Raw genomic sequence first — 121,482 nt, 5'->3', positions numbered from 1 at the left:
CAGTGGTGTCCATAGAGACATGCAGGTCCATGAGGAGTTCTGGGGATCATTCCTGCCTCAGGCATCCCCAGCTGTGTTCCTGTGTCCAAGGCAATAACACAAATGTAAAAACATGTTTTGGAATCTCTGTCCCTGTTACCCACAGAGATAACTGGACAAGAATCCTCACGGAGGGACCTGTGTATCTCTGTGTGACCCAGGAGGCTGCAGACTTTTGGAGCTGGCAGGTGTTGCTTCAAGTAGAAACTGATGTGAACAGACAACATAAAAAACTTTCAGAGAGGGCAGCTGGGCTGAGTCTACAGGGCTCATGGCCTGGATCCATCTTGTGCCTTTGATGAACTCAAAAATCCAGGCTCTCCCCATTCTCAGGCGGAATCACAGAATCACAGAGCTTGCTGATGGTTTTAGGTAGATGCTTCTTATCATTCTAAGATATCACCTCCCAGTAAAGCTTCTTCTGGGTAGAGCTCAAATGTCCCCACTCTTCCCAGGAGAAGTCCATGACCATATCCTTGAAGGTCACTGATTCCTGAAACAACCAAACACATTTGTGCTCAACCAGGGACAATCCCTCAGATGGACCTGGGAGGAGAGGGAAACCCGGCATATGGGATAGGGGCTAGTTCTTAGTGTCCTGACTTCAGAGAGATCCAAGCCAGATATCTTTCAAGTACTAGCTAGGCCTCAGGGTGTAACAGATTCTGGATCATGTGATAGAACAGTGAGAGGTGAGCTGTTGCCTTCACTTGCCAGGGCCCAGGCCCACTTCTTAGCACACATAGTACTATGCCATTGGGTGTGTACCTCGCCCCACCTTAGCTCCTGTTGTCTTCTCCCATTAGACCATAAGTCCCTTGAGGGAAAGAACTATTGTGCTTTCTTGTATTTTCATCCCAGTGTTTAGCTCTCCCTCTAAGCAGAATGAAACAGTTCATTTTATGTCAGAGAACTTGAATTTAAAAGGTGATCATTTAGCCCACTGCCAGGACTTCAGGTTTCTCAGCTGAGAAGTGAGAGATTTGGATTATATGGTGTCTTACAATTCTAATTCGATGGTCCTAGGAGCTTCACGAGGACAAAAGTACCTCAGAGATACCCCAGTCCAGATCAGACCAGGCTGAGAACACCTGTAGGTCACTTGGGATAAGTGATCATCCATAGTCAACTTCAAGGCTTCTAGTAATAGGAATCTGGTCAGCCTGGATAGCAATCATAGCCCCTCCACCTCCAAGGCCACGACCCAGCCTCTGCCCCCTGGAGGGTCTCACTTCCTCCCTCTAGTAAATGAGTGTTTACAGTGTCTACCAGTTATTACTCAGCCTGCAGAGTCTAGATTACTAATCTCTTTGTGGCCAGGAAATAGGACACGTAGGCCCCCTGTTCCAGGGAAAAGGTCTTTCAGATACTCAACTTTTTTTTTTTAATTAATAAGCCTTCTCTGTGTAAGGCAGCAAAGCAACATGACACCATGAATAGAGGGCCAGTGTAGGAGCTGAAGACCCGGCTTCTGGTCATACTCTGGCTGTATGATGCTGAGAGAATCCCTTAATCTTGAAGGGCCCTTGGTAGCTCTCTCTGATTCCAAGGTGCAGCTGAATTGTGGTCTTCATTGATGGAGAGTGCTTCCAGCCAGAAGTTCTTTACACCTGTGAAATCATGGGTGTAGGCTATACCACCAACAAAACCTCCCCAAAAATGTGCAAGGCATTGTGAGACAAAACAAAACATTTCCTGCCCTCAGGGAGCTTATATTCTATAGGAAGTCTTTACTTTATAATGCACTCTAGCAGGAGAAGCATTTCTTCAATGGTGAATAGGAAGGTATGCTCAGTGTCTCAGGCCAGCAATGAAGAGCTGAAGCTATCTAGTTCAGCAGGGCCTTCCAGAGTCTTCTCATAGTTCAGACCACACCATTGCTGCCCTCTTTCTTTGCCCAAGTCCCTCCATTCTCTGAGAAAGAGGGGATCAATCAGAGGTTCATTGACTTGGAGGACCTAGCAGTCATCTAATCCAATCTTCCTGTTTTACTGATGAGGAAACTGAGGCCCAGAGAACCAAGCAACTTGCCCAAGGTCACATAGGGAGGAGTAGCAGCAGGGTTAGCTCCATGGGATGGTGACATGTTGCTTTGATCTTTTACAGGAGCTGTGCTGCTGCTGGCTCTTGAATGAGCTCATTAACTTGAATAATGTAAGAACCACAATGTTCATTTCTGAATCCCCTTCTTATATCTCCCTTGGGTGTGCCTTCTTTCAGGATCATGTTGCTATTGCTTTTTATGGTCATGCATGTGTGCCCATCTGTATGTGTCCAATGCATATGCCTAGTGTGTTTATGTGTGTCCAGTGTGTATGTCGATGCATGTGTCCAGTGTGTCTGTGTCTAGTGTGTTTGTGTGTCCAGTGTGTATGTCCATGTGTGTGTCCCATGTGAGTGTGTATGTTCTGATTCTTCTTTCTTCAGCATGTATCACTGCATTTAATTCTTTTTTTAATTCATTAATTAAGGTCTTTAAACAATTTTTCAACAGCAAATCTTCTCATGTAACTACATGCTGTTTTCCACAAAGTTAGACCTATTTGCAGCTCCACTAAGAGTATGTTATTGAACCTATCTTCCCATAGCTCCTCCAGCATTGACTTTCTGTCTTTGCCGATTTGAAGGGCATCAGGTTATCCTTTGTTGTTTGCATTTAGTTTCTCATTGCTACTCATTTGGAGTATTTTTCATATTATTTTGAAATAATTATTAAGGAACTGATTAAGTTACATGTACAAGAGGAATTGGTTACCACAAAAAAATTAGCATCATTTCATCAAGATTAAGGGATAGCAGTCTACCTGTCTTTGGAAAGAGTTACAGAACTGGAATGTGAGGGAAAGGTTATAGATACAGTTTACTTAGATTTCAGCAAAGTTGTTGATAAAGTACCTCATTATCCTTGTGGAAAAATGGAGAGATATAGGGTATAGACTATAGCATAATTTGGTGGACTCAGAACTGGCTGAGTGGCCAAATTCAACCAAGTGTTTATTAAGCCTGTCTCTTCCCTCAAGGAGCTTACGTTCCACTGGGGGAAAGAAAATGTATATACATGTATGTATGTATGTATGTATGTATGTATGTATGTATGTATGTATGTGTGTGTGTGTGTATAAGCATATGCAGAATAGATGCAAAATGAATGCAAGATAGTTTTGAGAAGGAAGGAAGGAAGCAGAATACTAGAATCCAGGCAATTAGGAAAGGCTTCATATAGAAACAGATGCTTGAGCTGGGTCTTGAAGGAAGCCAAGAATTACAGGAGACAGGAGGAGAGGAAGACATGAATCTAGAGCTGGCAGGGATCTCAGAGGTAGCCAGACTAATCTTATTTTACAGATGATGAAACTGAGGCTCACAGAGGTTAAGTGGCTGACCCAAAGCCACAAAGGTAATGAGCATTAGAGGCAAGATATGAACTGTGCCCTCTAGCTACAGAGCCAATGATCTTTCCAGGCATTCCAGGCATGAAAAAAGAGCCAGTGTGAAGGCAAGGAAACATTGTATGTGAGGCCCAGCAAGTCAGCCATTGTGCCAGAGTGTATGGTGGGCAATAATGTGTAAGAAGGCTGGAAAGATAGGAAGGAGACAATTGGTGAAGAGCTTCAAAAACCAAACAGTCACTTACATTACAGAGACTGAAACAAGATCCTACATCTGGGATGAATAAGAGTGAGGCATAAAGACTGATCCAGATTAGGAACCTAGGTGGCTGGAAGAAGGCTGCTGCTCTCAGCACTGATAGGGCATTTGGAGAGCAGAGGCCTGAGGGAACACAAATGAGTTCTGTTTGGAACATGCTGAGTTTGAAATGCCTTAACCTGTAAGACATCCAGTCTGAAATGGCCAATGGTAATGCTAGAGCTCAGGAGACAGGCTAGGGATCCACAGATCTGGGAATCATGTGCATAAAGATGACCATTGAATTCAGACTGCTGATGAGGTCACCAAGTGAGAGAGTAGAAAGAGAAAAGAGAAGGGGGCCCAGGACAGAGTCCTGGTGGACACCACCGGTTAGCAGGTATAACGCCGATGAAGACCCAACCAGAGATGGAGAAGAACTAGTTATACAAGTAGACAGAACCAGCCAAGAAGAACCCAGAGAGCAGAGAGTACCCAGAAGTACAGCAGTATCACACGCTATGGAAAGGGTCAAAAGGGGGAGCAGCAAGAAGAGCTCATTGGATCTCGTGATTAAGAGAGTGCAATTAGGGAATTTCGGAAACAGTAGTTTTGGTTGAGGCAGGAGGTTAAAGCTAGAGAATGAAAGGAGAAATGGAAGCAGTGAGGAGAGTTCGCTTTCTTCAAAGAGCTTAGCTGAGGAAGAAAAAAGAGAGGGAGAACAGGGAGAGGAACACCAGCATATAGTGGTGGTTTTTCAGTGACAGCAGGGGGGACTTGGGTGTGTTTGAAGGTAATAGAAAAGGAACCAGTCAATTAGAAGGTGTTGTAAATTAAAGAAAGAGCACATGATTGGGGATGCAATCTGCTGGCAAAGATCAAAGTGGATGGGCTTGAGGGTAAATATAGAGGGGTTGACCTAGGGATTATAATAACACCCACCTTCTTAGGGTTGTTGTGAAGATTAAATGGGATAATATTTGTAAAGTATACAACGCAGTACCTGATATGTAGCAGGTATTTAATAAATACTTATTTCCTTCTTCCTTCTTTGCCCCCTACAGGAAGAGGAGAATTGTCACCTTTTCATTAGAGGCTGGAGTGAAGAGCTAGTTAATTAATGTAACCTACCAGAAGGGTCTTTGTTGGGCTGCAAGGATTTGAACCTGGTGCTGTTCCTGTTAACATATTTAACAATGACTTTAATAAAACCACATTTGTCATTTTAACCAAGTTTGGCAATGGCATGATTCTAGGAGGGACAGCTGACATATCAGAAGAAAGTGAAAATTGAGAACAATCGTGATAGGCCAGAATGCTGAATGAGATCAGATCAGATGAAATTGAACAGGGTCAGAGGTAAATTCCTATCTGTGGGTTAAGGCACTTGACTTCACCAGATACAATTGTTAGCAGTTTTCTGAGGGAAAAAAAAAACTGTGCACATATTAATGAACTGCAACCTCAACCTGAATCAGCAGTATGATATGGCAAAGAAATAATGGAGATGATCTTGGTAAAGAAGACCTTGGGGGAGGCATCTCTTCCAGCAGTTAGGATGTTTCATTATTTCTCTGATCAAATCACATTTGGAGTACTGTTCTCACATCTGAGCACCATTGTTTAAGGAGCATATTAATGATTCTGAATAGGAAAAATTGGGTTCAGATCCAGTTCTAATGCTTAACACCTATGTAACCTGTGTGCGCCATTTAGCCCAGGCCTCCCTTTGCATCAATTGTAGAATGAGGGAATAGGACTAAATAGTCTCTGGGTCTTTTCCATCAGTCTGTCTGTCTTTCCCTCCTGTCTCTGATCCTAACTTTCTGAACATCAAAACCATGCCTCCTATAATGTGCACTCATCCTGGAATTTACCTCAGCTCCTGGTTTCCTTGGAACAACCTACCACCCCCGCAGCTTGCTCACCATGGAAGGCCCACACTTCCCCCCCACCCCTGCACTGGTGGATTCCTCGTGGAGCTTCCATTTTGTAGAAGGATCCAGGGCGAGTGCCTTCATTCCCCTCTCAGCCCTGTTCCTGACTTTCAGGATTGAAAAACCATGACCTTGATTCTTCCTCTCCTCCTCTTCAGGTCCCTTTCATATGGTGTTTTCCCCCATTAAAATGTAAGTTCCTTGAGGGCAGATATTGGCTTTCTTTTTGCTTATACTTGTATCCCCAGCATTTAACAAAATGCATGGCCCACAGCGTTAAGTGCTTAATAAATGTTTATTTCCTTCCTTCTTCCTTTCTTCCCTTGTCTCTAGATTTATGAGGGCAAATAATGTGGTGGAACACCTGGAAAAGAGAATATTTGGCAGGCTTCTCATGGAAGAAGAATTAAACTTATTCTATTTGGTCCCAGAAAGGAAATACCAGGAAAAGCTTCCTAACAATTAGTGCCATCCAAAAGTGAAATGTGCTGCCTCAGCAGACGGTTTTCCTTCTGAGGAGGTCTTCAGGCAGAAGCTGAAGGCCACCTGTAAAGGGCAATATTGTAATAGGTATGCTTTGGGGCGTATGGGTTACACCAGCAGGACACTGAGATGTCTTCCACTTCTTCAATGTGGAGGTTCCCCGATATCGCAGGCCCCGTGTGGAGCAATATTCCTGTTGGGAGTCTCAGAGGTCTCTGTGAGATCTAATGATGCTCCTTGCACAAATTAGGAGCTTAGATTCCATCTCCTTTGTGTCTCAGAGGCTGTTCTCCTGCATTATGGCCACGCTTTAGAGTATCTAGCTTGGTGGAAAGACTTAGGCAGCTTTCTCACTCTCCCTTCTTTTTCCACTTGTATTTGAAAGGATTACTTACTGCGCGGTTTCAATTTAGGTTCGGATCTCAAGATATGACATGTACTCAGTATAAACTTAACAATTAACAATCACATTTATTTTACAATGATTAATAATGATTAAAGCAAAACACACACATAAAGATGAGAAAAACATTCAATATAATAAGTAATAATCAAAATAAAGAAAATGGGGGGATAAAAAAAGAAAGGATACACACTCACTGACCAGGTGAGCTCAGACCTACTAGACCGGGGAGACTGAAGAACGGCCAAGAGGTCCAGTCAGGGAGGCACTGGGGTAGCGTCCTGCTCTGACTCAGCAGAAGCCATGCATGCATTCTACTTCTCACCAACAGAGATTCAGCATCCCTATCTCTGACATCAAAGTACTCCAAAAATCCCCTTCCAAATGACCCTTTTTGTATCTATGTAAAACAGGGGAAAACAGTCCTGATATTTTGTTTTGTGTATGTATCCTTGGTGAGCACTCAGGTCCAGGGCACATGCACATTCTAACAAAGGTTGGGGCTTTATCAGGGCCCCAAATATCTGTTTGTCATGTAAGTCTCCAAGGAGTGATCAATTCCTTAGACAGTTACACACCTTTCTCAAGAAAAACGTTCCTTGAGATGAATTGCTTTCCCAGCTAACATAGTTTGTTTGTTATTTAATGTTCCATCTCCATAGTTACCTCTGGCCATTCATGGTAACTCCAATTTATCTTTATGTCAGGTTATGAGGCAGTTACACGAGGGGGCTGGGGAGGATCTATCCTCCTCAGTTTCCCTCACACGACTCAAATGCCTTTTTTGAAAATTAGATTTGCAAGATACCAAGCAAATACATTGTGAGCAGTCTTTGGGTCAGGTGTACTTCATCATGGCCATGCATGGGACGTCCCAGTGAAGACTCCTCAGTGTAATTAAGGTTGGGATAAGGCTGAGTGGGATGGGGGTCCCGAGAAAACTTCTTAGAAGAATAAATAGAAATTGTATTAGATTCAAGGCAGGCATAGCAGCCTGACAGGCCTAAGTTTTGATTTACTAGAAATCACCTGATTTATGGGAATTCAACCCCAAGTACCCCCCCCCATGCCATTGTTAAGTAGTTAAAGTTTGCCAAGCCTGAAACTCCTGAAGAAGACCCCCCTGTATTTTGTTGATGCACCTGTTGCTATATTTTGGTCATGATGACCTGGCTATACAGTACAGTGTCTAGCTTGACTGCACATCTTTAACTGCTTCTTTGGTATTACTTCAGCAAACTAAGAAATATAGACATGTATATCGTGTTCATTGTTTTGTTTTCAGTTTCTATGGACATTGAGAATGTGAGCCAAATTTGGCCAGTTGGTGGGAGGGGAGAATTTGCCCATTAGGGTATTTAATCAGGTCCTTTGCTTCTGTCTGTGTCTCCTTTCATCAGAGTATTCTGGTGGAGGGACACCCAAATCTAGAGGTTTGATATAATAATAATAAATTAACTTTCTGTTTCTCCTTGGATACCTCTGTGTGTTCTTTAATTTGAGTGGCATCCCACACAGCCAGAACTCATCATTGCTATGTTTTCAGCCATGGTCCAGACTTGCACGTCCCCTCCTCAGGCACCATCTGCCCGACTAGCTGTTCTCTCCCAAACCAGCTTGTGAGGCACACCTGTGACCGTGGTCTTCAGTTTCTTGCCCTAGCCTAGACTTTGCAATCTTTAGCAATGCCTTCCAGATTCCTTTTGGGAGCATCATTTGTGTCCATCTGAATCTCCAGGAGTAGGGTAGTCTTATATTCTGAGTTGTATTCTGAACTTTTCTTGTACATGTCTTGATACATGTCAAGAGACAACAGCAGAGCTCTCTATTGCTATTATCAGACCCACAGTCAGTCTCTAACGATTTATTAAGTGCCTACTCTGCTCCAGGCACTCTGCCAAATGCTGGAGATACAAAGAAAGTCAAAAGACAATTCCTGCCCTTGAGGAATTTGCAGTCTAACTGGGCAGACAACATGCAAACAACTACAGAAAAACAAGCTATATACAGGATTACCTGGAAATAATCAACAGAGGGAAAGAACTAGAATCAGGGGGATTGGGAAGCAATTTTTCCAGAAGGTGGGATTTTAGCTGAAACTTGAAGGCAGCTCTCAGGCAGAGATGCTGAGAGAGCCTTCTAGGAATGGGGGACAGCAGTGAAAATGCCCAGAGTCACCAGATTGAGTATTTTGGGTGAAGAACAGCCAGGATACTAGTGCAGTGCCACTGCATCAGACTATGTGGTTGGGTGTAAGATGTAGGAAGACGGGAAAGGTGTGTGGAAACACAGCAGGGTGGGTTGGGCTGGGTTATAAGGGGCTTTGAATACCAAAGAGAAGATTTTATATTTGATCCTGGAGGTGATAGGGAGCCACTGGAGTTTACTGCATATCAGGAAATAACATGGTTAGTCCTGCACTTTTAGGAAGATCACTTTGGTGGAGGACGGACTAGAGTGAAGTGTGACGTGTCAGGGAGACCAGGCAACAGTCAATGGCAATAGTCTGGGTGTTAGGAGGTGGCAAGAGTTTACACTAGACTTGTGGCAGTAGCAGAATAGAGAAGGGGGCAAGTGCCATCCACTCAGCTTCTTCATGTTTACTAGAAGGAGCTCCTCAGTGTCTTTCACACTTCTCTTTTCCAAGCAGAGCCTGGGTGACAATTTATTGGGCAGGCCATAGAGATGATTCCTTTCATGGATGACTTGGACTGAATGACTGCCACAGCCCTTCCTGCCCTCAATTCTGGGGTTCTATGAAACTGCTTGGGGGCCACACCCAATTTTATTGCCCTTAATGTCACTAACTCTCTTTCTTTTTCTTTCTTTCTTTTTTTTTTTAAAAACCAACTTGTTTTACTTGCATTCACTTACTTGCTTTGCCAACTACTTTTTCTTCCCTAGCTCCTTCTCTTCCTTCTTCCAGTAGCTCAGTGTTCCGGAAACCCAGGAACACAAACTACTGGAGGAAGAAAACTGGACAATACTTGGGCAGAAAATATACTTTGACCACCAACATCCACCCACTATATGATAGCACAATAAGTTCCAAACTGATACAAGCCCTAAACATAAAAGATTACATTTTTAAAATTGGAGAAGAATGAAAGAAGTTACATTTCACAGCTTTGGACAGAGAAAGAATTTGTAACTGAACAAGGGACAGAGGTGACCATAAAAGACAATTGTTTTAAATAAATGTAAAAGCTTAGGTAAAAACAAAATCAGTGTAATTGGAATAAGGAAAGAAACTATTGATTACGAGAAAAATAATTAAAGCCTGATATCGAGGACATACATGGACCTGACACAAACATAAGACCAAGAGCACATTCCACTAAATGAACAGTCAAAGGACATGGACAAAAGTTCTCAAAAGAAGAAATACATGCTATAAACAAGCACATGTTTAATCGCTACAAATTGCTAGCTGTGTGACAATATTAATTGTCCCAAATCGCTAAAATTAAGCAAAATGGAAATGAAAACAACTGAGTTTTTGCTTTATGCCCTTTGAAGAAGGTAATAGTCATTGTTGGAGGAACCAGAGAAACAGGCATACTCATAACACTATTGGCAGCGCTGTGGATTGGTCTGATCATTCCAGAAAACAGCCTGGAATTACACAAGAATAGTAACTCAGCTGTTCATGCTATCGGACCCTGTCATCTTACTAGCCACATGCTCCAACAAGGTCAGTGAACAAAAGAAAAGTCCCGTATAACAAAGTATTCATACTGACAGTCTGCAGTTCTAGGAAACTGCAAACATAGTAGGTGCCTGTTGTTTGGGCAATGGCCAAAGGATGGTATGTAAATATATTTGGAATAGTATTGCACCACAAGAAACGATGCATTGAAAATTCAAAGAAACATGGGACAATATTGTGAACCGATGCAGAGCTAAGAGCCAAAAAAGCACTATACACAATGATTACAATCTTGTCAATGAAAGTTGTCCTAAAATGCTGTCAAACTCAGATTAATTGCCATGTCAAATTTCAATTTCCGAAGAGGAAAGGAGGAAACATGCCTTTGTCCTCCTGGTAAAGAGGCAGAGAATCCTGAGTGCAGAACATTGCAAGCATCAGACATGCTCTCTTTGTCAGGTTTTGCTCAGAGGTTTCTTGGTTACAAAGGAGGATTCCTTTCTGGGTTGGTTTTTTGTTTGTTTGCTTTCGGGTTTTTTTGTTTGTTTGTTTTTGGTGAGGCAGACGGGGTTAAGTTACATGCGCAGGGTCACACAGCTAGTAAGTGTCAAGTATCTGAAGCCAGATTTGAGCTCAGGCTCTCCTGACTCCAGGGCTGATGCTCTATCCACTGCATCACCTACCTGACCCACCAGGGAGGTTTTAATGGTAGGTTTCAATGAGAAATGTTTGTGATATTTTAAAAAAGAATATGAAATTCCATAGCCCACCATGTACAAAGGGCACCTTGGTGGCAACTTGTAAAAACATTTTTTTTAAAACAAATTTTTTGTTCAGTTGTTTCAGTCGTGTCTGACTCTTCTTAACCCCATTTGGGGTTTTCTTGGCAAAGGTACTACAGTAGTTTGCCATTTCCTTCTCCAGCTCATTTTACAGATGAGGAAGCTGAGGCAAACATTTAATTGACTTGCCCAAGATCACACAGCTAGTCAGTGTCTGAGGTCTTGTTTGAACTCAGGTCTTTCTGACTCCAAGCCCCAGTGCCCATCATCAACAACTATGAACATTCCAATGTACCAAAAATGAGAAAAAGGATTTTTTTGAGAAACTATGAATTTCTGTTATGTGTTGATACAAATAGCAATAATGTCTGAAAGTGGGATCACCACAATGAAGGGAAGAAAAATGTTAAGAAAAGACCCCACAATACAATATTCAAGCATTCAATCCAATGTATTGAACAAACAAATGTCCTCGTTTGCCTCCACGGAACAATGTGTGATATCTGTTATGCTACAGTCACAGTATCTAAGATGTCTGCAGGCCATGCCCAGTGGAGTAAAAGACTGAGCACAAGCAGTATGTAAACTGGCAGGATCAGCTTGCCACTTCTGCTGACTTATTGGCGGCATGGTGGCACACACTGAGTTCTATATTACTGAATTTAATAATCAGTGGGAGGTCAGACATGTTATGCGTTGACTATTCAAAGTAAAGTTCCCAAAGACAGAAAAATCTCGTGACGACAGACCTGCGTGGTCACAGGGTAGGTCCAAATGACAACCTACTGGGCAGTAAATGCACCTGGGTCAGGGAACACACTGATGAGATCACTGACGGCGGAAAGGGGTCACTTGTCCTTAGCCCCAAAGTTCTGAATAAGCAGGCAAATGTCATGCTTTGCTGTGTTTCCTGTATGCAAGAGAACAGCAGGAAACAGTCACCCTGAGATTTGTGGTGGTGAAGTTTAAACTACTTTGTCAGATGTCTGCCCCTGTTACTGCCCACAAACAAAAGTGGTTTGTATTGCCGGCTCACCTCGGAGTCAAGAAGACCAGCATTCAACTTCTCCTCTGAGCCAAACTCCCAGCAGGACCCTGGACAAATCCCTTAATCCCTACATGTTGCCTAGGCAACTCTCTCTTGCCCCAAGGCAAAACTTGTGGAGGTGGTGCAGATCTCCACTGTTTTGGAAAAAGGGCCGCACACTGATAAAATCCCAGGCTGAATAAATAAGTAAATAAAATGGAAATTGTTCACGGTGCCAGCATTAACGTGTAGTGTCCCTACGTGTACATATGGACATCAGGATGTAAGAATGAGGTATTTGATGTTTTCTAACTTTCTGATAGAAACATTTAAAATGGAAATTGGATTTCACACGATCCTAACAAAGCTATCTGGGCTTTATTCTCACCGCCTTCTCTCTCATGCTTGATTGACACACTTTTCTTCTATCATTCTTAACACACATTTAAAACCCAAGCAGGCTTTATAATCCTGGTTCAACATCAGAAAAATGTGCACATATTACACGTACTTGTTTTTTTTAGCCTTTACCTATGACTTCATTGGTGAGGGAATTTCCTCTACCACAGCAATCAGTAACTGTTCTGCAACTTAACTTAGAGAGTTACTAACATTGGAAGGTTAAAGTAACTAGTATGTGTCAGAGTCCGGACGTGAACCCAGATACCCCATTCCAAAGCTGGCTTTATCCACTATACTAGCTGCCTCAATTATATCATTAGATGCAGAAAAAAGCCTTTGATAAAATCTAGAAGTCATTTGTAAGTAACCAGAAGAATCACTAAAAAGAAGTGAAATTGTAAAATACTTCTACGTGAAAAGTAGCTAGCTTACATCAGAAGCCAACATGATATACAACAGAGAGTAATAAGCATTCTCAAGAAAATAGCAAAGATGTTCCATTTCAAAGCTTTTTAGGAGATATTGGATGAAATATTAGAAGCATTAGCACTTGCAATTAGGAAAAAGTTACTGAAAGGAAGAGCACTGCAAACGAGGTCTAAATATTATTTACAGAGGACGTGATAGTCTGCCTGAAAAATCCAACTGTCTCAATCAAAAAAATTAATCAAAACACAAGTTCATCAGTCATTGCATAGAAGATTATTCTCCCAAATCAGGTGAATCTTATTCCCTACCAATAAAAATCAAGAACATATGTTAAAATGAACTTCATTTTCTGTAATGAAAATAATTAAATATTTGGGAATTCATTTTATTAGGAATAATAACTGAGATAATTATAAAATGATAATGACTGAAGTAAAAGAGGAGTGGAAAAATTGGAGAGACCTACAATGTTCATGGATGGGTTGGATCAATAAAACATGACAATCCTCCCCAAATTAATTTACGTATCTAATTTATTACTAGTCAAAATCTTAAGTAATTCCTTCATAAAACTGACTGTGATCAAAGGCAGCTAAATGGCACCTAAGAGCTTTGTGTGACCCTGGGCAAGCCGGTTAGCCTCTTTGCTTCAGTTTCTGCAAATGTAAAATGGAGATAACATCACCTACTTTGAAAGGCTGTTGTGAGGATCAAATGAGATATTTCTAAAGTATTTGCATAGTGCCTAGCATGTAGTAGGTGCTATTCTCTTTCCCCCCTCCACCTTTCATTATAATTAAATTTATATAAGCAAGAATAGCAAGGAACACATTATGGAGAGGGAAGGAAGCTGATGATGATGGTCACAAAGTCCTGGAATTTTGACGGTTGGAAGGTACCTCAGATGCTATACAGTGTAACCATCAACTCAATTAAACTAAGAGCAAAGCCATCCAACTTCCTACTCAATGCAGAATACCTCTATCATTTTCCATGGACAGTTATACTTAAATATTTTTGCACGCATATGTAGTCTAGATACAGGGAGCTTAATCCACTGCAAACAGACAGAATAGTATGGTTTAAAAAAATTATCACGATGGAAGTTGGGAGACCTAAGATTTGAGTCACAGTTCTGCTACTAATTAGTTGTGGGACCTTAAACAAATCAGTAAACCACTTTGAACCTGTTTTCTCATTTAGAAAATACAATTACTGATCCCTGTAAAGTTGTTATGAAGATCAAGTGAAAGCTTTTTTGTAAACTATAAATAGTAACAGAAATGTATAGTTATGGTGTTATTTGTCCTACTCTATAAAATTTAATGGGCAGCTAGGTGCACAGTGTATAGAGCACTGGCCCTGGAATCTGGAGGACATGAGTTCAAATCTGGCCTCAGACATTTACTAGCTGTGTGACCCTGGGAAAAGTCACTTAACCCTGTTTACCTCAATTCCTCATCTGTAAAATGATCTGGAGAAGGAAATGGCAACCCACTCCAATATCTTTGCCAAGAAAACCCCACATGGGGTCACGGAGAGTCAGAATTGACTAAATGACTAAACAAAAACAACAAAGAAAAGTTAACGATCTTTGCTCTTTGAGTAAGACATAATTAAGCATACTGAATGTACATGGGATGTTTGCATTTTTGGTTTTTTTTTTTCACATTGGGACACTAAGTCTGATTTTAAGGAGTCAACTCTAAAGCTAGGTGTCTCTCCGGACATTCCAGAAAAGAATCACCAGGGATGGTTTCTGTGACTACAACTTGAAAGAAGGATGTCAATAGAATGGCAGGCTAGAGAGGTAGCAGAACAGTAAGGAGAAAAAAATCTCAGCAACTAAGTCATACAAAAGAAAATCCCGGTAAAGCAACAGGCCATGAATGGAATGAACATGGCAGAATCTTCAGTCTAGGGATGATTCCATTTCTACAGCAGAGCACATACATAGAAAAGGACTTCACAAATGTGATACACATCAAAAGAGTTTCCATCTCTATTCAGACCTAAGTAAATATAATAATATCTACTCAAAATATTTTCTAAGTACATTGAAAGTGGGAACTCCTTTGTATCTAAATTGGAGCTTACTGAATATCACCAAACACATCCTGGTGAGAAAACATATAATTACAATGAATGTAATAAGACGTGCAACCACAATCTATCCGCTAATTCCTATCCACCAACTAATACTGGAAAGAAACCTTATACCTATGGAAAAGCTTTCCCCTCAAGTATACAACTTACTAAATACCAAAGAGTCCAAATGAGAGAGAAAACTTACGAGGGTGATAATTCTTTCCAACACAAATCATTATTTAATTCCAATGGAACTCAGACTGGAGAAAAACCTTATGAATGTAACGAATGTGGAAAGGCCTTTTATTTGGAGGACTGAACTAATTGGGCATCAGAAAATTCATACTGCTGGGAAACCCCATGAATGTCATGAATGTGGGAACATCTTTGACCATAGAGGACAAGTTACTCAACATATTCATACTAGAGAGAAACCTCACAGATGTAATGTATGTGTAAAGTGTGTGGTAAGCATGAGGTAAATATACAACTTATTGACATATGTAAGATGGATTCTCCATACCTCCAATGCCAAGGTCAACATGACAGGTCCTAGAAACTCTGGGGTTAAAGTTTGCTTAGCTGCCATAGCTATCCCATCTCACATTCCTATGACAACGCCTACTAGAATGGCAAACTGCAGATACATGGAAAAGAGTGATGTACTCATAGTTCCTTTGAAGAATAAACACCTCCAGGCTAGGGCCCTCGTTTAAACAACAAGGTTGGTAAGCCCTGGGGTTAGAGGGTTTGGGAGGTTTCCTTGGCCCAAGCCACAGAAACTTTTACCCCCAGGACAGAGAAAGGAGTTGGGCTTCTGACCCGGGAAATATCCAGGGAACCTCTGCTGACAAGGAACGTCAGACCCAGCTGTGCTGTGGAGACGGGGTAGGGGAGAGAAGGAATCAACACATGCGTTGAGCATAGAAGCTGGGCAGGGGGCAGGGAGATACCATGGCTGTGGGCATTTACAGGAGGCTGGAGGTCTTGGTTTGAGTTCAAGGTCAGAGGGGAGAGCTGAAGAGGATCTGAGGCCAGTGGCACCATCCCCCGTATCCCAGGACTAGAGGTGATTATAAAAACTAAATTATTACCCCCCCCCAAAAAATGCATAGGCAAAGGAGAAAGAATCCAACCATACAGAGCTACTTTGGGAATAGAGAAGACTGGGGTTCACCTGGGGTTAAGTTATTGTGAATCCTCTCCTGCTGTGCACATGACACGTTCTTTTTTTTCTTTTCTTATTTTATAGTTACATTCATGTTTCTTTTTCTTTTCTTATTATAAACTTAAGTTTTAGTATCTGTCTAAAATTTTTTTAAAAATTAAAAAGGAAATGGATGTGATTTTATCAGCAGAAATTTTATTTTAAATGATAGGTACTATCTGCTTTCCCACTGCACCCTACAGATCAAGGTGCATTGACCCTGACATCAGGATGTCATTGTGATTCTCTCTGAGCACAAAGGATAGACAGCACCATAAAGATCATGGGATTATTCCTCCTGACTCGCTGCTGCTGCTGAAATCTCCTGTATACATTATCTTTCCTCTTAGGGTGTAAGCTCCTAGAGAGCAAGGACTGTTTGTATTTGTATCACTAGCACAGTATTTTGAATACAGTAAGCACTTAGTAAACACTTTTTCATTCATTCCTTTTGAAAATTCTATTTTATTTTCAGTTCCAAATTCTCTTACTCTCACCTCCCACACACACCCTGCCCATTGGGAAAGCAATAAAAACTCATCACAAACATATTCATTCATTCCTAAGGAAGTGAAGTCTTCCTGTCACTAGGAGTTAGGCAGACAAACTAGGAGGGTGAAAAAACTCCAGAGTTTGGAACCTGGATCTTTCTATTGGCGAAGAGAACCAGCTCTCCAATCACACACAAACAACTTGCACCTTTCTAGGAATCTTTTCACTAAAGACACCTTTACCCATTAATGTTTTGGCTGGACTCAGAAGTTCTTGAGACAATTAATTAGGGTACACACACAAACTCAGATAAAAGTAACTTTACTTAAGGTTGCAGTGATAATAAAAAGTTTCCAGACAAAATATATGCTAGACATTTTCAACTACTTGTGAGCAATCAGCAAGCAATTCTTCAAGATACTCTGCAACAAAATATGGGAGCTTTAGTCTCCAAACAGGCATTTCATACAGGTTTCATGTCAAACAGAGGCATCTTCAATTTACAGTACTCCAGAACAAACCTGACAGTCACCTAGGCATTGTGCAGTGCTAGATAACTCAAGTCAAAGCTGGTACTGTCCACTTGCTGTATAAGTGTGTTAAAACCTAGGAAGAACCTGGCTGGGGTTTGGGGGAATGACTGCTTGGTTCCCTTGACCTCTTCCGGTTTGGCATATCTCGTCCCAGAATATGTCCTAGGATAATTCCGAGATATTCTTTGGATCAGCTCATAAGATTAGGTCTCAAGGTTTTAGCCATTTAAAATCAACCCTTGTCATTGTTCTAGTTTGTAGAGAGCACTGCCACTAGCAGTCAAGATTTGAGAGCTAATCTAGCTTCACTGACCAGATGGGTGGAGAAATCAGCTAGCCTCTCTTAGCCTTGGACAAAAGAGAAGACCAAGCTCTGAGGGTTGCAAATGCTGGCCAACTGCTTTGCAAGCCATCTAAGAAGGCCCTTGTCAGGTGACATTTTGGGGAAGATTATAAGATGACCAAATCTAGAATTGGGATGGACTCACTACCAAAAGGCATCTTATGTAGTAGAAACAGCCCTGGACCACAGCAAGGAGATGCCAAGGCTGGAACCCATGTGCCCAGCTGTGTGATCAAGGCCAAGTCACATGACTTCGGCATCCATTTTCACAGGGTTGTTGTACAGGTATGCAAAGGCACTTGGTCAACCTTACAAGGTATGTGTCAGGTGATTGGCTGGATAGTTATCTTGATGAAAGGCCTGACAAAAAGAGAAAAGGATTCTGTGCTCCTTGAGGACAGGAAGGAGAGAGTTAATAATCAGAAACTATGTTTTGCATAACACTGGACAGTTAAATCTAGCCTCTAAACTTCCTAGCTGTGTGACCCTGGACAAGTCAACTAATCTCTGTCTACCTCAGCTTCCTCACCTGTAAAATGGGGATCATAATAGCACCTACCTCTCAGGGTGGTTGTAAAGATAAAATGAGAAAAAGCATGTAAAACATTTTATAAATCTTAATGCAAATCTAAATGCTAATTATTATTACTCCCACCTAGAAGTGCATAGTCATGGCAGTGATGCAATTGGAAGGCCAGCAGTGTCTAGGGCCAAGAAACAAATCAGATGGGATAGTCATCACAGTGGGACATCAAGGCCTGAAAATGATTGGTGAAAGGACTGAATACCTCCCATTCAGGACAAAACAGTAAAAAAAAAAAACAAAACCACTGCTATGAATCAGGAAACTGAGGTGTTTCTCCTGGGTCTGATACTCCCTTTCTGTGTGCCCTGGGCTGTAACTTGGTGACCTCAGCCTCAGTTTTTTCATCTGCATAATGAAAGGGTGGAAGAGATGATCTCTCAGGTCCTTTACTACGCTAGTGTTCTATCTCTAAAATATCAGTGAGCATAAAAAAGAAAAAGAGCCCCGGTGTCTGTTTGGGGTGGAAGCTGAGAACATTAGGCAGAGAACACAGATTTTTCTCCAGTATGAATTCGTTGGTGTTTGCTAAGCTGTGTGTTCCAGCCAAAAGCCATCCCACATTCACTACACTGATAAGGCTTCTCACCAGTATGAATCCTGTGATGAGATGTGAGGGAAGATGTATATCTAAAAGCCTTTCCACATTCATTACATTCATAAGGTTTCTCTTGACTATGAATTCGTTGATGTTTACTAAGCTGTGCCTTCTGACAAAAGGCCTTACCACACTGATTACATTCATAAGGTTTAGCTCCAGTATGAATTCTCTGATGTCGAGTAAGCTGTGTTCTCCGGCTAAAAGTCTTCCCACATTCACAACATTCATAAGGTTTCTCTCCTGTGTGAATTCTCTGATGTTCAGTAAGTTGTATGCTCTGGGGGAAGGCCTTACCACATTCATTACATATAAATGGTTTTTCTCCAGTATGAATTCTGTGATGGTAAGTAAGGGAAGAGCTGTGTTTGAAGGCCTTCCCACATTCATTACATTCATAAGGTTTCTCTCCAGTATGAATCCTATGATGGGAATTAAGGGATGAGCTATGTCTAAAAGTTTTCCCACAGTAATTACATTCATAAGGTTTCTCTCCAGTATGAATTCTCTGATGTCCAAGAAGTTGTATGCTCTGAGGGAAGGCCTTCCCACATTCGTGACACTCATAAGGTTTCTCCCCATTATGTGTTCTCTGATGTAGAATAAGATGTGTGCCTCGGATGAAGGCCTTCCCACATTCATTACATTCATAAGGTTTCTCTCCAGTATGTGTTCTCTGATGTTCAATAAGATGTGACCTCCGGCTGAAGGCCTTCCAACACTCATTACATCCATAAGGTTTCTCTCCCGAATGACTTCTCTCATGTCGAGCAAGATGTGCACTCTGGCCAAAGGCCTTCCCACAGTCGTTACATTTATACATTTCTTTTCTAGTATGAGTTTTCTGATGCTCAAGAAGTTGTATGTTCTGGGGAAAGGCCTTTCCCCATGTATTAGACTTACGAAGTTTCTTTACAGGATGAATTCTCTGACATGAAATAACGGATGAACTGTGGCATAGGGCGCTCCCACAGTCACTATATTCACGAAGTTTCTCTTCAGCACGAATTCTATGGTATCCAATAATGTCAGAATCACAGCTGAAGGATTTCTCACAGGCATGGTACTCAGAAGATGTCTTCTTTGAGCAGTTTCTATTGCAGGTGCTTGGGTCTGCATTTAGTCTGAAGCGATTCCTGTGTCTGTCACATTTATGGAGACGCTCTGCTATCTGTTCTCCCAGTTGTACAGAAGGGACTGGCCTGAAGTTTCTGCCACCTTCATTATATTCATGGCCTCTTGCGGTATTCAAAGAAATCCTTTGGGTGATTTTTACTTGCTGAGAATGTTCCTCTTCATTACTTCGCTGCCTCTCCAGTTTGGCATCATATTCACAGGCTTCTCCCAACTTGGTGACACAGGTGCCATACCTTGGGAGTCTTTCTTCAGATGACATACCCGTGGAAATGTGCAGCTTTGGACTTTCAGGCCTAGTCTCCCAGCCTGAGGGAAAAAAAAAGCAAGTATCTGCTCTGCCCAACGTAATGCTGTCCTCGTATCCTCGCTTCCCCACTCCGCCTCAAAAAATAATGGTCAAACTTTAAAGGGTAAAAAAAATAATTTACAATTTAAAAAAAAAGTTTTCATAATGGCCTCATAGCAACTCGGTGAGATATATAAATCGTTCTTAGAATTTCTAAATAAGTAAACAAAGATCTAGAGTGATTTAGTGGCTTCCTCAAAGTCTCATTACTAATTAGCAAGAGAGCAGCAGAAGTAGGACTCAATCGCGGCAGCTAGGTGGGGCAGTGGATAGAACACTGGCCTTGAAGTCAGGAGGACCTGAGTTCAAATCCAGCCTCAGACATATAACACTCACTAGCTGTGTGACTCTGGGCAAGTCATTTAACCCTAATCACCTCACCAAAAAAAAAAAAATTTAAAAAAAAAAGAAGTAGGACTCAATGGAATAAGCTCTCTCCATATGGAAAAATTTAATCAGGGCCTGCATGATCATCCATTAGGAACAGCAGAAAGACGACTCGTGCATTGGGTCAGAGGTTGGATTGCTCCTCAGTTTCCACAAATTCTATGATTCTGACTCCTCATTGATCCTAGATGAGCTGCTGTGGTGTAAGCAGGCAATAATCAGAAGGGCCACGGCTCTGACTGTCGCCAAGTCTTTTCCACGCTGCCTGTGGCCCTGCCTCCTCCAGGATCTATGAGCTGCTCTCTGTCTACCCTCGGAAGGGACCAGCTTCAAGTGCCAGTCATCTGTGACATATATTGGCACAATCAGAGAGAGCTAACATATTATTAAAAGGCACAGATTACTGGTTACATTACTCTTCAATGCTGTAATGAAAGAATGAGCCCTGGGATGATAAACAAAGCCAGACTCCAGTAAAAACAGTTGTCATTCGAATGAAAAAAGTAATCTCTTCCCCCCAAAAAGTACACAGCATTGACATATAGCCTTTCAGACTAGTGTCAAAGTAGGCAGGAGGGGAAGCAATGGAAAGAACCAGAAAAACCTATCTAGGAAGGAGGGAAGAAAGAAAACGTTACAGAAGAATGCACTACGGGGAAGGAATGGCAGTGAGAGAAAACAACAGACAGTGGAAAAGGACCGGGAAAACCCTGGTCTGAAGAGGCACCAAGAACCTCATCATCTCACAACTGGAATCTGGCAGCAGCATCTTCCTTAGTCTGCTAATGTTTTTCCCTCAATTCACCCATCAAATGGCTGTGAAATCTTCCTTGATGACCTTCTGACTACTCAGCTTAACGCGAGATCTCACTGAATGTCCCTTTCTCTTAATTCTTCAAGGGCTTACTATCTTGACCACTCACTCTAATAGAAGATCAGGATGTTCATTATTACTGGCAGTTTTTAAGCCTCATCTTTTTTTATCAGGAGGGTAAAATCCTAGAGGGTTGTGAACTAATCTCCTACTCTTACTCATAAGGGCCTAGAAACATTTTATATAGCTAGCTGGCAATCGATCAATGCAAATGCGTTGGAATAATAACTGTTTGAAAGACTTAAAAGATATTGGAACAGGAGTTCACGAAGGAGCTCAGCTCTACAACTAAGATGTTAGCAACAGAAAAACTGAAAAGCAGGCCAAGTAGCAGCAACATTCATCAGAAAATGTAAAAGTCTCTCCAAGAGGATGCAGTTCAACATTCTCATGCCTGATGGCCATCTAGATCAGGCCTAAGTTTACTCCTATTTTCAGAGCCCCACCCCCTTCCAGCCATCTGTCTACAGTCTCTTCCCACATCTTACCTCGTACTTATCTGGTACATGTTGTATGTCTGCTCCTATCTACAAGTGTCAATGTTTCTGTACCTTAAATCACACACAGGCCCCTCCACTGGGTCCCTGAAAACAGGGCCCAACTTCAAAGGGCAGAAGCCGTCAGAATCCTCCCTCAGATGTGTATGGTCATTTGTCGTGGTAACAGACATCCACAGTGGTCACTCACGAACCAGAGAGGCAGGCAAGCCAATTATTAGGTTTTCTAAATAAGCAAACTGAGACTCACGTGACTTACTAACTTTCCCAGTGTACTGTAACTAATGTGGAAAAAGTGGGACTCAGACCTACGTCTCCTAACAACCATCCCAGGGTTCTTTTCATTTTGCAACGTTTGCTCCCCCCCCAACATAAAGTAAACAAGACATTTTTGTTATTATTTTTCTGAAGACAAAATATGCCATTAAAAATACACATTAAAAAAAAGAGAGAGAGAGAGAGAGAGAGAGAGAGAGAGAGAGAGAGAGAACAGAAATGAATAGTCAAGGGAGATGCAGCAGGAGGAGGAGAAGATGACCACCAATGAGGCGGAAGAGAAAGAAAGGAGAGTGGACAGGGATGACTCAGTGTCTGGGGAGGAGAAGAACAGGTTCATGCCAGACAACCTGAGCCCTTCGCCCCAGACCTGGGGAGCTTGGAGGAAAGCCATCAACACAGATATCTAAAGTGCTTCCTTCCCCTCGATGGTCGGCTGAGCCCTCACTGGCCAATCCTGGCCTGCTGGTGCCCCTCACTCACCTGCACACCTGCACCTTGGGCCTTTTCCCTCTGGTATCCAACGAGCTCCCCCTCGCTCCAACTGGGAGATCACATCGGGTTTGGACACGGCAAGCCCTGCTCATTGGAAGCAGGAAAGTGCTGTAGTAAGGGACAACTCAGAATATGATATTAACCCTTTTACCTTCTGGGAACGGTGGGCATGATTCACAGAATGAATTTTGGCTTAGCAATGAAATTATTCATTGGACCCATCCCTTGTAAGAGCATAGAAATCCACTATCTTCAGATATCTGCCCTGACCTGAAGGGACCAAGAGCAGAAGAGGTGCAAGCTATCTCAAAGTCAACACAAATCAAGCCACCAGCTTGCTGGCACATGAAGCTTGGACTTCTCACCTGGGAACAAGCCCCCAGCCAAAGCACAGATCCCGGGTTGCGGGGGCGCCCTCCTTACCCAGGCACACCAGGTTCCTATAGTTCTCCAGCGTCACGTCCTTGTACAGCTCCTTCTGGGCAGGACCCAGCTGCCCCCACTCCTCGCAAGTGAAGTCCACAGCCACATCCTTGAATGTCACTAACTCCTGAAAGCAGATACAAACCTGTATTTACCCAGAGACCGTCCCTCCTACTCCCCCGTCAAGAATCAGAAAGGGCAGATCTCACACCTCCTGGATCTCAGTTTTCTACCAGATTTGGAATCATGTCACAAGTGGACGGCAATATTTCCATGGGCCTGCGTACACTGCATGTGACCAGGGCCCTCCCAGCCGTGGGATCCTTCGCCATGTTCTCTTACAAACTGGACGCCCTTCCTTCTACACTCCCTCTGACATGGGCAGGGCAGGCTGGGCCACCCCAGCTCCACTCTGCCCTCTGCACCGAGGGTGTGATCCAAGCACTCCATCAGCCAGCCCTCCCCCCAGTGAGGACCACAGAACCCCGTGAGGGCATCCGGGAGGTCAGAACTATTTCTGTAATAAACCAAGACATTATCCCCATGTTTTCCAACTCCATCTCTGAGTGTGGCTGGATTTTCTCCATGGACTTCACTCAAAACAACATGAGGACTGAACAATGCAGAAGCAGATGGAGCACCCAGCTAGTCTGCATTTAGATTGTAAAGAGAGTTGTAAAGATAATGTAAAACAATGCCACCCTTCTCACCAAATTTATTTGTTTTGGAAAATGGAATCATTTTCATGAATATATTATTTATGTTAACATGTAATGGGTTTCTTGCTATTTTCAATAAATTAATATTTTAAAATATCAGTTTTAATTTCTACTAAGGTAATTATGGGGCGACTAGGGGGCACCAGAGTGCACGTGGAGTCAGGAGGACCCGAGCTCAAATTGGGCTTCAGACACTTCCTAGCTGTGTGACCCTGTGCAAGTCACTTAGCCCTGTTTGCCTCAGTTTCCTCATCTGTAAAATGAGCTGGAGAAGGACATGGAAAACCACTCCAGTGTCTCTCCCAAGAAAACCCCAAATGGGGTCACGGCGAGTTGGACACAACTGAAAACGACTGACCAGCAACAAACACACGATCTGCTTCCCCTGGTGCTCACAACCTCCCCCGCCTCAGTTTCCCCCGCTGGACACTGGCTGCTGCTCACCTGGGGGGCCCGGGCTCCCGGGTGCACGGGGCCCACCATCTCCTGCTGCTGCTCCAGGTCCGGCTTCGGGGCGGGTGGATCTGGGGAGACAATGGGAATGAAGGGCAGGGCCAGCAGCGCCTTGCACCCGCAGCCCCCCACCCCAGGTCGGCATCTCTCGGGAGCCTCGGCTGGGTCTGGAAGAGAGAAGGGGGGCGGGACAGCTCAGCTTGGGGAGAGAGTACAGAAAAGCTTCCTGGAAGACACTCTTACCACCCCCACCACACCCCCCAGCAGCAAGCTCCGCCCCGAGCCCGGGCCCACATCGCTGATTGGCCCCAAGGCCGCGCCCCCGCCCGGCCTGACCAATTGGAGCCTGCGCTCGCGAAGGAGACGGGACGCGGAAGCTGCCAGCACATGCGCAGATTTCCCCTCCGCCGGCACGGCGACCCCTCGGGATTCTCTCGGGTCTCCTCCCAGCCTGCGGTCCCCGGGCGCTCCGCCCTCTCTGCCCGCCCGTCCTCCGGAGCTCACTCACCCCGGACCACAACGGACACAGGGCTCAGAGCTCGGCAGCGGCTGAAGGAGCGGAGCCGAGAAGGCCGCGGACCTAAAGGGCCTAGGAGGCAGACAGCAGCGCCCCAGAAGGGGAGGAGCGGAAGCGGATGTGACGTTGAAGAGGGGCGGGGCCAAGCCTCTGCCTCGCGTCTTGCTGTTTCCATGAGAACGGCTGGAGAGAAATTTACGCGGTTGCACATGCCCAGTGGCGCATTCCATGCTAGATCTGCCCACACTGTGTGATCTCTCAGAAGGGGTGGAGCCAGAAGGCCACCCACGTGTCCAGCAGGTGCAGTGCGGGTGCCCCCCAGTGTGTGTGCACTTATCGCACACAAACACACACACGCACACACACATGCACATACATGGCAGTTTTCCTGAGCAGATCTTCAGGGCAATGGTGCCGATATCAAATGGAATGGAGGGCTCTAAACCGTCGGTAAGCATCCCTGCGGGTGCACTCTAACTTAGATAACCACATATGAATATGAAGGCGTTCTACTGTGTTTTTATTTATTTTGTTAAATATTATCGATTACATGAGTCTGGTTCGGGCTATAGTTGAGCATGTTGAGGGCTGCCCACTCCTGCTTGACACCTACAGTGTAGAGGAGTTCATAGCAAAAATAAATAAATAAATAAATAAAAATAAAAAATTCTAAGGATTAAGGACTGACTTCTTTTAAGAACAGGTATAGGAGCGGTGATCTGCAGTGATTGTGTAATATTTATATTCCTCCCTTGGTCAAGTGACTGCTGTCTAAGGCTCAAAGGGCAACCTAATCTCTCTTCTTAAAAAGAAGTGCCTGGACCTAGAAAATCATCATCATAGTATTTATAGGGCTCTTGGAGATTTGCAAAACACTTTACCAATATTATCTCAATTGATCTTCACACCAACCCTGGATGTAGGTACTATTATTACCCCCATTTAGAAATGAGGAAACTGAGGCTAAGAAAAGTCAAGTCACTTACCCAGGGTCACACAGCTAGTGTCTGAGTCCAAATTTGAACTCAGGTCTTTCTGACTTCAGGTCTAGTGCTCCATCCATAGCATTACTTAACACGTAAACTAGCAGAACACACTGAAGTGTTCCTTTTTTAAAAATGGAAGAAGTTTCTGAATGTAAAAGAATCAGAAGTGATAGAGGGAAATCTTGATGTATGGAATAGAAGAATGTCAAAAAAAAAAATAAAAAAGGAAACAGAAGTAGAACGAAATGGCTCCAAATGCCAGAAATGCACCAAGTAAGAGAGGCTAGAGCTCCTAATGCAGGCAGGCAAATGACCCTATGGGTCCTAGGCCAAGGAGAGAAGAGGAAAGGACTTGGAGGGGGGGAGAGGGAAGAGAGGAAAATAAAGGATGAGGAGAGGAGAAGTGTGGTTAGGAAAGGGAGGGGAGAGGAGAGGTTGGCCTGAAGGAGGCAGTATAGTTTCCAGCCCTCAAGGAGACTGTAATATATGATCTGACAGACACAGATGTACTCTAAAGCAATCCAGCCCTTCCATTATCTTCACTCAAAGGCTTGCTCCAGGTGCTAACAAACTTTCTTCACCTTAAATCCATTACTCTCCACTCCCTCCACTTTCTTGTAGTCACTAACACCTGAGTCCCTCTTCATGACACCTCTTCCCTTGCTCCCCGTTCCAGCATTGTTTGCACTTTTGGTCATTCCCTGGACTCACTAATCAAAGTGGGGGAGTTGAAATACTCCTTGCTCCCCACTGCCACTTCAAGGCCCTCTTCTACCTCAACCACCCAGGAACCTTCTTCCTTTGAAGTTCATTCAATCCACATCTGCCATTCAATCAAGATTCTGGTGGCTGTTATACCAACTCCTGGGACACTTTTCTTCTTTCCTCAATGAGTCAGTGCCTGGCTCATAATCTTTCTCTCCTCCACAACTCCTGCCCTTGTACTAGGAGACATAAAAGACATACTGATACTCCCTCAAACAACCTAACCTCCCAGTTCCTTAACTTACCCACTTTCCATGACCTCCTCCTCCACCTTACCTCACCTACCCAGAAAGATGGTCACCTACAAAGGCATTACTTCCATGTATGTGAACTCTGAGATTCTTTTATCTGATCATAATCAGTTGTGATTTGACCTCTTCCTCTGCCTTAGAACTCCAAACACTGTTCTTTTTTTTTTTTTTATCAATGTGACCTCCAATCCCTCAGGCCCTGAGTCCTTTTTCAAGCTATCATCCCTGTACTGTCTATACTCTCCTCCCTTCCCCCATCTTGATCCCTTAGTGAACCAGTTCAACTCTACATTATCCTTTTTCAGTCCCTTGCCCCCCTTATATCATTGATCTTGCCTGGTTGAGCCTGAACCTTGGATGACCCCTTCATCCATTGCCTTTGCCACTACGCATGGGCTGCAGAAGGAAGATGAAGAAAATCATGAAACTGTGCAGACTGCGTATACTACAACTTTAGGTTACATAATCTCGGTTGGGCCTTCACTGCTGTAAGGCTCACTACAATGGCTCCTCCAAAGCTTTTCATCCCTCCTTAAACCTTCCATGGATCCCCCTTCCCCTACATTCTCAGGTGAGAAACTTGCCTCATATTTTACTGAAAAAATTAAGACCTTTTGCTGATAACTCCCTTTTCTCCTCCTCATGTCACATCTCCCAGATACTTTCTGCCATTATTTTCTCCTTTACCTCAGTCTCCTTGCTAAGGCTATCCCTTCTACATGCACGTGATCCCATTCCATCTCACTTCCTGCAGATTGTCTAGTATCATCTCCACTCTGACTTATCTTCAATTTCTCTGTCTTCTGGTTGCTTCCCTACTGCCTACAAACATACTCATGCCTGTGCCTTGTCCTCAAAGAATCCTCATACGATCCATCCACCCCATTATCATCATCCATCCCTCCCTGTTTTGGTAACTAAATTTCTTAAGAAGATCAAATACAAAAGCTTCTTTGACTCTTTTTAAACTCTGCGATATGGCTGCCAACCTCATCGTTCAACCAAAACTGATTTCTCCAAACTTACCAGTGACCTCTTGATTGCCAGATCTAATGACCTTTCCTCAATCCTCATCGTCCTTGACCTTTCTCTGCCATGCTTGTCACTGCTGCTCCTCCTCCTGTCCTTGTTCCTGACATCCACTTCTCTCTAGGTTTTGGTGACACTACTCTATCCTGGTTCTCTTCCTACCTAACTGAGTGCTACTTCTCAGTCTCCTTTGTTGGATTTTAATCCAATTCACATCCAATAACTGTGGGTATCCCACAGGGCTCCCCCGCCATGAGCACCTTTCTCCTTTTATACCACTTGACTCAATCAATGATCTCATCAGCTCCAATGGATTCAATTATTATCTCTACCCTGATGATTTTCAAATCTACTTATACAGCCCTAAATTCTTGGCTCACCCCCAGTTTCTTATCTCCAACTGCCCATTGGACATCCCAAACTATATATTCTTAAACTCAACATGTCAAAACCTGAACTTAATATCTTTCACCCCAAATCTTCCCTTCTTCCTAACTTTCCTATTACAGTGAAGGATAGCACCTTCCTCCTGGTACCACATACTCACAACCTATGTCGTCCTTGACTCCTGTCTCCTCCATACCCAACTGTTGTTAAATCTTGTTCGAATTCACCTTCTCTCCTGGTACTGCTACCATCCTGGTAGAGGCCCTCATCGCCTCATACTTGGACTATTGCAATAGCCTCCTAGTTGATCTCTCTACCTCAAATCCCTCCCCACTCTAGTTCGTGCTCTACTCTGCTACCAAAGTGATCTTTCTAAAGTGCAGGTCTTCTTCATTCAATAAACCCTTGCGGCTCACTATTACCTACAGGACCACATATAAAATCTTCATTTTAAGCCCCTTAATGCCCTAACCCCTTCCTACCTTTCCAGTCTTTTGACGCTTTGTTCCCCTCCATCACTTTACAGACTTCCTTGCTATTCCCCAAACAAGGCACTTTCTGTCCCAACTCCAACATTCTCATCGCTGACTCCTAACTGCTCTGCTTTCTTCAAGGCCCAGTAAAATCCCATCTTCTGCATGGAGCCTTTAATAACCCCCCGTAATGCTAGTGCCTTTTCTCTGTTGATTATCACCAATTTATCCTGAACACATCCTGAGGGTACCTTGCTTGTACGTAGTGGCCTGGGGTGTATGGGGTATTTGGAGCGGACCAGAACCTCTGGTATGAGGGCCACTGAGTCCTTTTCAGGGCCGCTCATCTATCTCTGGTGTCCGCCTGGCACCCCACTGCCACCAGTGGTTCCAAGAAGCTGTAGCAGCTTCACACAGCAGCAACACCCCAGTAAAATGCCTCTGTAGATGAGCTAAACCAGGTTGAGAGTAACTAGCAGGCCTCTTGTTAATGAGGTGGGCAGTGTCTACCTCAGGTGTGTGAGGACTTTTTCTGACAGAATGGGAGAATGTAAACACTTGGCTTCAAAGGGCCGTGAAAGGTGACAGAAGCTGGTGCTCTGGAGAAGTTGGACTTTGGTCACACAATGACATCAAGGTTATCCACTGCTTTTGGAACTATCTGCAGTCATCCTGACTTTTGTTTTCTCGCTGGGCTGCAATGACTCTGGAAGAGAGAGCGAGACCAATGACTTCAAGCAATTATATCTCACTTAAATCCAGTTTATGCATTAGCCGAAAGGCATTACTCATACCATTTTTTTTTACCATTTTCACTATTTAATTATTTTACTATTCAGTAACTTTACAATTCTATCATTTGTTGTTTTACTATTCAACCATTTTACTATTTTATTATTTCACCGTATTACTATCTTACTGATATTGAAGTCCTGCGGCAGTGGGCTAGTAACAAAGCAGCAGGTGTGGATACCCTGGGAGCTGGGGTCACAACCACGCACACAGGCATTCCAGGCCATAGTGTCGGTTCTTCTCACCGGACTAAAGCAGCAGCAGGAATTGGCAGCCCCCCCCCCCCAGTGTCTGAAGAGCTTTCTCAAGGACCACCACACTGTACACCTTTTGATATGCAGAAGGGGCTAGAAAAAGGGGCCCTAAAATTGTCTGTTTCACCTAACCCTGGCCTGCTCACTGCAGCAGGCTGGAATTCCACCGTAGGATAGGAACACAAAAAACATGCACAAAAACTTTCATGAAGATTCCACTCATCACTGGTACATGGCATGTGCACATGCTTGTGGAAACAAAGGCTAGCAGACCTGAAAGACAAACAGCTCATGTTGTGGAAAAAAACTCAGCAGGGATCACTTCCAAAGAAAAGCTCTGAAAGAAACAAGACTGGTAAATGAAGGCCAGCTTACCAAAGTCAGAGCTGGATACGTGACTTTCTGGAGTGGAAACAGCAATGAGGAGCACCCTGAAGCTGGAATAAGTTTTGCAATCAAAATTAATCTATCAATTAATCTAATATTAATACTAGTAATCTAGTATGCCTCCCAAAAGGACTGAATGGTCAGCTCATGACAACGAGATTGCCACTTGCCATCATCGAGGCATATTGATGATGAGTCCTGGTGACATCACAGAAAATTTTATGAACAACTGAAATCTTCATCATCGATGTGCAGAAAGAGGAGAAGCTTGTCATTTTGGGTAACTTTCATGTGACAGTAAGCACAGACTATCAGACATAGCAGGGAGTCCTTGGGAGGAATGGAGTCAGAAAAAGCAATAGCAGCGGTCACTTACTCCTGAAGACTGGCACACCTCATCACCTTCTCATCACCAGCATTGTCTTTGATTTACCTGAGTGCAATAAACTTCATGGATAAACTCTCACAGCAAACACTGGCATTTCACAGACATATCATTGTAAGGAGAAGAGACAGGATGTGACAGTGGTGAAGGCAATGTGTAGCACAGAGTTCAGGACTGAACACATATATCCTCTCCAAGTTAAACATTTGCATTTGGCCTCAGGGCAAAACTATTACAGATTCAGTGCTTCTCCAAGCATTGCTAACTTGGAAGGAAAGCTGAGCCAACACATGTTGACAACAGTGGAGCAGAAAAGCAGTGAGAAGCTGTCAGAGATTTGGTGGACAGCACCGCATACTCATCTGAGTTGGCACTCTTGCCATCATCAAGATTGGTTTGATAAAAATGATGGGGGCTTAGCTTCTTAAAATCTAGCCACTGCTGGGATTCTTATAATCTAACCACTGCTTACTCATGTTCAGACTCCTTAAGAGTCTGCCCGATATGACAGCTGTCCTAATAAACCTTGTCTTTGGCTGAAAGAAGGTTTGGGTTGAATTCTTTTGGGCAGGACCAGTGTATTGTGATTTTGGGGTCCCAGCACCCCTGAACCCCTAAACTGCATCATTTTGGTGGCCTGTATGGGGAAACTGCCTAACCCCAAGTTCTTCTTCAGCCAAGACTGGAAGGTATGTAAGCCTCCTCCTTCCCCTCCTTTCTTGCTCTGCAGTTGGAGTCACTTTTCAAGCACCAAGGTTTGGAGATGCTTTTCAGCAGACAGTTACGAGGCTGTCTCGAACTCGGCCTGACACTCTCAGGCTCTCAGTCCACTGGGTCAGTTCAAGGCCATGGACCTGCGTACACCTTCCACAGCATAGAGGATGAGGACAGATGCCCTATCCAGAAGTGTTTGCTCAACTCTGTTAATTCCCTTGGTGCTAGGGAATTGGGGGAAACTGCAGTTGCTTTTTGATTCCCTGAGGCTTAGTTACTCCCTTCCTTCTGCACCTCTGAATCCTCTTTCATGGAGTTCACAGGGTAAGTTAGAACAGCTAAAAATATCTCGGCAGATTCTGGAGGTTTTGTGATTGATCATTAAGGAGTTTTGAAACTCCTCCTTTCAACCCTGGTCACTCTTTTCTTCCACTCCCTTCCCTTGAGTCAAGAGGGTATCTGTTAATCCTTCTCATAGGAGAAGAGAGCTTCACCTTTTTACCCCTCACCTTTGATTTCACCCTCCCCCACACGGAAAAGGAAGGAGGGGGGAAGGGCAGCAGCTACAGCATGGGCCTCACTGGCAATGGCCTTGGGCTCTGGGGCAACCTTTGCCTAGAAGCATCACCCAGGTTCAGCACATCCTGCTCAAGGTAAAGAAGCTGGCCTCTGAACTTGGCTAAGCACACTCATCTAAAGTTGTAGTTTTAACTGTCAATGATGAGATGTTGATTCTCTGTGTAATGTAGTTTGGAAGTGCATTGGAAGTCACCTGATTGGTAATGGGTTTGTTTCAAGCTTCAAATGGGTGAACTTCCTCTATCCGTTATGTCAAGCAACTCTTCATAATTTGGTTACCACTAAAATAATTTAGCTATTGTTGGTTATTGTTTTAATGTGTAAACTTAGCCAAAAAGTTTGTTTGGCTTCTGTATGGCTTGCTGAGAATTTGCAAGTGTATAGAAATATCTAATGATTACCTTTTTACATTCGGATAAATTTAAATTTGAGATGTAAATCCTGGAAAAGTTCCTAAGCTGTGATTAGTAAAACTTGCTGTTTGAAGTAAAAGCACATAGGATTTTATTTTGAGTTGTCTGGATCATAATCCATTGATTATCAATAATCCACTGTCTGAGAGAAATGCCACAAGCTACTCAGAGAAGGTGATACTGGAGGGAAGTCAGCTTTGGGAAAAGCTGAGCTTAGCCTCAGTCTAAGATGGGATCCTCCTGACTCAGTTTCCCCATTATGTTCCTTTGAAAGGGAATGTTACCCACCTGGCTATTCCTGAGTCTGGCTATGAGGTGGATCTGATACTGCATGGTTGGAAAACTGAATTATCTGAATCCGAACAGAGCTGAGGATGATTTATCATCTCAAAGTTGGGCCCTATATCTAGTCCCTGCTTTATATCTGGGCCCCGCAGTTTTTTCTGTCAGATTTATGTCTTCCAGACTATGGGCCATTCACCTACAGTTGGTAACAAACAGCGAGCACCAGCCAATGTCCCCCCATGGCTCCCTGGATGCAGTCTGTGCTCGGTTCCAGTCAACCTCCTCTTTGGGACCCCCTCGAGGCAGGGAAAGTTCTACACCCCTTGCTAGCAGGGAGCAGTTTCAGAAGCTGAGACCTTCACCCCTTACTCTAAAAGAATTTGGGTCCCATTTGTTTGAGAGGGTAATGATGGGGTTGGGATCTGGGCCCCAGAAAGGAAAAACCCTGGACTGTCCCACATGGCCAAATCTCTGGCATTTGCCTGAAGCTGTAATCCTATCAACTGGCCTTTCATTGTGGCTACACCCAATCTCACCTCCATTGTCTTACCTCCCTATGGCCCCTGGCCATTTCCCACACTTAATCCTAGCTAGGCTCCATTGTCCAGGTACCAGGAGTTCTGTTCACCCCAGCTTACTGGCCACTCCTAGTACCTCCCACAGGCTTTCTCTATGTAAGGTCCCTCTTGTTTCCATTAAGATGCTTAGATTCTTAAAATCAAGCCACTGCTTAGATTCTTATAATCTAGCCACTGCTGGTGATGAGGTCTAGAGGGTTAGGGATGCTGGAACTGCAAGATCACGACGCAGGCCCTGCCTGAATGAGTTCAACCCAAATCTTCTTCCAGCCAGAGAAAAAATTTATTAGAGATAAAGCATATAGACCAGGTGATGCCCGTAAGGATGACTCAGCATGAGAAAAGCTCAGCCTTTTGGGCATGAAAGATTCTCAGCTTTTGAATGGCAGCCAGGGAAGATCTTATACACACTAAAGTAACTTTGGGTGACCAGAGGAGGGGTCTGGGAAAAGGGTCTAGGTAAGAACTCCAGTTGGAAGGTCTGAGAGATTGAATAGACAATGGGAATAGATAATGAAGGGAACTGGAAAGTAGAAGCTTGAAAGGCATCTGAATAAGATCAAAAGGTGGGGCTAGGGCTTTCAAAGGGAGATAAGGAGATAAACAAATGGGACCCAGATTCCCTTTGGGGCAAGAGTAACAGATCTTGGCTTGGGCCCAAACCCCATCACTGGGATTCTTATAATCTAGCCACTGTTTACTCATGTTCAGAGTCCTTAAGAATCTGCCCAATATGACCGCTGTTCTAATAAACCTCATCTTTGGCTAAAAAAAAAAATGATGGGGAAATTCAGAAGCTGCTAAATAGAAAATAAAAATTCTACAGCATTTACCAGGATGACAGTTCTTCCATCCCTAAGAAGGCAGAATTGAACTCCATCAAAAGTAAAGTGCAAGCAAAATTTAGACAGATGCAGGAAGAAATTCAGCTTTATGCTGACAGTAACAATCCAAAGTGCATAGTTACAAATTGCTCTCCAGAATGGTTGGATGAGTTCACAACTCCACCAGTTATCTGAGTGTGTCCACCTGGATTCTCCTTGTTTGCACTATGTCCAAGTCTCCTGAAGGGCACCTATCACCTTCAGAGACTGGCAGAACCATTACTTGGAGATGTGACCTCTATGTATGTGTTGATGACATCATACCCTTTAGGAAAACTCTGGAGGAACATGAAGGAAGATGCTGAAAGTGTTGGATCAGCCAGAAGAAAATGGCCAGTGACTTTCAACAACAAAATACTTAGGGCTGCACAGAGACTCCGTTATGGATTTTGGTCACATTTAGACACATTTGGTGATAGTATAACTTCTCCTCCTCTGAGGTCTAATAATCATTCAATCAAAGTTCTGGTGGCTGGTTTCTTCTGATTTCTCTGACTCTCTCCAGACTTACATCTTGGCACTGCTCCTCATTTTCACTCCCTGGGTGACCCTGTGTGATGGCCTCAGGACACCAGTCTTCTACTCAGTACATGTAGGGGTTGGCCTTAGTGGCCTCTGAGATCCTTACAAGCTCAGAGACTGGGATCATCTCACCAGGTTCCTCTCCAGCCTCTCTCAGGACCATCATCAATGGCCTCCTCAGCAGAAAGCAAAAACAAATGGGGGGTGTGAACACATACCTAGTGTAGACAGAAGTGCTCGTGATACCCTACATCCAAAGGCACTTTGAGATCTCAGGAATTTCTTCCAATTTCGTCACCATTCATTCAAAGTGATGGTGTTATTCCCAGACCACTAGCTGTCCTCACTTGAGCATTTGTGAGAGAAGAGTAATGACACAGGAGAAAAGGCCTGAAAAGGAGCCAAGCCTGTGTGTGACTATTGGAGAGTCAGACGAAAACAACCCTTCAGGATGTAGTCTCACACACACACACACACACACACACACACACACACACACACACACACACACACACATACACACACACACAAAGGTTGTCCTCTCCTGAGCCAATTCACCCTTTTGTCCTGTGGACAGAGGCCAGCTTGGAGGCCTGGTCATCAAGTAGGCGGCTCATTCTGGCTGTGTGGCCCCTGGGGTTAGCCTACACCCTGGTGGGGTGGATTAGGGGGCCACCAGCCAGTAGGTGGCCCTGTGGGACTGGTTTTGGACAGGCAGGGATGAGATGGGGAGTCTGTTGATCTGGGGTGGTGATCAGCCCAGCTGGCTGTGTCTGTGGTTGTACCGACCGCTGTGATCACTCATGTGTGACATCTCAGCTAGGCTGGGCCAAGAAATGCCAACACCCCATCCCCTCCCCCTCGAAAGACATGGCCTCCCCATGGACCTGTGACCCCAGAGTCATGACATGGGGTGGGGGTGGCTAATAAGAGCCTGCATAAGGCCCAGATTTGCATGAAGCCCCTTCCCACCCAGAACCCAACCCAGGCTTTCAGGGAGAGGATAAGAGGCCCTGGAAGAGGCCAGGCCCAGCTGTGTGCTCTTTGGGGAGCAGAGCTCTTGGGGCCCTCTGCACCATGGCCTGGCCTCTTGCCTGCCTCTTACTGCTCACTGTCTGCTCAGGTCAGGGCTACCCTCAGAACCCTCCTTCTCCTGCTCCCTCATCCCTGCCCCTGGCCTCTCTGGGCAGGATCTCAAATCCCCTTCTCCCTTTCTTCTTATTCCATTATTAATGTGTGTCTGTGTTTCTAGGTTCCTTCTCCCAGCTTGTGCTGACTCAGTCACCCTCCACGTCTGTGTCCCTGGGAGGCACCAGCAAACTCACCTGCACCCTGAGCAGCCAGCACAGCACCTACATTATTAGTTGGTACCAGCAGAGCCCAGGAAAGGCCCCGCGGTATCTCATGGACGTCAGCAGCAGTGGAGGTGGAAGCAGGGGCAATGGGATCCCTGATCGCTTCTCTGGCTCCAGCTCTGGGGCAGATCGATACCTGTCCATCAGCAACATCCAGCCTGAGGATGAAGCCGATTACTACTGTGGGGCAGGTCATACCATTAGTAGTATCTATGAGTTACACAGTGATACATTCAGTGAGGAACTGGGACAAAAACCTCCTCTGTCAGCCCAGGCCCAGCTCCACACCTGGGCCCAGGCTTCTCACACTCTCAACTGCCAGGGCTGCCTCAAGGCTTTCTGTTTCTTTCTGGCTCTGTCTCTATCTCCCAGACCCTCTCTCTGTCTCTGTCTCTATCTCTGTGTGGGAGGAACAGCCTGTCTGTTGGGCAATCCCTCCCCTGAGTTCTCCAGCCTGTCCCTCTCTTCAATTTAACTGCTCTCTAGCAGTCATCTCACCTCCTCCATCTTCTTGCACCCTCTGAGACCTGGCTCACTCCTGGTGACACAGCCTCCCTGGCTACCCTTTCCAGCACTGGCTGCACTGTCCCTCCTACTCCTTCACTAACTGATCCTGGTGGGGAGGTGGGACCCTCCTTGGCCTCACTGGCACTGCCAGGCCCTCCCTCTGCCACCATCACACAGTAACCTCTCCTCTGAGGTCTAATGATCATTCAATCAAAGTTCTGCTGGCTGGTTTCTTCTGATTTTTCTGATGCTCTCCAGACTAACAATCCTGGCACCGCTCCTCATTTTCCCTCCCTGGGTGACCCTGGGATGGCCTCAGGACACCAGTCTCCTACTCAGTACATGTAGGGGTCAGCCTTAGTGGCCTCTAAGGTCCTTACAAGCTCAGAGATGGGGATCATCTGACCAGGTTCCTCTCCAGCCTCTGTCAGGACCATCGTGAATGGCCTCCTCAGCAGAAAGCAAGAACAAATCTCTTCTGGGAAGGGCTGCCAGACTGACCAGGGTGACTTGCTCCAAGAGTGGGCCCATTCTGAAGCTCGCCCAGGCCAGGTTGCCCCTGGCTCTCGCTGCTTCCAGGCAATGAGCTTACAGGCCTGACCAGTGTTCCACCCATACCTCATGCCCAGCTTCCTTCAGCCCCAGCTGGCTGTCCCTCTTTGGGGTGGACTGTGTTCAGGGAAGACTAGTATTTCAGGACTGCTCATCCACCTTGGGTGTCCACCTGATTCTCCTAACTCTCACCTGTGGCCCCAAGAAGTTGTAGCCATCTCAAAGGCCACACCTGGTAAACCATGTTGGCAGACAGGTTAATGCAGAATGAAGGTAAATTAAGAGTCTCAAACTCATCAGTGAGTTGGGGGAGAGGGCTGTCTACACCCAAGCATGTGAAGCTTCCCCTGGCAGAAGGGGCAGATGGGAACATTGTGTTCCAATGGCCATGAAGGCTGCTGAAGCAGGTGCTGTGGAGCACTTGGACACTGTGGAGCACTTGGAACTTGGCTAGACACTAAGGCACCAAAGCCATCCCCTGCATCCCCAGACATCACCAAGTTCTTGCCATTGGACTTTGATGACTCTGGAAGAGAGAGGGACCCGATGACTTCATGCAAGCGTGCCTCATTTAAATCCAATGTATTCAAAGTCAAAGGGCATCTTCTCGATGGTAATTGTAAGCTAGTTACTTAGCCTCCTTTTAAAAAATTGTTTTTATTCAGAACAAACACCAGATAGAAACAATTCAGTTTCTTGGCATGGGGCTGGTATACTGTCCAGGCATACAACAATGAGAGGGGCAGCTAGGTGGTGCAGTGGATAGAGCACTGGCCCTGGATTCAGGAGGACCTGAGTTGAAATCCGGCCTCAAACACATAACACTTACTAACTGTGTGACCCTGGGCAAGTCACTTAACCCTCATTCCCCAGCAAAAACAAACCAAAAAAACCAAACAACAATGAGGTCAGCACAATGGCTCTGTAGACCTTCAGTTTGGTAGTCAGTGCAATACCTCTTACCTCACACACTTTGCTTAGGAGCCTCCCAAACACTGAGCCAGCTCTGGCAATGTGTGTGTCAACCTCATCATCTATGTGGACATCCCTGGAGAGTATACTGCCAAGGTAGGTGAATTTATCCAGACATTCAAAACTGCTGCATTTGCTTTAACTGATGGTGTGATGCTGGTTGGTGGCGAACATCTATTTTCTTGGTGTTAATTGTTAGGCTAAAGTTAACACAAGCAACAGAGAATCGACCCGTTCTTTGTTGTGCCTCCGCTTCAGAGGCTGCATTGAGTGCACAACCATCTGCAAACCAAAAATCAAACATCAACTCTTCCTGCACTTTAGCCTCGACTTGTAGCCTTTTCAAGTTAAATTTACCTTCAAGGTGGTAGTTGACCTCGATGCTGTTTTTGTCCTTGTTGAAGGTGTCTATGTTGCTGGAAACATTATGCTGAAAAACATGGGAGCAAGCACACCACCCTCCTTGGTGACTGGGATGATGGTGGAGCATCGTCCATCATCCAGAACCTGTACAAGCATGCCTTTGTGAAACTGGCATACAATACTGATGAACTTCTCTGAGTAACCAAATTTTTTCCACAGCCCCTTGTGACTGGCACTATCACAGGCCTTGGTTATATCGATGAACATTTTGTACAGACCTTTGTTTTGCTCCTGGCATTTCTCCTGGAGTTGTTGGGCAGCAATCACCATGTCAATTATTCCTTCATCCTTTCTGAAGACAAAGTGGCTGTCAGGTAGATGACCATCTCTAGCAAGAATCTTGCCAGCAGTGACTAAGAGAGAGATGCCCTCTGTGGGTCACAGGACAACTCACTTCTTTTTCCTGGATGGTGATGGACAGTGGAGGCATCCCTGAACTCCTGGGGGACAGTCTCTTGCTATATAATGCAGAACATTTCAGTCAGCTTTTGTATGAGCAGTGGACCTTCTACTTTGTAAATCTCACCTAGAACAGAGTTAACACTAAGAGGAGCCTAATCACATTCAAAACCTCTTCTTCAATTGGAAGTTCAGGAGAGAGGGATTGACTTCAACCTGAGGTAAATGGTCCATGGCTTCAGCATTGCTTGATGATGGTCTGCTGAGAGCACTGTGGAAGTCCATCTCTTTCGAATCTTGCCCTTATCACCGATCAGTGTGGATGCATCAGCACCCAGTAGCTGAGATGCACCACAGGGCTTTGGCCCAAAGCCTTCAGGACACTGTAAAAATGCTTTGGATTGTTAATATCAGCTTTCACTTTAACTCTGATGGAGTTAAATGCTGCCTTTTTAGAGATGGATTAACTATTTTGCTGGTAGACCCTGTGGAGTTCTTGTTTTTTCATTTAATAGTTCTGAATTTCCCCATCATTTTCATCAAACCCATCCTAATGTTTGTGAGTGTTCTGGCCCATATGAGCAAATGTGGTGCTACACATCAAATCTCTGAAATAGGCAGGATTTAAACTCAGGCTTTCTATGACTCTGAGGCAACAAGAATTTCTGTGACACTACAGAGGAGTCAGGAAAGAGCTCATTAAAGAGGAAGGCACCAAGCTGAGGGTAAGCATGTGCACAACAGGTGTGGATATAGAGAGGAAAATGAAATGCCCTAGAGGTCATCAAGCACAATTTGCTCCTTTGGCTTAAGGAATTAACTGCTCAGTCAAAAACTCAGAAAAGGGGGATCTGAACCCCGGTGTTCTTGCCTCCAAGTCAAGCCTCCCATTCATCATGCTATTTGCGGTACAGTTTAGCTGTAGGCTGAAGCCAGACTATGAAACCAGAACTTTTACAAATGTATAGGTATGAAGAATTTTAAACACCAGGCCACACAGTTTATATTTTATCCTAGAAGTTCTAGGAAGAGGGCAGTTAGGTAGTGCGGTGGACAGAGAACTAGTCCTGGGGTCAAGAGTTCAAAACTGCCCTTAGGCACTTACTAGCTATATGGCCCTGGGCAAGTGACTTAAACCCAAGGGCCTCAAAAAAAAAAAAAAAGAAAAGAAAAGAAAAGAAAAAAATTGGAAGTCAGTGAACATTTTATATCATTAGAAATTCAACTTAAAATTTCTTTGTTTTGTTTTTTATCCTTGGCAGCCTTGTTGAATCAGAGGGCCAAGGGATCTGGAGACATCATCAGGCTATTTTGTTCTTCTTCCCTAGCATTTCATAGTAAAAACTTCCTAAATAGCTAAATTATCAGCCACATGTGAGAAATGAAAGACAACCCACACCCAACACATTTAAAGCCATTTGTGTGAAAAAAAAATGGGGGGAAGACCAGCCAGCTCATGGAATGGGTGGGAGCACAGCTGCTGAGTTTTGGGGGCAGGGACAGGGAGAGATGTTTCTCCAGGTGTGGGGGGCTCTGTTGCAGTGCTGTGACTGATTCCAGTGTGGGAGCTTGGGGCCCCCTCATGTGGACCACAACATTCTTATCAGTTTTATTTCCAACTGAGACTCAAGGAATCAAAGACCAAACTTAAATTTAACTTTTTAGCAATTCTTTATTTACAGTCTTTGGTCTAGACCTTTGAAAAGGAATTCTTACTTGCCTGCTGGTCTAAGAGTACAAAGAAATACATATAAGGCATATTTTTATTATAATAAAATTATTTCCTAGCAAATATCATACATGCATTCATATACATACAAATGGAATAGCCTGCAAGACAGTCATTGGGTATAATTTTTTTTTTGAGGCAATTGGGGTTAAGTGACTTGCCCAGAGTCGGTATAATATTTTGAATCATAGAATTTCAGAAGGGGCCAGGACCTCAGCACCCATCTTGTCTGATCTGCACCAGAAAGGAATCCTCACTATACTCAGTAGGCAATCTATCTCCTTTAAGCATTATTGGCAAAATCTACCTCTAGACACATCTATCTGACCGAGTCACTCCTGTCCTCCATAGGTTCAGAGGTTTCCTCTTGCCTCTAGAATCAAAACCAAATTGCTCTTCAGCATTTAAAGGCTTTCACATTCTGGCTCCACCTGCCATTTCAGGTGTATTGTGTATCACTCCCCTTCACACACCACAGCCTAACCCAATGTTTCTCATAAATGACATTCCATCCCTCATCTCTTTGCCTTTGCCCAGGCCAAGGATGGGGAACCTCAAGGCCAAGTGTGGCCGCACTTAACGACCTGGGGGCCACAAGTGACTTTGAGGTTCCTGGTTCTCCACTCCTGGCCCAGGCCATCCTCCATGCCTGGAATCAATTCCTTCCTTATCTATGCCTCTTGGAATGCCTAGTTTCCTTCAAAGTTCAGGTCAAAGGTCATCTGCTACATGAAGCCTTTTCTGATTCCCCCAGGGAGCTAGTACCTCTCCTTGAAATTACCTTGCATTTACTTTCCTCCTACTTACATTTGTTTATATTTCCCCTGATGGAATGCAAGTTTCCTGAGGGTAGGAACGGACCTTGTCGTCTGGCACCTAGGACAATGCCCAGCCCCTACCAACTTCATAATAAATGTTTGTTGACTAGTGTTTTGAGGTCTGGGACTGCCTCATTTTTTTTTTGTCCTGATTTCCCTAGCAACTAGGAAAGTACCTGGAATATAACAGGTGTTTAGTAAAATGCTTGCGCTGTATATTCATTTCCTCACACCTTTAGTGACCAGTTTCTTTCTCCTTCTTGAACGCACTTCCTGTGTATGTAAAATGCAAATAGCAGCAGCCCTGACCTTTTCTGTTGCTGTTTAGTCTTTATCAGTCATGTCCAACTCTTCATGACCCCATTTGGGGTTTTCTTGGCAAAGATACTGGACTGGTTTGCTATTTCCTTCTCCAGCCCATTTTACGAATGAGGAAACTGAGGCAAATGAGTGACTTGTCCAGGGCCACACAGCTAGTAAGTGCCTGAGGCCAGATTTGAACTCAGGAAGATGAGTTTTCCTGAATGCAGGTTCAGTGCCACCTAGCTGCCACCAGCCCTGTTACCAAAGCCTAGCACACAAAAGGTATCCAATATTTGCATGCTGATTGATTAAATCAGGAAACCTGAATTTTACTAGGGCCTCTGCCAATACTCTCCATGCACTTGGTGGCTACATCACTTAGTGTCTCTAAGGCCCATTTCCCCATCTATAAAATGAAGGGTTGGATGAAATGATTTCTAAGTTCTTTCCCATGATAACATTCCACACTTTTTACATCAGGAGACAGGAAAGAAAGAGAACATATTCTAGGGGCAGAGGACATTCCCTAGAACAAAAACAATGGGGGCTATGAGTTGAAGTACAAAAGACATCAATTGAGACTTACTTTAAGGGAAAACTTCTCAAGCATCTGCTATCCCAAAGCGTACTGAGATGCCTTCCGGCAAAGGCTAGCTAACCACATGTCAGCCATGTTCTAGAGCAGTCTCAGATGTGGGCTGGACAGTAATCACTGATATCCTTTATAAGCACGAAATTCTGCGCTTCTGTACTAGAAGGGAAATAAGCATTCATGAAGGGCCCATTCTGGGCCAGGCTCTGCGCCACACACTCATTTGATGCTCACAAAAACGCGTGGAGGTAAATGTTATCATTATCCCCATTTTAATTGAAGCCACCAAGGCAGAGAGAAGTTAAGTGATTTCCACAGCTAATAAGTGTCTGAGGGTGGATTTGAACTCAAGTCTTCCTGACTCCAGACCCAAGGCTTTATCCACTGGGTCACCTCGTTGACTAACTACATGTCAGACAGACACTGTCTTAAGAGCTTGGGATTCAAATAACTGTGAGATGATTCTTGAACTTAATGAGTAGAGATTTACAGTTCAGTAAATGCAGGAAACACAGAAAATAAATAGACCCTGATTTGAAGGCAGAAACTAGCAAGGAGGGGAATCAAGAATGGAACCTGCCAGAGAGTAGCAGGAGAGCTAAGGCAGGGGTTCTAGAAGTGGAGGCAAGGAGGGAGAATGCTCCCAGGCCTGAAAGGATGCCCATGCCAAGGCCCTGGAACGCTGTGTATGAGACAGTGGGGAGGCCCATGTGGCTGAGTCTGAAGAGCATGATGTGATCTGAGAAAAGACACGGAGAAGTCAGGAAATCTCACAAGACTGAAGAAGAGTAGAAGTCTCAAATGTTTAAAAGAATGGAGTCCACAAATTATAGATTAGTGATCTTGACTGGAATTCCATTTCATAGGACTGTGGATTTAGAACTGGAAAAGACCTTAACAATAATTTTAATGCAAACTTCTCATTACAGATGGGAAAATAGAGGCACCAAGGTTAAGTGACTTGCCCAAAGTCTCACAGGTGAGACGCAGAGCCAGAATTCAAATTCAGATCCTGTAACTCCAAGGTGAGCACCCTTTCTGCTGCAACAAAATGCCTACTTAGCAAAATTCTGAAAAGTGTTGTTAAAAGGCTGGTTAGTAAACATCTAGAAAAGGAAGCAGTGACAACACAGAATCAACATCGCTTCATCAAGAAGAGGTCACACCAACCTCATGTTCTTTTCGGACAGGGTGACTGGCCTGGTAGAGACATAGACCAAGTGATAGTACAGTTAAGGGGATTTGGAATTTGCGTGATGGCCAGGCCAAAAAGGGTATCATTAATGGTTAAATGGCAGCTTAGGAGGTAGCCAGTGGAGAGTATATGATGTCACATTGTTATCAGTGATACAGATAAAAGAATGGCTAACGAGCTGATCAAGCGCACACAAGCCGACAGAGTGAACATATTGAGTAACTGAGTCCTTATTCCAAAACAATTTAACAAGCCAAGGGTTCATGCCAAGTCTACTCAGAAGAAATGTAACAGGGATAAATGTCAGTTCTCACACTTGTACAAGACTTGTACAAGGGAGGCACAGCTAAACAGTCATTCCTCTGAAAAGGATGAGACTTTTACAGTGTGTGAGTCACAGTCCAATGTGGCAGCCAAAATAGCTAGAGTGAACTGGTGCTGCATTAAGAAGAGGCTAGCTCCTATGGAGAAGGAAGTGATGGTACTAGTGTATTCTGTCTCAGACAGTGCTCAGCTCTGGGTGCCATATTTTATAAAGGACAGTAATAAGCTGAAGGGCATGCAGAGGAGTGTGGCCAGGAAGGTGTTGGGTTTCAAATGCATACCATTTAATGACTCGGAGGAATTGTACATTTAGCCAAGAGAAAAGAAGACATAGGGATACAACAGCTATCTTCAAGCATTTGATAGGGAAGAGAAAACAGGCTTCTTCTGCTTGGTTCCAGAAAAGCAGATCTGGAAGGAAGCTTCACAGAGGCAAATTTATATTTGATGCTAAAAAGAACATCCTAATAATTAAGTTTCCTGAAAAGTGAAATGAGGTGTGAATGAAAGGGTTATTTACAACCAGGAAAACTGAGTTAATATCTGTAGGTTGGTACCTTTACCTTAGAGATGGATGAATCCACAGACATGGCTGGATTTGCTATTTTGCTTCTATTTATATCAGTATCAATTAATTATGGAAGATCTGTGAATGCTTGGCAACAAATGAAGGTGGTGCAGAAATATTCAAAGTGCTAATTTATTTGAATTTCATGGTTTATCCTACAACAGCTGTGTTGATATTTGTATACCGATGCTACAAAAACATCGATGGTACAATTAACATCTACAAAAATGGAAAATGCCACTTTTCTTGCTAATTTCTTTAGAAAACAGTTTACATAAAAAAAATGTTAACATGTAATGGGTTTATTATTAAATGTAAGTGAATTACTTTTAAATGAATAATTTTAAAATGAATTAATTAAAATTTCATGTTTTAATTTCTAACACAGTAAGTTGGTTGGCTGGTTGTTGTCCTTTGTCCTCAAAGAGGACCAAAATGCTATCACTAATCTAGAGTCAATTACAGTGGGTCTGACTGGGGCCAATCACACCCATACAAGCTCAGAATGTTCTACCACAGGTCAGGGACAAATAGTAAGTATCAATAGATGTAGCACACATAAATAAAAGCTCTTTTAGGTCCTTAATAACTTTTAAGAGTACAAAGAGCTACTAACAACAAAAAATTGGAGGACCATTCAATTAAGACTAGAAAAGAATGTGGAGTGAGCTATGTCAGAATGTGCCGGTGATATAAAAAGTATAAGGCATCAATAAAAATTGGAAAAATGAAAACTAATCAATCAAAATGTGATACAAATTTATTGTGGGATATAATCAATAAGCTAGATAATACTAGAAGCAATTCATTTGGGGAAAAAAGAGTCCATTAATTTTATATAACTATGTGATTGTCCAGGGTATTCAAGAAAGATTTAAGAAGACATGACATTTAAGTTTGGCCTTACATTTATTATTGATTCCATTTGGTAATAAATTATACACATGTGTATGTGTACGTACACACACACACACACACACACACACACACAGAGTTTAGCCATTTTAATATGTATTTAAATATAGAATGAGTAATAACAATTAGGAAAAGAGGGTAATGCTAATTACTGGAATGGAATGTGGATTGGAGCCTATTAATAAATGGGACTGCAAATTTTTTAATGAGGAATAAATTATTCAACATACTTCCTAGACTGGTATAGTGCCCAGAAGAATAAAAATCAAATATAAACAATGAGTGAAGTGATACACTGAGGTTGACTGAACTACTCTATAAGTGTAGTCAGAACCCATAATGCCTTGCTACATATGGGAGATCAGGTTTCTTCCTTTCCAAGGAGTTGCAGAGATAAAGAACAGTGGGATAAAAGGGGAGTGGGGGAGGAGGAGTTGTCCAACAGGAAATGACTGGTAATTTCTAAGAGAATAAGATCAGTCAGGTGCTTAGCAGAGACACTGTAAAGCATTCAAATAATGGGTGGAAGGAGCCAGAGATCCTGCCTGAGGACAGACAACTTTTTCAAGAAACCTGGCAGAAAAAGAGAGAAAAGGGTTTCAGATGGTACCTGGAAAGAGCAAATAACAGGTGAAAAGTAGTATGACGACTATGGTTGTTTGGGGGAAAGCCATGTTTATGAGCAGCTGCAAACGGTCTACTAGAGAGGAAAAAAACATAATCCTAACAGCTGATGTTTATACAGCATTTTAAAATTTGGAAAATGCTTTAATATGTCTTGTGATTTATTTGATAAGCACAACTACAATATGAAATTAGTATTACAGGCATTTTTATCTGAGATGAGGAAAGTGAAATTGACAGCTTAAGAAAATGGCTCCCACTAAATAAACTGACAGATGTTATGGAGAGAATTTGAATTAAAATCTCCCAGATGTCAGGTTGACATAACAGCAGGAAAAAGGGGGGAATAGTGGGAATAAGAGAACAAGAAGATGAATTAGTGAGATCATCACTGAAAAAATGGAGCAAAGTTATCTGCTGTAATTCTGCACACTGTACAAGGGGAGGCTGGCAACATGAGAACAGTTTGGAAGAGCTGCTCTAGGAAATAAAATAATTACATGATTTATCTGGTTTCCTTTAAGTCTGTAGTCTAACATTTTCAGAAAAGTGTATGACTGAAATCTTTCTTTTTTTCATTATATTCACAAAGACTGTCTCCAGTATGAATTCTCTGATGGTAAGTAAGATGTGACCTTTGGCGGAAGGACTTCCCACATTCATGACATTCATATGGCTTCTCTCCAGTATGAATTCTTTGATGTTTAGTGAGCTGGGTCTTTTGGCAAAAGGCCTTTCCACATGCATTGCATTCATAAGGTTTGTTTCCAGTATGAATTCTCTGATGTCGAGTAAGCTGCGTTTTCCGGCTAAAGGCTTTTCCACATTCATTACATTCATAAGGTTTCTCTCCGGTATGAATTCTCTGATGACCAATAAGTTGTATGCTCTGGGGGAAGGTCTTCCCACATTCTTTACATTCATATGGTTTCTCTCCAGTATGAATTCTGTGATGGTAAGTAAGGGAAGAGCTGTGTTTGAAGGCCTTCCCACATTCATTACATTCATAAGGTTTCTCTCCAGTATGAACTCTGTGATGGGAATTAAGGGATGAGCTATGTCTAAATGTCTTCCCACAGTAATTACATTCATAAGGTTTTTCTCCTGTATGAATTCTCTGATGTCCAAGAAGCTGAATGCTCTGGGGAAAGGCCTTTCCACATTCATGACACTCGTAAGGTTTTTCTCCAGTATGAGTTCTCTGATGTAGAGTAAGGTAAGTACCTCGGATGAAGGACTTCCCACACTCATTACATTCATAAGGTTTCTCTCCAGTGTGAATTCTCTGATGTTCAGTAAGATATGCACTACGGCTGAAGGTCTTCCCACATTCACTGCATTCGTAAGGTTTCTCGCCAAAATGACGCCTCTCATGTCGAGCAAGAAGTGCGCTCTGAGCAAAAGTCCTCCCACAATCATGACATTCATAAGCTTTCTCTCCAACATTAATTTTCTGATGTTCATCAATGTGCGTGCTCTGGGAAAAGGACCCTCCACATTTATCAGACTTGCTCAGTTTCTTTTGAGAGTGATATTTTTTATTTGAAGTAATGGATGAACTGTGATATATGGAGTTCCTATATTCACAGGCCTTCTCCCCAATATGAATATTATTACATTCAGTGAGGTCAGAATTATAACTGCAGCATTTCTCACATTCACCACACCTAGAATACGTCTTCTTTGAGCAGCTTCCATTGCACTTACTGAGGTCTGAATTTAGTCTGAAATGCTTTCCGTGTCTGTCACATTTATGGAAACTCTCTGTCATTTGTTCTCTCTGTTGAGGAGAAGAGACCGGCCCCAGACTGAAGTCTCTGCCACAAGCATCACACTCATGGCCCCGCACCAAATTCAAAGAGTTCCTCTGGGTGATTTTTACCAGCTGAGAAAGTTTCTTCTCATTGCTCTGCGGACTCTCTAGCCTGGCATCACAGTGAGAGGATTCTCCAGACTTGGAGACACAGGTGCCTTCCCTTGGGAGTCCTTCCTGGGATGACAGAACCATAGGAGTGCCCAGCTTTGGAGTTTCGGTCCCAGTCTTCCAGTCTGAAAGAAAGAAAACATGTCAATATCCTCGGTGCTCACTGCCACAGGAATGAATGAAGCATTTATTCAGCGCTTGCAATGTATCAAGCAAAATGTGCTAAATGCAGAGTTCTCTTCTGTACCCTCTATAAAATGGTCAAACTTCAAAAGGGTAGGAGAAATAAGAATGCTGCCTTAAATGTGAACAGTAATTTATCATTTATTAAAGCCATTTTTGGAAGGAAACTGCTCTTCAGCTTCTTTGTAACTCTCTGATTCTGAGTCCTCATTCATCAAAGAGATGTCTCTGAGGCTCAGGAACACGCAGAAAGAACAACGGGTCTGTCAGTCTTTTCCACACTCTCCCCAGAGATGTCTGCTCTGTGGTTTCTAAGCTGCTGCCCCTCCTCCTGCCCTCTGGAAGGGACAAATGTCATGCTCCTGTGCCTTACTCAACTCAGCATAAAATGTGTATAGGAGCACGGCCGAAATATATTTAAAGGGGCAGAGCTTAAGTTTGAATGACTTCTCAATAATACAATGAGAAACGGAACAGAGAAAGAGTGCAAGGCTTTGATGACTGTATGAAGTTGGAAAGAAGGGACAAAGAATAAGGAGAATCTATGTAGGAGGGAGGGAAAACAGAAAAGGGAGACCAAGGAATGGTAAAAGGCATAACCTATGTGGAAATAACAGACAATGGACTTTCCCACTCTTACATCCCAACATTCCCATCCCAAGCACACCTTCTCACTCTCCCACCCTCAGGAAATCATGAACATTTTCAGCTCCCTGACCTTTATCATAGTTCTGGCATTAGCTGGGAGGTCACTCTACCTTTCTATCCATTCATATCCCACAAAGGCATTTCTAATGGCTAATCTTCTACAGAGCCAACTCCATTCTCTCCAGATTTCATTAAATGCCTCCTTCTCTTACTTGGAGCAATGGATAAAGCACTAGGCTTGGAGTAAGGAAGATCTGAATTTAAATTCAGTCTTAGACACCTACTGGCAGTGAGACCCTTGTCAAGTCACTTAACTCTATTTGCCTCAGTTTCCTCATCTGTAAAATGAGCTAGAGAAGGAAATGGAAAACAATTCCAGTACCTTTATCAAGAAAATCCCAAATAGGCTCACAAAGAGTGAGACAGGACTGAAACAACTGAGAACAAAATCTCTTACTTCTCTAAGGAGTTGACCACCATTTTGATCCAAAGCACGTAGGGATCATCATTGTCATTTATGGTTTACTATGACTCCGTATGCCTTATCTTTTTATCTAGGTTACAAAATCCTGGAGGCCCATGAACACATCTCTAACCCTCACGTCCCTCTCAAGGACCTTAGGGAATTCTACATAATTAGGTGGCAATCAAAAGAGATGTGTTGAAAGAACTAATGGTTGTGTCTTCTTGGAAGACAGTAAAGTAGTTCACTTGAGAATTTCAGTATCTTAGCTCTAAACTACAGTGAGAGAAGGCTAAAAATAAGTAAAAGTACCAGAAAGATTAAGAAGGAAAAGGTGTAAATCTCTCAAAGAATGAGGACCATCTGGTATGTCTCTCAGGGTTCCCTGTGTCCACTCAAACCACAAGATGACCAGGCTCGGGGTGGCTGGAAGGATTTAGCTCCTGTCACTTCTAGATCCTTCTTTTTTGACCATCATTCTGTTTTTTGGGGTTTTTTTAATCCCATTAGCCTAACAATCTAAATTTTTTTTCACTGATATCGTTTATCTTCACATTATTGTAAATTTCCTGATATATAATGATCCCATGAGACAGATGATTCACTGAGGACCCCTACGCAAATTCTAATCAGTATTAGTTCATTATGATTCTATAAGGGGCAATGCTTATTAACAATTATTTTACTATATTCATCTAGTAATACATATTTAGTGAGTCAGATAATAATAGGTATAAAAATAAGCAATGTATTAATCCATATTTTGCATAAGTCATATAGGAACATAAGTTCTAACAGAAGGGTCCTATAACAGGCCTCAAACTTTAATGTAATGTTAACAACTTGTTTACCAGTTATGGAGCTTACTCAGGTAACCACAAGAACACTGACATGGATATCTCCATCTTGTTTTACTCAAATTCCATGACCAAACAAAGCATGGGTGACATGGTACAGAAAGCCCCCCCACTATGTTTTTGGAGCTTATGTATAGCTCATACCATCTCCTCTAGCCCAACCTAAGGAGAAGTCCAACATCTTGTCATCATCTAGTTGGCCGAGAGATTCCTGCTTCACCTCACCTGTGACCCTACCAACACATCACTTTCAGCTTATGCATCACACGTCGACCAATGGGATCCTGTACTTTGTATAGCGGCCTCTTTAGAATGTCAGACAATAAATCTGGTATCAAGCCTTATAAAAATAGGACACTGGAAGGAGGGGATATCTCAGGCTTTGGCTCGGCGCTATGCCTTAGTTTCTTGTTTTAGTTGCCTGGGGTGATTTCTGTCCCCACACACAGTCAGCCAAGGCTTTAACAAAGCACAAAAATGGGGGGAAAGCAGTTCCACAAGGCTAATCACCACGACAACTGAGTCTGCTATAATATGCCAAGTGCCACGCCCAGTCTCCAACCTCTGCTCAGAACAGGCAGTGAGGAAATTTCTGTATTGTTCACAGAGGAAATCCCCATGGAAATCACTGGTCTTTCCATTTACACTGTTGTAGCCAGGGTGCATATAGTTTTCATGCTGCTGCTTACGTCACTTTTCCTGAGTTCACAAGAAGTCTTCCCAAGGTTTTCTGAATTCTTTATGGTTTCTTAGAGTACAATAATATTGTCTTACTTTCATACATCATAATGTGTTTAGCTGTTCCTCAAATGATGGGCATCTACCAAAGAAAAAAGTACAGGTATACGCAGGACAGAATTTTATTCCTTTGCCTCCTTTAGAGTACATGCGGAGGAATGGGATCTCTGCATCAAAGGGAATGGACATCTAAGTCACTTTTGTTGAACACTTTCAAATGCTTTCGAGATTGTTTGGGCCAATTCACAGTACCATCAATACAGTGTCCAAGCTCTCCTGTCCCTCCATGAATGATTATTCCATACATCCTGGCATCATTCCACAATACCTCCTTAGAGGCCTCGTTACCCAATCTGTCCAACCTAAATCCAAAAAGCAAACCCCTTTAGAAGGCGCCAAACTCCAAGTCATGCGACTCCCTCGGCGGCCTCTAACGGAGGCCCAACTGCCATGACACACCTCTCCCACTCTTGGGGGTTGCTCTGCCTGCTCAGTCACATCCAGCTCTTCACGACTCCACTGACCACAGCACACCAACACTGTCCAGAGGGTTTTCTTGAAAAAGAAACCAGAGTGATTCACCATTTCCTTCTCCAGTCACCCTGTCATTTTCAGTCACGTCTGACTCTTCACGACTCCATTTTGGGGTTTTCTTGGCAAGGACACTGGAGTGGTTTCCTTCTCCAGCTCATTTTACAGATGAGGAACTGAGGCAAATAGGGTGAAGTGACTTGCCCTCATACACAGTTAGTAAGTGTCTGAATCTGGATTTGAACTCAGGAAGAGGAGTCTTCCTGATTCTAAACCTAGTGCTCCATCCACAGCACCCTCTAGCTGCCCTTCTTCTTCACAGGATTAAGGCAAACAGAGATTAAGCGACTTGCCCAGAGTGGCACAGCTACTAAGTGTAAGAGGCCAGATCTGAACTCCATTTCTCCTGCCTCCAGGGCACTGCTCTTACCCACTGTGCCACTGAGCTGTTCGACTGGCTTATGGTGGAACACATTCAGGGGCAGGACTACATCATCACCTCTTTGTTACTGCCTTTTCCTCAGAACACAAAAGTCCATGGAAAGACTGACAAGACCCAATGGAGACTGAAGGAGCAGGATTTGAACAGACATACTCAGACTACCATCATGCAACAATACATCAGCAAGGGAAGCCTCAAACTAGGCAAGAGGAAATGGGGACAGAAGGAACTATGGAAGGCATTTTGGATATTTTTTTCCCCCAAAATCGATATACACTTTAAAAAAGAGAAAGAACATGACTGAAGGATCATGGGAGGTGAGGCCAGAGGGTGGCATCTTAGGAAGAAACCCCCAAAAATATGGAAGAGAAAGAGCCAGTGCCTGAGTCAAGGAGAGCCATCCCTCAGGGTGTTTTGGGAGGTGAAGACGAGGCTCTATAAAGAGGGTCACACAGACAACCCCAGACCCGGGGAGCTTGGAGGAAAGCCACCAATACAGATATCCCAAGTGCTTCCTTTCCCTCGATGGCCAGCTGAGCTGTCACTGGCCATGCCTGGACTGCTGGTGCCCCTCACTCACCTGCACACCAGCATCTTGGGCCTTCTCCCTCTGGTATCCAAGGTGCTCCCCCTCGTTCCAACTGGGAGATCACATCTGGTTTGGACACGGCAAGCCCTGCTCATTGGAAACAGCAAAGTGCTGCAGTCAGAGCCAACTCACAATACTCACCTAACCCACTTTATTTGGGAAACTGTGGCCATGATGCCAACACCCAGAGGCCTCTACAAAAGCTCTCCTAAGAGCAAAGTGGGAAGAGTTCCCAGAGTGGGTTTGGGCTGGGAAAGAAAATCAGCTTACTGGACCCAATCCCTGGCAAGAAGATGGAGACTCTCCATGTCTTCACTTTTCTGTCCTGGGTATGCCATACTAGGCATGCCAAACAGCCACTGCTCAACCCTGATAATACTCCACAGCAATGATGAAAGGCAGCAAAGCCCCCCCAGGGGCCAGGTTCTGGGTCCTGAGGAGCCTCCTTACCCAGGCAGACCAGGTTCCTGTAGTTCTCCAGCATCACCTCCCGGTACAGCTCCTTCTGGGCAGGGCCCAGCTGCCCCCACTCCTCCCAGGAGAAGTCCACAGCCACATCCTTGAATGTTACCGATTCCTGAAACAGCACATACATTTGGGCTTCCCCAGCGACCATCCCTCCTTTTCACCTGGCAGGAGAGGGGTGAACTTGGCAGAAACTGTCAGGAGCATGCCTCAGTTTACATTCATTTCTCGATCATGGAACCAAACAACAAGCCTCACCGTGCTCCAAAGCCTCTATGAGCTAACCAAGGTGGGCATTCCTTTCAGCCATGCGATCACCACCCATCCCTGGCTGCCCAGCCTAGGCGACTCTTGTCCATATCCTCCCATAAGTCATCCAAAACCAGTGCAGGACACCCAACGTGGTGAGAGTTTTTAAGAATTCTCTTCATGTTGGATCCCTAGCAACAGGGTCTGAGGACAGTCCGTGGGGACTTACGGCCACCTCCCAATCCCATGTCCAATTCCCTGGCCACAAGCCACATTACACTCAGTAATGCATCCCCACTCCCCTCCCTCCCCCTGCCCCATCACAACTGTGCTTAACCCTGGGGTTTGGTTTCCACCTAGGGCTTTTCCTGACATCTCGTCCTCTGCTCCATAATCTGTCCTTTTTTTTTTTTTTATTAAGGGCCAACCCTGACGCTGGCTGCCCAGCCCAGCCAGCACCTCTGGTCTAATCCCTTAGCTCCCCCAAGCAGAAAAGAGTTATACATAAAGGGAAAAATCTAAGACTTCCCAAGATGATACATATCCACTGACTAGGGGAGAACTTAAAACTATCCAGGAAAGTGCTGGATTGACAAATACCTGGCAGTTCATCTTGGATTGACAGGAATCACCTAGAAGCCAATACTGGCTGCTCTGCTCAGAATCCCAGCATCTTGGGCTTGACCGTTTCCAGCCTGTGTCCAAGTCTCTGGTAAGTGGGGTGGGAGCTGCAGGGGAAAGAGGAGGTGCCAGCTGCCACACCTCTGAAGAGGCTCAGTCCCCTACTGGACACGCTCATAGCTGGGCACGTTGTCCTCCCAGCCAGCTTCCTCCTGGTCCTCTTCACCTGGCCAGTCCCTCCAGAAAACTGGCCAGTTTCCCAGCTGTGTGAAAAGTCTCTGCCCCACTCAGGGCCTCAGGCTCCTCTCCTGTAAAATGGGTGGCTGGACCCCATGATCTCTACCCTGCCTTCCCTCTCTAAACCCAGGACGGCTCCAATTTCTGAAGCTCCAGGCCACAGGAAAGACAAGTTCACACTCTCAGGCCCAGGCCACTGTGGCCACCGCACGTGACGAAAACTCACCCCCAGAGCCCCAGCCGTCAGGCACACAGGAACCATTTCTTCCTCTTCCTCCTCCTTGGTCCTTCCTGCTTTGGGAAAGGGCAGTTCTTACAGGCAGAGCTGTGGAGATGAAGGGAACAATTAGACTCCAGGAATCTATGAGCATTAATTAAGCTCCCACTCTGTGCTAAGCACTGCAAAGACACAAATGAAATAGGCCCTGCCCTCAAGGAACTTACACAGTGCCAGAAAACATCCACACATATGCAGAAAACAAGTACAGACTAAGTAAGCAAATGCAAGGTGATTTCAGGGTGGACGTCACTGACCATGGATGGGATCAGGAAAGGCCTCACGCGGCAGGTGGCATCCCCAGAGTGGAGGTTAGTACATATTCCTGGGGCATTCCAGACAAAGGCAGAGGTTGTGTCATGTGTGAGGAAAGAGGAATGCCACAGAGAGCAGTCTGCAGGAAGAGGAAGAATGTGCCACACTCCTAGAAATGCAGTGAGGTACTGGCTGGGGAAAGGCCACATCCAGGAGCAGCTGTCTGGAGCTACAGACCTGGGCCTTAGTCACTTGACTCGGACAGCTGTGTAGGTTCTGATTTGAAGGGGGCAGACAGTACCAGTTACTGTACTAGTCCGAGAGCTGATGCAGGCAGAAGCAGCCTGGGTTAGCAGCTGATTAGCCATGCAGGGTCAGGGGAAGAAGATGGCTCTAAAGCTGCAAACTTCAATAGATAAATGGATGGCTGTGACCTCGAAAAAAGACACATTTTGAAAAGGGGAGTGTTTGGGGATAACAAGAGTGAGTTGTTTTAGTCATGTTAAATTTGAGTTGCCCAGAGAATTTGCAGTTGAGAAGTCCCAAATGGCAGGCAGCTGGTGATGCAATAGTATCTCTCAGAAGAAAGACTAGGGGGGCTAATTAAGTTTGGGACTCATCTGCATGGAGCTGGTACAGTTATCAAACCCAAGGGGGCTGATGAAGCCACCAAGTGATGCACCAAGGGAACAGAAGGATCCCCAGAATAAAGCCTTCAGTTAGGGAACCAGAGATGGATGATGACCTAGTAAAGAAACTGATAAGAAGTGATCAGATAAGCAGGAGAAGAAAGCTAAAGTCTGACACTCAGACAACAATGACAAAATATGGGAAAAGTCAACGTTGGAGGGGATGTGGGAATATAAGCATTGCTGGTGGAGCTGTGAATCAATACAACCATGTTGGAAAGCAATGAAGGAATTAAAACAGCAAGTAGCACAGGAAATTGAGTGAAGCACACTGACTCCATCTCGCGACTCAATTCTGGACCTAGCTCCGTTCCCTTTCTATTCAATAATGAGTCTAGTCCAATTTTTGTCTTGTGGAAGAAGTTTATCTCATTGTGGGAAGTGACATTGTTTGAACCTAGCCATACCTGCGGGGAAGCTGAACCACCTCTACTTGCAGCTTAGAGACCCTTAAGGAAAGCCCTAGGTTATGCTGACCAGTCAGATCCAAAGATTAATGCAAGGAATTTTCTCACGATTATACATATCAAGCAACCCATATGTCTTATCTGAAAACCAGCCCCACAGTGGTCAATCAGTTTTTGTTTACATGCTCCTTTGACTGAATACAGACACTCAGGGAAGTGAGACACCTCTTCTGATTTCAAGGCATTGTATTATTTCACTCTTCCCCTCCCAGCTAGCAAAGTCCCTAATCCTTCCTCCACTTAGAAATCAGAGAAGCTAATTTTGCATCCTGATTGTTTTCTTTTAACTAACAGGTCTTATTTGATCAATTATTTTTCATGCATAGAAATCCATCTCCCCCTCGGGTCAGGATCCACAGCCAAAGTTGAGGAGGCCTGGCCCTGATTTGTTATGCAATTGGCGGGCACTGCTTAACAAACTGATGTGCATGGACGCTTAAACCTTTGTTTCCTCAAGCATTTCATCTTTCACCTACAGATAAAATAACTAAAACCTCATTTTATGCTTTGACCCAGAGGCCCATGCCTCAAAGAGGTTATTGGTAAGAAGAAAGTGTCCACACACAACAAAATATTTACTGCAGCAAAAAGTTTGATAGCAAAGAACTGGAAACTAATTAGACGCCCACTGATTTGGGAATGGTTTTTTAAAAATTATGATATACGATTGTAATGGAATGTTACTCTGCTCTAAGAAAAGACAAATCTAATTAACAGAGAGAAGCAAGGAAAGATTTACACAATCAGATGTAGAATGAAGCAGAACCAAGAAAATAATACAGAGAGTGATGACGACACCATGAATTGGAAAGACTCACCAACGCAATCAAACGTGAATGGTGCATTATTATAAAGAAGAAGCCCGGCCTCAAAAAACAACACCGCTTCCCATTCCTTTGCAAAACGCGGAGGTCCGGCACTCCGGCACATCGACTATACTGTAAGACCTATTTAATGTTCTAATTAGTTTCGCTGATTATTTTCTCTTTTTTTAAAAATTTTTTGTTTCCTCTTCAAAAATATTTCTTATGGATGATGGTTCTCAGGGAAGGATATTGAGGAAAATTTTGGAGCTTTAAAAAAAGAGAGAAATGAACAAAAATTTCCTTTTCTTTATAAGCAAAAAAAAAAAGCACCGTCAGAAAAATTCAAAGAGAGGTAAGTATCTAGGAGTAGTTCAAGCACTGTCAGTGATATCTGAAAGATCATGAAAAACAGGCAGGTACCACAAAGTTGGACAATGGCAAATGTCCCAGTTTATAAGAAAAGGAAGGGAATAAAATCTGTAATCTATAGAACAATGAGCTAGACTTCAGTTCCTGGGGGAAATCATTAAAGAGATGGTTGTTGAACATCTAGAAAGAAAAGAGGTGACTGCAAAAGGCTCCTCTGCATTCCCCAACATCAGGTCACACAGCACGACCCTCATTTCTTTTTTTAACAGGATGACTAAAGTCATAGATGAGGAAAATGCTGTGGATCCGGTTCACCTTGATTTTAGCAGAAATTATTATAAAGATCATTCTCAGGGAAAAAGTGTCAATAGAGAACAGACACCACTACAGTAAGAATGGTTCAGACTGGTTGAACGTGGTCACTGGGTCAATGGCCAAGGGGTGGGAGGTCTCCAGGCGAGGCCCCAGGGATCTGTGCGCAGCCCGCAGTCTAACATTGATATCAGCACGGTATTCTTATCCAATCTGCAGATGTCACAAAACTGGTTGGTTGACTCAACATTATTTTTGCTCAGGTGCAAGCCTTTACACTGAACTCTACTGAATTTCATCTTGGGAGATTCAACCCGATGCTCAAACAGCCTGTGAAGGTCATTTTGGAGCCTAAGTTTGAGACAAATGTCAGACAGAGAGGCTGCTAGGTAGCAGAGAGGCTGCTAGGTAGCAGAGAGGCTAGCGTGCCAGGCCTGGAGTCAGGAAGATTCATCTCCTGAGCTCCAATCTGGCCTCAGACACATACCAGCTGTGTGACCCTGGGCTAATCAATTCACCCTGTTTGCCTCAGTTTCCTCATCTGTACAATGAGCTGGAGAAGGAGATGGCCACCCACGCCGGTATCTCGGCCAAGAAAACCCCAAACAGGGTCATAAAGAGGCACGCACGGCTGAAATGACTGAACGGGTCAGGCAGAAGTTGTTCTGAAAAAGATCTGGGGGTTTTAGTGGACTACAGACTTAACCTCTCTCGCTCCCTTAAAAACACTCCCTTCTCTCGGCTGACAACCGGCCCCTTCCAGTGAAGGTCTTCAGCCCCTCCAGCCTGGGCTGCCTGCCCCCCCCCCCAGTCCATGTCCGGACCCCCGGCTGCTCCCCAAGCCCTCCCACGGCGCAGCGGCCCTCCCGGCCGGAGCCCTCCACCCCCGGGTACTGGAGGCCACCCCGTCCGGGCAGGCCTCCGCTCCGCAGGGGGCTCCTGCACCCCCTGCCCCGGCGCCTTTCCTCGGTATCCCCAATTCTCCCGACTGGGTCTGAGTGGTCCCGGAGGGCGGAGACCCTTCCTCACGCCCGGCCCTGGCACAGCTGGAGGCCGGGGCGGGGGGGGGGCGGCACGGAGGGACGGAGTCTGCGAGGCCCGGGGCCTCCAGGGTCCCCTCCATCACCGGCCCGGGCTCGGGAGCCAGGAGCGGGCGGGCTCAGGAAGGCACCCCGGGGAGCGAGGCGGGAGGAGGCTGGGCCCGCAGGGGGAGGAGGGCCGGATCCTACACCAGGCCCCACTACAGCGGCCTGCATGACAGACATCTCGCACCCCTGCCTCTCTCTCTCTCTCTCTCCGGCTACACCCCAGCACCTCCCCCTCCAGGGGCTCCGGGCTAAATTCAAAATCATTTCCAATCGGGAGGCCTTCCTGGAGGAGGTAATACAGGGCGGGACCCACACTGGGAGCAGTACAGGCAGCAAGGCCCGCCCCGGCCCCATGTCGCTGATTGGCTCCCAGGACAAGCCCCGCCCTGAACTGGACCAATGGCCGGCGGGCAATGGGAGGGACCGCTCGTCCACTGCCTCCCTTACCCTCCCCTCCCCAAAGACTCCGAGTCACCGCACTGCGCAGGCTCAGACCCCTCTGGGTCCAGCCTAAGACTCACCCCGGGCCAGGACGAAGGGCTCCGGCAGCAGAGGGGGGCGGCTGAAGATGAAGCGGCGCTGTGATGGTGAACCTGACGAGGCAGACGCAGAACCCTCGGAAGTGACGTAGGGGGATTGGGAGGAAGTGACGTAAAAGGGAGGGAGGGAGCGAGACAGGCCCGGGGAGGTATCTGCGCATGAGCTCGGAGGCACAGAGCGCACGTGATTACCCCCTGCTGCGCGGGCCGTCCAGAGCGCACACGCTCCTCTGCGCCCGACCGTAGCCGAGGCTTGATAAGGCAAGGGCCTCCCGGGGGCCCCCAGGTCTCCGTCCCCTTCCTCCGAAGGGGCCCGGGGCTGAGCAGGGGGACCCAGACACACTCCTGAGCACGTGAGGGAAGGTTCGCCGCGAAGGCCTTAGGGAAGGGGCGTTTCCTCATTGGAGGAGGAGAGGAGCTGGAGTCCTAGACCGGGCTCAGCCCGAGGGGACACGCGGGGTTCTGTTAACGTGGCCCAGAAGAGGGGGACGCGGCTGTCGGGGAAAGGCGCCTTGAAGGAGGCTCCGAACTCCAGCCCGGAGGGAAAACCCGCTGGAAACCCCCGAGGCAGGATCGGTACCGAGTACCTGTACCGGCCTGGCCCGGCAGCCCGGCGAGGCCCGCTTGACGTCGCTTCAGACTTGTCCGGTCTCGGGAGCCGACGCCCTCTGCCCGGGTCACCTGACGGTCTGCGGGGCTCTCCGGTCTGGCCCCCCCAGCCTGACCACACTCCGTGTGGCTCGGGCGGCCGGGTGTGGGAGTGACGCTGTGGGGGAGGGGATGATCACAGGTCCAAATCCCGCCTAATCCCCGACTTCCCGGGACTGGGGCGGGGCCGCCCCAAGCGGCTGTCAGGTGTGAGTGACACGCGTTCTCGGGGCGCCTGGGCCTGGGGTCGAGAAGATTGTCTTTCTGAGTTCGAACCGGCCTCGGAGACTTGCTGGAGGTGTGACCCTGGGCACGTCACCCACCCCTGTTTGCCTCAGCTTCCTCTTCCTGGCAAATGAGCCGGAGAAGGACACGGCCAACTCCTCGGGTGTCTCTGCCAAGAAAACCCCAAGCGAGGGCACCAGAAGCCCGGGCTCCGACAAAGTACCGGACCCCAGCAAGCGGGGCCCTTGTCAAAGGCCTGCATAATGTCAATCTTCCGAGTCGAGGACAGAGAACCACGCCTCGTCATCCGGCTCCCTGCTCGCTACCCAGTGACCTAACAGACGCCTTTCTGAAACGCTTTCAGATTTTGGGGGGCTGTTCTTGGGGAAGGTATTCAGAAACAAAGAACGGTGGCTCGGTGTGGGCCAGATCCAAAGACCTAGGCAAGGACTAACCTCTCAGAACTGGGAGTGGAGGTGTTCATGACCAAAGCGCAAAGCAGACAGTTTGAATGGCACAGAATTAAAAAGGTTGTGCGCAAATGAAACCAATGCAGTTAAAATTAGGATAGAAGCGGATGAATGGGGAAAGCCTCTTAGCAAGTTTCTCCTAAAGATCTCATTTCTAAGATGTGTAAGAAACGTTTAAATTTATAAGAACAAGACCCATTCCTCAGCTGATAAATTGATAAAAGAGATGAATAGAAAGCTTTCTAAGGAACAAATCCAACATGTAGAAACATGCTGAAAGTCACTAATAATTAGGGAAGTGCAAATTAGAGCAACACTGAGGTTCCTTCTTATCTGCCCAGGTTCCACCTCGTACCCATCAAATTGGAAAAGTTAAAAAAAGGAAAAGGACAAGTGCTGGCGGCTTTGTGTGAAAACAGATAGGTTAACACAGTGAAGCCATTCTAGAAAGCAGTTTGGAACAGTGCCCCCAAAGCTATGCATGCCTTTGACTCAGCAATACCACTACTAGATCTTTACCCCAAAGAGATCAAAGAGAGAATAGGACCCAGATGTGCCAAAATATTTATAGTAGCTTTTAAAATATGTATTTAATAACTCATTTAAATTATTATATGAATAATTTTAAAACAAAAAATATGAAATACCGGCAAAGAGACTTAAACAACGTTTCACAAAGATTACACACTATAACTAGGATGTATTTATATACTAGGAAGGCAGTGTTGGTTTAATATTAAGAAAATTATAAACCTATATTAACAAAATTATATGATTATCTCAATAGAGGCCCAAAACCTTTTAATAAAATATTCAATAAAATAGTTTAGAACACTAGAAAACAAATGGACCTTTCATTAAGATGATAATGTATACATGTGCATATATGTAAACATACCTATGTCTATGTATGTAGTTTGTATACACATGGGTATATATGTATACATACATGTAGTTCTGCTATGTTTCAAAAACCAAATACCTCAATTTTGAGTTTGCTTCAGAGTTATTTTTCCCATGAGAAACAGCAAGAATGCAGAAAATTATTCCCCTTACAATAACATAATCTGGCAACCCTTCTGCTGCCTACATCCACAAGCAAACCAGATATTTTTCAAGGTGAAGGATCATATTGTGTATCTTCTGATGCAGTAGGAGCTCTAAGTGGAGAAGGACCGTGTCTTACCAGTCCCACCCCCATCCCCTTTCAGCCCCTTCCACTGGGCTCAGACAACCAGAGGCACAGCCTGCCCAGCTTGCTTCTGCAGACCAAAGCATTGGCTGAGCAGCAGCCAGAAGTGGTGGACTTTACAGCTACTGAATGAGTATTTATGTATCTCTTAACCATTTAACGTATATTAAACAGCACTGCTTTCTGTGTTTATCAGGTTCCTGTCTTTTTTATACATGTCGCTGATGAAGTTTTTGAGTAATATGCCCTTGATTCCATTTCCCCCATAAACTCTGTGGTTTGTATTGCAAGATTTTGCATAAGTTGGTGGTTTGGGGGGAAATATGTGTCATGTTATAAGCAGAATCCTCTGCTTCTATAACCAAGAGCCGCTCCTGTAATGGAAATAAGTAGAATCCTTTTTAGTAAATTCAAGAGTAAAACAAGCGTGACCGTTGTCATGATTCTGTTTGACACAGTACAAAAAATGGTTCTCTAACAATAAGACAATCAAAATCAATTAATAACCATAGATAAGTAACAGAGATAAGATGGTGTATTATTGAAATAACTTCAGCGAAATTTCAGAATATAAAATTGTCAGCATTTCTGTAAAATACCAATAAAATCCAGAAAAGATAAGATATTCTATTTAAAATTACTAAAGAATGTATAAACTATTTGGAACTCTGCCTTCTAAGATGCACACAAGAACTAGCTAAACACAACATAAATAACTTTAGAGAAAAAAGATTTAAATAATTGGAAAAATATTGATTACTCATGGGTAGGCAGAGACAATAAAAGTGAAAATAGCAACAAAATAAACTGAATTATTCAGTGCCATATCCAACTGCCAAAAGATTTCTTCATAGAACTAAAAAACATAACAATGAAATACATATATGAAGTTTAAAAAAAGAGGAGGGGGGGTCAGGAATCTAAAGAGAAATAAAGAAATGGGAACAAAGAGCATCTAGCAGTGCCAGATTTCAAACTATGGCGCAAATCAGGAATTATTCGAGCAATACGGCACTGGGTAAAATGGAGACCTCCACCAGTATGACAGATGAGCCGCCCAACATGCAGAAGCCAACGTATCTAAAGCCTCAGTATTCAATAAACATGGCTCTGCCTACTCATGTGTGTTATCTTTGCTGGCTGAATGTCATCTCCTGAAGGCTGAGGCACATCGTGTTCATATCTTCAGCATCTTGCTTGGTATGTGGTAGGCACTTGATAAGTTAGCATTGATTGGTGTGCATGTGCATGTGCGTGTACGTGTGTGTGTGTGTGTGTGTGTGTGTGTGTGTGTGTGTTGAGATGATAGGTATCTCCTAACCAACCCTGCCCAAATGAAACAAGAACTTTAACCAAGGGGACAGCGAAGTAGCACAGTGCATAGAGCACCGGCCCTACAGTCCAGGGGACCTGAGTTCAAATTTGACCTCAGACCTTGACACTTATTAGCTGTGTGACCCTGGGCATGTCACTTAACCCCACTGCCTCACCAAAAAAAAAAAAAGAAAGAAAGAAAGAAAAAGAAATTTAACCAAGATGTGGATTGAAACTATAAATATAGGAAGATTTTCAGAAGATAATCCACTGTGTAAAAAATAAATACAACTGACTTTGTTAAAGACTTGAAATCAAATTAATAAGACTTGAGTTTAAAATCATGTCACAGATATTTGCCAACTTTGTGACCTTGAAATTTATGTAGATTTTAAAAAATATTTCAAAAACTTTCCTACAGACTAGATAATTTTTGAAAGTTGCATTCTGAAAATACTGTAATTGAATGAAAGTGACTGATAATTATAACTATCAACTAAATACAATACTGTTTTTATTCAACCCTCCCCTTCTGAGTGCAGGATCTGCAAGGCAAACTTTTGCCTTTCAGTGTTACACTAATGGTATTCACAAATGCTTTCATATGCTCTTTTAAGCCTGATTTCTAAAATAAAACAAAATTATGTGACTACAAAAATCCAGGAATGGGGCCGTGCAGATGCCACTCAAGGAATATAAAAAGATATTTTAGTGCATGGACATTAGGGGAATGGGTGCTAAATTGGACTTCCCCAAACATCAATATAAGATCTCTGTGATAATATTTGTTAAACAAAATGATGCACTGAATTTCAAGAATGGCCAAACTTACTGTGCTTACTGGAGGAACGAGATGAAAAATGACAACATATTCATAAGAATAGTAAGATAAAAAGTTCACTAACATACAATTCTACCAAGTCACTCAACTGTTACTTTTGCATATAAAATATAATTTTACACTGGTATGATACATACAATGATAGCTGGCATTTATATTAATGATCCCCAAGTCATTGTAAGATCCTGAAACACTCTCTGAATCATCACAGAAAGATTAAACTGTGTTCTATAGGGGAAAAATCTGAGAACTTCCCAAGATGATACACATCCACTGACTAGGGGAGAACTTAAAACTATCCAGGAAAGTGCTGGATTGACAAATACCTGGCAGTTCATCTTGGATTGACAGGAATCACCTAGAAGCCAATACTGGCTGCTCTGCTCAGAATCCCAGAATCTTGGGCTTGACCGTTTCCAGCCTGTGTCCAAGTCTCTGGTAAGTGGGGTGGGAGCTGCAGGGGAAAGAGGAGGTGCCAGCTGCCACACCTCTGAAGAGGCTCAGTCCCCTACTGGACACACTCATTGCTGGGCACATTGTCCTCCCAGCCAGCTTCCTCCTGGTCCTCTTCACCTGGCCAGTCCCTCCAGAAAACTGGCCAGTTTCCCAGCTGTGTGAAAAGTCTCTGCCCCACTCAGGGCCTCAGGCTCCTCTCCTGTAAAATGGGTGGCTGGACCCCATGATCTCTACCCTGCCTTCCCTCTCTAAACCCAGGACGGCTCCAATTTCTGAAGCTCCAGGCCACAGGAAAGACAAGTTCACACTCTCAGGCCCAGGCCACTGTGGCCACTGCACGTGATGAAAACTCACCCCCAGAGCCCCAGCCATCAGGCACACAGGAACCATTTCTTCTTCTTCCTCCTCCTTGGTTCTTCCTGCTTTGGGAAAGGGCAGTTCTTACAGGCAGAGCTGTGGAGATGAAGGGAACAATTAGACTCCAGGAATCTATGAGCATTAATTAAGCTCCCACTCTGTGCTAAGCTCTGCAAAGGCAAATGAAATAGGCCCAGCCCTCAAGGAACTTACAGTTGGTCAGAAGAGATTACCTGAGGGGCAGCTAGGTAGCGCTGCAGTGGATAGAGCTAGGGCCTTGCTAGTCAGGAGGACCCGAGTTCAAAAATTGGCCTCAGACACATGATACTTACTAGCTATGTGACTGTAGGCAAGTCACTTAACCCTGATTGCCTCACCAGAAAAAAAAAAAAGAGATTACTTGTACACCCATACAGCTATATACGTGAAGTAGTAAAAGTTTGGTTGTATGGGACAAAGTCTGTTTCTGGGGAAGCAAAAAAAAAGCAGTTGCTAAGTTAAATTTACTTTGACAGTTCACTTATCTTCAGCTTAGGTCTGCATAGATTTCTAAGAGGAGTAACTTCTGAAGTTAAGTCTCACTCGGTTCTGAGACAGAAGCTGGTCATTTGAAGGTGACAAGCTAAAGAATACTAGATTAATGCAAGACACAGTCTGCGGCAGTGTTTGGAACATGGAGAATTGGCTAATTTGGGGTTAGTAATGAGGGAATATAGATACTTAAACTATTGGTGATTAGGGACAAATGTCATTTGTTGATCATAAAGAGGTGACAATTTGATTATTATCCATAAGACCTTTGTTTTTGCTTTTTGGTGAGGCAATGGGGTTCTAAGTGACATGGCCAGGGTCACACAGCTAGTAACTGTCAAGTGTCTGAGGCCAGATTTGAACTCAGGTCCTCCTGACTCCAAGGCTGGCACTCTATCCACTGCGCCATCTAGCTGCCCCACCCCCATAAGTCATTTGTAGAAAGGTCTCTGAGTCTGAACCTAGGGAGATGAGAGCGATAAAAGCACAAATTTCAGCTGACCTTACAGGGATGGAAACATCCACTTGCTGTTGGGCAGTAAGCCCAGTTGAGAAGAGGAAGAAACTGGAATCAGAGAAATCGCCTAGGGAATCACTGTTTGGCTAAAACATCACGTCTAGTTAGTCAGGAACAATGAGGTTCAATTCAGCTCAGCTAAGGTAGCATCAGCTCAAAATAGAAGCTATGCTCATCAGGTAATTGTTATGGAAAGTCCCTGAGTCAGAGAACATCACACAGTGTATGTAGGCTAGAAGCAGCCCCGTGTGGGCCTCTGCCAGCTGTAGAGAGACCCTGGCCAACTGGGCAGGGCAGAAGCAGCATGAGTCCTGGCCATGTGGATAGCAAGTGAGGAATGGGGTGGGTCCACTTAGCTATTCTGATGGACCCCCCCCCCCCACTCCCCAGTTCTGTGGCAACCATGAGGAGACCTGTTGGTGCTATAAACTGGATATTTATAGGCAGCCACAGATGAGAGGAAGGAGAGTCGTGGGCCAGAAAACCGGGAGAATTGGGAAGGTGTGAATTACCCTTATATACTTTCACGACAGCTAGTCCTGCTGCAGACATGGAAGTTGTTGGGTATACCTGGGCCCTCCAGGGTTCACTTTGCTCCCAGATGGATGGAGCTGGGACTCACCCATGGGCCCTTTGGGCAAAAAGAGTATAAAAGCAATGTTCAGGACTCAAGCAGGGAGTTCCTGAGACCACCAGGGAACTTTCTGGAAGACTGCTTTTAACTTACTTGTTGGTAGCACAGGGCTAATATTTTTATTAAATGGATTGTTTGTTTGAACTCTTGAGTTCTGAATAACCTCTAACATAAGATAGTGAATAATGACCTAGGAAACCACTGTAGTTACCCAGAGTTTTCCTTAATCATCCTTCATGGGCTTCTGAAAATATGACCATTCTGTCCTACAGACACTGAAAACACTGGTAGGAGAAATGTGACAGGTTTACGTGTGAAATCATGTATTTATTTTCCCTGCATTTGACTTAAATGAGTAGTTTTGATTCTATTATTATTGCTTTCACCTTATTGTCAAGTAAAAGGTTATATTTAAGATAGAATATGTCATCACTGTCAGTGCCTAGGTTTGTCTAAATGGATGCACACTAATGGTGGTTCAAGAGCCAAAGTGAGGAGGAAGTTGATCACTGAAGACCCCTACTCTATTCCAATCAATACCAATCCATTGGATTCGATTATACGTTCTGTATGTGTGGCACCAGAGCTGTGGGCTTCGGGTGGTAAGATCACTTGCGTAATCACAGGAAGCTAGCTGAAGGCCCTCTGCCTTGTTTTTCCTTGTCGTGGTAACCAAGCCCCGTGTGACAGAGGTGACTCGACTACATGAAAAGTCCCCTAAAATTATTTTTGTACCTCTGGACCATTCTCTCTTGTCCAACATGAGCAGGTGCCCATTTTATGACCATCTTATGACCACCGACTCAGCAGAGACATTCCTTTCTTTGCCCACCTCGTGACCCTGCTGAAATACTGTTTTGCTAATTTTAGCCTATATGTCACATGTCAACCAAAGGAATTATTCTGTTTCTGGTATACCTGTTCTTGAATGTTTGCACATCTAGCCCTATAAAAACAGGGCCCTGGAAGGAGACGGCATCTCAGGTTGTGAGGAAGGGACCAAGGACCCTTTAAGAAAGTGCCATTGGCTCAGAGCTGTGCCTCAGTTTCTCTCACTGTAGGCACAGTGGCAAGGAGAATGTATTCTTAGAAGGAGCTTGAGTTTGAGTTCCCAGGTGTATTGGCAGATCTCTGGAAACCCCGAGGTTTCCCAATGAGAGCAGGTTGGAGTGAACCAGCCAAGCCAGAGATCAAGTAGGTGTCCAACACTCTATGTGAGAGATATGAAGTCCTGCATTGTGGGCGGCCATCATTCCCCACCCCGCACCGTGCACACACATAAACTTAGACACAATGTACAAAGCGCATACAAAATGAATACAAGTGAATTTCAGGTGGCATCTAGGCATCAAGACTGAATCTACACGAATTCATTCTGTGAAGTTTGGATTCAGAGGGCCGCACTTGAGGACCGAGAGGGCCACACGTGGCCTCGAGGCCGCAGGCTCCCCACCCCTGAACTACAGTTCTCCAAGGTGGAAGGCAGAAGAGACGTGAAGGGTGGGGATCGCCTACGAAAAGGCACAGGTGGAAGAAACCCTGCATTTGTAAGAACTGGAAAGAGTGCAGGAAAGAGTCAGGTATAATAAGCCTGGCAAGTCGGTTGGAGCAAGCAGTGAAAGGTTTTAAGAGCAAAGGAAAGAGTTTGATTGAACCCAAAAGGGAGTGGCACGGATAGATGTGTGCTTTGAGGATTGCCCACAGGCAGCTGTATGAAGGGTGCACGGCAGAGAGGAGGCACTGAGGCAGACCAAGAAGAATGCTCCTGTAGCAGCCCAGGGGAGCCGTGAGGGGCTGGACTCGAGTGTGTGAGTGGAAAGACCCAGGCTGTGGAGGGAGAGGGAGGAGGCAGCATGCGAGTGCGGAGAAGGCAAGGATGGCGGTCCACTCGAAAGGAACTGGTCAGTGTGGAAGAGGGGCGGAGTTAGGAGGGAGATAACGAGTTTTCTCTGGAACAGGTCCTCCTGGAGGTGCACGAAGAACATCCGGCTCCCAAGTCCTAGTCTGCTCTTCTCTTGGCTACCTCAGCTCATCCCACCACCTGCCTCTGCGTGTTCTGCTCCTATGCCGTTGGACGAAGCCTGGAGAAGCTTCACAACTGCCAGGCTGTGTCGCCCAAGCGTGCCTGGCAATCAATCAAGTTAGGAACCTGCACTGTGCCAGGCACGGTGCTAAGCGCTGGGGCCCCAAAAGACAGTCCCTGCCCTCAAGGAGCTTACAGTATAATGGGGGCAGAGAGCAGTGAGCAAAGCGATGACAAACTACACACAGGATAAATAGGAACAGTGAAGAGCAGGAAGGCACTCAAGTGACGAGTGACTGAGAATGGCTTCCTGCAGAAGGTGGAATTTTAGTTGAGACTTGAATGAAACCAGGAAGTGGAGAGGAGGAGGAGAGCATTCCTGGCATGGGGGGCAGCCAGAGAAAGGGCCCAGAGCCAACAGCGGGAGTGTCTTCTTCAATAAACAAGGAAGCCAATGTCACTAGAGTGAAGAGTATATGGAAGGGAATAAGGTATAAGAAAACAGGAGAAGGTGTAGAGGACTAGGCTATAAAGGGCTCTGAATGCCAGAGAATTTTTCATTTGATTCTGGAGCTGAGAGGGAACCCCTGGAGTTCATCGAGAAGGGCAGTGACATATCAGACCTGTGTTTTAGGAAGATCACCGTGGTGGCACAGCTGAGGATGGACCGGAATGGGGAGAGACTCAAGGCAGGCAGACCTCCCAGTGGGCATCTGCAGTAGTCCAGGCATGAGATGGTGGTGGTCTGCACCGGACTGGTGTCTGTGTCAGAGGGGCATTCAAAAGATACTGCAAAGGCGATGTCAACAGGCCTTGGCAACTGCTCGGACATGGGTGGGGGTGGTGAGAGATCATGAAGAATCCAGGATGACCCCCAGGTTGGAAGCCTGAAGGACTTCGAGGATGGCGTCGGCCTCAACAGCAACAGGGAAGGTGCTGAGTGTAAAATGTCTATCGGACGTCCAGTCTGAATTGTCTGGAAGGCATCTGGAGATGCAAGCCTGGAGGTCAGCAGAGAGACTGGGGCAGGATGGGGAGGTCAGCATAGAGATGGTAGTAGCATAGATAGTTTAATATATCATTTATGTTACATATAATTAATTATGTATAATCAGTAAACAATATACTACAATAGCACTTGCATGCTTCCCTAGTTATTCGTTATCTCATTCCTCACCAAAAACTACTGCAAACCTTTTTTTATGAGGTAATTGGGGTTAAATGACTTACCCAGAGTCACACAGCTAGTACGTGTCAAGTATCTGAGGCTGGATTTAAACCCAGGTCCTGTGCTCCATCCACTGCGCCACCCAGCTGCCCCACAAACCTTCGCTTTTCTCCACCACACCTACATCTTGTCTCCCTCTCTCAGATGAGGACCTTGCGATGAAACCATATAATGTCTCAGGTGAGAGACTAGGGTTGGATATATAGAAGTGGTAACCATCAACATAGAGTTAATCATTGAATCTTTAGTGGGTGATGAGGTCACCAAGTGAGACTGTGAAGAGAGAGACTAGAAGGAAATCCAGGGCTTAGCTCTGGGGCACACTCATAGTTAGGATACATAAGATGGATGATGAACTAGAAAAGGAGGCTGATAAGGAGCAGACAAGTAAGGAAAAAACAAGAGAAAGCAGTCCCAAAACTCCAAAGAGGGAAGAAAAGAGTGGCGAGGAGGAGTGAGTGGAGGATGGTGTCAATGAGGAGGGTCCAGGAGAGACCATCCGTTTGGGCAATTCAGAGAGAGCAGCTTTCAGTTGAAAGTTGAAGTCGGAGGCAGAGGTATGAAATGAGACTGGTTCAGGTCCCCTTCCACGCTCCCAGGGGCTACAGCAACAGCCTACCTTGTCTCCATCCGGCACTTGGCGAATTAGAAAGGGGATCTCTCTAAAGCCCGAGTCTGGCCACATCACCCTCCTGCTCACGGAGTTCCAGCAGCTCCCTGTTAATGTCTCTGCAGTCTGATTCCTGACCTCATCAAGCAACCAAAACTGCTGTCTCTAGAAGCTACCAGTGTTCTCTTTTCTGCCGTCACCCTCCTCAGCCTTATCCCCTGCACCTGACACTGCTGACCACTCTCTTCTCTCTGAGTTTTCATCACACTCCTCTCCTCTGGTTTGCCTCCTGTCTAAATCCTCCTCAGTCTCCTTTGCTGGCTCACCAACCACATTATACCACCTAACTGTGGCTGCTCCCCAAGATCTGTCTTGGGCCCCACTCTTATTCTCCCTCTCTACTCCAGGTAACCTGGCATCAGCTCTCATGGATTGAATTCTCACCTCCGTGATCTATACATGAAGCCCGTCTCTCCCCTGAGCTCCAGTCAGTCCCACATCACACCCACAGTCCCAACAGGATGTCGATGTCCCGTAGGCAAATTAAACTTGATATGTCTGAAGCCAAACTCATTGTCTTCCTCCCTAAACCCCTCCCTCTTCCAAATGTCACCATATTTGTGAAAAGCACAACCGCCTCACCCCAGCATCTCTGCCTTCTTAGCATCGTCCTGGATTCCTCCAGTGTTTGATCAGTTGTTTCTACCTTTACTCACAGTGTTCACGTCCAGCCCCCTCTCCCCACTCACAGCACTGCCCTGGGCATGAGTCCTCATCACGCTCATGGATTTTACTGAAATCTTCTAATGGGTCTCCGTGACTCGAGCTCTTCCCAGTGCAGTCCACCCTCCCGCCACCTCTGCCGCCAAAGTGATCTTTCTTAAACGAAGCCCTCACCACTCACTGTCCCACTCATCAACAGGAGGGGCTTCCTGTCACTCGGCAGCGAGGTGGTACAGTGCATAGAGCTGGACCTGAAGTCAGGAAGATTTCACTTCAAATTCAGCCTCCGACACTCACTTAGCTGTGGGACCCTGGGCAAGTCACTTAACCCCTGGGCCTTAGTTCTCTTGGTCTTGTTTCCTCATTTGTAAAACGTGACCTACATCACAGAGTTGTGCAGATCACGAGATTTTTGTACAGGATTTCACAAGGCTTATAGTGGTACATTAATGTTAGCTATTATTGTTACTATTATTTCCAGGAGGAAATATAAGCACTACCCGGCCACACCTGCCTTTCCAGATTCACTGGGCATCACTCCTCCGTCCAAGCCGGCCTCTTCTCTGTTCCTCACGCACAAGATCCATCTCCCACCTCCCAGACTTTGCACTGGCTGCCCCCATGAATGTTGTCCCTCCTCATCGCCACCTCTTGGATGGAGAGCAACCCCATTCCTGTTGAGGCGGTCTACACCACACTACACTTCGTGGTGCCCGTGTCTCCCCTTAGAATGCAAGCCCCCTGGGGGGAAGGGCTGCTCACTGCCCTGGAATCCCCAGCACAGAAGCAAAGGCAGAATCAATGTTTGGGGGTGGGCCAGCGCCCAGGCGGCAGGGCCCGCCCCAGCCCCAGCCCCGTCCATGGATTGGCTCCAGAGCCGCGCCCCCGCCGGACCTGACCAATGGGCGCGTCCCTTCGCGCGGGGTGCGTGGCCCCACCCAGCCTCTTCCTAGGTAAGACTGGGAATCTCTCTCCAGGCTGAAGGCTCCAAAGCGAGCACTGATTCCTCCCGCTGCCCGCCCATCCCGGCCCCGGCCCGGGGCGCGGGACTGCCAGGCAGCGGCTGAGCACGGAGCTGAACCGAGGTGACAGGAAGCCCCTAAAGACCAAGGACACCAAGGAGGGGAAGAACTGGAAATGACGTCAGAAGGGAAGGCGTCGGCGCATGAGCCCGGAGGCTGTGTCCGCGGGCGCACCCTACTGCTCGGGTGGCCCGGGGGCTCGTCCGCGCTCCCGCCCCAGCGGCCTCTAGGGGCCCCTCCTGCAACCCTCACGTGCCCAGGCCTCCTTCCCTCCCCCTCCCCCAAGACGGCCTCGGGGGCAGCCCCGCGCTCACAGTGGAGCACGAGGGCCCTGCGGAGACCCAAGGCTGGAGGCGGACGGAGAATAAGCCAGCCCGGAAGCAGGAGGGGGACCCGCCTGGGGCCCCAAGCAGCGAGCGGGGTCTGAAGAGGCCCCAAGGGCCAGGCCCCGCCCCCCAGTAGAGCTGACCCCTGGGTGACCCCGAGTCCTGTGGGGGCAGGGCGCCTCCCGCCCCTAGCCCCGCCCCGGGGGCCCCAGATTAGCGTGCGGCCTGCCCCTCTCGCGTTTCCAGCGGGTGCTTCCCTCCGCCATCGCCCCAGATGAGCAGCCCGAGCAGCAGGAGAGGAGGCTAGGGCCTCAGGAAAGCCCTGGGGGCGGGCAGAGCTCGAGGCGGGAGGACCCCTCCCCCATGCCCTTCACCCCGTCCTCCGTCGTGCGGGTGTAGGAGCGCCCTGGGCGTTTGGGCCGCAGTGGCACACAGAAGGGGTGAGGAAGCGCGGAGCCGGGCAGGGTAGGGAGCAAAATGCGACCCGCACCCGGTGATGGGGACGCCAAGGAACTCTGCAGGAGGGGACGAAAGGCCAAGTGGTGGAGAGCAGACCTTTGTGTTAGGGTGCGCAGTTAAGAAAGCCGCACAGCTAACAATGGCACGGACCATCACGTCTCCACAACAGTTATCCAGAGGACCCCTCCCACATGTGATTGTCATGCTGTCACCAACACTCCTATTTTCTCAAACCTAGCCCACGCCCACAGAACGAGAGCTCTCAACTCATACTTTTGTGCTGCCAGTTTGGGTGAAAGCTCGAATTCCTTTCCTGGGAGTTTCGCTCTCAGACTGCCCCCTTCCCCCACTTCCCAAATGTCTCCACTTTCATTCCCAAGTTTTCGCTGGCTTGCACCTCACAGTTTTTGAGGAGGACCCACACTTGCTCTAACATCTAAATTTTTGTACTTCTTCCCCAATTTTCAGCCAAACTTAACACTAACAGACAATAGTAAATCAATATAATACTGCTGTTTTGGTTTTTTTTTAGTCCCTGGGACATTGCATTGTGATAGGGACCAGCTGATAATTCCAAATATTGAGAGATGGTGTAGCCTAGGGGAAGACTGCAGGCTTTGATTACCAAAGCCCAGGGCAGGGTCCCTACTCTGCTCCTTAATCCCTTATTGACCTTAGGCTAGGTACTCAATTTCTCTGGTTCTCAGTTTCCTCCCCTATAAAATGGAGAGTTTGAACTAGGTGACATCTAACCCTAACCCTTTCATTTCTAAAATCCATGGCCTACTGATTAGTTCAAAGACATGTCTGATCTGAGTGACTACAGAAGTTAATTAACCTCACTTGTCTCTTCTGTAAACTGGGGGTGGCAATACCTGAGGTAACTACCACCACAGGTTGGTGATGAGGCTCAAATGTGACCCTCTGTGCCAAGTGCAGGCTACTTTTCTTCCTGGAAGAATAGGTGAAGTAGTTTGAGAAATACCTCTTCAAATGCAATGATTTCCGATCCCCAGAAGTAGGATGGTAGAGGAAGACAAAGTATAAAAAAGGCTTTGAGTGGCAGAGCTGCAACTTTTTACCTTTCTGAAGTGTTTGGAATGTCAAGAATGCTCCGTGCAGGGAGCAATGGAAAAAAAAAAAAAGAACATCTTCAGGCCCCTAAAAACAAATGCGATGCTCTGAGAAGGAAGCGTCTGTTTGTGCACCAATAAATGGGCCAGAGGAAGGGCAGAGTGGTGCAGACTGACTCCCTGTTCAGACGCACCAGAAGAGCTCTTTGTTACCTGGCCAATCACAGTACAGTCATGCGATATAGTCCTCTTGGGCATGTACCCAAGACTTACTGAAGAGTATCTCAAGATCTGTCAAAACAGGTGACCCCTGTCCACTTCAGGTGCCACAAGTAATACTGCCAGAAGGAACCCAGAGAAGATTCGCTGAGAGAAATTCCCAAGACTTGGCAAAAAACAAAGATCACAGATAGCATTTTCCTCACCGTTATCCATCAAAGGCAAGGGATGCAGAGGAGAAGAACTGACCCGGGGAGTGAACAGCTGGCTAAAAAGGTGCTGTCCCAGAACAGAATTCAGATTTCTGGACCCTGGCTAAGAACAAAAGAATGACAGGTCCCTGGTCAGAGACATGATACACCTAAGGATGATGGGACAACATGTACTTTTTCTTCAGGACTCCTTCGGTTGGTCCCTTTGTCTTCTTCCAGATGTAGCCGGGGTTATTTTCCTTCCCCTCTTGCTCCTCAAACGGTTAATGGTAGAAGAAGCATGTAATGAGGCACATCTACTCCCCTAAATGACCCAACAGGGGAGTTCATGGATCACTTCCTTTTGCCTTTCTATTTCCTTTTCTGAGCATAAAATAGAAACTAGAGCTCCTAAGAATGAACTCGCCCTGCCTAAGATATGATGGGTTCCTGAAGCAGCAGATGGAAGAGGAAAGACATCATCAGAGAAGAGACATCCTGACGGTGGATCATTCCATCATTGGGGGCAACCCATGGGTAATAAATACTAAGTCCGAGAGAAGGCCAGCACACTAGGGCTTCTACTGAAATGAAGGGACTTCCATGTGTTCTCTTGGACCAATCTAAGAGGCAGCTGAGCCGGCCTGAGAATCAGGCATCATAGATGCTGGAGTTTTCTGTTCTTTCAGTTCAACACAGCGACTTGGAATTCCCACCCTAGCTGAGTCTTCCTGAACTATACACCTGGGAGTCTACCCCTGTATCCAGTTACAAGATGGCCGTGATTTGTAGCCCTCCTGCCAGGGAGAGGAAAGTAGGCTGGCCCCTTATAGCCTGGCCCAGCACTTGTGTAGCAAATCGGGGCACTGCTGGGCCAGCCAGGAACAGAAGTAGGGAAAGCAAGGTACATCCTGGGTCAACTAGCCCCTCCAACAATGAAAGCACAAAAGTTTACAGCCTGGAACTCACACCCCAGTCTAAACCCCAGCCTCTCTTAGCAGCCTCCCTCACTGTCACCAGCCAAGCAGGTGCTGAACAAGAATCAGCATGGCAGAGTTACAGTCCAGAATGATTTCTCTCACCTCTTCAGAAACTGTAATATAGGAGACCTCAACAGGGTCATACTTCTTCTAGACAGAAAAGTCAAGGCTCATAGACTTTTGGCTTGATTCTCAGGCGTTAAAGAGTACTCTACATTAGTGGAGAGTACTTGAAAGAACACCAGCTTTGGGGCCACGAGACTTGGGTTCGGATCATAGCTGAGTCACTGACTCACAGTGTGGTCTTCAGCAAGTCCCTTCATTTCTCTGGTTCTTATTTTTCCTTATCTGAAACACAGGAATCTTAATGCCTGCTTCCAGGTACTTAGCCTCTCTCAGCCTCAATTTCCTCATCTGTAAAATGAGAATAAGAATGGCGCCTACTTCAGAGGGTTGTAGTGAGGATCAAATAAGATGACCCATGTAAAGAAAGGACTTGAAAAACCGTGCAGTGCTATATAAATGCTAGTTGTTATTACCACTGTTGTTGCTCCTGGCCTCTGCTGCTCTTGGGAACACTGAACGAGATAACGGCTATACGATTGCTGTGTAAACTAAGCACAGATTTTCAAAATGTCAGCTTCACAATTTCCCCAGTTTGAGAATCAGGCTCTTGTTCCCTAGAGGGTGGCGTCCCTAGTATTCCGCTTCTTGGCAAAAGAAGATGATTTTGCCTACACCCTGTCAGCCCTCCCTGAGGTGGCTACAAGCTGCTCAGACTATTCAGGTTTGAAGGGCATGGGATTGTTTTTTCACCAGCTCTCCAAAGTCTTTTACCTGCCGAGGGAATTTGAGGCTTTTGTGTTTCCATACCTCATCCTGGGCTCCTGTGAATCCTTTGCATCATATACATTTTCTAAGAGCAGTAGTGCTGAAATAAAAGCTGTCCCATACCTGGAAGAAAAACAAAAAAAAATAAAGCTGTATTTGGTTGATGTACTCCAGATCTTGTTAAGAGGATTTTAAACTAAAAGGGGTAGGAAATAAAGAAGACAATCTAAGTAAATCCAAGCTAGATGTAACAGTAACACTCAGCAGTTCATTCACAATTCTAAGAAAGGAGGCAGTAGCAAAACCTTTGCAAAATATATGTACCCAGATAACCAAAGTTTATCCAACAAGAAAGATGAACTCGAAATCCTAGTACAATAAGGCAGAGTTGACTTCAAAGAGGCCACTAAGACTTGATGAAATGAAATGTGATCTTTGGAAAAGTGTAAGCTTTAGTTAAAAGAAGCAGGCTCAGTAAAAGGGGAGTAGGTAGGGGAGGGGGCATGTATAAGAATGTACATACTCAAGTGAAGTAATTCAGGAGCAAGAGACAGAAGCAAGGTGGGGAGAATCTGGATGAAGAACACAGAACATTGGAAATGGAAGAGATCTTGGTAGCCATCTAGTCCAAGCCATACACAAAAGGAACCCCACACTTCAGCATGTCTAACAAATGGTCTTGTCTCTGCTTCAAGCCCTTCAAAGAGGGGAAGCTCTCTGCCTCCTACAGTAATCCACTGGAGTATCAGTAAGCTCTTATAATAAATTAGGAATGTTTTTCCTACATCCATTACTCATCTGCAACTGAGGCCAAATAGCTAGTTTGCCTAATCCCTCTTCTGCATAACACAGTAATCCTGTCCCCTGGGAGTCTTCAGAAGAGTGCAGAGGCACAGGAGGCTATCACATGTGCTTCTTCCCTCTTCCCAAGCACACCAGGCACATAAAACAAGTTTATGGAATAACATTGATGAGCTGGAGAATATTTAGAAGAAAGCTGCTAGAGTGGCGGAGGGCCTTAAATTCATGCCATATGGTGACTGGTGGTTGAACTGGGATGTTTAGACAGCTAGAGGGCACAGTGGATGGAGCGCTGGGGCTGAAGTCAGGAAGACTGAGTCCTGCCTCAGAGATTTGCTAGCCATTCAACCCTCAGCAAGTCACTCAATCTGCCTGCCTGTTTCTTCATCAGTGAAATACGGATAATAGCACCCACTTCACAGGGTTGTTGAGAGGATCACATGAGATAATCAATGGAAAGAGCTTTGCAGATCTTAAAGCACTGTATAAAATTCGAGCTACTAAGAATCAATGCCTAGGGGATGCAAGGGAAGGAAGAGATGTTAGTGATCAAGCACCCAAAGGGCTGAGCCATGGCAAAGAAATTACACATTCTATTTGTCCCCAAAGGAAAGAATTAAAGCAAAAGACTGAGAATGAGAAGAGCAAATTTTGGCTTGCTGTAAGAAAAAAAATTCCTCGAAATTAGAACTATGTAAAAATGGAATGGGCTCCCTCAGAAGGGAGTAGAGTTACTCTGCCACTGGATTTATTCAAGCAAAGGTGGGATGACCACCTGTCAGGTATACTGTAGCAGGTATTTTTCATGAATTGGCCTAAATGGTTGCTGCTATCCCTTTCGTATCTGACATTCAGTGACGATGGTCCAGGATTGCTGGTGATAAATTGATAAAGCTTTTAAATGCCCATATGCCTATGTGCAAATAGAAATATTTGGCAGTCTCTGCCTTAACAGTGTTTACAATCTACTCAGATGATACACAGATAAGCAGATCTAGGATGTGAGTTGTGCTGAGGAGGAGGGCACCAGCAACCAAGGGAAAATCTGGAAAACCAGCAACCAGGAAGACTTCTGGAAAGGAGGCACAAGCTAAGCCTTGGACACAGTCAGAGGTGAAGAAGGTGGATATGCTGGGTGCAAGGGAGAAATGAGTGAGAGGACGTGACAGGAAAGGACTGTCACAGATGGGCAGTGGCAAGTTGGCTAGTGTGGCTAGAAATGTGTGTATGCGAAATGAACTTTAGAAGGATGTGGAGAAATAGGAAGTATGACACAGGAGAGGTCTCCTCCTCCCTGCAGTGCTTCATGCAGAAGCTGGATACCCACTTGCTGAGTATGTTAGACCAGAGATTCCTTTGAATGTTACTTGGATTAGGTGACCTTTGAGGGCCCTTCCAATTCTATGACTGTAACTTGAAGACAAATGTCCCAATTTTTCTTTAAAATAAAAGTCTGCAATTATAGACCTGAGAACTTCACTTGAATTCCTGTTGACTGGACCATTGGTTTAGAGCTGGAGCTCACCTACTTCAACCTTCTCATGTTACACATGATGAAACTGAGACCTACTGAAATTATGACTTGTCAAAGGTCGCACAGTTAGATGGCAAAGTCATAATTAAAACTCAGGTCCTGTGACTCTGGGGTTAGCACCCTTTCTACTTCACCATAATGTCCCTCCAAGCAAAATTCTGAAAAGTTTTGTTTAAAGAGTGGTTAGTAAACACCTAGAAAAGGAAGCAATGAATATGAATAACTATCCTGGCTTCAAGAACGGGTCCTGCCAGGTTAACCTCACATTCTTTTTGGAAAAAGTAGCTTGACGGGTAGACTAAGGGGAAATTGCAGATATAATTCACTTAGACTTTAGTAAAGTATGCTGTCATGGTGGGAAAGATGGAGAGATGTGGGGGGCTAGGTGGTCACACAAGTAGGTGGGTTTGGAACAGACTGGTCAGGTCAAGAATAGTCATCAATTTCAATGTTGGCTTCAGAAGTTTCTGGAGGAGCAGCTCAGACATCTGGGCCCAATCTTGTGCTGTTTAACTATTTCAGCAATGCCTTAGATAAAGTACAGACACATGATCGTCAAATGTGCAAATGACAAACTGGAAGGGACAGCCAACACACTGGACTGCTAAGTCTTGACTCCAAAATATTTTTTTTTAGGCAACTGAAGTTAAGTGACTTGCCCAGGGTCACACAGCTAGTGTCTCCAAAAGATCTTGACAGACTTCTTGTGCCAGATCTATGCAGTTAATAGGGACGAGTGTCAGTTCTTATACTTGGTTTCACAAGCACAAGATGGCGGGAGGGGCACGGTCTTGCCAGGCTGCGAGCTCCATGTGAGTCAACAGTGCAGCGACAGATCTGGCAGCTGAAAGCGCTGAAGTTTCTTAGATTGAGAGGAACAGAGCTCTGAAGTGTGGGGACGCAGTAGTCCTGTTGTATTCGGTCCCGATCAGACCGATCCGGAGCGTTCAGTTCTGAGTGCCACACCTTGGAAGGGACCATCAGTAAGCTCAGGAGCCTCAGAGAAGAGCTGCGGGACAATCGCGCGGTGACTGGCCGAAAGAACCGCGAACGCTCAGGACAGAAGGACTGGGTGTTAGGGAGTGGAGAGACATGATAGGGTGGCTTCAAGTACTCAGAGGGCCGCCATGCAGACAAGGAAATAAGCTGGATCTATTTGGTGCCAAGAACACTGGGAGAACACCTCAAAGTGGCAGATGCAATCTGACGAAGGAAAGACTTTCTAATAACTGGTAGAAGAAGTGGGTTACAGCCTGTGTCAAGGCTGCCGTGGTAGGACGCTAATTCAGGTCTAAATTGGAGTAGATGGCCTTGAAGTCCCTTCCAATTCTGAGATTTCAGAATTCCAGGAATTTTATCTAGTCATTCAAACACAATCACATCATCTAAGTTCCTAGCACTGTTGACGGGAGAAGCACCAGGCTTTAATACTTAATCTCTGCCTTCAGAGAGCTTAGAGTCCAGCAGGTAGAGATGACATATAGAGTCAACTAGAATACAAAATAATGTATATGTTAGAAAATATAGTATTAAAAATAAGGCACCAATAAAACTAACATTAGACATTCATTCATTGGGAGATGTGATGAAAGAAGTATTCTATTTTTTTTTAATTATGCTGACAGCATTTAGCACAATGCCTGGCACAAAATAAATGCTTATTGACTTGACTAGTTAAACAATAAACAAAAAGTCTCCAAATTATACAGAAGTGCATAGGTGCCCTGGGTGTTCAGGGAAGAGTTAAGATATTGGTGGCATTTAAGTTTGGTTTTAAAGGTTTCATACAAAACCAGCAGGAGTTAGGAATAAGGGTTTTCCAGGCACAGAGCATATCCTAAGGAAAAACAGGAAGGCACAGGGTATATTAATGAGACAGCAAATAGTTCAGGTTGGTTGGACCATAGATTATCCAGAAAGCAGTATCATGAAGACTGGGGAGACAGAAACTGGCATTTGATTCAGGAGGAACTTAAATATTAGTCAAAGGAGTTTGAAAATTACTCTGCAGATATTTCGGAAAGACTGAAAGATTTTTGAGCAAATTAGTCACAATTAGATCTTAAAGAAGATTAGCCTGTTTAATGTTGTGGGGGGATTAAAGGGATAAGGGACAGGAAGGAAGACAAGGAATGTCACTACTTCAGTGGTCTAGAGAGATGATCGTGGAGGTTTATATTAGGATGGCTATCAGTCTAAAAGAGGAAGGTAATGAAGTAAGATATATTCAATAGACCTTAGTAACTGGAAATAGGTGAAAGATAGAGAAGGGTTAAAGGAAAAAAAAACACCAAGGTTTAGAACATGAGAAACAGGGTGTGAAACAGGGTGCTAACATAGCCATAAATAGGGAAATCAGGTTACAATAGGCAGGTGAAAATGGTAGCATAAGGCCAGGACCACTTGGAAGTGACACATAAATAAGTTAGATTCCCAGGAACACAAAGAGACAAGAGAGTAAGTCCAAGGGCAAGAAGACAGAGAAATTGTCAATGGAGTCTTATGACAGTCAACACTTGGTGACTCTGAAGACAAGGGAAAAAGGAATATCCAGAAAGGGTCTGAAGGGTTCGATTGTGTCCATAAATTCAGGAGATAAAAGCAGTAGTAGCCTGATTAGGAAGCGGCTGTAGACTTTTTAGAGAGCACGACCGGTCAAGAGGATGACCAGCTAATGGAATGCACTGGCACAGAGGTTAGTAAGGAACGTGTAGCAGTAATAATTGCGCTTTTTCAAGAAGTTTAGCAGACATCACTTAGTTTTACCTTCTGTGGAGTTTTGTGTCATCTTTCTGATGGTTCCACCTATTGGTTTTAAGTTTTACTTATAACTTCACTAATGTGAAAATATGTTTAATAGGAATGTAAATGTAAAGCCTATATCAGATGGTGCGCCATCTTGGGGAGGGTGCATGGAGGAAGGGGGAGAAAAATTTAACTCAAAAGAATATGGAAGTGATTGTTGATAAATCAAAATAAATTAATAAAATATATAAAAAAAGAAATTTAGCAGAAAAGGAGAGAAAAGAGATGAAGTGGCAACTGGATATGTCAAAGACTGAAAAGATGGCTTATTATGACTGGGGACACATGCACATGGTTTAAGCAGCCACGAAGGCTCTAGTAAAGAAGGATGGAATATTACTAATAACTGTTGACACTTACATAACATATTAGTTTGCAAATTACTTTTACATATATTATACCTTAATTTATCCTCATAGGCACCCCATGCATTTGTATGTATTATTAACCCCATTTTACCATTGAGGAAACTTTTTCACAGTCACATAACCTAGATGTCCAGGAGTGGAATTTGGACTCAGGTTTTCCAGACTCTAGGTCCTGGATGTAGGAAATCTCTCTGGATTTAAGAAATATGAGTAAGATTCTTGAACAGATGGGAAAGTTAGCATCAAGGATTCGGAAAGAGGAATTAGCTTTAGGGAAGAATATGGATACCTTTCCTTTGTGACTAAGCAGTCAGCCAGTCAATCAATAAACATTTATTAAGTGCCTGCTATGTGCCAGGCAGTGTACTAGGAATACAAAAAGACTAGAAAAGAAAGCAGTGGTGACACAGAAATTTTCTAAAGAATTAAATTGAGGGCGTGAGCTCCTACCAGAAATATACCCACTGAGAAAATGAGGAAGTTCAGCTGTAGTAAGTCTTGGGATTGGATGAGAGAGTTGTCTGGATACTAGAGAAGAAAAGGTGTGGAATAGCTGTTGGAATTTAAAGAAGAATTTGCTTCACCTACAGTTTCTTTTTAATATGCATTCTAGATTATTCAGCAAGGTATATGACTAAATTCCTTTTGATTTTCATTATATTCATAAAGTTTTACTCCAATATGAAGTTTCTGATGGCAAGTGAGATGTGATCTTTGGCGAAAGGCCTTTCCACATTCGTGACACTCATATGGCTTCTCTCCTGTATGAATTCGTTGATGTTTGTTAAGCTGGGTCTTCTGACAAAAGGCTTTCCCACACTGTTTACATTCATAAGGTTTGTCTCCAGTATGAATTCTCCGATGTCGAGTAAGTTGTGTTCTCCGACTAAAGGCCCTCCTACATTTGTTACATTCATAAGGTTTCTCTCCAGTATGAATTCGCTGATGTCGAGTCAGCTTTGAACTCTCCCGAAAGGCCTTTCCACATTCATTACATTCATATGATTTCTCTCCAGTATGAATTCTGTGATGGTAAGTAAGAGAAGAGCTGTGTTTGAAGGTTTTCCCACATTCATTACATTCATAAGGTTTCTCTCCAGTATGAATTCTGTGATGTGAAATAAGAGATGAACTGTGTCTAAAGGTCTTCCCACATTCATTACACCCATAAGGCTTCTCTCCAGTATGTATTCTCTGATGTCCTAGAAGTTGTATGCTTTGGCCAAAGGCCTTCCCACATTCATTACATTCATAAGGTTTTTCTCCAGTATGAATCCTGAGGTGGAAAGTAAGGGACGAGCAGTGTCTGAAGGTCTTCCCACATTCATTACATTCATAGGGTTTCTCTCCAGTATGAATCCTGTGATGTGAAGTAAGAGATGAACTGTATCTAAAGGTCTTCCCACATTCATTACACTCATATGCTTTCTCCTCAGGAGGCATTACCTGATGTTCAGTAAGTTGTGGGCTCTGGAAGGTCTCCCCACAATCATCAAATGTATTTGGTTTCTCTCCAGAAGGAATTCTGTGATATGAAGCAATGCACGAGTTAGTGCCTATGGCTTTCTCACATTCATCATATTCACTGAGTTTTTTTCCAGTACAATTTCTTTGATAGTCAGTAAAGCTGGCATTATGGCTGAAGGAATTGTCATATTCATTATGCTTGGCAAGTATCTTCTTTGAGCTAAATTCGCTGCTTCTACTTGGGTCTGAATTGAGTGAGTAGCTCTTTTTGTCTGCATCACACTTGCAGAGCCTTCTTCCTCTTTGTTCTCCCTGGTAGAGAGAATGGACTGGCTCCAGACTGAACCTTCTGCCACATTCATCACATTCACTGTCCTTCACGGTTTTCAGAGAGTTCCTCTGGATGGTTTTTACTTGCTGAAAATGCTTCTCTTCCTTGCTCTGCTTCCTCTTTAACCTGGCATTACATTCATAAGCATCTCCCAACTTGGAGTGACAGGTGCCTTCTCTTGGGAGTATTTCCAGGAATGACAGATCCATAGAAATGCCCAGCTTTGGCCTAGTCTTCCAGTCTGAAAGAAGTAGAAAACATGTCAATATTCTCTGTACCCCTATGCTTACATCTTGTTATCTGCATCTTCTCCAAAAACAATCATGATAAAACTCTAAAAGGTAGACCAAATAGAACTATTACCATATGTTTGTATGGTTATTCATAATTTTCAAAAGGCTTTCTTAATGGTCTCAAAATAGTCTTGTAAGAACGTTGGTCAGTTACCTCATTTTCTAAATGAAATGATTTATCTAAATGATTCAGTGATTTATTGATTATCCCAATTTCTCTCAACTAGTTAAGAGCACAGGGAGGAGTCAAACTTGGGTCTCATTTCCATACTGCCTACCCACCACGAGGTAAATTTATTATATGTACAGAAGTACTTCATCAGATGGGTTAACCTCATTAGGGATAATATAATCAGGATTTCTCCACTGAACAAGTGGTTGGACTGGATACGTTCTGAGGAGTCATTTTTTGTGGTCACTATGAAAGGAAGAACAAGGGATATCAGTAATGACACTGTGGCTTTTCCATACAACCTGGACCTCTATCTGATCGCGGGGTTTTGAGTGACTCTTTCCCCCGTTCTCTAGGAGATACCAGTGTTATGTGCCTATGCACCAGGGAAACAGCCCATGAGGAACTAGGTGGCCTAGTGGATAGAGCACTAGAACTAGGAAAAGAGAAGCTCTTAGTATGAATCTCAACTCATATACTTTATTGTGTGACACTGGGCAGGTCACTAAACCTCTCTGGGCCTCAGTTTCCTCATCTGAAAATTGAGGGGACAGGGACTGAACACCTCTAAAGTTCCTTCCAGTTCTAAGTCTAAGAGCCTGTGACATGCATGCATACAAATTCAGACAGCTACCAGATGTAAAGGGGCACCTATTTAGGATTAAATGATTTCTCAGTGCCTTAGTGAAAAAAATAAGCACTGGAATGAAGAACAAATTCTTGCTGTAGCGTGAAAAGCCACCATTTGAATGGAGAAAGGAAACCAGGTGCAACCTCAACAAGTATATGACTTTGACAGCTCTCAGACAGAGCCGTGCAGACCCATGTGAAAGTAGAAAAGAGAAAGTTGAACACAAAGGAGAACCAGTATAAGATGGAGAGAAGACAGAAACTGTCATGAATGGAACAGCTAGAGTCACAGTTCCCACAATGTGCACTGCAGAGCATGAGATGTTTCAAACTTTCAGGGGAACAGTGTCTGCTAAGTGCTAGAGCTCATCAAATATTAATTCCATTTGCAACACCCTTTCTTTTTGAAGCTGGTTTTCAGTGATTGCTGTGATCAAAAGAAAGTACTGAATGAAAATCAGTGTGGAACAGGAAATGAGGGTGGTAGAGTTCAATCTGATTCCAAAATCTGAGAAGTTGTGCAGTGCCCAACAGGTGCACATAGCTCATTAGTAAGTAATTTAGGTATTTAAGAATGAAATAAAAATACTTTTTCTTTCAATTTGTGCCTCTTTTCTTTTTCAAACAGCTATTAAGTTGTTAGGACATTAATACTTACTAAGTTCTCTGGGGCCTTACTACTTGATAAATAGTATTTCTTTTGGTTTTGATCTAGGGGTGCTGGGGAAAAAATTACTGATGCTAAGGCTACCATGAACTAAGAAAGTTTGGGAAGCTTTGGGATAAAGGAAAGGGCCAAGCATATAGGGAAACAGCAGATTCTGAATAAGGATTAGTAAACAGTCTGGAATCAGAATCTGGACCCTCATTATCTACATTTGATATATGGCAATAGGATCTAATTAATTAGAGGCTTTTTGTCTGTTTCCCCACCCCCACCCCATTCCAATTCACCCATGAAAGCTGCAGGACAAAGCTTCCTTTCTCATTGTCCTCCTAGTCATCTCACAATCCAGCTTCCAGGCCTTATCTACACAACAAATTCAAAAATGTTCAAAGGCTTTGGTGCTAGGACCCTACCTACCTATGCACCCTGATATTCCACCACTATGGGCAACCAAGTGACACAGTGGATAGCACTGGGCTTGGAATCAGGAAAGCTCATCTTCATGAGTTCAAATCTTAGCTTCAGCCATTTACTAGTTGTGTGACTTTAGGCAAGTTTCCTCAGCTGTGAAAGCTGGAAGAGGAAATGGCAAACCACTCCAGTCTCTCTGCCAAGAAAACCCCCCCAAAAAGGGGTCGCAAAGAGTCGGACGCAACTGAAACAACTAAACAACATTTCCCTCCAGAGTACCCTCAGTTTCCATCCAACAGGTGGTCTTAGGGCCTCACCCTCCGCAAACCCATTTTCAACTCCATGACCTTTATCATAGTTCCTCCTTCACCTGGATGTCACCCTTTTTTCCTTCTATCCATTCAGATACCCTAAGAGAACTGCAAACATATAGTGGAAGCAGAATAGAACATCAACTCTTACCATCATTAGTAAAAGCAGGGTTAGACCAGGAATTAGGGGTAGAGGCAATTAGATATTGCTTCTAAGCCCAATTCTGTATCCCTGCTTCTACCTCTGCAATGTCCCTCTCTGATCATGATATGCTGTCTTTTCATCTTTCTAACTCACTTCACCCTAAACCTATTCAAGTCCATACCATATCAATTGGCCACCTACCGAATTATCTTTTCTCAGAACATCACCACTGCTCTGACTTCACTTTCCCCCCTTTAGTTTTCACAAGGTTAACTATATAGTGTCCTTCATCCCTGAATCTCTTAGACCTCTATGGCCAAAAGAGACCCCTCTGATCAAACAGCCTGAGCCTCAGAACAGCAAAGAGATAAAAGGTCCTGTGCCTCTGGAGATTTCTAATGCCTGGAGACTGAGTGCTGGGCTCCCATAGAATATCATCTGGATGAGCTTCACCAGTCACCACCTGGAGCTGCCAAAGGGGTTTTCCTAAAAGGCGTGCCCAATCATGTCACTTCAGCACCAGCGAACAGTCTCCAAGGGCACTCTGTTGTCTTGTGTGGCACCTACACAACCTGGGCCCTACCTTCATCTTTTAAAGAATACATTTCAATTCATGTCCTTTCTTTTTGCACCACCTGTATTTCCCCTTGTATCCCTTTTCTCTTACTGGAGAGCCATCCCATGCAACAAAGAATTTGTTTAAAGAAAAAGTAAAAAGAGGAAAAAAATATTAGTACAGTTGATCCATACATCAGAAAATTCTGAAAATGTATGGCACAGACCTCCCACCTACACAGAAGAATGAGTGGAGGCAGGGTCCTCTTATCTTTCTTCCTTGGATCAGAGGTTCTTGGTAACCATTTTGCCACATTCATTTTCAATTTTTGTTATTACTTGTTTTTTCCAATTTACATTTTTTTGTACTAACTGCAGATATTCTGTTCTTGGCTTTGCTTTGTATCAGTTCATATATGTCACTCCATATTTTACTGTATTTATCATATTTCTTTCAGCACAGTAATATTCCCATATGTTGATACACTACAACTTGTTTTGCTATTCCCTAATCGTGGGCATCTCCTTTGTTTCCAGTTCTTTAATACCAGGGTAAAAAAAAAAAGTACTGCTCTAAAGATTCTAGTGAATATTGGGACTCTCTTATCAATGGCCTCCTTGGAGCATAAGGCCAGTAATGGAAACTACTTGAGGGTAAAGGTTATGGACTTTTTAGTTATTTTGTCTGAATAATTACAAATTTACTTTCCAAAAATGGTTGTTCACAGCTCCACCAACAATGTAAGAGTGTGCCTATCTTCCCACAATTCCTCTAAAACTGACTTCCAATCTTTTGTCTTCTTTGTCAATTTGTTTGATGTGAGATAAAAACCAGAATTTTCATACTTTTATTAATGTTATATTAATTACATATATATTATGTTATTATATTGGTTACATAAATAATATTAATCATATGTTTATTAACATTTCTCATATTTTAAGTGATTTTGGAGCATTTTTCATGTTAATAGTTTGTAATTCTTTTCACTGCAATTTATTCATATTCTTTGTCTACTTATCTATCAGGGAATGGCTCTTGGTCTTTTATATACATTTAATGCTATATAGGTAAGTAGATATATAGATATGTCTGTTAATTGTTTATGTATCTTAGATATCAAACTCTTATCAGAGAATTTTGATACAAAGACCATTGTTCTCATTTGACCATTTCTCTTGTCATAGGTGCACTAATTTTGTCTATGCAGAAGCTTTTCAATTTAATGTCATCAAAATGATCTACTTTAGTTTTTATAACCACCTCTATGCCTTATTTGCTTAAGAATACCTCTCCAACCCATACCTGCGAGAGGTATATGATCTGCTTGTCTTCTAACATTTTATGATATGATCTTTAATATTCAGGTTTGTGTCCATTTGAAACTTACTGTAAAATACGGTATAAGATGTTGGTCTGAGCATAATTTCTACCAGACTGCTTTTCAGTTTACCCAGTAATTCTTATCAAATATAGAGCTCTTTCCTAAATAAGCTGTGGTTTGGAGTTTATTGAACATTGGGTTAATGAGTCCCCAACCCTAACCATAAATCCCTGCCTCCGACTCTAGTATGTTCCATTGATTTACTTCTTTATTTTTTAGCTGATACCAAAAGGCTTAGATAACCACTACTTTATGATATAGTTTGAAGTCTGAAAGTGCTCATTCTCCTTCATTCCTACCTTTATTCATTTACTTTCCTTGAAAATCTAGATGTCTGAAAGACCAGTGTAGCTGTCACTGGCCATGTTCATCTGCCGGGTTTCACTCACTCACCTGCACACCTGCATTTTGGGCCTTCTCTCTCTGGCATCCAAGGTGCTTCTCCTTGCTCCAGCTGGAAGATCACATCTGGTTTGGAAATGGCAAGCCCTACTCATTGGACACAACAAAGCACTGGAGTCAGAAAGTCTACTTGGGATGCCGGACTAACCCCACTTTACTCTAGGAACAGTGGGAATAGTAGTAGCACTTAGAGGACTCTACAAAGAGCTCTGGGGGCCAGTCTCTCCTGTGTTCCTAAGGGGGAAGCAGAAAGAGTTTGTAGAGTGGATCTGAACTTGGAAAGAAAATTATGTCACTGGACCCAATCCCTGGCCAGAAGATGGAGCCTTCTCCTGTCTTTGGGTATGTGCCCTAGGCCTTTAGGAGAGAGTGGGAAAGGTACAACTTCAAAGGCAACATAAACAAGCTGCCAGCTTCCAAGTGTCCAAAGAAAGCACTGTTTTACCTGAGGAAGGCTGCACAAGTACCTGGCCTCATTCCCACAAATGGTTAGGAAAGTAGATATGCCAAACAAGTGACTAAGGGAGGAAGCAAAGCCCCTCCAGGGGCCATGTTCTGGGTCCCAGAGGAGCCTCCTTACCGAGGCAGACCAGGTTCCTGTAGTTCTCCAGCATCACCTCCCGGTACAGCTCCTTCTGAGAAGGTTCCAGGTGCCCCCACTCCTCCCAGGAAAAGTCCACAGCCACATCCTTGAATGTTACCAATTCCTGAAACAGCACATACATTTGGGCTTCCCCAGGGACCATCCCTCCTATTCACCTCGAAGGAGAGGGGGTGAACTTGACAGAAACTGTCAGGAGCACACCTCACACCTCCTGTGTGCCTCAATTTATATTCATTTCTCAATCCTGGAACTGAACAACAATCCTCAACATGCTCCAAAGGCTCTATGAGCTAAACAAGGTGGGCATTCCTTTTAGCCATGCAGATCACCACCCATCCCTGGCTGCCCACCCTAGGCGACTCTTACCCATATCCAACTGTAACTAGCCAATCAACAATGAATTAGCAAACATTTATTAAGCACCTACTATGTGCCAAGCACTGTGCTATGTCCTGGGAATACAAAAAAAGGCCCAAAAGACAGTCCCTGCCCTCTGAGGGAGAGGCTTACAATCTAACAGCTGAGAAAACATACACACACACACATACACATACACATATATACACAAAGTAAGCTACATACAAGATAAATGGGAAATAACAGATAAAAGTCATAGGAATTAAAAGGGGTCACACAAGGCTTCCTGTAAAAGGTGGGATTTTAGGTGAGACTTAAAGAAAGCCAGGGAGGTCAGTAGTCAGAGTGGAGGAGAGAAAAGTTCCAGGCATGGGGGACAGCCAGAGATGGAGCATCTCAGTAGCCAGGAGGCCAGTGTTACTGGACTGAAGAGTCTGTTTGGGGAATGAAGTGTAACAAGACTGGGAAGGTAAGAGGGGGCTAAGTTATGAAGCTATGCCAGACAGAGCATTCTGGATTTGCTCCTGGAGGCAACAGGAAGTCACTGAGTAGGGAGGTGACATAATCACATCTGCATTTTAGGAAAATCACTTTGGTGGCAGAATGGAGAATGGACTGGAGAAAGCAGTGAGGCAGAAAGACCCAGCAGTACACTAGTGTAATAGTCCAGGCATGAGATGATGGGGGACTACACCAGGGAGGTGATTGTGTCATAGGAAAGAAGGGGACATACAAGAAAGCTGTTATGAAGACTGTCAGAGAAGAGGGCCTAGGACAAAATCCTAAGGGACATCTATGGTTAATGTATGATCTGGATGAGGATACAGCAAAGGAGGCAGAGAAGGAACAGACAGGTAGGAGGAAAACCAGAAGGCCTAGAGTGATCAGCAGCAGAATGAGCACTGAGAAAAGCCCACTGGATCTGGCAAGACTACTGGTCTCATTGGAGAGAGCAGTTTCAGTGGAATGATAAGGCGAGGTGGCACATTGTAAGGGGTCAAGAAGAGAGGGATGGCAGAGAATGTGGAGGCACCTATTATAGAGGGCCTTTTCCAAGGGTTTACCTACAAAGGGCAGAAGGGACATAGGATGTTAGGGATGGAAGGACAAATGAGTTTTTTTCAGGTGGGGGATACATGGGCATGTTTGCAGGCAGTAGGAAATGTGCCAGTAGAGAGGGAGAGATTAAGAGAGAGTGGGATGACAGAGGAGGTGAGCTGCTGCAGGAGCAGCCTGGCGATGGCATGGGGGTCCCCCGACAAACTGGAGACCTTCAGAGCCCCCTGAAAGGAGCCACGTAGGGCTGGAGCGCTTGGACAGCAGTTGTCCCTTAGACGTCCTCCATTTTCTAGGCAGGACAGCCTCTTGGTTTCCAGGGCTGGTGGCTCTACTGTGGCCACGCACCCTCGCTGGGTCCTGCAGGATGGCTTCCCTCCAGGACTGTTTGTTTATTATAAAGAGCCCACCCTGACGGGCCCAGCACCTCAGTCTGGCCAAATCGGAGAAGCCGAGCAAAGGCCTTTGGGAGCCACGATGGTCACGTGTGGCAACCCCAAGGCCCACGAGGGAAAAACCAAGACCTGCGGGAAGGCTTTCTGTCCCAGGCAGAATCGCAGGACCCATTCCTGGAGGAAGCTTCTCCTGCTGCCTGAGCTCACTGTGTGACCCCCGACACCCCACTTCTAGCAGTGCCTTGCCCCGCTTGGCCTCAGTTTCCCTAGATGCTCTTTGGCTGCATGGTCGTGGTCAATCTTTTTCCATCCCTGGCCCGTTTCCCAGACCATCATAGGCTGCATGATCCGACTGCCCTCCCCCGCCGGACACTGGCTGCCTCACCAGGGGGGCCCGGGCTGCCGGGTGCACGGGGCCCACCATCTCCTGCTGCTGCTCCAGGTCTGGCTTCGGGGCGGGCGGATCTGGGGAGACAAAGGGCAGGGCTCACACCCGCAGCCCCCCCGTCTCAGGACGGCATCGCTCTGGGAGGGGGCACTGGCACGGATGACCCTGGGGTCACCCCCACCCAAGCGGCTCAGGGAAGGCTCCTAGAGCGGGAGGATTTTGAGGGCAGAGGCGGCCCTGGGCTGCTCGGCCCGCCCCGGGCCTGCTCTGAGCCGTTGATTGGCTCCCAGGACGCGCCCCCACCCAGACCTGACCAATGGGGAGAGGCTTAGAGGACGGCGCATGCGCAGGTGTCTGCCCAGCCGGCACTCCAACTGCAGTGCCCCTGAAATCTGGCCGCATGCCGGCCGAGCCTGGCTCCGGCTGACCCTGCAGGCCTCCGCCTCGGCTGCGAATGAAGGCGGAAAGAAAGCCCCGAGTTCTCGGATAGCAGGGGCAGAGGCCGCTGAGGGCGGTGCATCGAAAGGGGGCAGGATAGGAAATAACATCGGCCGCATAGGACGAAGTGACTGAAGAAAGGATACGACGATGGGGGTGGGGGATGAAGGAACCTTCTGCGCATGCCCAAAAGCCCCCCCCAACCGAGCAGGAGTGGGGGCGCAGCCTGAAGGCGGAGGCCGCGTCCCCTCCCATTGGCTCTGTTCCAGACCAAAGAAACCCACTGGAGACAGATACTAAGGGCGTCCCTCCCCGCTCCGAAAGGTCGTGGGGGATTGCTCTTGTGTCCCTCTTCCATTTCTAGGACAAAGCCCTTCTTCTGTGCCCCTCCCCCACATCCAAGTGTTTCCGCTTTGCTGCAGCCCCTCCCCCGCCCAGCTTCAGACCCGGAGGGGGGGGGGCGCTGGCTCCCTTGTGGGTCCCCCTCCTGGTTCATGTCTCTTCCTCCACGCCTGGGTGGCGTCACGTCCACCGTTATGGCTTTCATGAAAGAGGGCAGGATTTAGGCCGGGAATCAACTCTGCCCCCAGGACATAATTCTATGACTCCCCGGGACCCCTTTGGGGGTTTTCCTGGCAGAGATACTGGAGGGGTTTGCCATTGCCGTCTCCAGCTCATTTCACAGAGGGGGAAACTGAGGCAAACGGGGTGAAGTAACTTGCCCAGGGTCACACAGCTAGTAGTCTGAGGTTGGATTTGAACTCGGGTTTTCCCGACTCCAAGCCTAGCGGTCTCTCCACCGCCACCAGCTCCTCCTAGTCCCTAGACCGCAGGGACTGTTTCTTTTTTCCACCTTATGTTGGCATCTCCTAGGACAATGTGTGGTAGGAGGTGGACAATTTGTAACCATGTGATGAACGATTAATTTTCCTGATTTTTTAAGGCTATCAATCCTTTATCCCTTACATGCATTTGATAATCAATCCCCCTTGACAATCTCTCTGTTGAAAGTTAGGCTCATTGTCCTCAGTCCTGCTCCTGAATCAGGGTGGATGGAGGCTCTGTTGGGGTCACCCAGTCTGCGGCCCTTGTATTGCTGCTGTCTAGCAGGTGGCAGATCACCACTGATCAGTTAGCCCCCAGGTCCAGGCAGTTGGGGAGGAACTGGGAGGCAATGGGCCGGCCCTTTTTGCTGATGTGGACCTTTCTGAATTGTCTTTATCTCATTATTATCAATTATTATTGATTAATATCAATTATCTCATTATTATTATCAATAAGAACTGGCTCCATCTTGAACCCCTTGCTGATCTCTAGCCATCGGCCAGTCAACATGTTGCTGCCTCGCCATGTTTTTAATAAACTCCTAGTTCTCTTTTATTACCTCTATGTAAAACCTGGACAGTATACCAGTGGCATGCCAGGAACTGAATCACTTCCATTCGAGTTGTCTTGGGAAGATTCTGAAGATAACCTTTCAGGGTCTCTCAGAAGAACTTTGAAATTGATTGTTTGACATGGGAGACACTGGCCCAAGGACCACCCAGCATGGTGTGCCCCCCAAGAAAGAAGGCACTGTGCCCCATGAGTAAAGCAGAATGGCAATAGGCAAAAGAAACATGAGATAAGCAAATTTAAAGACATCTCCACTCCAAATGTTCAGATGGACAACTTATGCCAGACCTGTGGTTGAGCCTTCTGAGCTCCTATTGATCTGATTAGCCACAGCAAAGATCTCATTTAAATACTTATTGTTTTCTTAATCTTTAAACTTATTTATCCTTCTCCTGGTTATCTTATTTGGGGTATTTGCAAGTGCTATGTCCTACTCCTATCTTTGTAGTAAATGCCTCAAATGCCTTTCTTTTCCTCAAGGTCCAGGGTATGTTAGTTGATTTACAGGTTGAGAGTTCTTTGTGGAAGTATCCTCTTCCATTCTTTTCTGTGATTTCTAATGGCTATGGAATAATTTTGAAATTTTAAACTTAATGTTCCTTTGCAGCTAAGGCTTTTCTTTTGGATGCTTGGCATTTTTGGGGGTTTTGATCTTGGAATTGTCAAATTTTACTATCACATGCCTTGTAAGTCCAAGCATGAGATCCTAGCCAAGAGATAATTCTCTGGAGAAAGGAATGACCTAGGTAGGTTTCTAGTCCCTTTTACCTTTGATACAAGAGCTCTAAAAGCTTCTACTTTCCTTGACTCTGTTAATATCTTTGTCTTTGGGTCCCCCAGTCCTGCTTTTCTTTCATGTGGCTAGGCTAAATCAGTGTCTTCTGTGTCTCATGGACCAGGGAGTGGGACTGAGATGGAGCCTGAGTGGCTGCTATGGGGGCAAAGAAACAGGGAACCCTACAACCTGAACCTGGATCATAAGCCTATGAACTTGACTGTGTTTGCCGCACCCAGCAGCCCAAGGGGACTGAGGTGGGGATGATGAGTAGGAATGTGTAAGTATTTTATTGTCTGGTTGTTATTTTGTGAGCTGTCCCCATCAGTCACTAAAAATTTGTTAAGCACCTATAATATGCCAGGCATTCTGCTAAGCACTGGGGATACAAAAAGAGGCAAAAGACAGTTTCTGCCCTCAGAGAACTCACGGGAGACAACAAGAAATGAAATACAACAAACAAATTATGTAGGAAATAAAGATGAAAGACATTAGGATTTTTTAAACTTTTTTAAATTTAATTTTTATTTTCCATTCTAAATTCCTTCTAGCCCCTTCCCATCAATTAAGAAGGCCAGAAATACCATACCCACTATATGTATGAAGTCAAATATATTTCCACATTAGCCATATTCTTGGGTGGGGGGGGAGGAAGAAGCAAGAAAGGGGGAGAGAAGCTTTATTCTGCATTTTGAGTCCATCAGTTTTCTAACTGCAAGGATTGAAAGCATTTTACATCATTACTCCTTTGGAGATGTGGTGAATCGTTATATTGATCAGTCACTAAGTCTTTTACAATTGATTATCTTTACAATATTGTCGTTATTGTGTAGGTTGCTCTCCTGGTTATGCTCACTTGATTTTGTATCAGTTTACATAAATCTTCCCAGATTTTTCTGAAACCATCTTCTTCATCATTTCTTACAGCAAAGTAGTATTCCATCACAATCATATACCATAACTTATTCAATCATTCCCTAATTGATGGGTGTCTTCTCAGTTTCCAATTCTTTGTCCCCACAGGAAAAAAGTTGCTATAAATATTTGGTACACATGGGTCCTTTTTTTTTTCTTTGATCTCCTTGAGGCGCAGACCTAGGAGCAGTACTGTTTGGTCAAAGAGTATGTTAGACTTAGTGCCACACTCTTCTCCAGAATAGTTGGGCCAGTTTATAACTCCACCAGCAGTGCCTCAGTGTACTGTTGCACATCCATCCAGCATTCATCATTCTTCTTTTCTGTCATCTGAGTGTGAGGTAGTACCTCAGACTTGTTTTAATTTGCATTGCTCCAATCAGTAGTGATTTAGAACATTTTTTTTCATATAACTATCTATAGCTTTGGTTTTTTTATCCTCTAAAAACTGTCTGTTCATGTTCTTTGACCATTTAGGAATTGGAGAACATCTTATTCATATAAATTTGGCTCATTTCTTTATATATTTGAGAAATGAGATTATTCAGAAAATTGGTCTAAAGTTTTCTTTCTCTGTTTTCACTCTCCCTGGCTTAGACATTAAAACCATATTTGGGTCATAAAAGGAATTTGGTAGGACTCCTTCTTTACCTACTTTTTCAAACAGTTTATATAATGTTGGAATTAATTTTCCTTTTAATGTTTGGTAGAATTTACTTGTAAACCCACCTGTTCCTGGGTTTGTTTCTTCTTTCCTTAAGGAGCTTATTTATGGCTTATTCAATTTCTTTTTCTAAGACATAAAATATTAAATATTCCATTTTCTCTTCTGTTAATCTGGGCAGTTTATATTTTTGTCGATATTCATCCATTTCATTTAAATTAGGAAGGCCCTAGAATTAAGAGGTGTTGGGAAAGGCTTCCTGGAGAAGATACGATTTGACTTGGTATTTAAAGGAAGCCAATGACATCAGCTGGTAGAAAGGAGGGAGGAGGGCATTCCAGGGCCTTCCGAACTGTACTCTTCTTGTCGAGGGGGCCGCCATCTTTCCATTCGCGTGGGTTTCAAACTGAAGTGTCATCCTTGACCACTCTCAATCCCCCGTGTCCAGTTATCTGCCACGTCTTATCGTTTCTGCTTCTTAACATCTGAAGGTGACCCCTCATCTCCTCAGACATCGCTACAGCCTGCCCCGAAGAGGAACGTCAAAGGGTCGCCTGCCTGAAAGCAATTCAGAGCAAATCCAGGAGAGGGCGTTCTGGCAGCGAAGCGGGCGGCGGCGGCTGCCAGGCTGAGGGCAGAGGACCCGGGGCCGGGCGGCAGCGGTGGCGTCTTCAGGCCGCCAGTTCTAGTCATACCGGACCTGTGGACAGCGGCGGCGATGGCGGAGCGTCCCACCGCGGAGGCGACAGCGCCTGCCGGGGCCGAAGAAGAGAAGACCCTGGGCGCCCATGGGGGTGGCGGCAGCGGCGGTGCCTGCTTTGGGCCGCCCGTGGCACCAGACGTGTGGATGGCAACGGCGGCTGGCGGGGCCCAGGGTGAGAAGATCCCGGGCGCCCATGGGGGTGGCGGCAGCGGAGGTAGCAGCAGCGGCAGCGGCAGCGGCGGTGCCGGCTTTGGGCCACCCGTGGAACCAGACATGTGGATGGCAACGGCGGCTGGCGGGGCCCAGGGTGAGAGGACCCCGGGCGCCCATGGGGGCGGCGGCAGCGGAGGTAGCAGCAGCGGCAGCGGCAGCGGCGGTGCCGGCTTTGGGCCACCCGTGGAACCAGACATGTGGATGGCAACGGCGGCTGATGGGGCCCAGGGTGAGAAGATCCCGGGCGCCCATGGGGGCGGCGGCAGCGGAGGTAGCAGCAGCGGCAGCGCAGCGGGGGTGCCGGCTTTGGGCCACCCGTGGAACCAGACATGTGGATGGCAACGGCGGCTGGCGGGGCCCAGGGTGAGAAGATCCCGGGCGCCCATGGGGCCGGCGGTAGCGGAGGTAGCAGCAGCGGCAGCAGCGGTGCCGGTTTTGGGCCGCCCATGGCACTAGACATGTGGGTGGCAACGGTGGCTGCCAGGGTCCAGGGTGAGAGGACCCCGGGCGCGAGGAGCTCAGGCCCGGGCAGCAGCGGCGGCTTCGGGCCTCTGGTCCTACCGGTGTGGGAGGAGGAGTCGGGCGGCTCAGGAGGGCCGTGGGGAGGCCTGGCCCCAGAGCCCTTGGCCGCTGCCCACAGGCCCGCGCCGCGTAGTCCCCCGGCCTCCTGGGACCCGACACAGAGCTCGGACTGGGACAGCGAGCGCCCCAGGCCGCAGTCTCTGCTGCGGATCAAGCGGGACATCCGGGCCCTCTATAAGGAGCCGCCGCCCGGCACGTTCGTGGTGTCGGACCCCCTGGACATGACCAAGATCCACGCGCTGATCACGGGCCCCTTTGACACTCCGTATGAAGGGGGTTTCTTCTTGTTCCTGTTTCGCTGTCCTCCGGATTACCCCTTCCGCCCACCAAGGGTCAAGCTGATAACCACGGGCAATAACAAGGTGAGGTTTAACCCCAACTTCTACTGCAGCGGGAAAGTCTGCCTGAGTATTCTGGGGACCTGGGCTGGCCCTGCCTGGAGCCCAACCCAGAGCCTCTCCTCCGTGCTGATCTCCATCCAGTCATTAATGAACGAAAACCCCTACCACAACGAAGTCGGCTTTGAGCAGAAGAGACACCCAGGAGACAGCGAAAAGTACAATGAGTACATCCGGCACGAGACCCTCAGAGTGGCCGTCTGTGACATGATGGAGGGAAAATGTCCCTGCCCTGAACCCCTGAGGGATGTGATGGAGAAGTCCTTTATGCTGTACTATGACATCTACGAGATGGCGTGCAAAGACCGACTACGCCTCCAAGACCATGCTATGCAGGAGCCTTTTGGGGAGAAGCCAGGCTACTTCGACTACGAGTTTCTCCTGATTCGCCTCCGGGCGATTCGTCTGAAGGTGCAGGAGAAACTTCAGTAGTACAGTGCTGAAACAGACTCTGACAGCAGTTCATCTAAAACAGAGACAGATGCGCAGGGGAGCTCGAGGGCCTAGACAGATGCCCCCCTCCCTATCCCTGGGATGGATCAGCACCACATCTCCCTCCAGCCCCAACAGCATCCTGCCTGAGCTGAGAACCAAGGACACGCAGACCCCAGGGTGGGAGTGGGCTGTTGTTTGCAACCTTCTCCGCATCCTGGTACCAAGGACCATTTTCATCTGTGCCTAGGGCCAATCCCAAGGTACTGATATAGGAGAGCCTACAGAATGGTTTTCTGGCGAAAAACTGACAGACATTTCCACTGGGGCAGTTTGTTGGGGATAGAAGGCAAAGACTGCAACTCCCAGAAAGGCTTGCTCAGAATAGTCGATGGGGATGGGGGGGTGGGAGGGCAGGGTTAAGGGAGTGGGGAGGGAGAAGGGAGGGGAGTGGGGAGGGAGGGGGGAGGGGAGAAGGGAGTGGGGAGGGAGGAGGGAGGGGAGTGGGGAGGGAGGGAAACGGGGAGGGTGGGAAACGGGGAGGGTGGGAAACGGGAGGGTATCACATAACCTGTCCAAGTGGTCGTCTGGGTGTCTGTCTGTCAGTTTTGAAGCTGGGCCTTCCGCTTGCTTAACCCAGCCCAGCCTAGTGTAACCTCCTGAACCTCATTTCCTGTCTGCCACCGTAATTTTGTTTTCCCTAATATATATAGTCACTGTTCTACACAGATCAAAGAGAAGGAACAGTGGTGGAGTCTGGGCTACTGGTCAGAAAGCTTTACCTAGCACCCCCCCCAAAAAAAAAAACAAATGAGAGAGATGGAGGAAAAACTAAAAAAACATAAGAATAACCCAAGAAAAACAAGAAGACTATGAAAGTCAGCCAATTAGAAAAGGAGATCCAGAATCTTAAGGAACAAAATGACACCTTGAAAATGAGAACCGGGCAAGGTGAAGCCAGCAAAATTACAACAGATCAAGAAATAATTAAACAAAATATGAATAATGAAAAAATAGAAGAGAAAATGAAACATCTTATAAGAAAAAGAACAGATCTAGAGAATAGATCAAGAAGAGAAAATGTGAAAATAAGTGGATTAACTGAAAGCTATGATCAAAAAAAGAATCTTGATACAATAACAGAACAAATAATTAAAGAAAATTGTCCTGAAGCATTAGAACAAGCGGAGGAAAGTAGAAATAAAAAAAATCCATCAATCACCACTTAAAATATACCCTGTGAGGAAAACTCATTGGAACATTATAGTCAAATTCTGAAACCCCCAGCTCAAGGATAAAATATTAAAAACAACAAGAAAAACAATTTAAATATATGATGGTACCTCAGTTAGAATCACACAAGACCTAGAAGCAAAGATATTAAAGGACCACAGGTCTTAGAACACTATATATCAAAGAGCAGAAGAACTGGGGTTCCAGCTGAAAATATCATACCCAGCATAATCCTGAATGAAAAAAGGACATTTGATCAACTATCAGACTTACAAGATTTTGTTAAAAAAAAAAACCAAACCTGAACTTTATTGAAGTTTCAACATAGAAAAGCCAAGAGAAACATAAGGTACCTACCAAAGACTGATTATGAGGGATTCAATAAGGACAGACTGTTTACTTTTTATGTATGTAAAACATAAAATGTATGTCTAAGATTCTTATTAATAATTGGGTAGCTCAAGACATCTCCAGAGGCTTCGTGATGGAAAATGCTATCCACATCCAAAGAAAGAAGTATGGAAGTTGAATTGCTATTTTTTTCTCTTCTGTTGAATTTTGTTTCCTCTTTCTGATGGTTCCTCCTATTGTTTTAATTTTTACTTACAACATCACTAATGTGAAAATATGTTTAATAGGAATGTATGTGTATAACCTATATCAGATTGTGCGTCGTCTTGGGAAGGGTGGTGGGGATGAAGGGGGAGAAAAATTTTAAACTCAAAAGTATATGGAAGTGGTTGTTGATAAATCAAAATAAATAAATATAAATTTTAAAAAAGACAAAAAAATGGCCAAACAAGATATGTGTGATATAATACTAAATAAAATGATTTAATGCAATAAGAAATAGGGGAGGGAAGGTGAAGGGAATAAGCATTTCTAGAAACAACTAAAAAGTGCTAGGCACTATGCTAAGTGCCCTTTACAAATATTATCTCAATTTACAATATCATCTGTATTGATCCTCACAACAACCCTAGGAGCTAGGTGCTATTATTATCCCCATTTTATAGATGAAGAAACTGAGGCAAACAGAGGTTAAGTGACTTGTCCAGGATCACCCCACTAGTAGGTATCTGAGGCCAGATTTGAACTCAGGTCTACCTGATTCCAGGCCCAGTGCTCTATCCCCTGGGCCACCAAGAAGTGATAAAGGGGGCTGTTTCTGATAAACCTGGGAAGACTGAATGAACTAATGCAGAGGGGAAATGAGCAGAACCAGAGCAATTCATACAAAGACAAACAACTTTGAAAGCCTTAAGAACTCTGATCATTGGAATGACCAATCACAATTCCAGACGATTGATAATGAAATGTGCCATCCACCTCCCAACATGGAGATGAAGGACTGCATAAATTTTTGGACATAGATCCGTATGGACACCACTCTCCTTCCTTAATATAGGCCAGGGTCTTTTGTGGGGTTGAGACTGTACCTGATGAGGAAGCTGGGGGTCTTGGCAGCCCCTCTGCCAGGCACCTGGTAAGCATTCTCTGATTGCTGGATTGGGTGATTGGGCAGTACGGGCTTTATCCAGTTACCTTTCCTTTTTTCTTTGACTAGCGTTTATACAGCGCTTTAAGGTTTGGGAAGCGCTTCACAAATATCTCTCATCCTCACAACCACAGTGGGAGGTGGGTATCATTGTGATCCACATTTTACACATGGGGAAACTGAAACTGAGGCAGGCAACGATTAAGTAACCTGCCCGGGGTCACAGTGTCTGGGGCCGCATTTGAACTCGGGTCTTCCTACCATCCCTGCACTGAGGCTCCCCAAGCTGCGGCGAGATGTGAGGGTGCATTTTAAAAAACCTCCAAGTTCACACACCCCGCCTTTTCACACTAGAACAGCACTCGCCAGGCTCAGACTCAAGCTTCTGCTCGGCCTCCGCCAGCCAAGACTAACCAAAGACTAAAGGGGGCGGGAGCCCCGGGTGCTCCGGACCAATAATGGGTGTGCCCGCTGGCCTAAGGGGCGGAGCCGGGCCAGTGCGAGAGAGGAGACAAACTGCGCACGCGTGGTTCCTCCCACGCCCAGGCCCTTCCCCCTCCGTCCGCCCAGCCTGGCCTCTGGCTGCCACTCACCCGGCCCAGGACGGACGCAGGGTTCAGGCTCCGGAGGAGGTGGAGGCGGAGGCGGAGGCTGAAGACTGAGCGGTCGGGAGGGGCCCAAGGGTACTGACGGGTCCGAAGACAGAGCACCGAGGACTGGAAAAGGAAGCGGAAGTGACGAAAGAGGAAGCGGAAGGAGAATGCTTTTTTTCCCGGCTACTTCCGCTTTGCTCTCTCCGAGCGTCTGTGTGCCCATGGCAACCACCGGGAAAGCCGGGGGCTGAATTGGCAAGGGTATCTGGGAAACGTAGTTCGGAGAGTCCCGGTGGTTTGTGTGCTTGCCGGATAGAGACTGGCAGGAACGTCCATAGAGCTGATCAGAACTTTGACCACCGAGGCTGGGCAGGGCCGAGGCAGATCGAGGAGGGGGCCCTACCTGGGAGCACGGGAAACGCCGAAGCCACGTGGCAGTGCAGCTGCAAAGCCACATCTGGAGGGGCGTGGAGTCACTAACTGGCCCCAGGAGAGCTGTAACATCACAGCCGCTGATGTTTCGAGAACGCTAGATGGCTCGGTACCTGGGGACAGGAAGACCCGAATTCAAATCCAGCACTAGCTGTGTGACCATGGGCAACTGCTCTGACCTTGCCTCGGTTCTCTCTTAAATAGGGATAGCAGTAATAGCACTCAACTTCCAGGTTGTGGTGGGGACCAAGTGAGATAATGTTTGTAAAGTTCTTACTCCGCTATGCCTGTGCTTATGAGCACTGGGATACCAAAAAATGGGAGAAACACTCCCAGCCACCAAGGAGCTTACATTGTCACGGGAGAGGCTCCGTATAATCAGGTAATTACAAGGCTCATAGAGAATAGAGAGTCCTGCCAGGCCTCAGTTTCCCCATTCATCAAATGAGTGGGTTAGATTAGACCGGGGTAGGGGGCCTTCAGCCTTGAGGCCACATGTGGCCTTCTAGGTCCTTGGGTGAGGCCTTTTGACTGAGTCCAAGTTTTAAAGAAACAATCTTTTTATTGAGGGGATTTGTTCTATGAAGTTTGGATCCGGTCAAAGGGCTGCACTTCAGGACCTAGAGGATTAACTGAATGGCCCAGTTCACAAACAGTTCCAGAGATCTGAACTCTGACCCCAAAACCCCAACCCGGTTTGCACTGTGCCACACTACATTTTAGTCCATCCAGCTGGACCTATTTTAAAAGTTGTTAGCACCAAAAATTGAGTAGGTCATAAAGAAAAGATATTGATGCTTGCCAAGTCATTTCATACACAAGGTCACAGGTTCAGAAGTGGAAGGGAATATACATTTATATAGGGCCTACTATGAGCTGATTAAGAGGCCAAACAGATTTCTAAATCAGAGGTGACCAATTTCTCTGCAAATCCATCATTCCTGCCACTGTCCTCCCTGACGTTCAAGCTGAAACAACGGAAATCAGGTGCCAGTGAAGGAGAGCACATGGGTGAATGGTTCTGTGCTTCTGAGACTAGACGAGTTTGTGACTTTGGGAATTCAGGGTTTATTTTTAATTTTCCTTAAAAACATCTCTACCTGCTCGCCATAGGTTTTCACCTCCTTCCCGGGAAGCAGCAGGCAGCTCAGCCAGGGTGCAGATTTGCTAGGGGTGGAAAGGGGAAATGCTGAGTCTCTGATCCTGGGTAAAGTTCAAGGGAACAGGTGATGAAAGCCTGGTATTGTCGACCTCCCTGGTTATGGTGGCTTGCCCTGTGTCAGGCCCAGCCTCGATACCAATCAACATACATTTATGCTACTATATGCTACAGGCTATGCTAAGCAGTAGAGATTTAAAAAAAGGCAAAAACAAAAACCCAGGGCCCAGTCTCATGGAGCTCAGTCTGATGGATATTGAACTGATTTCCTTCCCCCCACCCCCAGCCCTACTGGGGGAGTGACACATAAGCTGCTAGGTCATCGTGATGGAGGACTGAAGATGCACTAGGAGAAGTAGAGCGATAGACACAAAGATGGAGCAACAGATGGATAGACATACAGACTTCAGCAGATAGAGAGGGACTGGGGAAGGCAGAAAGGGAAGGGGGAGAAACCTGGGGCAGTTAAGGAGGAGTGCAAGACACGAGAGTCCAGAGAGCCGGAGCAGAGCCAGGAGAAAAGAATGGCCTGGGCCTTCCTGCAGCTGCAGTCAGAGCGCAATGTGATAAGATAGGATGTTCAGAGGGAGGAAGATGAGAGCTTTTTCATGCTCTGCCCTGCTCAGACCGCAGCGAGATAAATTTTTTGGCTCTGGGTGCCATATTTAGGATAAATGTTGACCAGCTGGAGCACATCCAGTGAAGGACAACCTAAATGGAGACCATGCCACAATCAGTGCTTGGTGACTGGCTGACTGCCATCTGTGAGGAACAGCTGAAGGAACTGGGCACATTTAGCCAGTTTAGAGAAGACTTTGAGGAAATACCACCTGCTCCCAAGGAGCTTACATTCTCCTGAGAAAACAAATCAAAGCCCACAGATTTCAGACAAGTTTTGATTCAAAGAGAGCAAAATTCTCTCTTTAGACAATAAAAAGAACCATTGAAATGGAAAGCACATTTTGCATCTTATGAAATGCTAAATATCTATTTCAGAACAAAATTAGACTGACGGACAGGGGGAAACAGATGAATTAAGGCTCCTGAGCCTCTATGCCATGTGATGTTATTCTGTGGCATGCCAGGCAAGCAGGATTTCTACCCACCTTGATTTCTCAGATCAATTTTTTAAAAAGTGAACTGGAAGTCAAAGTGGTTCTTATCAGTTGGGGAATGGATAAACAAGTTATGATATATAAATCTGATGGAAAATTATTGTACTTTAAGAAATGAAGGGGATGATTCCATAGAAACCTGGTAAGACTAGTATGAAATGATGCAAAGCAAAGTAAGCAGAACCAGGAGAACAATTTATACAATAACAATAATATTGCCCAGACAAACGTTAGGAACTCTGATCAACACAACGACTAGTCACAATCCAAGAGGACTTGCTCTGCACCTCCAGAGAGAGAGGTGACAGACTCAGTGCAGACCGAAGCACATTGGGGAGGGGAAGGAAACAAGATGATGTGAGAATTCATTTCGATTTACTATATATGTTTGTAACAGGTTTTATTTTTCTCACCTCAATGGAGGCATGGAGTGTGAAGGGGGAGGTGAGAAGAGAATATGTGTTTGAAAGTAAGATTGAATTTTAAAAACTAATTAAAAAAATAAAAAGATAATCATCAAAATATGTTCAAAATAAGTTCATGGACTCTAGATTAAGAACCTCTATTATACCTAATGCAGGAAACAGAAATAGGCTGTCTTCTCCCTCCCCATTTTTTTTTTGTTTCAATTAATCATTTAAATTCAAACATTAAGCTAAAACAGGCACTATGCTAAGGGATGGGGATAAAAAAGAAGCAAAAGACAAGCCCCGCCCTCAAAAAAGCTCACAATCTAATGGGTGAGACAACATGCCAACAGTACACACAAAGCAAGCTGTATACAGGATAAATGGGAAATAATTAGTAGACAGAAGGCACTGGAATTGAGAGGTCGGGGAAGGCTTCCTGTAGAAGATGGGATTTTTTATCTGGGTCTTAAAGGAAGCCAAGGAGGTCAGTAGTCAGAGTGCAGGAGGGAAAGCATTTCAGACAATGAGGACAGCCAGAGAAAATACCTGAGGCTTAAAGATGTTTATGGAATCGCCAGGAGGCCGGTGTCACTGGACCAAAGAGTACATTCAGGGGAGTGAGGTGTAAGAAGACTGGAAAGGGAGGAGGGACGAGGTTACCTAAGGTTTTAAATGCCAAACAGCATCTTGTATTTGCTGCTGCAGGTCACGGGAAGTTCACTGAATAGGGATCAGACCTATGTTTTAGGAAAAGCACCTTAGTGTCAGAATGGGGAATGGGCTGGAATGGGGAGAGACACCAACAGGCTATTGCAATCACTGAGGCGAGGGGTGAGGAAGGCATGCAGTAGAGTGGTGGAGGTATCACAAGAGACATGGTGCAAAGGTAAAACCAGCAGGCCTGGGCAACTGAAGGGTATGGCAGGGGTGGGGGGTTGAGAGGCAGTGAGGAACACAAGATGACTCCCAGGTGCTGTGAGAGGATGGCGTTGCCCTCTACAGTAATAGGGAAGGGCGGAGGGCTTGGAGGGAAAGATGATGAATTCTAGTCTGGACATATTGAGTTTAAGATGTCTACTGAACATCCAGGTCAAGATGTCTGGAAGGCAGCTGGAGATGGGAGATTGGAGGTCAGCAGGGTGGGACAAGGAAGGTAGACTGGAGAATCACCAGCACAGAGATGGTAATTAAGTCCATGGGAGCTGATGAGATCACCCAGTGGAGTTATACAGAGGGAGAAAAGATGAGGGCCTAGGCCAGAGCCCTCAGGTTGGAGACCATGATATGGAGGAGGATCCAATGAAGGAGACAGAGTAGAAGTGGTCAGACAGGAAGGGGGAGACAAGCAGAGAAGGAGAGAGGGTGTCACAGAAAACTGGGAGAGAAGAGGGTATCAAGGAGGAGAGAGTGACCCACAGCACTAAAAGCTGCGGAGAAGCCGAGGACAGGAGTAACGGAGAAAAGGCCTTTGGATTCGGCAACTAAGAGATCACTGTCAATTTTAGAGGGAGCAGTTTGGTGGAATGACAAGATCAGAAGCCTGGTTATGAGGCAAGAAGAAGAGAGTAAGAGGAAAGAATGTGAAGGCGGCCATTGTAGGTGGCCTTTCTGAAGAGTCTCACTCTAAAGGGCAGAAGAGACAAAGGGTGATGGCTCGCAGAGACGGAAGGGTCACATGAGGGTTTTTTAAGGATGGGGAGATGTGGGCATGTTTAGAGGCAGTATAAAATGAGCAACAGAGATTGGAAATACGAGAGAGTGGGGATGACAGAAAGGGCAATCTGTTGGATGAGACAGGGTGGATGGGGATCACCTGCACAATTAGAGGAGTTAGCCTTGGTAAGGAGTGAGGCCACTTCATCATGTGAGATGGGGTGAAGGAGGAGATAGTGGTGGAAGGTCCCTCCCTGGCTGGTAAGAGCTGAGTAAGAATGGAGAAGAGGGAGTTCATGGTGGATGGTCTCAAATTTTTTTCTGTGGAATATGAAGCAAGGTTTGCAGCTGAGAGATTAGGGAAAGGAGAAGCCATGGGAGCTTTGAGTTGGCATGTGTGAAAAATGAGTGTTTCTCTCTTGTATTTAATAATTATTGTATTAGGACTAAGGTTTTCCCCCTTCTCTACTTCCTCATCCAGTGTGGGAAATCTGAAATGAGACTTACCCAGGCCAGTAAAAGAAATCCTAAGTTTGGGCTAATGAGTGCATCCCTGCTCCCTGTGGGTGCTCAGACAGGTCTGGGGAAGTGTTCATTCTCCCTTTTGTCAGTCAGGTGACATGGAAATTGATAAGTCTCTTTGATTAAGATTTGGGTGATCCAAGTCACATGCCCCAAGACTCACTGTGATAAAGGCCTGACTCTCATTACTTGTTAAACAATCAGAGCTGATTGCCACCCCTCAGGAACACCTGCTCTTCCAAGAGCATAGAAACTGTGAGCCCACTGCCATGAGGGATCTTGGTCTGAGAGATGGCCAAATGACCATCCTTTTATTAATAAACATGCTGGTCTTGTTAACAAAACGATCAAATTACCCAGAAACTGTGTCCCCTGGAACTGGGCACGGGGGGGGGCGGGGGGGCGGGCAGAGGCGGGGCGCCTTCTCGGTGGGCGTGGTGGGAGGGGGAGGGGTTCCGCTGGGGGCAGGCTGGGCTTGCGAGAACCGAAGGAGCGGAAGACGGGCTGCCCATCCTCCTCCCCGCCTCGCTTCCCTCCACGCACGTGCGCTCTTCAGAAGTCTGCGCTCCCAGGCCTCCCCAGGTGCTTCCGGTGCGCGTCAATCCCCCCTACCGCGGTTGCCTTGGAAAGGAGACACAGGGGCGGGGGAGGAAACAGAAGCTTCCTTTTCGTCATTTCCGTTCCCCGCCATTTTTCCGGCGCTGCCGCCAATTTAGGCCGGCCTCTGCCGCCCTGGGCACGCTCGCGGTCGCCCCGGCTCCACCGTCCTCAGCCTCCACCGCCGCTGGGCCGAGCCCGGCCCTAGGGGGGAGCCCCGGGCGGGCGGACGAAGGGGGAGGATCACCCCGCTCCGCGTCTTGGAGGCTGCCCACGTTCTCGGGCTGGCCTTTGAGGATTGCGCGTGCGCAGTTCTCTCGCGCGGAGGCCCTTGAGCACGCCCATTGGCTGACGTTGGAGGCGCGGCTAGAAGACCGAGCAATCGAGAGGTCAGGATGTTATGCTCCCGCCTCCCCGGCTTCTCCAGCCTCTTCTAGGCTCCTCTCTTCCCATCTCCTCTTCTCCTGCGCCCCGCCCCCCCACCACGCTTCAGCTTTGCTGGGGTTTGAATCCAGCTTCTTGCTGGGTGACCCCTGTGCCTCAGTTAACTCATCTGTAAAATGAAAATAATGCCAGCAAATGAGACAACGTGTGTAAAGGTCATTTACTGTCGTCACTACCATCGCCACTATTCTCTCCCTGCGGGAATCTTGCTCCCAGTATTTCCCCTCTACTCTCCAGAAGGACCTATGGAGTTGCCAGGAGGCAAACTTAGAGCATTTATTAAGCTCTTACTGTATGCCAGACACTGTGCTAAGTGCTGAGGCTACAAGAAGAAACAAGAAACTGCCTGTGCCCTCAAGGATCTTACATTCTGATTGAAGAAGATAAACCATTTAAGGGGAGATTTGGGGAGGAAGGTTAGTAGGGGCCGGCATTGGGGGAGGAGTGGGAAGTCCCAAGGATCCAGAACGCAGACAAGTCTGGAGAGTGAGTTGGGCTGGAAGTGAAGTGAACATGGACAGGGGCTCCTCATGACCTCCTCCTGAGCGAGGGATCAGTTATTCAGCCAGTCACTCAGCTGGCATCTGTGAACACCTACTGTGTGCCAGGCCCAGTGCTGCGTGCTGGTGATCCACAGAAGGCAAAAACCAGTCCCTGCCCTTGAGGAGCTCTCAGTCTGTCCGAGGAGAGAGGTCACCTGCAAACAACTGCGGACAAACAAGGCTGCAACACTGAGAGCTGGAAGGCAGGCCATCTCATCAGCCCTTTTTCCTTCCTACTATATATAAGACTCTGCCCTTAGAAGAGAGGATGGCCCCTGTGCTCCTGACAGCCAGGACCCGCCAGGTAAGTGGCAAGACTTCTTTCTTTGGGTGACATTTCTGTCCTTAGAACGAGCACCAAGAAATTGGTACCATCTTTGATTAGAGGCGGCCAAAGGGCCCGGCAGCGCCCAGGGTGCCGTGCCTGGAGTAGGAAGGGCCAATTCCTTGTGAAGCCCCTTGGGGGCGCAGCAGTGCCCAGGGTGCTGGGCCTGGAGTAGGAAGGGCCAATTCGTAGTGAGGCCTCTAGGGGGTGCAGCAAGTGCCCAGGGTGTTGGTCCTGGAGTAGGAAGGGCCAATTCCTTGTGACGCCCCTAGGGGGCGCAGCGGTGCCCAGAGTGCTGGTCCTGGGATCAGAAAGACCTGAGGTGGTTGAAATCCATCTTGGGATGCTTACTAGCTGTGTGACCTTGGGCAAGTCACTTCACCTCCGTCTGCCTCAGTTTCCTCATCTGTGAAATGTGAATAACCTGCCAGTCTGTCAATAAACATTTATTATTTGGGTATCCTAAGCAGCAGAAGAGTACAGCTGGGTGGGCCTGTGAACCCTCCATAAGTGGAGTTTCTGGGAGGTCTCCACCCTCCAGGCAGGGGGAGCAGCCCCAGCAGCAGAGGATATTACCAAGGCCTGAGTTCCTGGAGGACCATGGAGAAGATCAGGCAGTGCAGCAATCCAGAATGGAAATAAGAAAGTCCCCCGCTCCGGGGTTGTTGGGAGGATCACACATGCTTTGTAAATGTCAGTTAGGGCTCATCTAGTCAGGAGTCTGCTAGGGATTGGGGCTGGGTCCAGCCAGTAGAATGGAAGTTGGAAGCTCCCCCTTTATTTTACACAGGAAGAAGCTGAGGCCGTTGGTGGGCATCAGTGGAGCACACAGGCTTTCCACCTGTCCGTGACCACCATTACCAGGCCACTTCCTTTCCCTAATCTTGCATCTTTTTAGTGATTTTTGTACCACTTTTAGATTGCAGTCAGTTCTTTGTTGGTAATATACTGTGGCAGGGTCTCTTAACTTTTCTGGTGTCGTGGACCTCACTGGCAGTCAGTCTGGTGAAGCCTATGGACCCCTTCTCAGAATCCTGTTTTTAAATGGATAAATGCAATGGATTGGATTACAAAGGAAACCAGTTATGCTGAAATACACGATGCCACCTTAAGAGCCCCTGTGCTGTTGTCTGTTTACTCCCATCATGCATTGTGACTCTAATTCTTTAGACACAGTGGTATTCCATGCCCTGTTGCCAGAAGGATCATGAACTTTGAGGCAGAAGCATGGAGTCATGAGAACCATGGCCCAGTTTCCCATATGCACTCCAGCCAGCCCCCACTGTGCTGATGCAAATGCTGGGGCCACTCTGTGGGCTGTCCCTCTCGCAGGCCTTCAGCCATGTGCTTCTCACGTGAGGATAGGCCAAACTCTTGAATTATTGTCTCGTTTAGGATGGCCTGCAACATGTTGGCAAGCTTCATGTGGTTAAGAAATTGTCATTCCCAAGCAGGAGCCTTTGGAGGACTTCCTCATCTTTAAGCAGTCAGTCTCTCTTCCATTTAGACTCTCCTCTGGACAGCTTCTGTGACTGTGTACATGCCTCTGTCCAGCATCATCTGTCTCCTTGCGGAATGCCTCCCTTACCATTAATAACTAGAGGATATCAGACAAGGTTATCTCTGTTGCCTCTTTCCAAAAATCTTCTAGTCCTGGCATTGGCCAACAGAAAAACGGAAATAATATCTGATTTTTAATGGCATGCAGCAACTATGTTATCTGTAATTGGAAATTAATGTTCCAAGGAGGATGGTTGCACTTAGGGCTGGATATCTAAACAATTGGGGGAGGGGTGTTAAGAGTTAGGTGCTCTTAGCCCTTGAACTGGGCCTCTGCCATTCTCCACATATGGTTGGGATTCAGAGTAATACAAAGGCAAAAGGCCATGATTGAGGATCTTACTAATCATCATGGGCTGCAGTGGGGTCTCCATACCTCTTCTGAACACTGTTTTGACACAAGGTTTTATAATCCCATGATCCTTCCCCCCATGACCAAGTCCTTCCAAATCCCCCACTCCAAATCAGCCTGCAATGATTGCTTTTAATTTTTGTCTCTTTTCCTGTGGAGGAGGGCCATCCCAGCATTTCTCGAGTGAGTGTGAGGGAGGGGCAAGGAGAGAGTTGGAGTGCATGTACTTTGTGAGGCCACCAAGACCCTTACACTTGATTCTAGGATTGGAGGAAATCTGCATCCCTGTTGTCTTGGTTGATGTTAGACTTTTAAAGAACAGATATATTGTATCGTCCTAAGCATTCCCTCATTTTTTGGGGGGGCCCTCTAAGCATAAATATTAGCTGTTAAGATGATCTCTCATAAACTTTGACAGTACAGTGCACCATAAACAAGTTATAGGATAGTCCAACATTACTTGACCCTGAACATCTCATAGGTGAAGCAGTAGCCCATATACTTGCCCATTTCTGTCAAAGGCCCCAGTGTCCTTCTAGATTGAAGGTCAACCGTTTCTCAGCCTTAGAGGCCTTCCTGACTCTTACTCCCCCTCCCAACCCGGAAGTTCTTATCTCCACTCATTTGTTTAGTCTCAGCAGTATTGTTTCACTGCATTTCTCACATCTGTCCCCTCTGTCCTTATGTGCAGTTACATAGCCCAGACCATCCTCATATATTTTCCATAGATTTCAAAAGCATCTCCCCACCTGAAGTCTTTCCCCTCCCCAACACATCTTCCAGGGAGATGGAGCTTCCTGGGGCATAGCTCTGACCACGTCACTCCCCTGCTCAGGAAGTTTCAGGAGCCTCCTTTTGTCCCTCAGTCAGAATACAAACTTCTCTGTTTAGTATTTAAAACCCTGCAGGATCTGGCTCTAGCCTGTCTTTATAGATTGGCGGATTTCACATGTTCCCACGTGCTTACTCTCATGTTCCAGCAAAGCCAGACTCTGCCATTTGTTGTATATAACATTCAATCTCCTGTCTTTGTGACTTTCAACAGGCCGTTCTCCAAGCCTGGAATCTCTGGAAGTGCACAGGCAGCTGGGTGTTGCAGTGAGTAGAGTGGCCAATTCTGAAGTCAGGCCTTCGGCACGTAGAGCTGTGTGATCCTAAAGAAGTCACGTAGCCTCTGTCTGCCTCAGTTTCCTCATCAATAAAACAGAGATGATAATAGTACTTGCCTCCAAGGTTCTTGTGAGGATAAGATGAGTTAGTATTTGTAAAAAAGCCCTTACCACGTGCCTGGCACATAGCATGTGCTTAATAAATATGTGTCCCAAGGGCAGTTAGGTGGTGCAGTGGAGAGAGCACCAGCCCTGAAATCAGGAGGACTTGAATTCAAATCCAGCCTCAGACACATAACACTAGCTGTGTGACCCTGGGCAAGTCACTTAACCCCAGTTGCCTCACCAAGAAAAAAAAATGTGTGTCCCCTTCCTCCTTTCCCTGCAGGGTTCAGAGCTCAGGTACCATTTCCCTGAGCCCTGACTTGCTTGCCTGTCACACCTGTTTTATATTTACCTAATGTTGTATATTTTGTGACCCCCAGTAGGATCTAAGCTCTTCATGAACAAGCAGCATTTCATTTTTGTCTTGGTATCCCTAGCACCCAGCAAAGAGCCTTGAATCACACTAGTTTGTCTCCTAATGAAAGCTCTCCACACAGGTGCCCCCAGCCCCATGCCAGCAGCAGTAGCCAGCAGGCTCATCTCCTAACCTTTTCTCTCCAAGCACAAATGTTAGCTACATGCCCTGAACGAGCTCCCTTCAATTTCACAGCAAGGCCCACCGAAGGAAGTGCTTGTTGCCCCATGGTAGGTGCACCACACAGTTGAGGAGATGATGTGATATAACGACCCACAGAGCAGGAGGCAGCACAGTATTGTGGAAGGCACCCAAGCTTGTGAATCAGAAGTCCTGAATTTGAAGGCTAGCTCTGATCATTTCTAGCCATATGACCCTGGCCATTTCCCTTAAAGTTCATTATTTTCAGTTTTCTCATCTGTGAAATGGGGATAATGAATACTTTTGTGAGATAAGAACTTTGTACATACACCAAGAAAAAAAGTCATTATATGTATGAACTGTTTTCTTGTTGTATTACATGGTTTGAAATCCAGTATGAATGATGGGGCATAAGGAGTGCTCAGGAAATACTTGACCTAACTGGAAAACTGAGAAGCGCTCCCTTCGGTTCCTGGCAGCCTCCCGTTACCTGCTTGGTCTATGAAGGGTGCTTCCTGGGTCAGCACAAATGTATTTGGTATTTCAGGAGTTGGTGACATTCAAGGATGTGGCCGTGGACTTCTCCTGGGAGGAATGGGGGCACCTGGAACGTTCTCAGAAGGAGCTGTATCGGGAGGTGATGCTGGAGAACTACAGGAACCTGGTCTGCCTGGGTAAGGATGGCTCCCTTCAGTGTCTCAAGACCTGCCCATTGGAGGATCTTTGCATCCAGTCTTAATAAACCCCGTGGGATGTCTTGAGGGTTAATCAGTTATTGTCAGGTATGCAGGACCTGAGAATCCCATTTCTTTTGTGGCCATGAAAAAAGGTATCTCTGCTAATTATTACCTGGTGAATGGTCTCTGATCGATGTAACTAGAAACTGGAAGCTCAGTTGTGTTGTCCTGGGGTTATCAGATACACGATTCTCCCCTGAGGTCAAGTGCACCCTCATGGAGATTCATTGGATTGGACTGGATTCCCTCCTCTTGCCAGAAAGTGAGTCAAATGTATTTATTTACCATCTGAGCCCAAATCCACTTTGGAGCCTCATTTGTCCAGTAATCCAGAGTATGCCTGATGCCTATTTTTGTATCTTAGCACTGTACTTAGCTTAGTACCTGGCACATAGCAGGCACTTAATAAATGCTAGTTAGCTGGCTAGGCTTGCATTCTGCAGGGGCTCTTTGTGCCCGGCATTTTCCTATTTTCATTGGACAGGACTTGAGGAGTCAAAACCAGATGTGATTGAGCAGCTGGAGCAGCAGGGAGCACCTGGGATACAAGGAGGATCTGCCCTAGCAAGTGCCTGTCCAGGTGAGTGTGTGGGAAGCAGGCAGGTAAGGCGCCTGAGTGGTAGCAGCGGAGCCGGCTGCACAGGAGAAGCCCTTTAAACACCGTCCAGGGAGCTGTCTTCAAAGTGCCCCTGAGGCCTTGGAGGAGGGCTGAGGCAGTGGCATGGTGTTCCTTCCTTCCCGAAGCCTCCTCACCTCAGTTCTCCTGACGTCTGCCCTCGGAGCAAGGGGACCATACTATCCACAGAAGCTGCATCTTTGGCTATTAATAGCCAATCATTGGCAACTATTATCTCCCTTCTCCTGGCCCACTCATTAATTTCCTTTTAAAGTGTGTATTTATTAATAACAAAATATGAACGCAAGTGCCCTGTTTCTGCATACCACTCTAGTCACTTCTTATTTTAAATTGTTTTTAGGATTATGTCACTGTTAATTTTGTAGCGGTGTGGTTGGTGTGTGTATTCTGGCCTTGTTTTCTTATGTTCCTTTTTTAGAGAAAGTCCTATATATCTCTACATTCTTAAAATATAACTATTATAAAGGTACCTTGATATGTATAGATGCCAGAATGTAGCTATAACAGAATGCAGTTAGACACAAGTTTCATTTTTGGCCTTTTACTATTATCATTAATAATAGCATCATTATGATCATCACCCTTGTTGTTATTACCAGCATCATTATTTATTATGGTATTGTTATTGTTTTGAGATTGAGCAGCCAGTGAGGGAATGCCATCAGAGCAGTATCATCTGTGTATCTGAGATTGTTGATATTTCTCCTGGAAACCTGAATTCCAGCTTTCAGTTCATCCTACCTCTCCACAATCCATCTGCTCCTCTTCTTTCTTTCCATCATACCCTCTGTCATTTTTTTTTTCCCACAAACTCCTTTTTATCTTGGTTCCACATTCTTTCCATCTCCTTCACTATCAGAAACCTGGCTCTGCACGGAAGACATTGCATCCTTGACTGCCCTCTCCATTGTGGGGGCTCCTTCTCTCGTGCCCTCTAGCCCGAGGCTCTGGCCAGGAGCAGCAGGCTTGCTTCTTGTTCCTCATTTCTCCTTTTTCGCTGTCACGCAGTAGCCCCTCTTCCTTTGAGGTTCATTACATCCATCCTTCACATCCAGTCTGACTCCTTGTTGCAGTCAATTACTAATGTCCAAGTCACTCTTCCTTTCTTCTATTCCGCTGAACAGGTATCTGCTGAAAGCCTAATCTGTATCAAGCACTGCTGAACTCTAGGAGTGCAAAGACATGCCGCTCTAATGTGACCTCTGCCCTCATACTTGGGGGCTTTGACACACATCTTTGTTCCCTCAAACATTCTGGCTTCTTAATTCATCAGCCTTCTCGGCTTTCACAACCTCCATCTTCACCCACCTCAGCCACACAGAAGTAGGATCATACTCTTAATCTGACCATTATTCATAATTATTCCATCTCTGTTATCCAAATCTCTTGTATTCCCCTTTCAGAACATACTCCTTTGCTCTCTGAAAAACCTATTCTTCATCCCGTGATGATCTACATTTGTATTCTTGATCCCCTTCCTGCCCATCTCTGTCTCAACTTTAGTCTCCTATTCCCTGGCTCCTTCCCCAATGCCTGAAAACATATTCAGACCTCCCACATTCTTTTTTTTTGGGGGGGGAGGACTAGGCAGTAGGGTTAAGTGACTTGCCTGGGTCACACAGCTAGTCAAGTGTTTGAAACCGGATTTGAACTCAGGTCCTCCTGACTCCAGGGCTGGTGCTCTATCCACTGCACCACCTAGCTGCCCCTAGACCTCCCACATTCTTAAAGAACTCTTACTTAACCCTTTCGTTCCTTCAAGCTAGTGTCGAATGCTTCTCCTCCCTTTCGTAGACAAACTCCTAGGAAAAACAGTGTATACACATTGCTTCCACTTCCTTACCTACTGAACTGGAATGGCTTTCTTCAAGGTGAAGTTTTAACTAATCAGTACAATACCCTTTTCTCAGTTCTTATCCTTCTTGACCTTTTTGTATTTTTTGACACTGTCAACCACCCTTGGATTCTGAAATACTGTTTTCTCTTAGTTCTTTTTCCATTCTGACTGCCATTTCTCAGTTTCCTTTACTGGATCATCTTCTTCAGTGTGGGCTTGCCAAGATTGGGATCTCTTCTTTCCTCTCTTTGCATTCTCCCTTGGTATCTCCTCAGGTTCCATAAGTCCAATTATCATTTATGACAGACATTCTTAATCTGGAGTTTAAAAAATATTTAAATAACTAAATTTTAATAAAATTGATTTTCCTTGTAATTTTATGTATTTCATTTTATGTATTTAGAGACATTGTTCTAAGGAGTCCATAAACTTCACCAGATGGACAGAGGAATCCCTGACAAAAAAAAGGGGGGGGGGGAAGTACCTAAGAACTTTTGATCTATGCAGATAACTATCAAATAAAGATATCTCTTTTGTAGATTTGTAGATTTCTCAAACCTAATATGCTTGAAATGAAGCTTATGATATTTCTTCTTTAGACTTCCCCATTTCTATGAAGGATACCACCACCCTTCTAGTCACTCAGGCTCAAAATCTTGGAGTCATTATTGACTGTGCCCCTCCCTCAACTTCCGTATCAATCAGTTGCCAAATCTCTCAGATCTGTCCCCTTCTCTCTACTTGCACAACCACTATGCTAGTTCAGGCCCCTGTCTTATTTCCTGGACTATTACAGTAGGCTTCTGCTTCGATCTCTGTCCCTCCAGTCTTCCTGTCCAGTACAACCTTCACGTAGTTGCTAAATTGATAGTTTGGGTCTAAGATAACTGACCCTGTCATCCTCCAACGTTTTCAAAAATATTCAAGATCTTCCTATTTTCTTTAGTACAAAATACAGACTCCTTAGCCTGGCGCTTAATCTTAACTCCCACCTCCCTTTACAATCTTATTTCATGTTAATACCTTTTACACATTCTTTTCTCAGGAAGGCTGGCCTGCTACAAGATCCCTATGACCGTCTAGCTTCTTTTTGTTTGTTTTACAAGTTGTCCTCCAGTGTGGAATGTGCTTTCTCATTTCTGCCTCTTAGAATCTTTAGCTTCCTTTGGTTGTGTAAAGCACACTTTACCTATCACCTGCACATGAGGCCTTGCCTGATTCTCTCTATTTATTAGCTCTCCATCTTGAAATGACTTGGCATAACTTGATATTTACTTGTGGACATGATGTAAATAAAATACAAGCTCTTTGAAGGCTTAAGCTTGTCTTCTTGTCTTTACATCCGTTGCTTCTAGCACGATGCCTCATGTAGCAGGTGCTTAATAAATGTTTGTGGAATCATCTTGATTTGAAGTGAATCAAGATGGTTCACCCTGTATTAATGCCACAGGAAGATCATTTGAAGGAGGATAATTTGATAGATGTTGTTGTCGGTGTTGTTTGTCCTTTGTGCTCAAAGAAGATCAAAATGACATCATGACCAATGTACGGTGTGTCTGCCTGTGGCTGGTCAGACCAGTACAAGCTTGGAAGGCTCTACCTGTTGGGCACAAATAGTCTGTGTAACCATTTTTGCGAGAGAGATGACCCTAAAGTTGTGCATCCCTCTATAGATGTGTAGCCTGAACAAGACAAGACTCAATAGGTGGGGATTGCTGGCATCATGTAATTAAGAGGCTGTCAAGTGGAAGAGGAATTGAATTTGTTCTGCGTGGCCCCACGAGGCAGAATTAAGTGTAGTGGAGAGAAGCTGCAGAGGCCAATGTAAGCTCGCTCCAAGGAAAACCTTCCTAACACTTGGAGCTATCCAGAAGTGGAATGTGTTGCCTTGAATTAACTAGACATCTTCAAGCAAAGACTAGAGGACCATTTGTTGGTGGCATTAAAATAGGAAGTCCTTTGGGATATAGGTTGCACTGAGGTCCTTTCCAGCTCTGAAATTCTGTGATTCTTTGATTATGACTTTTCACCTAGGTTAAATCAGGAAATCAATCTAGGTCAATTTCCTTATTTGGAAAATGTGTTTACTAACCTACCTTCTTCACAAAGTTGTTGTTGTGAAGATCAATGTAAATGCTTTTTGTAAACTAAATGGATAAATAGCTATACAATGGTGGTATTATTTCTTTTAGACTTTAAAGTTCAACAATCATTTTTCTTAATGGAGGAAATGGAAAATAGAATCAAATGTACAAAAAAAAAGTATTTACTTTTTCTTTCTTTCAGATTGGGAGAACAGACTCAAAACCAAGGAGTCAATTCCAAGGCTAGGAATGTCTATGGAAGAGTCATTCCAAGAAAGTTTCAAAAGGGATGGTGCCTGTGTCTCCAAGTTGATAGAATGTGAGGCTAGGTTAGAAAGATGGCAGAGCTATGAGAAAAAACATTCTAAGCAAGTAAAACCTTTCCAAAGGAAAACTTCCAATAAATTGAAGCACCACAAATGTAAGAAATATGACAGAATCTTTGGTCTAGAGCCAACCTTTGTTTCACAACCAAAATTATATGTTGGAAAGAGTTTCCACCAATATGATAAACATAGAAAGAGTTTCAGATTGTATTCTGACTCAGGCAAGTGTAATAAAATATCTTTGAAGAAGACATTTTCCAAATTTGATGAATGTGAGAAATCCTTCAGTTATAATTATGACTTTTTAAAATGTCATAGAATAAATACTCAAAAGAAACCTCATGAATGTAGTGAAGGTAGAAAAACTTACCAGAGCTCATCCATTATTTCTCTCTCAACAATCGATACTGGAGAGAAACCCCATAAATGTTATGAATGTGGAATGTCTTTCCTCGGTACCCTACAACTAATTGAACATTGGAGCATTCATGTGGGAGAGAAACCTTATCAATGTAATGAATGTGCAAAGGTGTTTCGCTGGAGTTCAGGACTTACTGAACATCAGAGAATTCATACTGGAGAAAAACCTTATGAATGTAATGAATGTGGGAAGACTTTCAGTCATAGATCATCCCTTACTTCCCATTACAGGATTCATAGTGGGCAAAAAACTTATGAATGTAATGAATGTGGCAAGGCCTTCTACTGGACCTCAGAACTTACTAAACATCAGAGAATTCACACTGGAGAGAAACCTTATGAATGCAGTGAATGTGGTAAAGCTTTCCATCAGAGTATACATCTTACTCAACATCAAAGAACTCATACTGGAGAGAAACCTTATGAATGTAATGAATGTGGGAAGGCCTTTGGCCGAATTGCACTCCTTACTGAACATAAGAGAATTCACACTGGAGAGAAACCCTATGAATGTAATGAGTGTGGGATGGCCTTCCGGTGGAATTCAGGACTAACTGAACATCAGAGAATTCATAGTGGAGAGAAACCTTATGAATGTACTCAATGTGGAAAGACTTTCAGTCGTAGATCATCCCTTACTTCCCATCATAGGATTCATAGTGGGAAGAAACCTTATGAATGTAATAAATGTGGCAAGGCCTTCTATTGGATATCAAAACTTACTAAGCATCAGAGAATTCATACAGGAGAAAAGCCTTATGTGTGCAGTGAATGTGGAAAGACCTTTAATCGAAGCACACATCTTACTCAACATCTGGGAATTCATACTGGTGAAAAACCTTTTGAATGCAGTGAATGTGGGAAGGCTTTCAGCCGCAGCATACATTTTACTCAACATCAGAGAATTCACACTGGAGAAAAACCTTACGAATGCAATGAGTGTGGAAAGGCCTTCTGCCAGAGATCAGGACTTACTAGACATCAGAAAATTCATACTAGAGAGAAACATTAAGTTATAATGACTGCAGGAAGGCTTTCTGCCAGAATAAAAAAAAAACTTCCTGAACATCAGAGAATTAATTAACTATTAATTGGAGAAGACTTACAAATGTGATAGATGTGGACAGCTTCTCCATAAGCTATCCCTTACTTCCAGCACAGGATTATATGAGAACTTATAAGTGTACTGAAAGTGGGAAGGCCTTCCATATGAGCTTAGAATTCAGTATACATTGCAGAATTAATAGTGGAGAGAATTAATGAATGTGAGAAGCCTTTCATACATTTTATTGTTCATCAGAAACTTCATACTGGAGAGAAATTTTATATAATAAATGTGGGAAAATCTCCTGAATCAAATGTCTTACAAATGTCTTAATATCAGAATTCATACTGAGCAATATTTTATGAAAATCAAGCCTTAAGAATATAAAAGTTTTGACAAAATTAGCCAGAATACATATTTTACTGAGAATTGTAGAAGTAATATTAAACACAAACTCTTTAAATGAAGCAAAGTTTCATCTGAGCTTCTAATAGCTCTTCCAAACATTTTCCTCTAAAGTCTCCAACCCCAAAGCCTCCCTTTTCCAAAGCCACAGCTAACAATAGGTAACGATTCTTTTGATAAGCAAGAATTGTCATCTGCCAGATATCTTATCCTTTAGTTAGTCAGCATTTATTAAGTGCCTACTATATGCCAGGCACTATACAAAGTGCTATGGATGCAAAGAAAGTCAAAAGATTGTTCCTGCCCTCAAGGAGCTCACAGTCTAATGGATGAGGGGAAGATAACATGAAAACACCTATGTAAGCAAGATAGATATACAGGATAAATTGGAGACAGTCAACAGAGAGAAGACGTTAAAGAGGATTGGGAAAGGCTTTTTGTAGAAAGTAGGGTTTTATCTGGGATTTGAAGGAAGACAGAAATGGAGCATTTTGAGTATGGGAAAGCCAGTGGAAATGTATATAGTCTTGAGATGGAATGTAAGGAAGGGATATAAGGAATATCAAGGAAGCTGCATCACTGAATCAAAGAGTACATGGGGATGAGTAAAGCAAAAGAAGACCGGAAAGGTGGGAGGAAGGCCAGTTGTAAAGGACTTTGAATTCCAGAGGATTTTACATTTGCTTCTGAAAGGGTTGAGGAACTGTTGGAGTTTATTGAATAGAGAAGGGGCAACATGCAGGTAGGGAAAGTTAACGTGACAGCTGAGTGGCAGATGGATCGTAACGGGAAAGAATTGAGGCAGGGAGGCCAACCAACAGGCTATTGTCGTGGATGACTCATGAGGTACCATGGGCTGGCAGCAGTGCGTTGGCGGCGTCAGAGGAGACAAAGGGCTGTGCGCGAGAGACGTCATTGAGGCAGAGTTGACAGGTCCTGATGACAGATCGGCCACGGAGGGGAAGAGAGGGAGGAATGGGAGGTTGTATTTAGGGTTTGAGCCTGGGGGACTGGAAAGATGGGGGTGCCCCCTACAGTAAGGGCATCTTACAATCTTAGTGGAGATTTTCTGGAGAGAGGCAATGGGCTTGGTTCTGGATATGTTGAACTTAAGAGGTCTACAGGACATCCCCTCTGCTGACTCTCAGAATCTTCGTTTTCTCTGCTCCCCCTTTCATACATTTAGAGAAGAATCAGAGAATTTCACATAATCGCGCAATGTGATGGCTATGCAGGGGTGTGTTGATAAATGTTTAACTACTAGCACACTTCATAACTTATTGGGGTCTTCAGTGCCCATCTTGTGTGCCTGAAAAATAATCCCTTCTTATGATGTATCTGACAAGTTGCCATTAGATCTTCTGGAAATGATAGTGAGTGTGCTTATAATAGTAAACCTTTCATAATTTTTCTCCATTGCTTCAAAAACAACTCCATTATGACTGTCCAACTAAAAGCTAGGGACCAGGTCCCAGGACAGCTTTCCTCGCCATGCCTTTTAATTAGCTGAAGTGATTTTATCTCCCACTGTTTTAATATCATTCTGGTGTCAAGGATAACCTTGCTACGCTTTTCATGCTACTCTTGCCTTTCCTACCTTTCTCTTATATTTCTGGTTGTTCCTAGTTTGTCATGCTTCCCATATCCCATTTATGTGTGCGTGCTCCATTGTTTGTATGTGTTTGCCTTTGCTTTGATTCTTGGAGATCCAGGATCTCTGCCTGTAAAGCCTTACTTCCTGCAGTATCCAGAATTTTTAGGCAGACATTTCCTCTTCTTGATTTCTTACAGAAACAGCCAAGAGATGGTGTTTTGGGGTGTGGCGAGAGATAAGGTTTTAATGTCAGGTTCTGTTTGGTAAGGGTAGGTGCTTCAGGAGACATCTAAAGAAGACTGTGCTTCCACCCTAGGGAAGGGGTATCTGGTTTCCCCATGCATCAGATGGGGGGGCAGATGAACCACAGAAGATGGATGTAGTCATGGGATACATTGGCTCTAAGATCAACAGATGAAGACTATAAGAAATGACTATAATGTAAGTAGTAAGACATGACACAAGACGCAGAGTGTCTTGTAGCATACTACACTGTCCCCTTCATAAATTAATATTTCATGTTAAAGTGCCTGAGAAGTAATCCTACCCTATCCTGTGACAGAGAGAGAGAGGAGGCATGGGTGAGACCTTCCCTTGCAGTAATAGGTGACCTGCATAAGCAGCCAGGTGGCACAGTGGATACAGTGCAGGGTCTGAAGTCAGAAAGACCTGAATTCATGTTGGCTTCAGATACTTCAAAGCTGTGTGACCCTGGGCAAGTCAACTTCTGTGTGCCTTGGTTTCCTCAACTGTAAAATGAGGATCCTCACAAGAACATTGGGAAGCAGATGCTGTTATGATCCTTATTTTACAATTGAGGAAACTGAGTCAGAAGGTTAAGTGACTTGCCTAGGGTCTGTTAATTTTTTTTGTTTGTTAGGCAGTAGGGTTAAGTGACTTGCTCACGGTCACACGGCTAGTAAATGTTATGTGTCTGAGGCCGGATTTGAACTCAGGTCCTCCTGAATCCAGGGCTGGTGTTCTATCCACTGCACCACCTAGCTGTCACCTATTGTCCTTTTTTCAGAGAAGACCAAGATAACCTCACTATGTTGGAGTCAAGGTACAGTGTGTCTGTCTATGGCTGATCAGACCAATACAGTCTTGGAAAGCTCTGTCACAAGTCAGGGACAGATAGTCCATATGAAATTTGGAGTGATGTCTCTAAATTTGCGCATCTCACATTTCTTTTGAGCTACTGCAATTCTGCTTTGCTCAGAGGGCACAGCACCTTCATTGATGCAGGCATGCCATGCTGTGTGGTGCTTTGCCAGT

At 45.2% G+C, this 121,482-nt stretch overlaps 4 protein-coding genes, 1 long non-coding RNA gene and 1 gene segment (V, D, J or C); 3 read left to right on the top strand and 3 right to left on the bottom strand.

The window, feature by feature from the left end:
• Positions 1-16,870: 16,870 nt before the first annotated feature.
• LOC110202542 (uncharacterized) lies at positions 16,871-24,968 on the bottom strand. Of its 2 annotated transcripts, none has more exons than XM_020978754.2 (5): positions 24,738-24,968; positions 24,221-24,396; positions 23,058-23,184; positions 22,623-22,718; positions 16,871-20,065 (listed from the first exon to the last, which is right to left on the bottom strand). In XM_020978754.2, the coding sequence occupies exons 1-5, from the start codon at positions 24,955-24,957 to the stop codon at positions 18,504-18,506; spliced, it is 2,181 nt and encodes a 726-aa protein (XP_020834413.1). In that variant the 5' UTR covers positions 24,958-24,968; the 3' UTR covers positions 16,871-18,503. The 2 variants fall into 2 exon arrangements, with proteins under 2 accessions (XP_020834413.1, XP_020834414.1); XM_020978755.2 differs by having other exon boundaries at positions 24,221-24,300.
• Positions 24,969-35,443: 10,475 nt separating this feature from the next.
• LOC144456609 (immunoglobulin lambda variable 4-69-like) lies at positions 35,444-36,892 on the top strand. The segment is given in 3 exon segments: positions 35,444-35,553; positions 35,683-36,021; positions 36,702-36,892. Coding segments are annotated over 3 exon segments (576 nt in total).
• An 8,020-nt stretch (positions 36,893-44,912) lies between these two features.
• LOC110202548 (uncharacterized) lies at positions 44,913-90,643 on the bottom strand. The gene is made up of 4 exons (XM_078154509.1): positions 88,183-90,643; positions 87,594-87,689; positions 81,502-82,872; positions 44,913-47,137 (listed from the first exon to the last, which is right to left on the bottom strand). The coding sequence occupies exons 1-4, from the start codon at positions 88,346-88,348 to the stop codon at positions 46,248-46,250; spliced, it is 2,523 nt and encodes an 840-aa protein (XP_078010635.1). The 5' UTR covers positions 88,349-90,643; the 3' UTR covers positions 44,913-46,247.
• LOC110202588 (uncharacterized) lies at positions 60,358-71,291 on the bottom strand. Of its 2 annotated transcripts, none has more exons than XR_013486531.1 (3): positions 68,287-71,291; positions 63,472-64,054; positions 60,358-61,364 (listed from the first exon to the last, which is right to left on the bottom strand). It is a non-coding gene; the product is annotated as an uncharacterized LOC110202588 (long non-coding RNA). The 2 variants fall into 2 exon arrangements; XR_013486532.1 differs by having other exon boundaries at positions 60,358-63,599; positions 63,956-64,054.
• Positions 90,644-94,914: 4,271 nt separating the features above from the next.
• On the top strand, positions 94,915-97,313 carry LOC110202554 (ubiquitin-conjugating enzyme E2 Z-like). The gene is given in 2 exon segments (XM_078154510.1): positions 94,915-95,464; positions 96,097-97,313. Coding segments are annotated over 2 exon segments (1,053 nt in total). The 5' UTR covers positions 94,915-95,307; the 3' UTR covers positions 96,993-97,313.
• Positions 97,314-106,210: 8,897 nt separating this feature from the next.
• LOC110202544 (uncharacterized) lies at positions 106,211-118,516 on the top strand. The gene is made up of 4 exons (XM_020978758.2): positions 106,211-107,419; positions 111,670-111,796; positions 112,344-112,439; positions 116,620-118,516. Exons 1-4 carry the CDS (start codon positions 107,384-107,386, stop codon positions 118,173-118,175), a joined length of 1,815 nt encoding a protein of 604 aa, XP_020834417.1. The 5' UTR covers positions 106,211-107,383; the 3' UTR covers positions 118,176-118,516.
• The last annotated feature ends 2,966 nt before the right edge of the window (positions 118,517-121,482 follow it).

This window comes from Phascolarctos cinereus, unplaced genomic scaffold, assembly GCF_003287225.1.
Source record: "Phascolarctos cinereus isolate Bilbo 61053 unplaced genomic scaffold, phaCin_HiC Scaffold_4;HRSCAF=312, whole genome shotgun sequence".
NCBI lineage: Eukaryota > Metazoa > Chordata > Mammalia > Diprotodontia > Phascolarctidae > Phascolarctos > Phascolarctos cinereus.
Note: the sequence above shows the minus strand (reverse complement) of the source record. Positions and strands in the feature narration are given on the sequence as shown.

Excerpts from the sequence above, each read along its gene's own strand:
- LOC110202544 (XM_020978758.2), top strand. The coding sequence starts at position 107,384 with ATGGCCCCTGTGCTCCTGACAGCCAGGACCCGCCAG. Across the intron at positions 107,420-111,669 it reads TGACAGCCAGGACCCGCCAG|GAGTTGGTGACATTCAAGGA; the intron begins GTAAGTGGCAAG and ends TTGGTATTTCAG. Across the intron at positions 111,797-112,343 it reads CAGGAACCTGGTCTGCCTGG|GACTTGAGGAGTCAAAACCA; the intron begins GTAAGGATGGCT and ends TTCATTGGACAG.
- LOC110202542 (XM_020978754.2), bottom strand. The coding sequence starts at position 24,957 with ATGTGCAACCGCGTAAATTTCTCTCCAGCCGTTCTCATGGAAACAGCA. Across the intron at positions 23,185-24,220 it reads CGGGAGCCCGGGCCCCCCAG|GAGTTAGTGACATTCAAGGA; the intron begins GTGAGCAGCAGC and ends ATCTGCTTTCAG. Across the intron at positions 22,719-23,057 it reads TAGGAACCTGGTGTGCCTGG|GGCTTGCCGTGTCCAAACCC; the intron begins GTAAGGAGGGCG and ends TCCAATGAGCAG.
- LOC110202548 (XM_078154509.1), bottom strand. The coding sequence starts at position 88,348 with ATGGTCCCTGGGGAAGCCCAAATGTATGTGCTGTTTCAGGAATTGGTA. Across the intron at positions 82,873-87,593 it reads CCCAAAATGCAGGTGTGCAG|ACTGGAAGACTAGGCCAAAG; the intron begins GTGAGTGAGTGA and ends TACTTCTTTCAG. Across the intron at positions 47,138-81,501 it reads ACTTCATATTGGAGTAAAAC|CTTATGAATGTCATGATTGT; the intron begins TTTATGAATATA and ends TTGGAGAGAAAG.